The sequence below is a fragment of the Lynx canadensis genome, chromosome A2, assembly GCF_007474595.2.
Source record: "Lynx canadensis isolate LIC74 chromosome A2, mLynCan4.pri.v2, whole genome shotgun sequence".
NCBI classification, from domain to species: Eukaryota; Metazoa; Chordata; class Mammalia; order Carnivora; family Felidae; genus Lynx; species Lynx canadensis.
Genome location: NC_044304.2, coordinates 145671333 through 145815511, shown reverse-complemented (window position 1 = coordinate 145815511; position 144179 = coordinate 145671333). Strand labels below are relative to the sequence as shown.

The following is a 144179-nucleotide window of genomic DNA, read 5'->3' as shown; positions in this document are numbered from 1 at the left end:
TGGCGGCACTGGGGACCGGTCACTCGGGTGTCCCTCATCTCTGCAGGGATGGCTTTTTCTGCCTGGCATACCGCTCAGGGCACCTTCTCCCTGGGATCTGTCACCGGAGATCACACGATTTGTGTTTGCTCTTCAGGTTGCTGGTTTCCAGATTGCGGGTGGATTCCCCCGTGCCTGCACTCGAATAGGACGTTCTGTCCTTAGCCAAGTTACGAAGCCATTACTTTACTTATACGCCCTTTTCGTTCTCGATCTGACTGTATACCCTGGCATGGTTCTGAGGGTTTCCCCGGTCTTCAACAGCAGCACATCCGCAAACCTTCAAGGGGAAATACTTTTACCTCTGGGTGAGTGCCTTGATTTTCATTTTCCCTGGAAGGTGACCATCTCTCGGTTCTGGGGGCACCCCACGGACATACACCGTCTGTAGTCTTCCTTTACTGGTCGTAGCTCCTGTTATGACTTGGTTTATCATTTCATTCATCCATTCAACAGCATTTATTGAGCACCCACTGTGAGTCAGGCATTATGCTAGGTGCTGGGGATACAATGGTGGGCAAAATGAACAGTTGCCCTCTGGAGTATATAACCTAGCAGACAGAAAATGGCCATAAGGCGGTGAGATTGTTTTGTGTTTTGTGTGTGTGTGTGTGTGTGTGTGTGTGCGCGCGCGCGCGCGCATATTCAAGCATGGGGACAGGATCCGTGGGCAGAAAGAGGTGCCCTGAGATTGGTATTTCTAACAAACGTGTAGAATTGAGATTTCCAAATGAGTCCTCTCCTTTAAAAGTCACCACAGGAGATGATTTCCAAGAGGCTGCCATTGATCAGAAGCTTTGGTTTGGTTTGATTTAGTTTTTCAGCTTTTCACAAGGAATAGCTTTTAGAGCCTTTGGAACATTCTCTGAATAACCTCCGTGGTGGCAAGGCTGTGAGTGCCGTGCAGCGGATCTGACTTTCAGTAATAGTTAGAAGACATGCAGCGTGAAGTCTGGCAGATCACTGGTGTGATAAAACTAGGTAATAACACTGTGGGTGGAAAAATAAAAAAATAAATGTGAGTCTCTGGAGACTGATTCTTGTCATGCTCAAAAACGGTCTCTGGAAGCAACCGCCAAACTGGAAAGCCAAGAATGTTTGGAACCACAGCAGCATCACCGTGTGGCCTTCAAGGGTGAAAAGGGGGACGTTTATTTGGATGCAAAACTCCAGAGAACAGCTGGGTTGTTGGACTCCGCAACCTTTGCGTTCCTTGTGAATTGGAGAGCCTGTGGTTCTATTTTTTTTTTTTATTTTTTTTTCCACGTTTATTTATTTTTTGGGACAGAAAGAGACAGAGCATGAACGGGGGAGGGGCAGAGAGAGAGGGAGACACAGAATCGGAAACAGGCTCCAGGCTCTGAGCCATCAGCCCAGAGCCCGACGCGGGGCTCGATCTCCCGGACCGCGAGATCGTGACCTGGCTGAAGTCGGACGCTTAACCGACTGCGCCACCCAGGCGCCCCTATGGTTCTATTTTTGTATAAAATGCAATCTTATTACTTTGGAGTCATGAACTCCCAGGAGGAGGAAAGGGCCTGAGGCAACATCTTCCCAAGCCTCGGTCTGTGCCAACCGCACTGAGGACAGTTTAGCGCCGGGATGGCGGTCCAGCCCCGGGTGCCGGGGTCTGGATTAACTCCAGCTCTGTCCCTCGCTGGCTGTGACCGAGGTCTCTCTCCGCCTCAGCGTCCTCATCTTTAGAACAGGAATAATAATCATGGCCACCTTGTAATGGCTGCATCAGATCGTTGTGAAAATCAAATGAGTTAGGGCATATTGGAAGGCCTTGAGGACAGGGCCGGGCACACAAGCAGGCTGGGTAAGTGAACAGATAACTTTCCCATGACGTTGCTAATTTTTAGGAGCAGGGACCACGGCTGCTTTTTTGTGTTTCATGGGTCCTAGTATGGGTCTATCAACATGGTACGTGCTCAATAAAAACTTTTATTTAAAACTATTAAGGGGCGCCTGGGTGGCTCAGTCGGTTAAGCGTCTGACTTGGGCTCAGGTCAAGACCTCGTGGTCCATGAGTTCGAGCCCCGCATCCGGCTCTGTGCTGGCAGCTCAGAGTCTGGAACCTGCTTCGGATTCTGTGTCTGCCTCTCTCTGCCCCTTCCCTGGTCACGCTGTGTCTCCCTCTCTCTCTCTCTACCTTTTCCCTGGTCATGCTCTCTCTCTCTCTCTCTCTCAAAAATAAACATTTTTTCAAAAATCTAAAAACATTAAAAAATACCTATTAAAAATCGTTCATTTGCGTTGTTATATATCTAAGATTATATTTTATTTTTTAAAAGATAGAGAAATCTTTTTTAATGTTTATTTATTTTGAGAGAGAGAGAGAGAGCGTGCGCACAAGTGAGGGAGGGGCAGGGAGAGAAGGAGAGAGAGAGAATCCTAAGCAAAGCTCAGCACAGAGCCTGACATGGGGCTTGATCTCATAACCTTGAGATCATGACCTGAGCCAGATTCAAGAGTCGGATGCTTAACCGACTGAGCCACCCAGGCTCCCCTATATCTGAGATTTTATTGATGTAAAGATCAAATTGAGTAATAAAAATCTCTCTGGACTTAAAAATATATATATTTTTTTAATTCTAGGATAAAGCATACACAATATTTCTGCAAGAGGTCTGTGTCCCAATGTACACATCTGCTTAAACAGATACCAGCCCCTTGCCCACTCCCTTCCTCCTAGCTACTTCCACTGGGATAATGTCTCCCTTTCCACCTCGGTTCCCTAGGGTATAAAGAGACTCAGGGCGCCTGGGTGGCTCACTCTGTTAAGCGTCCCATTTCAGCTCAGGTTATGATCTCGCGGTTTGTGGGTTCCAGCCCCGTGTTGGGCTCAGTGCTGACAGCTTAGAGCCTGGAGCCTGCTTCCGATTCTGGGTCTCCCTCCCTCTCTGCCCCTCCCCCCGCTCATGCTCTGTTTCTCTCTCTGTCTCAAAAATAAATAAACATTAAAAAAAAAAAAAAAAAAAGAAAGGAAGAAAGAAATGAAGACTCAGCAGTTCTCTGCTCTCTGGGAGGCAGGGTGAGCCGGGGTGGAGTGGGAGCAGGAAACAGAGGGCCCTCTATTTTAAGTCCTTGCTTCGGCTGTTCCGCGGAGACCATCCTGTCACCATTTAAAATAGAGCCCTCCCGGTGGCCAGGGCAGGCTCGAAAGGCCCACTGGGACCCAACTGACCCAACGTGGCAATGGAGCTGACCCTGCAGCCTGCTGGCACGGCCGGCTGCTCCAGAGAGGAGTGCCTTTGTTTTGGGGTCAAGTGGTAGCTACCTGACGCGGTGGGAACTGCCAGGGGCCGTGCTGAAAAGAAGGCCACGGTTCCCAGAGGGCTGCCATGCCTCAGAGGCCTCTCCATCACCCAGGAAGGCCTCAGGATCCCTAACCAGCTGGCTTCTTGCTGGCTTGGTTCTATTTTTAGACACCTGTGGTAGGTTGGATTCTCTCCAGCCCTGACATACTCCCAAGCTACCCGCAGAATTTTCAGCAACTCAGGCCAGCTCTGTCCCCTCCTTAGAACTGACCAGAAAGCAGAACATGTGAAGGTCATAGGAAAGGGTGGAAGGTCAAAGGTCCAGCTGCCCGTCGGAGGGGGCAGGTCTCAGCCTGAGGGGATCACCTGCTCTTCATGCCTGGTGTAGTCCAGATACTTCCAGGCCCAACCGTAACCAGACGGAAAGGTGGTCACGGTCTCCCAGACTTCTGCCCCTCGCAGGCCTGACTCAAGGTCCCCTCGTAGCCTTAGGCCTTCGAGCGGCTGAACCCCTGCCCTTCCCAGCCCCCCTCAGTTCAGACCCCTCCTCCCATACGCCCGGGTCAGGCGGGTCTCAAAACACAGGTGGCTTGTTAAAATTTCCTGGCTGGCTTGTTAAAAATACAGATACCCGGGCCCTACTTTAAACTCATTAAATCAGAGTCCATGTGGCAGAGCCAGGCGTCTGAATTATTTAAACAAGTTTCCAGGTGATTCTGATTCACTCCAGCCTCAGAGTCAATGCCCTCGCGAGTCACGTTCTCTTTGAAGCTCACTTCCTTGTTGGAGTGAAGCTGGAAATCCCCAAAGCTCAGTTTGGAGCCATCCATACTTTCTGCCCCTTTGAAAAGCAGAGTTTCTATTAAACGATGCAGACAGCAGATCCCCCAAATAAAGAATTTATTTGCCTACAAGTGGCATACCTTGCATATCAGACTCTGCTTTTTAAACTATAAAATACAAGGGAGGCACGTGGGTGGCTCAGTCAGTGAAGTGTTCGACCCTTGGTTTTGGCTCAGGTCCATGATCTCACAGTTCGTGGGTTCGAGCCCCGCATCGGGCTCTGTGCTGGCAGTGCGGAGCCTGCTTGGGATTCTCTCTCTCTCTCCCTCTCTGTCTCTCCCCCTCCCTCACTCATGCTGTCTCTCTCAAAATAAATAAATAAACTTTACATATATATATAAATATATGTGTTTATATTTATATATTTATATTATAATTTGTAATATATAATATATATTTATATTATATAATATATAATATTAATATATATTTATCATATTTTATCATGATATAAATATATATTAATATTATATATTATATAATATAATATATAATCTATAATATATATTTATATTATATTATATTATATTATATATTTCTCTCTTTCTATCTCCTCTTCCTCTCTCGTCTCTCTCCTCTCTTCTCTCTCCTCTCCTCTTCTTTCTTCTTTCTCTCTTTCTCTTCTTTCCTTCCTTCTTCCTCTCTCTCTCTTTATCTCTCTATCTCTCTTTATCATCTCTCCCTCCTCTCTCTCCTCCTCCTCTCTCTCCTCTCCTCTCCTCTCTCTCTCTCTCTCCCCACCGCTCTTAGCCCCGCCCCTAGCCCGGCGCTGGCCTGGTGTAGTTCATTTATGCAAGATGTATTTCTTGAGCAGCTGTTTGAAGCCAGACATGATTCTAGGCACTAGGGATACAACATTGAACAGGCCAGCCGGGGGCCCTACCCTCAAAATGTGGACATTCTGGTGACAGGTAGTCAATAAATGAGCAAATAAGTGAGTAAAATCATTTCAGACAGTAATTGAATCAGGACTCTCTCAAGCATAAGTAATAGAAGATCCCAACTACACTGGCTTCAATGGTAAGGGCGATTTCAACTGTTCCCAGCGTTTTCACAGATTTCCCACTGTTAGGGGCTGAATTGTCTCCCAGGTCCCCCCATCCCGTCTGCCCCCCACCAGTTCATATTTTGAAGTCTTGGCCCACAGTCCTTTAGGATGTGACCGAATTTGGAGATAGGATCTTAAAGAGGTAATGAAGTTGAAATGAGGTCATTAGGGTGGCCCTGATCCGGTATGACTGATGTCCTCATAAGGAGATTAGGACACAGACAACAGAGGGAAGGCCATGTGAAGACACAAGAAGACGCCATCTGCAAACCAAGAAGAGAAGCTTCAGAAGAAACAGTCCTGCCAACACATTGATCTTAGACTTCTAGCCTTTAGAACGATGAGAAAACAAATTCCTGTTGCTTAAGCCACCCAGTCTGGGCTACCTTGTTATGGCAACTTTAACAGACTGATACACCCACCCAATGAGAACTCCTGCGCTCAGACAGCTCCAGGCTTGATTAACTCGGGAACTCGATGGCTTCATCAAGGACCCAGCTCCCTCTCATCCTTCTGCTCTGCCGGCCTCCATCTGTCCTCAGCAACCAGCATGGCTGTAAGTTGGCTCTTGATGTTCCAGCCATCACACTCGGGACAAAACCCTCCGGAAGGAAAGAGGGACCATTTCATGCCATGTTTCTCCTTTTCAGACAACAAAGCTTTTCCCAGAAGCCCCCCCACCCACCACCACCAATAGTTCCCCTCGTATTTCATTGGTCCGAACGTCGTCACATACCCATTCCCTAACTGAGCACTGGCAGAAGGACTAGGAGCATCGTAATTGGCTTAGACTCATCAGGATTCACTCCTGAGATGAGGGGGTGGGAACAAAATCGGAGTTCTGTCAGCAAAGCAGAAGGGGAATGGCCTTTGGGGAGGCAGACAACAGTCCACTACGAGGCGCTCTGCAGAAAATAACAGCAGATGATAATGATGGAGATGGAGGTGACGGCAACCGTGTTGGGCAAGGAGGTTGGGAAGGCCCCTCTGAGAAGGTGACATTTGAACTGGTCCCTGATTGGGGCGCCTGGGTGGCGCAGTCGGTTAAGCGTCCGACTTCAGCCAGGTCACGATCTCGCGGTTCGTGAGTTCGAGCCCCGCGTCAGGCTCTGGGCTGATGGCTCGGAGCCTGGAGCCTGTTTCCGATTCTGTGTCTCCCTCTCTCTCTGCCCCTCCCCCGTTCATGGTCTGTCTCTCTCTGTCCCAAAAATAAATAAAAAACGTTGAACTGGTCCCTGATTGACAGGAAGGAGACAGCAAAACCAGGCACAAAGCATTCCAGGCAGTGGAACCGCACAAAGGCCCGGGGGTGAGAACAGGTTGGCTGCATTCCAGCATCAGGAAGGCCCAGAATTACACTCCCTCTACCCAGACCTACCCTCAGCTCCTCTCTTTTCTCCTTTCTTCCTCTCCTCCCTCTCTGCCTCAGTCTACCTACCTGCAAAACAAGGCTTCGTGACAGACGTCAGTCACCCCATGTGCCTGAGGCATCAGCAGGGGTGGACACCAGTCTGACTGCTGCCAGAAGGATGTCACAAGAGCAGAAATCTCTGGAATGACCGTATACTTGAGGCATTTGCCTTCTCTGGAGCCTCCTCTTCCTCAGACTGTAAATTCTTCCTCAGGAGGAAAGCCCAAGGCCTCATGGTACTTGCTCGCCAGGACACCTGGACGGGCTTCCATTGGGAGTTTTCCACCCTTCTGGGTGCTTTGAGAAAAGCGTGCCTGCTCCCCCAGGAAGGCAAGTGTCACAGGCCAGCTGTCCACACCTCTCTCCATCTCATTCCCGTCATGTCTGCCTGGGCGGGGAGGTAGGAGAGTGTAGGGAGCAGACCCCGGTCTCTCCGGAGAACTCAAGAGTATGTGTCCAGCATTAAGGAGGAGGCACGGCCTTACTGAATGTGAAGCCGGAAGGGACGTCAGGGCTCACCTCTCCACCTGCTTCATCTGTTATTTTTCTTTTTTCACTTAAAAATATTTCTTTAGGGGCACCTGGGTGGCTCCTTCTGACTCTTGATTTCGGCTTAGGTCATGCTCTCATGGTTGGTGGGATTGAGCCCCACATTGGGTTCTGCACCAACAGCATGGCACCTGCTTGGGATTCTCTCTCTCTCTCTCTCTCTCTCTCTCTCTGCCCTTCCCCCACTCACGCACATTCTCTTTCTTGCTCTCTCTCTAAATAAATAAATAAATAAATAAACATTAAAAAAACATTTCTTTATATTCTCATTATGAAAAAGTGAGCAGAAAAGCAGTCATAACTAGGGCCGAAAAGGTGAAGCCCCATTGGTGCACTGGTTATCGCCACTTCGGAAGGTCACCTCACCTCATCAGGGTGACCACGTCCATATCTCATGGCCCGGGGTCCCACTCTGAGGCGTGTACCCAGAGAAGGTTGTACATACCAGAAGATGTATGCAAGAATACTCACTAGGAATGCTCCTAGTGGTGTGAAACCAGCAGCCAGGCAAACGCCATCGAAGCTAGAGCGCCTGTGTGAGCGGCAGTGTGTTTGCACAACGGCTTGCTATAGCCTCGGTGAACCTTACGATACGCTATTGAGTAACGAAAGCTAGCCAGAAAATACAGAACACGCGGAACACCTAGACTAAATTCTATAAAATTTAAAAAAATAATCAAACGCCATTTAAGCATATATGCTTAAATGGGGGAAAACTAGAAAGAAAGTAGAGGGAAGAGGTTCCCGCCGGGTGGAGGAAAAGGGACCCACCTGACAAGGGGCAGCCGGGGACACCCGGACGCTGGTGATATGTTCTTTCGCAGGCCGAGCAGAAGGTGACCGGTGGTGGTTTTGTAAAATTGTTCTTGTGAAGAACTTGTGCCTTGCGGAAGACATACGAGAAAAACGTTTCCCTGTTCCTCCTGCTGCGGTAACTAAAAGCCCCAGACGTGAAATATGAAACAAATGTAAGAAGACTTTGAAAGGTGGACAGAAGTCAAGCCAGATAGGGACAGGTCCCCCCAAACGACACCCTGGTGAATTCCCTGGACCTTCTTTTTCCTCCTATATCTCAGAGGCGGGGCCGAAGAAGCCAGAAACCAGAAAGATGAGTGGGCACAGACGGAACAAGAAAAGTCCCCCCCCCCCCCACGGCCTGCTCTCTCTGACCAAAAGACCAGAAAAGGGACCACCTAGCAAGACAGAAACCTTTTAGATAACACCCACTCGTCCAGTGCAACACTGCGGGAAGAGCTGAAGCTCTCGCAGTCTGGGGGAGAATATTTCAGCCTCTTTTGATTACAAGGGACAGAGATTCTTTTAAGAGAAAGGAAGATGTTTCTGGAAGAGGAACCTAGGAGAAGCCGAATAGAGGAGTCTGGAAAGCTGGAACCTGGGGAGCCTTCTGTGTCCCCCCACCCCCAAATCTCATGGCATTTCTCAGCCAGACTGCTCTTTCTTGCCCTACTCTCAGCCCTGTGCCCCCGACCTTTGCCAGGTCCCAGCTTCAACACGAGCCCCGGCGGCTCCCCCCTTCCACGGCTGCTCTCCAGGGTGGCGATTCCTGAGGCAATCTCTTTCGGCCTCTGTCCCTCTTGCTAACTGGCTCAGTCTCTCAATTTTGTAATTTCAATGAGCCAGGGTCTAAGTGAATCCAGGCCTGGGGGTTAGGGAATGCTTCGCAGAGGAAAAAGTCATTTGAAGGGAGAGCAGGTGTTTGCTGGCAAAATACAAAAGGAGGGCATTCCAGGTAGAGGAATGTTTGGGCGAATGGAAGTTGTTGTAGAAGGTCATGGCCCGTTCAGAGCACAGAGAGAAGTTCAGGGAGGCTGGGTGGCAGAGACGGGAGGGAAGCTGGGAAGAGAAAGCGAGATCAGACTGCAAATAACTTTGTATACTGAGCGAAGGGGTCGGGGTTTTACCCCATAGGCAGCGGGGGGCCAGCCTCCATGTTGCACACAGAATCGCTTCCTGCTACAGCTGGGCTCTGCTGCTGTATCATGGCTGCTGCCCTGGGCTTTTTTTTTTTTTTTTTTTTAAGTTTATTTATAGAGAGTGAGCACGAGTGGGAGAGGGGCAGAGAGAGAGGGTGAGAGAGAATCCCAAGCGGGCTCCATGCTGTCAGCGCAGAGCCCGACGTGGGGCTTGATCCCACCCGTGAACTATGACATCATGACCTGAGCCGAAATCAAGAGCCGGATGTTCCACCGACCGAGCCACCCAGGTGCCCCTGCGGTGGGCTTTTTATCCCACTGGGGAGTGGTCTTTGGGGCTGGGGACCTTCTGTCCCCCTCCCGCTAAACCCATCAGAAATACCTAGCCGTGTCTTCAATTGTGGATGAGGTTCTGGTAGATACTCAGAAAGAGTGTCACTGGACTTCTGCCCCAGGGGGCTGGGCACCCATCATCAGGATGACAATGAGCTTGGCAACAGTACAAAGGGTAAATTAGAAGGGAGTGTGGAAGGGGCGCCTGGGTGGCTCAGTCAATTGAGCATCTGACTCTTGATTTCGGCTCAGGTCACGATCTCACGGTTCTTGAGATCGAGGCCCGTGTTGGGCTGTGAACTGGCAACACGGAGCCCGCTTGGGATCCTCTCTCTTCTTCTCTCTCTCTCTGCCCCTCCCCTACTTGCACTCTCCCATGCTCTCTTTCTCTCAAAATAAATACACGTTAAAAAAAAAAAAAGAAGGGAATGTGGAAGAAGAGGGGTCAGGCAGCTGCCATAATGGGTGAGATCTGGGCAGGAGGGAAAGACCTGACTCAGGCTGGCAGGAGAGAGGGCTAGGAGACCTTCTCCAGGTGGAATCCACGGCACTTGGTAAGTTGAGGTACTTGAGGGTGAGGCGGGGGGAGGAAGCGTCTAAGCTAGGTGAGGAGGAAGGTAAGAGTTCTGTGAACACACTCAGGGGACAGTAGAGAAGAAGCAGAATTGAGAGTAAGACATTGGACGGGGTTTTGAGCATGTTGTTTGGAGATTTCCGGCAGGCAGTTAGAAATGTGCACCTGGGGCTCAGGAGAGAAGCCTCCTCCTCCACCCCCATTTCAATCTGCTCTCTATGGTCAGCAAAGATGTCATCACTCATTTGTTCTGTGTGCGTAACCGTGGCTGGCCACCTCCGTACCTTCCAGGTTTTGACATCACTTCAGATCCTTCACTCAAGCTGATGGCGGGGCCTGGAACCGTGATTTCTGCCCAGGCTGATTGCGGTTCTGTACCTTGTCTTTCAAAATCTACGCCCACGTTTGAGTCTTTCCTGTTCACTCAACTCGTGGCACTTACACGTATCCTCTCGAATTGCCCCGGTGACTCTCCCTCCTGTGCCCCTCTTCTTTGGTAAACAGTCCCGTAGCCTCGGTGTGGAGCTCTTCTTTTTGCCAGAAGGACGGGTCTTTCTCAGCCCTGGGGAGAAAGGATACCATAGAGTGGGTGGCTTAACCAACATCTACTTCTCACAGTTGGGGAAGCTGGGAAGTCCAAGATCAAGGTGCTGGCCGATTGTGTGCCTGGTAAGTCGCCTCTTCCTGGTTTGCAGATGGCCGCCTTCTTGCTGTCTCCTCATATGCTGGAGAGCACGCTCTGGTCTCTTCGTTTTGTAAGGACGCTAATCCCATCAGAGGGGCCTGTCCTCATGGCGTCATCCAAATCTAATTACCTTCCAAAGGTCCCATCTGGATTTGCGGTGGATGCAAACATTCAGTCCACAGTGCTCTAATACTTTCGACCTTGTCACATTCTATTCCAGAATTTTCTTATCTCCGCATGTATCTGATACCATATATTGACTTGTTTTTGTTTCTTCACTACTAGATTGAAAAGCCGTTGGGCGCAGGTAATATGTCTAAACTGAGTATCTCTGAAGAGCCTGGCACATAGTCATCTCTCTATGGGAATCTCGACCTCTCCGTGGATGGAGATCTGGGCCGTGACCCTGTTTGCCCTTGCAGAATCAGGCGTGGCCCGGAGTGAGAAGATCAAGGCTCAGCCACTGACCAGCTCTGCCATAGACGGGATGTGGTGGGCAGTCCACTGTCTCTCCTCATCTGAACAGTTAGGATAAATAACACCTGTCCTACCTTTTTCACAGGATTCCTGTGAAAATTAAACAGGGAAACATTTGTAAAAGCCCTTCCTTTGTCAAGTTAAAGTGTGTAAAATTATATACAGTGTAAGACATTGTGATCATTATCTGGGGCACCAGCCCTGGAAGGGAAGGGTTCTACAGTCCCTTATCTATTTAGGATTGTATGGCTCACCTGAGCCGGACTTAGCTCCGGAATACGTCCAGAGTGTCCGTTTTCTCAGCTCGCTCATGATCCAAGGCAGTGCCAGCTGGAGCCTGAGAGAGAAAGAGAGAGAGAGACAGAGAAACAAAGGGACAGGGAGAATGAGAGACAGAAGCAGAGATAAAAGGGCAGACTTCACCCAACTTCAGGGCTGAGATTTTGCAGGGTGGGTATTAGCATGCTCAGGGACTTGCTTACTCTTTGTTCAACAAAGAACAACTGTCATGGTTTGGGTCTGAGCTCATAGAGCACGTAGTTAACTTTGAGATACTCATTGGACATCCATGGCAAAGGGTGCCTGGGTGGCTCAGTCGGTTGAGTGTCTAACTTCAGCTCAGGTCATGATCTCACGGTTCATGAGTTTGAGCCCCGTGTCAGGCTCTCTGCTATCAGCGTGGAGCCTGCTTCAGATCCTCTGTCTCTCTCTCTCTCTCTCTCTCCCAAAATAAATAAATAGTTTTTAAAAAATCCATGACAAGATATCAAGAAAACACTTAGGACCATGGTGTTTATCATGCTGTTCTCTTTATTTTCTGTAGGTTTGAATCTTCCCATAATAAAAAGAAAAGTAAAGAAGAAGGAAGGAAAAAAGAAAGAAAGAAAGACAACATATGAGCCTGGAACACCAGGAAGAGGCTGGGTTAGAGGTGAAAATTTGGAGATGATCTGAGTACACTTGGTGTTAAGGTCATGGGCCTGGAGGAAGTCACCTGGGACAATCAAGGAACCAAGCTCTGGGAGCCCTGATATTTAAAAGCCAAGAAGAGAAGAGGTGGAGGGACATAGGACGTGAAGAGGATGTGTCCTGAAAGGTGATAAAGGAGTTTTAAGGAGGGGATGATCAACAGTGTCATTTGGCTAAGTTGAGGGCTGGGAATTGACTGTGACCTTGGCAAGCTGGAGGCCGTGGTTTCAGTGCAGTGGTGGGGGCAAAGCCCATAGCTGATGGGAGTAAAGACACCAATGATGTGTGTGTGTGTGTGTGTGTGTGTGTGTGTGTGTGTGTGTAATGAAGACAGATGTAGGTAACACGACTGATGGGCTTTAGCTATACAGAGAATAGGAGTGGTGGCTAGAAGAGCACTTTGCCTGTTTTTGTTGCAAGAGCAAAGATATTACTGAGTGTCTATATGCTGATGGAATGATCCAGTGGGGTGGGGCAAACATGATGAAAAGTGCTGATGCCAGAGAGGGAGGGTAAAGTGCAGGAGCAAGGTGTTTGAGTAGAGAAAGAGGGAATGATATCAAGGGCAAAGATGTTGGAGATGGTCCTAGGAACAACGGCGATTCATCCTTTGTTCAGGAGAGAAGACAAAAGATGTTTATCAGTCAAGGGTTAGTTTCAGGAAGTTACTATAGCAGTTTTCAGCAGAATATGATTTAACATGGAGAACTGAAGGCTAATACACTCATTGACAAATTTCTGAATGGCTTCCAGGTAGATATCAAGGAACTGATCTGCCAGGGCAGCTGAAACTTCTGCTATAATCAGCGTAAGAAGGAAACATTTGAGCTCTAGAGTATACCATGTAGGGGTGCCTGGGTGGCTCAATCAATTAAGCATCCAACTTCAGCTCAGGTCATGATCTCACTGTCTGTGAGTTCGAGCCTTGCATTCGGCTCTGAGCCTGGAACCTGTTTCAGATTCTGTGTCTCCCTCTCTCCTCTCTTCCCCCACTCTCTCTCTCTCTCTCTCTCTCAAAAATAAACATTAATTTTTTTTTTAAAAAGAGTATACCATGTGGTTAGGCAAAGATGTCTTACATATTAGGCCAAAAGTACAATCCGTAAAGGAAAGAATTCATAACCCCATCAAGAAGTCATGTCCAGGCACTCTGGCGGCAGTCCTAATCTCTGAACCATTGTCATCCTACCCCTGGCTCAGACACGCAAGGGATGGGGAAGATTCCAGTCCCAAGTCAGTTGTCAATTCCCTCCTGGCCTCCGGGTCTTTAGCTCAGTCCCCAGACATCATGGAGCAGAGACAACCAACGTCACTAAGCCTGAACTCCCGACCCATTAAATCCATGCACCCAAGAAAATGTTGAAAGGAAGGAAGGAAATTAGTTCACTATATAAGTCTGTACCTCCAGGAAGGAAGAGGTTGGGTCAGAGATGTAAACTTGAAGGTTGTCTGAGTTCACTTGATGGTTTTAAACCACTAAAGTTTGGGTTAATTAGTTATGCAGCAATAGTGGCCATGACAGAGAGCATGATAAATGTTTGAAGGACACCGTGGGAGAGTAAATATACTGCCTGGGTAGTACTGATGGCCCACTGGAATCGTCAAAAATTTAAAGTGAATCTAATCAGCGTGATCTTGTGTTTTGCTTGAACGGCATTAGACTGAGCAAATGCAGAGTCATTGGGCAATCGGTGTGTTCATTTCCTAGAACCGCTATACCCAGTTATCACAAACCAAGTGGCTTAAGACAACAGAAATGTATTCTTTCACAGTTCTAGAAGCTAGAAGTCTGGAAGGTACTGGCAGGGCCATGCTCTATCAAAGGCTCCAGGGAAGGACCCTTCCTTGCCTCTCCCTAGCTTCTAGAGGTTGCTGACAATCTTTGGCATTGCTTGGCAGGGACATCACTCCAGTCTTTGTCTCTGTGGTCACGTGGCATTTACCTCTCCTGTGTCCTGTGTCCAAATTCCCCTGTGTTTATCAGGATATCGCTCACTGAAGTAGAACCCACACCAATCTAGTCTGACCTCTTCTTAATTTGAGTACACCTCCAAATAAGGTCACATCCACGTATTCAATATATCTTTTAGTGGAACCCAATTCGGCCCAATATGTCTTTTAGCGGCACACAGTTGGATTCTAACCAGAGTTGGATTTTGCCAGGTGAACACCATGGTGGAAGAGGCAGCAAGGGAGTGTGTTGTGTGAGGCACGTAAGAGAATCACTATAGTTATTGCTCGGGGCTGAATTATGCTCCCCGAATCCATATTTAAAAAGATATTTCTTTATTGAAGTCATCTCTACGCCCAACGTGGGGCTTGAACTCAAGAGCCCGAGATCAAGAGTCACGTGCTCTTGTGAGTCTATATTTTGAACTCCTCCCCGAATCTATATTTTGAACTCCCAGCCCCCAGGACCTCAAAAGGTAACTCTATTTAGAGGTAACATCTTTAAAGAGGTGATTAAGTTAAAATGAGGCCATTAGGATAGAGCCCTAATCCAATCCAGTTGGTGTTTGTATAAGAGGAAGAGACACAAAGGACACAGAGAGATGACCGTATGAAGAAGCAGCAACCATATGAAGAGAGGCCTCCGATGAAATCAACCATGCTGGCACCTTGATCTTGACCTTCCAGCCTCAAGAACTATAAGAAACTAAACTTCTGTTGTTTAAGCCACCTGGTCTATGGTATTTTGTTATGGCAGATGTAGCACACAAATACAGCGATAGACCACGGAATCTAAATGGATAAGAAGGACTCAAGGACCTGAAAAGGGTGTGGCTGGTGACACTGTAGTGTTACTCTGATGAGGCTGAACAATCAATAGAGTGGAAGGTCCCAGAGCAAGTGATCTAGAAAAGTAGGAAGTAGGGGCGCCTGAGTGGCTCCGTCGGCTAAGCGTCCAACTTCTGCTCAGGTCATGATCTCGCGATCCGTGGGTTCAAGCCCTCCGCATCGGGCTCTGTGCCGACAGCTCGGGGCCTGGAGCCTGCTTCGGATTCTGTGTCTCCCTCTCTCTGCCCCTCCCGCACTCATGCTCTGTCTCTCTCCATCTCTCAAAAATGAATAAATGTTAAAAAAAAAAAAAAAAAGAAAAGACAAGTAGGAAATGATGGTCAGAGCGACGGATTCTCAGATCCTCAATGTGTCAACCCACCCCTTAGCCGGCTTCTCAAATGGCCCCTGAGATGGTTGACCCACATACAGAGTCACACGCAGACTCACCAACATCTCACAAAAGAGGGGGCACTGTTTCCTCCACTGTGTTCTAAGAACAAAGAAATCTTTCCCAGAAGTCTCACACTGGTCTCCCCTCTATATCTCAGAGGTCAGAAATTGTTATCACATTCCATTTTGAAATCTCTAGCATGGGAAAAAGATGATCATCACTGGTTTAGTTCAGCACACATCTGTGTGGAGGAAGGAGGATTTTTGGAGTCATCCTAGCTTGAAGGAAAGGGACACTATGTTCTCAGTCCTTTCGGCTACCAAGAGATGGCAGCCGCCCTCAGCTGATGGCTCATGCATGCTTCGAGGAGGTGGCGTTTCTGAGGAAGGAGAGAGAAGTGGTTTGGGGGCAATCATGAGGTTACCTGACCTACCTCTAGACCTTGTGGTATTTGGGATGTAGAACCTCTTCTCTCTCCCCTCCCTCCCTGCACTCCAGCCACACTGAACTGCCAGGAGCCCATCTAACACGTGCTGTGCTCTCTCTAAGCACACCAAGGTCTCCCCTCCCGCCCTTGAATTGGGTTTCTTCTTCTTTCCTAAACACCTCTTTCTCCCCCACCCGAATCCCTCCCTTAGCCTAGCTCACTTAGATGTTTTAACTCTCAGCCAAAGGGTCACCCCCTCCAGGAAGCCGTCCCTGAATTCCTCACCGAGCATTCTACACGTGTCGCAGATATGAACGGTTCAACAACAGTGAGGGTGTCAATGATGTTACTTTTTGTTTGTTTGTTTGCAGAGAGAGAGAGAGAGAGAGAGACAGAGTGAGTCAGGGAGGAGCAGAGAGAGGGAGAGAGAGAAAATCCCAAGCAGGCTCCACACTGTTAGCACGGGGAGCCCAATGCAGGGCTCCAACTCACAGCTATGAGATCGTGACTTGAGCTGAAATCAAGGGGCGGATGCTTCACCCACTGAACCACCCAGGCACCCCTGATGTTACTTTTCAAAAAATGTTTTTGACGTGAATTAGCACCACCCCAAGCCCACCTGTTTGGATTGGAGAGGAGTTTGATAGCAATTGTTCCAGAGGTGGCTTCCACGCCTTTGGATCATCACTCAACCCTGCAGTGGTCCGAAGGGGGGCCCAGATTCCTGGTCCTCCAACAGAGAGAGACCCCGGTTGGCTCTGCCATTTCTGTTCTGTGAGCCAGCGCTACTGCTCCGGGCCCGTCCCTGACCGTCTTTGTCATCGCTGTTCCAGGGGATCCTGCCGACTCCTGGTTCAGCTCCCTGCTCAGAGTTTGAGCATCTCCACCCCTCTCCCGGGAGCCACAACCCTAATGAACCTAATTCTTCTTCCCAGTCCTTGAGAGTCTCCTGGAATCCAGCATCAGCCCCGTTCCAACTCCCTGAACATACCACCCCTTTCTTAGACAATAAAATCTCATTTCAGGGCGCCTGCGTGGCTCCGTCCCTTAAGCGTCCTACTCTTGATTTCGGCTCAGGTCACGATCTCACGGTTGTGAGTCCGAGCCCCATATTGGGCCCGCCGTGCTGACAGTGCAGAAGCTGCTTGGGATTCTCTCTCTCTCCCTCTCTCTGCCCTTCCCTGGCTCACTCTTGTGCTTATACGCGCGTGCGAGTTCTCTCTCAAAATAAACAAACTTAAAAAAAAAAATCTAATCTCATGGATGGGAGATTACACCACCTCACATTCTCTCCTCCTAGAGGTAAAGATTTCCCGGGAATGATTATAAGGGCCTACTTTACCATACTGGGAGGGGGAAAATGCCTTTCCTTCCCTCTAAGGCATCCACAGTAACAAAAAGAAACACAGGTTGATTCTCAGTAAATGGCTCTGCTACGTAGATCATGCTTTTACATCTCATCCTAACCAAGATGAGAAAAAGAAAAAAGAAAAGAAGATTTACCTGTACTATAATTATGTATGTTTCAGTCTCCCTAATAGTCTTGGAAATATCTCGAGGACAGACACTTCATTACATATCTTTGTATTCCCAAAATGAGTGCTTAATAAATGTTGGGTAAGTGAAAAAATTGCCCACGGAATTCAGAACTTTCAGGACAATATTGTAGTTACCGGCCACGTTGCAAGGCTTAAATATCAAGGTCTGTGTTTGGCATTCTCTTTTACCAATAGAGAGCTCCTGATCCTCAAAGCATGACTGCAGCTTGTGTTTCTAGACTGCGGACGGTTAAAAAAACATTTTTTTTTAACGTTTATTTATTTTTGAGAGAAAGAGACAGAGCATGAACGGGGGAGGGGCAGAGAGAGAGGGAGACACAGAATCCGAAGCAGGCTCCAGGCTCTGAGCTGTCAGCACAGAGCCCGACGCGGGGCTTGAACCCACGGGTGGTGAGATCACGACCTGAGCCGAAGTCGGACGCCCAACTGACTGAGCCACCCAGGTGCCCTGGGGACAGTTTTATATAAGGCTGAAAGTTTGTACTGGAATTTCCTATCGTATTTGGCCAAATCTTTGCCAGCTTGTGAAGGTCAGTTCCAGGTTTACGCAGTAGACTTGATATTCCTGATTCCAGGCAATTGGTAGTCAATGTGTTAATTAACAATTTATCAAATACAGACTTCTTGGGGAAATTTTTCACCCAAGGAAAACACTGGAAGACCATTTATTTTTTTAAATTTTTTTTTATTTTATTTTTTTTAACGTTTATTTATTTTTGAGACAGAGAGAGACAGAGCGTGAATGGGGGAGGGGCAGAGAGAGAAGGAGACACAGAATCGGAAGCAGGCTCCAGACTCTGAGCCATCAGCCCAGAGCCTGATGCGGGGCTCGAACTCACGGACCGCGAGATCGTGACCCAGGCCGAAGTCGGACGCTTAACCAACTGAGCCACCCAGGCGCCCTTGGAAGACCATTTATGTGATTGGACAGGTTTTTTTTGTTGTTGGTGGTGGTGGTTGCTTGGTTTCCTTGTGTATATGTAGAATGATTGTTTTTGTTTTGTTTTGAACTTACTCCATCAAAACTTTGGCTTCAAGGTATTAATAAAATAGACCAGGGGAACCTGGGTGGCTCAGTCGGTTAAGCGTCCGACTTTGGCTCAAGTCATGATCTTATGGTTCGTGGGTTCAAGCCCTGTGTCGGGCTCTGTGCTGACAGCTCAGAGCCTGGAGCCTGCTTCGGATTCTCTGTCTCCCTCTCTCTCTCTGCTCCTCCCCCGCTCATACTCTGTCTCACTCTGTCTCAAAAATAAACATTAAAAAAAAATTAAAAAATAAGAAAACAGACCAAGTAATAAACAACTGAATGAGCACTGCCCCAGAAACCAAGGTACCATGGGATGAAGTGTTTCTACCCGGGCCGAAAATGAACATTCTTAGCACGGCTGACCACTGCAAGCAGGGTTATTCCGTTACAGAAGGCAGGCAGCCAAAGGAGGGCTCCTTGGCATAATCTTCTGACTCAGTATCTCCTCCCCTTCCCTGGAAACAGAGGAGGGCTTGGAAATGCACTCAGCTATCTCGAGAGCAGACACATTGTTATCCCTCAGTGAGAGAAATTTAATTCCAGCGAACTGTGAGCTCAAGGGACAGCAATCAAACCCCAGCAGAGCTCGAGAGGAAGGTATCTAATAACCAACAAACACTTATTTCTCCAAAACAAGTCGGACCCAACGCGTCTGTAGATTCTCTTCTTCTCCCTCCCTGACTTAGTTACCGATCTGGTAGATGGCTGGGATGCAGTGGGAAGCAAACTCTGACACCGTCATCGGAAATACTCGCCCCCTCCGTGCCGCACAGCCACACTCAGGTTAGACGTGAGGTCGTCCCGCTTGGATGACGAGGGAGGGTGAGTCCTGGTGGGCCTGGCACCAGAGGCCTCCTCGCGGATGGGGTGATGTGAGGAATCAGGGCGTGGTGGGGGCACGGCGTGCCTGGCACAGACAGAATGCAAGGGTGGGGGAACGGAACGGAACAGAGTGGAAAGGGGGTGGGCACGAATATTGTGGGGTTGGACGCCTCTGTGCCACTGAGGCACGCCTTCCTAAGGAAGGCCGCCTGAGCTAGTGATCTAGACACGGGCCTTCACGGAATGAAAAGGAGGTGAGATGCTCCATCCTTTAAGCATTTATGTAGCAAGTTGTTACTGACGGGCGTCTGGGTGGCTCAGTTGGTTGAGCGTCCGGGCTCTTGATTTTGGCTCAGGTCACGATCTCACGGTGTGTGACCGCGAGCCCCAGGTCGAGCTCCGTGCTGACAGTGCAGAGCCTGCTTGGGATTCTCTCCTTCCCTCTCTCCCCGCTCTTCTCCCGCTCACTCTCTGCCTCTCTGTCAAAAATAAACACCTAAAAAAAAACGTTGTTATTGAGGCCTTGACTATGCACACCAGTGACTCTGCTGGGCAGTAGGAACTTACCGCAAGAGAGACTGGTGTTCGCCCCTGTGAAGCTTCTAGTACCATGAGATAGGTGGATATTCACCAATCAGTTCCACAAAGACAATCAGGAACATTGACCCTCTGCAAATATTCTAGTCTCCTGTACTGGCCAGGGCCTTGCCTCAGGCCACACTCCGTGTGGCCTTGATTCGTGGCCAGAGATGGATTCAGCTGTAACACAACATTCTGAAGGTCTCAGAGGATGGCTCCTTTCCTCCCTCGACATCCCAGAAAGGCAAACTTATTAATGAACCAAGTTAAGTTAGTTTTGGGGGGAAGGGGGTGTCCATGATTTATTTACATATTACTCGTGGTGGGAGCGCCTGGGGGGGCTCAGTGGAACATCCGACTTTGTCTCAGGTTTGTGGGTCTGAGCCCCACATCGGGCCCTGTGGTGACAGCACAAAGCGTGCTTCGGATTCTCTGTCTCCCTCTCTCTCTGCCCCTCCCCCACTTTCTCTCTCTCTCTTTCTCTCAAAAATAAAGAAACATAAAAAAAATTTAAATATTACTGACGGCGGCTATACAACCTTCTGAAAATCAAGTTCACACCTTTTGCCCAGGAGCTCCGCTTTATCTGGAATATATCCTAAGAAATTTTAATTTTTTTTTTAATTTTTAAATGTTTATTTATTTTTTGAGAGAGAGAGAGAGACAGAGTGTGAGCAGGGAATGGGCAGAGAGAGAGGGAGACACAGAGTCTGAAGCAGGCTCCAGACGCTGAGCTGTCAGCACAGAGCCCAATGCTGGGCTCAAACTCATGGACCGCGAGATCATGATCTGAGCTGAAGTCAGACGCTTAATTTACTGAGCCACCCAGGCGCCCCACCCTAAGAAATTTTTAAAAATTAGAGCATGGTATACAAGCATGCAGTGTTAATTATAACAAGAAAAAGAAGGGAGGCAGTAGCATCCATAAATCGATAAACAGTTAAATACACGATGGTACATCCACATGATGGGATCGTTTGCGATAGCTAAAAACAATGATAGGAGCAGGAGTACATGATTTAGTAAGTGAAAAAATTTGATACAAACTCATATATACGATACACTTCAATTATGTAAAAGTATGTAAACATAAAAATGAAAATATACCAAATATTAAGACATGTGTCTCTGGGACATGGAATTATGGATGACTGTTATTTTCGTTACATGTTCTAAGTTTTCCCCACTGGGAGGATATTATATTTTTCTTCCTTTCTTCCTTCCTTCCTCCCTCCCTCCCTCCCTCCCTCTCTCTCTCTCTCTTTCTCTCATTCTATTTAAAAAATTTTTTTTAATGTTTATTTCTGAGAGAGAGAGAAAAAGAGAGAGAGACAGAGACAGAGCATGAGTGGGGGAGGGGCAGAGAGAGAGGGAGACACAGAGCCCCATGCGGGGCTCAAACTCATGGACCATGAGATCATGACCTGAGCCGAAGTTGGACTCTTTAACCAACTGAGCCACCCAGATGCCCCATCTATCTTTCTATTTCAAAAAAAGTTTTTTAATGTTTATTTATTTTTGAGAGAGAGAGAGAGGGAGACAGAGCATGAGCAAGGGAAGGGCAGAGAGAGGGAGAGGGAGACACAGAATCCGAAGCAGGCTCCAGGCTCCGAGCTGTCAGCACGGAGGCCGATGCAGGGCTTGAACTCACGGACCGTGTGATCGTGACCTGAGCCGAAGCCGGCCGCTCAACCGACTGAGCCACCCAGGTGCCCCTCTCTTTCTATTTTTTAAGTAACCTCTATACCCAATGTGGGGCTCACACAGCCCAGAGATCAAGAGTCACAATCTCTACCGTCCGAGCCCCAGAAGATATTACTTTTAAACCAGAAAAAGATTACTACAAATGAAAAATAATAATTTCAGGTCTACAAGGAGCTATGGTTGAGTTTTAAATTCTAAACTTTTCTTCCCTTTTCCTGCCCGGCTGCCTTTTCTCTTTGTTTCCATTTGAGGAACTGTGGGCCTGCGAGGTGGGGGCAGGTCTTTGGTTAACTAAGCTTCGAGGGGCCTGCGGCACCCCTTGAAAACAGCTGCCCCCCTAGCCTTGGTCACCCTCACCCTCCCTCTGAGGGAGCAGAGGCAGGCACAGAGGTGAACCACACGGGCCTAGCAGGCCTCCTTTTGGGCCCCGGGAGGAAGCAAATAGCTCTGAGACTAGCTGGGGAGCGGGGGAGAGAAGCTGAAGCAGGGGAAATGAAGCTTCTGGGGCCACAGCAAGCAGAGAGGCCTCTGGGGACTTTGCGCGGCACCCTCCCTGCCCTAGAGGCTGGTACTCCCAACAGCTACTGCACACCTTTCCTCCTTTTCGAGGTGAGGGAGGAATATTTGAGATATTGCGGGTAACCGAGAAGTCAGGAGTGTGGAAAGGGAATGGGGATGATAGACCAGTCCCGGCTGGGTCTGGACGGGGCAAAGTGTTGTAGCCAACTGGTAACCCGTCTTGCTTGTAGCAAGAGGCCCCGGCGGGTGGGTCTGAGACCCTGGGTGTGTTTCAGAAGCTCCTGGGTAGAAGATGTTGGAGGTTTCTATCTTCTTGGGCACTGGTCAAAAATCTTGGGCAAGGTGCTAGTTTAGACAATGTATCACGTACTGGGATCCTTGGACGCAGCGAGAGTGTTTCCTGTCTTTATTCAGTGACAATGAATACCAAAAAGAGTTTCCTTTTCAGGAGTTGAAAATGCAGGCAGCCCAGAGGCCGACAGAGCCGGAAACAAAGGCACAGGCACCTGTGTGAGGGGGGGGAAGGAGGAGGGAACCCCGGGGGCCTCCTGGGGAAGCCAGGGTAATCTATTTAGAGTCAGGAGGAGAAGGAAAATGGCCTCACGGCCACCAGAGTGGCCTCACCAGAGCCAGAGCCTGTGTGTTATTTCTAGGGCAAAGAGATACAAATAATGAAGGAAAAGGCAGAAAGATCTTTTAGGGACTGGAGTGGAAAGCCCGGAGGGGAAAAACTCAGGACATTCGCTTGTCGTTCCTCTGGCCTGGCCTCTTATTTTCCCTTGTCGCCCTGTGCCAAATGATCTCTCTCCTCAGATAAATCAGATTTCTTTCCCACATATTTCTCCATTGAGAGAGCACAGGAAGACATAGGTTGTCTTCATTCCATTTCATTGACTCACTGATTCATTCAACAAACATTCCTCTGACCTGCTGCTTACGGCAGTAATTCCCAATTACTGATGTAATTTTTTTAGGTTTTTTTATTTAATGTTTTGATTTATTTTTGAGACAGAGAGAAGCATGAGGTGGGGAGGGGCAGAGAGAGAGGGAGATAGGAACCCAAGCGGGATCCGTGCTGACAGCAGAGAGCCCCATGTGGGGCACGAACTCAGGAACTCACGAGCCACGAGATCATGACCTGAACAGAAGTCGGATGCTTAGCTGACTGAGCCACCCAGGCACCCCCAGTTTAGCAGGCCACTTCAGGGGGACCAAAATATCCCTTATCAAAAGCATGATTTAGGGGCACCTGGGTGGCTCAGTCGGTTAAGCATCCAGCTTCGGCTCAGGTCATGATCTCACGGTCAGTGGGTTCGAGCCCCACGTCGGGCTCTGTGCTGACAGCTCGGAGCCTGAAGCCTGCTTCGGATTCTGTGTGTATGTCTCTCTCTCTGCCCGTCCCCTGCTCATGCTCTCTCTCTCAAAAGTAAATAACATTGGGGCGCCTTGGTGGCTCAGTCGGTTGGGTGTCTGACTTTGCTCAGGGCATGATCTCACGGTCTGTGGGTTCGAGCCCCACGTCGGGCTCTGTGCTGACAGCTCGGAGCCTGAAGCCTGCTTCGGATTCTGTGTGTATGTCTCTCTCTCTGCCCGTCCCCTGCTCATGCTCTCTCTCTCAAAAGTAAATAAACATTGGGGCGCCTTGGTGGCTCAGTCGGTTGGGTGTCTGACTTTGCTCAGGGCATGATCTCACGGTCTGTGGGTTCGAGCCCCACGTCGGGCTCTGTGCTGACAGCTCGGAGCCTGAAGCCTGCTTCGGATTCTGTGTGTATGTCTCTCTCTCTGCCCGTCCCCTGCTCATGCTCTCTCTCTCAAAAGTAAATAAACATTGGGGCGCCTTGGTGGCTCAGTCGGTTGGGCGTCCGACTTTGCTCAGGGCATGATCTCACGGTCTGTGGGTTCGAGCCCCGCGTCGGGCTCTGGGCTGACAGCTCGGAGCCTGGATCCTGTTTCGGTTTCTATGTCTCCCTCTTTCTCTGACCCTCCCCTATTCATGCTCTCTCTCTGTCTCAAAAATAAATAAATGTTAAAAAAAAAATTTTTTTTTAAAAGTAAATAAACATTAAAAAAAAAAGCACGATTTACGCTGCAGGTGAGCCCCACTTCTCTCCCTCTCTGCCCCTCCCTCACTTGAGCCCTCTCTCCCTCTCTCTCTCTCTCTCTCAAAAAAATAAAAATAAAAAATAATAAACATTAAAAAAATAAGGGAAAGAAAAAATACAGTAGGAGCACGACTTATTTCAATGCTTCTCAGACTTTTTCACGTCATAGCACAGACCATGGCACATGTCACAGTTCGTGTCATGGTAAACCGTGATATTTATATGACACAAAGGATAAACCGATGTGGAAGGCTTGGTCCAGCCACTAGGAGCCAGCTGCTCCAGGGCCGTGGGGGTCCATCTTTCCTCCCCACATCTGTCACCCACATCATGCACACCGTTAGGAATCCCCAATCTGACGCTTGGACCCTCACCACTAAAAAGAATAACAACAACAATAATAATAACAACAATAACAATAACAAATCCCTAGAACGAGTAGATAGAAGGTATGTCTGTCGGTGAGACAATGAAGACCTAAACTGTGTACCTTAAATATTGTGAACACATTTTAAATTATGGCCCAAGCAAAATATGGCCATTTTAATGTGACACTGTCATCCCTATTACTAGTGTCATTTCTTCTGAAGTCCCTGCTTTGCCTGCTGTACCCGGACTACACTGGGAGAGCCATGGGCTAGAGGCAGCCTGTGCTGGGCCACAGAAGATCCCGTGTTACCTGTTTCTTTCCTTCTTTCCTTCCTTCCTTTCTTCCTCTTTCTTTTTAATTATTATTTAATCTTTTTTTATTTTTTGAGAGAGAGAGGGGAGCAAGGGAGAGAGAGAGAAAGAGAATGGGGAAGAGGGGTATGGGGAGGTGAGAGAGAGAGAGAATCCCAAGCAGGCTCCACACTCAGCTCGGAGCCCCATGCGGGGGCTCGGGGGCTCGATCTCACAAACTGTGAGATCATGACCTGAGTGGAGACCAAGAGTCGGACGCTTAACCAACCCACTGAGCCACCCAGGCACCCTGTGGTATTCTTTAGAGATCTATTCTAGCCAGTGGGGAGTCTGAGGGCTCATTATCATTATTATAATACTCGTAAGAATATCCTCCCCAACTGCCACAGCTTCTGAACCAAATGAGGACAGGGCTTGGGAATCAGACAAATTGAGATGAAAGCGGAGCTTTATTACTGAGAAAGCCCGCTTGAAAAAAGATGGAGCTGGTACCTACATCCAAATGAGCTTCCTATTTTTAATTCCCTAAACTAAACTTACAGTCTTCAGCAAAGCATCTGGATTACCGCAGGGCAAACACCCCCAATCCTTTCTCCCAAGGACTAGTGAGTGGCTCACCCCATGGAGTGCGGGAGATCAGAAGGATTAATGTGATTTTTCCAGTACGAGTCTCTCCCCCCCCCCCCCCCCCCCCCCCGAGAAGCCAGCAGACGTTTCTATTTAATGGGGCAAGGTAGGAATGCAGGGTGATGAAAATAGCCTAAAGAGCATTTGAGGGTTTATAAACCCTTTACTCTCAAGTAAATGCGTAGTTTGTCTGTCTCCGCTTCCTGGAAAACAGAGCTTGAGGCAAAGCTTAAGGGTTAATGTTTCACCGGGGAGGTTGCAAGCCCAGGGCCTCAAGAGTGAGGAACAGAGATGAAGGAAAGAAGGAAATCAAATAATGAGGTCACGTATTATCAAGCTGGCTAGGGCCTCGCAAGAAAAATCACAATGGTTGTTGCCCAGTCACTTGGGATATCTCCAAATATTAGAAGAGTCGGCCAGGGAGAGAGAAGCAGGGCAGGCAACGGGCAGTGTCCCTTTCTGGTCAGTGTTTACCCCATAGGTGTTAACTTCCTGTGTCTGGGTTGTATGGGCCCCTCGGAGCAGCTGCGGGGGAAGCCAGAGGCTCCTGGAGTCAGGTTGCGCTGCACTTGGGTGCCGAGCTGCTGTGCCCTCCCTCCCGAGGGGAGATTGACACAGCGCCTGAGCAGGATAGAGCAATGGCAGCAGCTGTGACCCTAGGGCCACTGAAAGAAGTCAGCGCGGCAGCCTCTCCAGCTGGGAAGCTGGGCAAGATGAGGCAAGATGGCTTGGGAAGGGGTGGGGCTTAGCCAATCTAGAAGATGTATCAACTGGGTCTGGAACATGAACTTAGAAGAAAACTGTCTTGGTTTTGGATTCGCTCAGGACCCTGAGGCTCTGAGCAGTCAGGTGTCCTGTGACTGCAACTTTGATAAGCCCTGGTTGAAAACAAAAAAGGATGTGAATTGAGAGGCTTCTTGTGCTCTCTCCTCACGACAAAATAATCCGACTGCCTGCAAGGGCCCAGAGGCCTTGCAAGTCTGAGCTGGATGTGCAACGCTACAGAAGGCCTGGGTCACCGGCCCCGCCGCTAACCAGGCAGCCAGAAACGTGGCAGGGGAAGACCATCGTTTTCTTTTTTTTTTTTCCCCAAGCTGTGTATGATATTATTACTATTTATTGAGATATAATTCCCATATCGTAAAATTCACTCTTTCAAAATGTACAATTCAATGGTTTTAGTATAAGCACAAGGTTGTGCAACCAGCAGCATAATAAACTTTAGAACATGGGGCGCCTGGGTGGCTCAGGTCGTGATCTCGCAGTCCGTGAGTTCGAGCCCCGTGTCGGGCTCTGTCCTGACAGCTCAGAGCCTGGAGCCTGTTTCAGATTCTGTGTCTCCCTCTCTCTGACCCTCCCCCGTTCATGCTCTGTCTCTCTCTGTCTCAAAAATAAATAAACGTTAAAAAAATTTTTTTTTAATAAAAAATAAAGTAAAAATAAAATATAAAAAAACCCTTTAGAACGTTGTTACCCCCAAAAGACAGCCCATTACCCACCAGCATTCACTTTTCATTTCTCCCTCCCCCAGCCCAGGAAACTACTTTCTGTCTGTATAAATTTGCGTATTCAGCACGTTCGGATACGTGGAATCAGTCTGCGGCACACTGTGCCTGGCTTCCTTCGCTTCACCTGTGCTCAGGGTTCATCCATGTAGTTGCATGTATTAGAACTTGATTCCTTTTTAGGGCTGATTAATCTTCCGTTGGGTGGATATAGCACATTACTTTTTTCCATTCATCAGTTCGCGGGCATTTGGGTGGTTTCAACTTTTTGGCCATTATGAATAACGTTCCTGCGAACACGCATGCGCAAGTCTTATGTTTTCGGTCCTCTTGCACACGTACGTAGGAACGGCAGTGCTGTGACATGCCTTAACTCTCTGTCTAGCATTTTGAGGAACTTCCAGACCGTTTTCCAAAGTGGCTGCACCATTTACCTTCCCGCCAGCTCTGAATGAGGATTCTAGTTTCTACATGGCCTCACCAATACTTCCTGTCTGCCTTTCTGATTACAGCCAGCCTAGCGGGTGAGAAGTGAAAGGTGCCTCAGTGTGACTTTGATGTGCATTTCCCTTATGACAACTGATGTGGAGCATCTTTTCATGTGCTTCTTGGCCACGGAGAAATTTCTATTCAGATGCTCTGCCCGTTGTTAAAATTGGGTTGTCTACTTATTTTTGAATTGTATACATTCTGGATAGGAGAAATTTATCAGATAGATGTTTACAAATGCTTTCTTGATGTGTCCTTTCAAGTACAAAACTTTTCAGTTAAAAAAATTTTTTTTAGTGTTTATTCATTTTTGGGTTTTTATTTATTTATTTTTAATTTTTTTTTCTAACGCTTATTTATTTTTGAGACAGAGAGAGACAGAGCATGAACGGGGGAGGGTCAGAGAGAGAGGGAGACACAGAATCTGAAACAGGCTCCAGGCTCTGAGCTGTCAGCACCGAGCCCGACACGGGGCTCGAACTCACGGACCGAGAGATCGTGACCTGAGCCGAAGTCGGACGCTTAACCGACTGAGCCACCCAGGCGCCCCTGTTTATTCATTTTTGAAAGAGGGAGGGAGAGAGAGAGAGAGAGAGAGAGAGAGAGACAGGGCATGAGTAGGGGAGGGGCAGGGAGACACTGAATCCAAAGCAGGCTCCAGGCTCTGAGCTGTCAGCACAGAGCGTGACGCGGGACTCGAACACACAAACTGCGAGATCATGACCTGAGCCGAAGTTGGACGCTCAACCGACTGAGCCACCCAGGTGCCCCCAAATTTTTTATTTTTCTATGTTTTTAATTTTTTTAACTTTTCAATTTTTAAAAATATATATCCGATGCATATCTTTTTTTTTTAATTTTTTTTTTTAACATTTATTTTTTATTTTTGAGACAGAGAGAGACAGAGCATGAACAGGGGAGGGGCAGAGAGAGAGGGAGACACAGAATCTGAAACAGGCTCCGGGCTCTGAGCTGTCAGCACAGAGCCTGACGCGGGGCTCGAACTCACGGACCGTGAGATCATGACCTGAGCCGAAGTCGGACGCTTAACCGACCAAGCCACTCAGGCGCCCCCCCGATGCATATCTTTTTATTTATGCACACAGAAATTGACATATGCTTTTTTGAGCTATAACTGACGCATAACGTGTTAGTTTCAGATATACAACATAGTGATTTGATGTATGTACAAATTGCAAAATGGTTATTTTTAACCAAGTAGAATGTGAATGAATCATGCCAATCGAGGTATAATTTGGTAACAATCCTCTCTCTTCTCCTGCCTGCCATCACGGGCCGGTCAGCTGAGGGCACATTTCCTGAATCCTTTGCCCTGTGACCACTGGAGTAAGGCCAAGGCAGCCAGTATACCCTGAGGAAACCAAATTGCCTCTGGAGACATTGGGAGAAATCAGAGGAGACAAATTTAGGGAGGAAAAGGGACCAGGAGTCCCGGTTTCTCATGTTAACTTTCTTTTTCTTTGGTCAACTGAGCAAATCCATACATCTCACATTCCCCTAGTGTAACTCCATTTGTCCTCCAGCAAAGTTAGCACAAGATACCTGGCTGGCGTTGAGAGGAGTACGAAGAATCTGGTTAAGTCCCTTCACCACACAGTTGTTAAGTTCCTGATTCGATGTAAACCATCATAAATGCAACCCTGCTGGAATTAACCAGTTCCCCCGCCTCCCAGTCTATGAGGGGTAAGCAGATGAATTCCCCAGGTGCCCCATAACATCTGGGATTGGAATTCAGAACCCCAGATTTTGAGGCCAATTCCCTCAGGGCCAGAGCCTCCCATTCTTTCCCAGAGAACCAGATTGGAACAGTGGGTGTGGGAAGCCTGACTCCACACTTTCTGCCTTTTAAGTGCAAATGTCTGTTTTGGGCACAGACAATACGAAAAGACGAATCAGACAGTTCCTGCACACAGTGCGGTAGGGAACTTGGCCTGGACACTAACAGCCACTCCAACCACATGACACCCACAAAATGGAAGTGCTGTGTACACACGGAACCTGGCAAGGCTGCTCTTGACTCCCATAGATGGTCTCAGATGGGCAGCTGTGTTTGCCCTTGACCTGCAATAGCGCCACGGTCTGGGGGGGAAGGGCTAGTCCCACATCTGATGAGACAAAACAGGACTTGGCCCCAGAGAGGGCAACGTAGTAACTCTAGTGTAAGGAAAAGTTGAGGTTCTTCTTGGTCAATAGACTAGAAGATAAAAGGCCATTCCACCAAAGCAGGTGAAGCTTCCGTATCTCCAGTCGTCAACACCTCTGCCATGTTGAAAGGGAAGGAGAGTCCAGAGGAGGGGAGAAGATGGGAGAGGAGGCAAGAGGATGTTTGGTCAACATCTGTTCCTGCTGTGATCTGGAACAACAAGGAAGAATAGGACCATTTCGTTTTTGCTTTGGTTTTAATAATACCTTTATTAAGCTAATTTGCATACCATACAATCCCCTCAAAGTGTATGCCTTAATGGTTTTTGGTATATTCAGAGTCATGCAATCATCACCACAATCAAGTTTAGAACATTTCCATCACCTTAAAAGGAAACACTGCACCCCTTAGTGGACACCCTCCATTCTTCCTCTTCTCCCCAACCCTAGGCAACGGTCAATCTATTTTCTTTCTCTATAGAGAAGCCTATTCTAAACATTTGGTATAAAAGGAATCACACAGGGGCATACCTGTTAGGCTTAGTCAGTGGAGCGTGCGATTCTTGATCTCGGCTGTTGTGAGTTCAAGCCCCATGTTGGGTGTAGAGATTACTTAAAAATAAAATCTTTAAAAAAAAAAAAGGAATCATACAACATGTGGTCTTTTGTGACTGGCTTCTCTGTGCAAAATATCTACAAGGCTCATTCACGGCAGAGCATGTTGCAGTGTTTCATTTCTTTTTATTGCTGAATAATATTCCATCATACTGGGTAGACTACATTTTATTTATCCATTCATCAATTGATGGACACTTGGGTTGTTTCCACTTCTTGGTATTATGACTAATGTTGCTTATAAACGTTTGCATACAAGTTTTTGTATGAAGGAGTTGGACGTTTCAGCTAGCCGTTACCAATTATTTATTAACTGCCTATTGTGTACATAGCACAGAAATGGGAGTAGGGGTGAGGCAGAGGATATAGGAGGGCAGAGACCCGAAAGAACTATACATGTAAAATATAATTTCCCAACTGTCCTCTGATGAAAGGCATATAAATCAAAATACATTATAATGAATCTTCAAGGATTCTGGGTCAAAAAAAAAAAAACAACTGCCATAGAGGGGACAGCTAAGAACATCTGATTATCAGATGGTCACCACATTTTTCGTGGTATTTCATAATGTATGTAATTGTTGAATCACTGTGTAGTATACTTGAAACTAATATAATACTGTGTGTCAACTATACATCAAGAAAAAAGATTTATTTTTACTTTATTTTTTAAAGTTTATTTATTTATTTGGAGAGGGAGAGAGAGAGAACAAGCAGGGGAGGGGCAGAGAAAGAGGGGGAGAGAGAGAGAATCCCAAGCAGGTTCTGTGCTGTCAGCCCAGAGCCCGACTCAGGGCTCGATCCCATGAACTGTGAGATCATGTGACCTGAGCTGAAACCAAGAGTCAGATACTTCACCGACTGAGCCACCCAGGTGCCCCCAAGAAAGAGATTTATTTTTAAAAATCTGATTATGGACTGAAAATTAGATGGTAATTAGGGAATCATTGCTCATTTTCTTAGGTAGAATAATAATATGGTTATAAAGGAAAATGTCCTTATTTATAGGGTATATATGCTGAAGTATACAGGGCTGAAGTGTCATAGTGTCTGAAGGTTATTTTCAAAAGGTTTAGCAAAAAAAATAAAAATAAAAAAAGACATTTCACACACACACACACACACACACATACACACACACACACACACCTTCAAGCAGATAAAGCAAATATGGCAAAATGTTAACAGTTGTTACATCTGGATGGTGGGTATTTGGGTGATCGTTGTATTATTGCCTCCATTTTTTTCAGCATATTCGAACATTTCCAAAATTAAAATCTAAAAATATTACCAAAAAACTAAAGCAAGGTAAGGAGAGAAAAGTAAGGGGTATACTTTTTAACACGGAGTGGTGAAGGGAGGGCCTCTTTAAGGACAGGACGTCTGAATAAAGACCTCATTGCAGAAAGGAGGGAGTTGCCCTTTAGGATGTATGAGAAGACCATTCCAGGAAGCTGGAACAGCCAGGTCAGAGGCCCTGAAGTAGAAACCAGTCCGGTGTCCAGGGATATAAGCAACAGAACGTCTGAGGGGATACGGGGGAGGCAGGAAATGAGGTTGAAAATGTAGCCTAAGCCTAGATTATACAGCATTCCAGAGGGCACAGAATTGAGATTTTATTCTGAGTTTAAGGATGACCCACTGAAGGACTGCGCGTGGGGAGTGACTTGGGCTGAATTAGATTTAAAAAAAGTTTGTTTTTTTTTTTTTTTTTGAGAGAGAGCACAAGCAGGGGAGGCGAAGAGAGAGGGGGAGACACAGGATCCAAAGCAGGCTCCAGGCTCTGAGCTGTCAGCACCGAGCCCCATGCAGGGCTCAAACCCACAAACTGTGAGATCATGACCTGAGCCAAAGTCGGACACTTAACCGACTGAGCCACCCAGGCGCCCCTCTTTCTTTTCTTTTCTAAGCTAAACTCCTTTCAGAGTTTAGCTTAGAATGGCCTGGAAACCTTCATGGTCACAAAGGAGGTGGAATTTGGGCGGGGCCTTCGAAGTAATGAGTTCATCAGCGTCAACAAATGAAGCAATTAACAAACAGGGTGGCACAGCCAGATTGCAAGTGGCACGGGCTTTGAAGTTGGGGGCCTGGATTTGAATCCCGATGCTGCCATTTACAGGCTGTGTGACCTCGGGCAAATTACTGAACTTCCTTGAACCTGAGGCTCTTCATCCCTAAAATAGGCAAATAACATCGGTCCTGCCAGGCTGTTAGGTTCTAAGTAACACGCCCTGGCACCGTGCCTGGCACAGAGCAGGTGCTCAGTATGTACGTTTCATGCCACTCTACAGAGACCATTAGGAAGGACTAACTTTGTGAGCTTCCAAGGGACCGCTTTACGCTGTCAATATTTTGTTGCCTTTTCAGCGAGTCTTCCTTTTTTCCTTGTATTCATTCAGCATTTGAGCATTGACTGTGTCCCACATGCTCTTCTAGGCATTGGCTGTAGAGCAGTAAATGCAACAGACAAAATCCTTGTCTTCAGAGAGTTTACATTCTGGTGGAGAGAGAAGATAAACAGATAGCTAAGTTAAACCACGGTACATCATATGTGAGGTGTTGGTAAACCCTAGGGAGAAAAGCTAAACAGAGAAGGAGAAGACGAGGGACCGGGTGGAGTTGGGACTGCAGTTTGAAATAGGGTGCTTAAAGAAGGTTCGACGGGGGCGGCTGGGTGGCTCAGTCGGTTGAGCGTCCGACTTCAGCTCAGGTCATGATCTCACGGTCTGTGGGTTCGAGCCCCGCGTCGGGCTCTGGGCTGATGGCTCAGAGCCTGGAGCCTGCTTCCGATTCTGTGTCTCCTTCTCTCTCTGCCCCTCCCTCATTCATGCTCTGTCTCTCTCTGTCTCAAAAATAAAAAAAATGTTAAAAAAAAATTAAAAAAAAAAAAAAGAAGGTTCGACAGAGTAGGTGACATTTCTGCAGAGACCTAAAGGAGATGAAGGAACAAGTAATCTGTTTATCTAAGTGAAGAATGTTTAAAACAATTTTTTTAATGTTTATTTATTTTTAATTTTTTTTAACATTTATTCATTTTTGAGAGACAGAGAAAGAGCATGAGTGGGGAAGGGGCAGAGAGAGAGCGAGACACAGAATCGGAAGCAGGCTCTGGGCTCAGAGCTGTCAGCATAGAGCCCGCCACAGGGCTCGAACCCACAAACCGTGAGACCATGACCTGAGCCGAAGTGGGGCGCTTAACCGACTGAGCCACCCAGGCACCCCAAAGTGAGGAATGTTTTAGATGGAAAGAGTGGCAAATAGAAAGGCCCTGGGGCAGGAGCATGCCTGGTGTATTTGAGGAAGAGCAAGAAGGCTAGCTACACAGAGGTGAGGGGAAAGGGTAGGGGCAGCTCCTGTAAGGCCTTGGAAGCCTTTGGCTTTGGCTTTGACATAGGGTGAAATGGGAAGTCTTTGAACAGTGAGGAGACAAGAGTCCATTTATGGTTTAAAAGGATCACTGGCTTCTGTATGAATGAATTCGGGAGTCGAAGAGAGGAGATCCGTTGGAAAACAATTGTAGTAAGGATGATGGTTTGGTAGAGATGGTGGGAAAAAGATTCTGGATGTATTTCCTAGCACATCCAACAGGATTTCCTGATAGATTGAATGTGGGGTGTTAGAGAAAGAGAGGGGTCAAGAATGGTAGTCCCAACTCTTTGGCCTGAGCAACTGGAAGGATGTTGTATTAGGTTGAGCCAAATGAAGTGGCCAATGATTGGCTGTTCTTAGCTTTAAATTTATTTATTTGGAGACAGAGACAGCGTGATTGGGGAAAGCACAGAGAGAGAGAGAGAGAGAGAGGGAGACAGAGAATCCCAAGCAGGCTCCTCACTGCCAACAAGAGCCCGACACGGGGCTGGATCCCACCAACCATGAGCTCATGACCTGAGCCGAAACCAAGAGTCAGATTGAGCCATTCAAGGCCCCCTGACGGTTCTTTAAAAATGGCAATTTCAGGGGCGCCTGGGTGGCTCAGTCGGTTGGGCGTCCGACTTCGGCTCAGGTCATGATCTCACGGTCCGTGAGTTCGAGCCCCGCGTCAGGCTCTGTGCTGATGGCTCAGAGCCTGGAGCCTACTTCAGATTCTGTGTCTCCCTCTCTCTCTGACCCTCCCCCGTTCATGCTCTGTCTCTCTCTGTCTCAAAAATAAATAAACATTAAAAAAAAATTAAAAAAAAATGGCAATTTCACACGGGTGCCTGTGGCTCAGGTGGTGAAGAGTCTGACTCTTGGTTTCGGCTCAGGTCATGATTTCAGGGTTCATAGGATGGAGCCCCGTGTCAGGTTCTGTGCTGATAGCACGGAGCCTGCTTGGGATTCTCTCTCCCTCCCTCTCTCTTTCTCCCTCCCTCTCTGCCCCTCCCCCTCTGACCCCTCCCCTGTGCACCTGTGCTCTCTCTCCCTCTCTCAAAATAAATAAGTTTAAAAAAAAACAAAAGGGGTGCCTGGGTGACTCAGTCAATCGAGCGTCCAACTTAGGCTCAGGTCATTGTCTCACTGTTCCAGGGTTGGAGCCCCACACTGTCAGGGCAGAGCCCGCTTTAGATTCTTTGTCTCCCTCTCTCTCTGCCCCTGCCCTGCTCAATCTTTCTCTCTCAGAAATAAATAAAAACATTAAAACATTTTAGCAATTTCACATATTTCAAATTAATAGCCGCCATTTACCGAATGGGGAAAACTACGTGAGAGAGAGGGAGGGATGGCATCACAGTTTACTTTGGGACCGGAGGAGATGTCAAATAGACGACTGTATGCGTATGCCTGCAGTTCAGGGGCTGGGCTCCAATCAGAAATGTACACTGGGGAGTCAGGGTATGCACAGCCATTGAAGCTGAGACAGGGATTAAATATAGAGAAAGAAGAGCAGAGAGCCGAGGGCTGAGTCTGGAGCCTCCAGCATTTCCGGATCAGGGAGACAGGTAGTGAACAAAACAACCCGTGGCAATGATAGCGCAGATGAAATCTTTCTGTCCTCGCCACCGTCTGGCCTGCGTGTTCCTGAGCAACCCCTGACTGCTTCTGTGGGGACAAATTGTAACAGGGTTACACAGAGATGGCTTGAGATGATTAAGTTTCTTTCTTTATTTTTAAGTAATTTCTACACCCAGCATGGGGCTCAAACTCACGACCCCGAGATCAAGCGACCGAGCCAGCCAGGCGCCCCTTGAAATGATTTTTAAGCTTTCATTTCCACAGCAGCAAGGAAACTGTTGATATTATTGCCTTCGAGAGGGTTCCGGACCTGTGATCTCAGATGCCAAGAGTGCCAGCTCCAAACAAACCTATTTCCCAACAGAAATGGTCAACCGGAATCAGGAGGCCTTATTGGAGGGATTTTCACATTTCGTGGGGACAGTGATGAACTTACTTTGGTTTTAGAGCTCTTGTGTTAACAGGTACCTTTGGAGATAGAGCAGCTCTGGGGCTGTGGTCTACTCAGTCCATCAAATGATAGCTTTCCTCTTGCTCCCTCTTAGTGTCTGGCTCAAAGCAGCATATTCTCTCCAAACTTGTTTGCTTGCCTTCGAGAAGCTGCTCCTGAGATCGAAGGCTCCATTGGTCAAGCTTGGTCCTGCCCTGGGGAGAGATAAACAGGCCCCAAATACACTTCCCAGATTGCAACACTGGTGAGTCAGGCAGGCTGGACAGCTGTTCCCTCGTGGCACCCTGGTTATACCTGATAAGGAAAAACACGGTTCATTCCAGCACACTGCCATGTGTGTGCACATACATAAACAGATACTCCCGGGCCCCAGCGTTGTCTTAAATTATTGACATTCTGAATGGCTAAAACATTGGGTAAAAAGGCGAGCACAAACACTTTGCTCGAGAGGAGCTCCAGGTTTTGTAAGCCAAAAATAAGTCAAACAAAGGCTGTCATTTGGCACGACTCAGGAGCTACCTTTCGAACCCACCTGGTCAAGGGCAGATTCCAGAGTCTTTTGAAGCTCTGGAAAGATGACGGGAGGGTTGCAGCGGGGGAGAGGGGAGGAAGTCAGAATGGAGGAAATGGATTTATGAAGGAGCAAATGGCAAAACGCCCAGAGAGAAAAGGTGTGTCCTAAAATTGTGACCATACCTTCACCACAAAGGTGAAGGAATTGGCACTATGACATCTTCAAGAAAAAACAAACGAACAGACCCCAAAAGAAAAAAAAAAGTGAATGCCTTTCTCCTTAAATGATATACAGTGCATAAGGAGTGGGGCAAATGGAGGGGGGTTGAAATTAATAATATAATAATAGCACCACAAATAATATATTACATCTTATAATCAACACTTCACATTACCTCTATGAAAAGCAATTTATAGTTTACAAGGGGCTTTCACATTCATCTTCCCCATTTACTCCATCAACCTACTCAAGTGGGTAGGGTATTATGAGCCACATTTTACAGATGAGAACACTGAGGATCTGGGAGGATATCTGCAATTAACTGAGTCATAATTAAGGGCTAGGGATGGGCAGGTCTGTCCTGAGTAACCCAGAGCTAAGACACTTGCTAGACAATAATTCTCCTCCAAGTGATTGCTTTTCAGGGAGTGCTCAGAGGGCTAAATTTCCATTGCATTTCTAGGTAGAGCAGCCCCACCTTCTCCAGTGTTGTCCAGAACAAATTTCTCTAAACACGTCTCTGATGATTTTTGTTTCCTGCTTAGATCACAGCAGTGTATGGCATCTGTAAAAATTAAAGCCCACCAGGGATGATTTCTAGATCCACCCCGTGCCCTTCTTTCTCAAGAGTCCCATCCTTGACCTGTTCTTTCTGTTCTGGAAACACTTCGGGTCCTCTGAGCCTGCCTCGGAGCCTTGCTCTCCCATGGGGAGGAAACATCCTTATTTGCATAGGATATTATGAAAGCACAGGACCCACCTAGAGGGGTCTGGGCAGGTGTTTTGAAAGTGTTGGTGCCTGTTGGAATTTTCAAGCAGCGGTTCTTAAACTTTGGCCTGAATCAGAATCATCTGGGGAGCTTGTTAAAGATATGGACATCCAAGCCTCACCCTAGACCTTCTGAATCAGAGTCCCTGGTGGTGGGGCCTGGACATTTGTGAGCTTAACGAGCTCCCCAGGTGATTCTGAAGTGCACCAAAGGTTGAGAACAGCTGCCTTAGCATGTGAGTAGGGGGTTACTCAGGTGAAGGAGAGTGAGGAGCAGTGCTGGGAGAGGACGTGGTAGCCGCAGGAGCCTGGAGAGCCTGGAGGAGACAGTCAGGAATAATTTCTGCCCCATCCTTCCCTCCCTTTAACAAAGTGGTCACATGGGGCTCCTGGGTGGCTCAGGCAGCACAGAGCTCGCTTAGGATCCTCCACTCCCCCCCCCCTTGCCCCTCCTCCCCACGGCGTGCACACAGTCTCTCCCTCTCTCAAAAACAAATACAAAATAAACATTTAAAAAAGAACAACGACAACGAAACCAAAGTGGTCACCTGAAGGGGGTTATAAATCTCCTTCAGACAGGTCCTCCCTCTGACAGAATTGCTATGTGCAGTCAGAAAGACCAACGTATCCCTTTCGGAAGCAGTTAAAATAGCCTGACTTTTTCAGAAAGTGGAGTAGAGGTTAGCAGGGGCTGGGGGGGAGTGGAGAATGAATGAGGATTTGTTGTTAAATGGGTATGGAGTTTCTGCTTGAGATGATGAACAAGTTCTGGAAAGGGAAAGTAGTGATGGTTGCTCAACATTGTGAATGTATTTAATACACTGAATTGTGCGCTTCAAAGTAGTTCAAATGGCGGATTTTATGTTATGTACATTTAGCACATGCACACAAACAACTAGTCCTTTGGAGGAATGGAATGATCGGAGTAAAGAATGTTCAATTTTAGCTGATTGCTGCTGCCCCAGGTGTGTGTGTGTGTGTGTGTGTGTGTGTGTGTGTGTGTGTGTGAGAGAGAGAGAGAGAGGTTAATGTAAGGAGACCCAACTCACAGCACGGGGTCTGACAAAGTACAAGCGTATTCATAGGAACAAGGGAATAGATACAAATTTTTGAAAATACAGTAGATGGCAGCAAAAATGTGATATAAACATAGGAGATGCCTAGATCACTCCTGCTCCCTTTGCCTGGTCGACTCCTGGGTTCCATACGGCTTCTTTGTAGGGTGCTTTGTAGAGCAGTGACTCTCAAACTTCCCCGCACACAGGAATCACCTGGGGACCTTGTTAAGCTGCAAATTCTAATGCAGTAGGTCTGAGGTGAAGCTTTAGCCTGAATTTCTAACAAGTTCCCAGGTGATGCTGACATACTACACCCGCCGACCGTATCGGGAGGACTGCGTAAATTTAACGTCTTTCTTAGTTCACCGTGATACCCTCATGTCCGGCAGGGTGATTCACACCATAGTAGGTGCTCCATAAATATTTATTGGACGAATCACAGAGTATACAGGGTTAGTATAGCAGTTCGGAAGGCAGAACAATCGTTGTCCTTTGAACTACAGCACATTGGGGGTGTTTCAGCTTCTATCAGTCTTTCCCTCTGTGAAATTACCTCATACTCCGTGGGGTAAGGATGCTCGTACCAAATTATTTCTGGTCTTGCCAGCTCGCTGTCTCCATTCTAATCCTTGAAGTAGTGGCCCTTTCCATGTGGAAGGTAACGAACCCTGGTTTGTAAGCTCTGAGGAAACCTTGCTGTCGTCTACAATCGCTGCAGACAGATTCTCTCCATCCAAGAAGGGAGCAGAGGGCAGAGAACCTGCTGGTGTGGGAATTTCCGATTTTGGTGCCTATCCAAGGAATTGCCACCTCAAATCAAATAAACAGCCTTTTAACAGTGTATGTGAGAAGGAAGTTTATTACACTAAAACACACAAATGTAATAATATTGCCATTATTTACTATTATCGTTTGTGATGATGATAACGTCACTGGCAGTTGAGCGATTAAGCGTGCGGGGGACTTGGGGGAGGGGGCACAGGGCTGTGAGAGCAGGAGAAAGAGGAACTACATCTCCCAGAACCCCCCGGGAAAGTCCACGCCGCGGCGGCGGCGCCCCACCCCTTTCGCCAGCCGGACCCGCCCCGCAGATGACGTCACAGAGGTGACGTCACGGCGCCCAGAGCGAGGCTGGGGTAGAGAGGCCGACTGAGCAGGAGTCGTCCGCTTGTCGTGGAGGCTGCTAGGGAGCCGGCGAGAGGGTGAGCGGGCGAGCAGGCGAGCGAGCTAGAGCAGGCAGGAGGGAGCGACGCGCGGCGCAGAGTAGCGCCGGGGCCGGGCCGCGGCGGAACCCACAGCCGGAGAGGGGCAGCCCGAGCCGGGCGCTGCGGGGTCCCCACCCCCACTCGGCCGGACAGTGCCCGGTGTTCCCCCGTGCGGGGGGCGGCGGCGGCGGCGGCTGACGGGACCGGACAGGATCGCGGGGGTGTTGCCACCTCCACCGAGGAGCCGGTGCGGCCGCGGGCTCCTCAGAGCCGGGGCCCGGGGCCCGTGATAGACGGGCCGAGGAAAGGAGAGAGGCGGCGGCGGCGCAGGCGACGGGGAGGCAGCGGCGACACCATGTCATCCCCCAGTCCGGGCAAGAGGCGGATGGACACGGACGTGGTCAAGCTGTATCCTTCGTGGAGGGGGGATTCGGGCCGTCGAGGGGGGGGGCTGTGTGAGGAAGCCCAGGGCACCCCTGAAACCCAAGCAGGGGCCCTGGGGCACTCCAGGCCACTGTTCGAGGCTCCCTTCCTCTCCTCCCTCCCCCCAGTGCCTACGGCGGCTCCTTGGCACCTCCCAGGAGCCGAGAGCCTTTCCAGCTCCCCCTTTATCTGCAGCACCCCGAAACGTGCGTTGTTTCTCGCTGTTCTGCACCCCCTTTGCCCGTGACTCTCCTCCACGACGTTTGGATTCCCAAGACGACGTGTTTTTTTTTTTGTTTGTTTGTTTTTGTTTTTTTTTTTTTTTTTGCAGGACCAGCTACCTCTCTTTATCACCATGTCCACCTCAGGGTCTCTCCTGTTTGCTCGCTCTGGATTTAGGGACTCGTGATAGAAATTCCCGAGAGTGAAGCCTTTCTTCCTTTCTTGAGATGCCTCCATTCCCTCCACTCACTGTGCTTCTTGAACTGGGGTAACTCAAGTGACCTCCTTTATCCCTAATTCCTTTCTATATTAGGAAGAGTAGTCTGCTCAGTGCCCCCTCTTGTAATAAAGAGCTCTGAGTGTTTTAAATCAGAGACCCCTGTTAAGCTCTCTGGTCCCTAGAAGAACCCCACGGTTTTTCTTTTCACTGACAAAGCCTGTCCCACCCATAGTTGTATGCAGTGAGGACCCCCAGGCCCTCCATAAGCCACCCTCCATATTGTGGATATGACAGCTGGAGGAGGGAGAGAAAGAGGATCTCCTTGACAAAATAGCCCCTGTAGTAGCCACTTAAGCAAACTCTGTCTATGAGGGTAAGGTTCTTGGGGGAATAACTGCCCTGATTTTACCAAGTGACACCTTTTATTCCACCCCACCCCCCAACTTTATGTACTCTGGAGGTAGCAGTGGGAAAGCTATAACTGATAAGGGCCCTTCAGGCAGAGGTTTTGGTTGGAGTCCAGACTGATTATTTCGTGACCAGCTAGAGAAATTCGCGAAGGTTCCTGTGACAAATGGAGAAAATTTTTGAGGGGTAATTTAGAGGGTTGGGGGAGAGAGAGGAAACAAGCCCAGTGTTCTGAGCACCTAATCCCTGGGGAGAAGGGGAACTGGGGATGGGGAGTGGTGGTGTGTGAAACGCAGTTAAAAAGTCCTGTCTCCTGCTTCTCTTTCTCCCTCACCCCCATCCCCCCACCATTTCCCCCTGTTGCAGGGTTTTGTTTATATAACTCAAGTTGTTTGGCTAGATTCTTCAGGTGAATTCCTTCTTTCTTCCTTTTATTTGTTACTGTTTTTGATTGAACATTTTTCCTCTTTTTAGAGATTGATGATTATTGTCAAATACTGAGTTATGGAATTCTCAGAAGTTTTTTAAAAAGTAGTTTTTGTATTTGGTTTAGAAGTGGGGGATGGGAGAGAAGTTGCCTGGGCAAGAGATTTTTTTTTTTTTTCATAATCTTTTCAAGAATAGGGTGTTTTCTCCTCACTCGGGAAAACTTAGCCAGAAATTAAGAACAGTAGATAAAACTACTAAGTTTTAGTATTTGAAGTTCAGAATTTTGGGGTGGTGGGAAGGGGGATTACAGAGAGGGGCAAATAGTAAAATATATGTTCCAAATACATGTCTAGGCACAAGAGAAATTGACTCTTCCTGAGCTGTTTGTGGCTGTGATTAAGTTTTGTAAACGTGTGAATGATACCAATAATGTTGGCTTTTCATAATGTTGCAGGAAAACTTGTAACTATGGCTGTGTGTTCATTTTACACAAAGCAGTTTCGGGTTTTATTTTTGTTTAGAAACTAGGAAATGACATGGTGGCAGCATCTGAGTTATTTTTACCCTGAATTGAGAGTTACTGTCACACCTAATGCAAATTTCTACCTAATGTTTAATTGGGATGGAGGTGGAGAGAGAATTCCAGCTGTTTTTGATCAATGTCAGTGTCTCAAATTATATATATACATTTTTAGAAGATTGAGGATAAAGGGTGAGGCCTAACTTGACCTGATGCCTTTTCCATACAGTGCCTTTTGTTCATTTAGTAGTTGTGGCATCTAGAATGATTACCGCATTTAGGAGTCGGGGTGTGGGGGGTGGAGAGGGAGAGGAAAACAGACAAAGAACAGCAGGGTGTCTTTCTCTTTTTTTCTTCCCCTAAGTGGCTTATTTCATAGCTTATTTTTAGTAGAAGATGAAGAAAGGCAAAGATGCATTGGCCTTCTGTTCTTTCCCCACCTTCCTCCTTTCTGACAAAAGAAAGCAGAGGCGCTTTAAAATCATAGATCTCTGAGATAGGAGGACAACAGTCTCGGGACTTAAAAGCCAGAGGTTATCTTTGTTTCATGTTTGTTATTTTCTGGTCTAACGTAGTTTGGAAGTTAAAATTTTTGTATTTCCTTTTGTGTGTGCATGTGTGTGGTGGGGGTGAGAGATTTTGTGGCCTCTTTTCTCTGTTGAATTCACATTAGTAGGCCCAAATGGAGCCCATAATTTTTGAGCAAGGTATATTTAGCAAAAATTTAAGGAAAAATTTCCCAACCCACTATTAAAATTAGTACAGTTGTGTGAAAGGGCCGGGGTTGAAAATGAAAGATGGTGGAGAGGAAGTAGAGAAGGTCTGAAGGAATGTACTTGCTTTTTGCCCCTCAGTGCCCCTTGATGATTTCTTTGGTATGGAGGCCAATAGCTGGTTTCATTGCAATCTCCTGTTTCAGCCCATTTTTGGATGTCTCCTGAGTGTAATTATGCCACCACGATTTACAGCTTGGCAGGGAACCTATAATAGTAGGAAAGTAGTGGTGTGGGGGTAGGGAGAGAAGGGGATGTGTAACTAATTGGCCACTGCTTTCCACCACCTAGCTAGGTTCTTTCCGAGACACTGTCTCTGGTTGTTGTTTGGAGTCGGTGCAATTTCTTTTGTGACGGGTTGGTAGGAGGAGAGCTGACTCTCAAGTTATGCAGGGAGTGAGTGTTTTGCACCGATGCACTTAATAATCTGCTGGGCGATTATGTTCTGAAACTCTGACTCATTCATTGTTTCTGTTCTGATCCTTTGCTGAGGGTTGTGCAAACCTCTCCAGGAGCCTAGAAACTGATGTACTGACTTCTGGGTCCTGTAGGAATTTGTCCCAATCAAAAAACTTAACAGTCAGCCCAGATCCTGTGGTATGGTCGTGAATAGTGTGGCCATTTGTTTGCAAAGTCAGGTAGATTGGTGATACCGTGCTGTTCCCAGCCTGGCAAGCGTTAAGGTTTCCATCTCAAACCCAAACCCAGGCTGATTATTTAGATTGTCTGAGAACTGGGACTCTGGTGACCTTAAAGCGTGATTTGCCCTAAAGGAATATCGGTTTAAGTTCTCCCTGGTGGAGGAACAAACAGCTCAGATTACACGGGTTTCCTTGTTGGTGGGGGTTACTCGTCTCACCCTGTTGCACAGCCTGGTGATCCTTTTATCTGTGAACCAGTGGCCCCTGCTGAAGGCTGGAGCTGCTTGTTTTGGAAAAGCGTATGCAGGGAAAAGGCCTCAGGCACAGCTCCTCACAGCTCATTGGCTGCTCTGTTACTACCCGGAAAAGGAGGAGGGGTGGAGCTACCAAACAGCTGATGGAGTGTGTGACCAGAGTGTTTATATACAAAAGAAGTAGGGGCTGGGGACGCCTTGTGAGTGGTGTTACAGGATTAAGTGTATTTTCAAGGGGTGAAAAAGAGGAAAACCTGACCTCTCAGAGTACAAGAAATAAGCGTTCAGGGTTAAATCAGAAAAGTGAATCTGATAATAATGGGGACTTGGCATGCACTGTATTTGTTATTGGTGTGAGATTTTGGAATTTATAATAAGTTTTCAAAGATTTCCTTTTTCAGAGGGAGTTGTGGTAACTTAAAATAGGATATGCCGCCACTTTAAATGTACTTAAATGACTCATGCAGGGATTCAAAAGTATGGTACAAATGTAAGTTTTCCCTACAAAAGCTTGAAGAGTGACAGAAAGGGGCAGTGACTCTTACTAAATTCATTAGCAGCATTTAGTGAAACCTTACAGAATGCAGGGTGTCTGCTTTAGGGTTTCAGAAGCTTTCAGTAACAAGTTCATCCCCCTAAAATGTTTGAGCACCCACTTCATGCCAGGTTTGGTGCTAGGTGCTAGGGGGTTAGTAGTGAAAAATTCAGTGTGGGTGGTCATGATGCTTATGTAACCAGTTAAACAATTAAAAAAAAAAAAAAAAACCAAAGTAGAGCTGTTTATAGTAGGTCAGCATTGTATGTATCAGCTTTTTGAATAACTTGTATTTACTTTCAGAATTGACTTCAAGGAGAAGAAAGATTAAAAAGTGAATTTTATGCAATGGGATGTATGGGGTGCTATATTCCCATTATTTAAAAGGTAGATGTTAAAAGAAAATGGAAACAAAAACATTCAAATGCTTACCCCTTTGACATCAGCTTTGGTATTTTGTTGTTAATCAGTAATTATTCTATCCCTAAATTAGTAGTCTTTGTTACTCTTTAATTTGTGCTCAGAGTATAGACGATTCTGTAATCTTTTAACTAGCTCCAGTGTCAGTTGAGAGAACCTGTGTTTTGCTTTTATTTCCTGTGGACTCTGTTTTTGTGAGATGTTGAGGTGGAAGGTGGAACAGCTTTATGGTCTTCAAGCTAGAAATTAAAGGTTTGGCAACTCCTAGTGTTCTGAATTTGTCTTCTCTGCCTAGATTTTGGTGACAAATATAACATACTGGTACTTATTTTTGTTAAGCAGGAACCTACATGAGTAAGCATTCACAGCTTCAGAACATCAGAGTCCTGCAGTGCAGTTCTAGTAAATTACACACAAGCCTGAAAATTCAGCTTTTAGGGGAGAAAAATCTTTTGCAGATGTGACCCATAAAAGTCCCTTAACCCTGTTTGTATGCATGTGTTAGAAACACCTGGATTTGTTGTTTTCCTAGTGTTGTGCAATTTCCCTAGTACCTTGACCTGTATTGTGTGTGTGTGTGTGTGTGTGTGTGTATACACGTGTATACGTATATATACAAATATATGTAATATTTAGTATCTTGTTCACTCTTAACAGATTTGATGGTTCTAAGAATCATTGGATTTTTTTTTAAAGATTGTATTTTAAAGTAATCTCGACACCCAGCATGGGTCTCAAACTCACAACCCCCGAGATCAGGAGTCGTATGCTCCACTGACTGAGCCAGCCAGGCGCCCCAAGAATCATTGGATTTTTTAGGCTTGCAATTCAGACCTGCAAAAGTGCTTATGGTATAATAGCTTCTTAACTATAGACCCACAGTGTACGTTTGAGTAAACTACTTTAATGAAAAAACTGGATCATGCAAGTAGTAAGACAATTGAGGAAAGTATAGGTTACAAAAGGGGGAAGAAAACAGTCACTCATAATCCTATCCTTTATACAGTGGTTCTCAAACTTCAGTGTGATCTTAATTACCTGGAGGGTTTGTTGAAATAGGTGCTGGGGTACTAGCCCTGGAGTTGTCTGATTCAGTGGTTCTAGAATGGGGTCAAGAACTTGCATTTCTAACAGGTTCCCAGATGATCTTGATGCTGTTGGTCCACAATAGGGACCACAGCTTAAGAACCATTGTCCTCAAATATTAACATGGTGCTTTTTCCTCTCAGTCTCCCCCTCTCCCCCATATATTATTTTCAACCTGTTGATCATCTTGTATGTATGTGCTCTGTTTTTGCTTAATAGTTTTTGCAGCTTCCCCCTTCCCCCCAATTAAAAATATCAAACATAATGAATAGATCATGTAATATGCCATTCCGTGCCCATGCCACTGATTTAATTCTTTGGCATTTTGTCTGTGATAAGATTGAAATTAACATCTTGTACATAGGCTTTTCTTGTACTTGTGGATTATTTCTGTTTCCTACTAGAGCAAAGAAGATAACCATTTGAATTAAAATAATTTCTTTTTTCTGTTTTCTTCTAGATCAAAGAAGGTAACCATTTGAATTAAAATATTTAATTAAAAATCTTGGGGCCCCACACTCACTCTGCTCTCATTTTGTTCTGTTGTGTTTTAGTTGGTGTGATTTCAGCAGTGAAGCAATCAACCTGTCCTAGTGATGACAAATGAATTCTGATCTCTTTGTTTTATATGGTGTGGGTGGGTGGGTATGTCTGTGTGTCTGTGTGAGTGTGAGTGATAATGGCGATCCTTAAATTAGGGACACTTTTGTACTTGCCAAAGTGCCTACTGTGAGTTGGTATATTAAATACATACATTCATGATTAGATCTGACTGGCAAGAGCTACAGAATTAGTTGGGATATCTTGAATTTGTTTCCTTCTGCTTTTCATTGAGGTATAATATAAAATAACTGTATATATTTAAAAATGATAAATGAGATAAGTTTTGACAGAAATATCACCCATGAAGCCTATCATCACAATCAACCATTGATTTGGTTTCTGTCACTATAGATTATTTTGCATTTTCTAGAATGTTATATAAAGGTAATTATAGAGTATGTTCTTTTTTTTTTTTAAGTGACCCAATTATGTGTTCCCATAAGAAACCCTCTTTATTATTTTTTTTAAGTTTGTTTATTTATTTTGTGTGAGAGAAAAAGCAGGGGAGGGGCAGATAAAGAGGGAGAGAGAGAATCCCAACCAAGTTCAGTGCTCTTAGCACAGAGCCTGATGCAGGGCTTGATCTCCTGAATAGTGAGGTCATGACCTGAGCTGAAATCAAGAGTTGGATTCTTAACCAACTGAGCCACTTAAGCGCCCCTAGAGTATGTACTTCTATATGAATTCTTTCATCATATTTTGAGATTTACCATGTTCTTTTTATTGCTGAGTAGTATGTCATTGTAAAGCTATACCACAATTTGTTTACTTACACATTTTCCTCTTTATGGGCATTTGGGTTATTTCCAGTTTGGAGCTATTACAAACAAAGCTGCTATGGATGTTTTCTTTTCTTTTGGGTAAACATATAGGAATGGAATAGCTGAACCATGGGGTAGGTATAGGTGCTTAACTTTTTAACAGATAGCCTGCATTTAATTTTGACTGATTGTATTTCACATACATTAAGATTGTGACATGAAACATGTATTTTATTTTTATTTATTTATTTATTTATTTATTATTTACTTATTTTTTTGAGACATGTATTTTAAAGGAATCCCGTTAATTTTTTTTTTTTCAACGTTTTATTTTATTTTTGGGACAGAGAGAGACAGAGCATGAACGGGGGAGGGGCAGAGAGAGAGGGAGACACAGAATCGGAAACAGGCTCCAGGCTCTGAGCCATCAGCCCAGAGCCTGACGCGGGGCTCGAACTCACGGACCGCAAGATCGTGACCTGGCTGAAGTCGGACGCTTAACCGACTGCGCCACCCAGGCGCCCCAGGAATCCCGTTAAATAGCATGCTTTGAAAGCACTGATTTCTTTTTTTTTTATGTGAAATTTATTGTCAAATTGGTTTCCATACAACACCCAGTGCTCATCCCAAAACATGCCCTCCTCAATACCCATCACCCACCTTCCCCTCCCTCCCACCCCCCATCAACCCTCAGTTTGTTCTCAGTTTTTAACAGTCTCTTATGTTTTGGCTCTCTCCCACTCTAACCTCTTTTTTTTTTTTTTTTTTTCCTTCCCTTCCCCCATGGGTTTCTGTTAAGTTTCTTAGGATCCACATAAGAGTGAAACCATATGGTATCTGTCTTTCTCTGTATGGCTTATTTCACTTAGCGTCACACTCTCCAGTTCCATCCACGTTGCTACAAAGGGCCATATTTCATTCTTTCTCATTGCCATGTAGTATTCCATTGGAAAGCACTGATTTCTTACCTAACTCTGTCAAGGCTAGTTTAGTAACTGTTTTTCCCTCTCCTCCATTCAAAATTAGTGAACTGAATTTTCATTGTGAAAATTTTGTGGCCCTTTGACATGGTACTTCAGGAATTACGGTCACAAATAACTTATTTTTGCATTTGCTAGTAAGACTCTTTACTTTTCTGAAAAGATAAGTACACTTTTTGTTGATGGTACCCTTTTCTTTTTGTAAAGTATTGATAAGATTTTTTTTATACACTAGTTTTGCTTAGCACTTCCAATTACATTTATAGCAGCTTACAAATATTTATGTAGGACTCTGTTGAGGTCTGAATAGTATCTTCAGTTTTCATATGGACTAAATTCAGAAACCATTGGCAACTCCGTGGCAGAACTGAAAACATATTCTAAGAGTTAGGGTATCCCTTACTTAATATGTTTTCCGGGGCGCCTGGGTGGCGCAGTTGGTTAAGCGTCCGACTTCAGCCAGGTCACGATCTCGCGGTCCGTGGGTTCGAGCCCCGCGTCGGGCTCTGGGCTGATGGCTCAGAGCCTGGAGCCTGCTTCCGATTCTGTGTCTCCCTCTCTCTCTGCCCCTCCCCCGTTCATGCTCTGTCTCTCTCTGTCCCAAAAATAAAAATAAACGTTGAAAAAAAAAAAAAATGTTTTCCTGGAATTTTTTTTCAGTTAGTTTTTTTAACAAAATAGGTTTTTGTGTTTTAAGTTTTTGATGTTCCATATGAGTTATTTGATAGGTTGATGGACATTGCTATGAGAAAATTTGACGTTGGTTTGTAGTGGTTGTCATCACACTTTCTGATAAATTACAAGCATTTGAATTTATAGGTGTTTATGCGTGTTGCTTACACAATTAACATATTGCTTGCACTTTGAACCTTAACTTGCCTAACAAGAAAAAAGACCACCTCCTGGTTTATACTTCTTTCAGGTGGGAGTCAATGACGATTTATTCAGCGCGTAGACCTTTAGTTCTGTTGTCAGACGCCAGGATGGTGCTCTGAGCATGTATGTATGTTAGAGAATTATTTTCGGATTGCCAAAATGTAATTGAAGTGCACTGTGGAAACCTTTTGAAAACACAGAAAAGTCAGCGTGTACTTTTGAGAGACTGTTGTTATGTTAGTGATTCTCTGGTGGGGTGGGGTATCCCATTTTAGGAGAATGTTACGCTTTCTGGGCAAGTACTCTTGTAGCTTCTTCTCTGCACCTCACCAGATGCTTGCGCAGGGTGTCTGGTTGTTTGCAGGCTGGTGCTCGCGCTGGCTGCCGTGGCTGGCACCTCTAGAGCCAGGTGGTGGAAAGCCCCACAGGGCAGCTATATGCGGATGAAGGATCCCTTTTGCTTTCCTCCGCTTTTTAGGCATCCAGGGCTTGAGGTAGGAGGTTTAAACAGGTGCTGCTGATCTTTTGACCTGGTCCTGTGGAGAAGTCGGGGAGGAGTAGGAAACCCGAATGAAGGGGAGAGGCTTGGCTGGACTTTGTCATGCCCTGGAAAGACAGACATGGCTGGTGAGTCCGTCCCCGGGCCCACAGCAGGTACCTGGGCTGTAGCACTTGGAGGAACCATAGTTAGGGATTTAGAATATTGTTTAATTGACTGGGAATGGAATCTTACGTCTTTCATTCAACTGCTTGGTTTCTAACTTGTAAACCACTTTTAGCGAGGCATTATGGATAGAAAGTAAGAGATATTCTCTACATGGGAAATTGTTATTAATGTTGTAAGCTATGCATTTTCTCTTTAGCTTTGGGCAAAACGTTTCTTTTCCCGTGTATTGTGTTTTTATCACGTACACTTTTCAAGGTTTCTTGGATTGTAAAATCTTAGTTGAGGTAATATAAATAGAAAATAAGATACAGAGTGTGCCTGGTTCGTGTTACCTCAGAAGCAATTGGGTTACTACTCTGCTTAGTGAAAATAAATTTAGTTGTTTTGTCCAAATGGTGCCAGTGTAACTGGTTATCCGGATATTGCTTTTAAGTCGGTTGATGTTACATTACATAGTTTCAGGAAGGTTGATTAATTTTAAAAAATAACACGTATTTGGGGAAACATTTTCCATTGTGGTTACCGGTGGAAAGATGATTCAGGTAGAATTGTGTTCGTTAAGAGATCACTGGGTGTAATGTAGGTGGTTATATTGTTTTATGGTCTTACAGACTACTGAATGTTTAGTACCCTTTTGCTATTTATCTAAACCTGTATATAAGTTAGTAAGTCTCCCTGGCAACAAAGCCTGAAACGGCATAACCCTTTTTGTTTCACTCCAAAGTAAAGAAACGGTTTACTTTTTTTCATTAACAAATGGTCAGTTTTATATGGCCTTTATATATGGTCCCACAGCTGTGAATTGGTACTTGGTCAGATCACTGATTTAAAACTAAGGCTTCTACAATGAAATCATCCCATGATGTAGATCTTGGAGATTTGGGGGCTTTATTACACATTATATTCACATTCGCATATTCAAAGTATACTAAAATGTATAGAACATAACACATGCTTGATAACAAATCACTGATTTTGGCAAGACAATTTGACGTGATTAAATCTGTTAATTTTACCAACTACAGCCACCATCTTCGTAATAAATAAAGGGAAAACAACTATTTTTTGCCTCCCTGTTTGTATCCTTAGAGATTAGAAGCAAAAACAAAATACTTTTAAGTCAGATTTGTTTTATGGGTGGAAGAAAGAGAGGAAATAGACCTTTGAGTGTGTTCTTTAGTCTGATTGTCTGGATTGCTGCCCATTTCTCCTGGCAGTTAAGAAAGGCAGGTCTTGAATGTGGTCTTAGATTATCAAATGACATATATTTGAGTATACCTGTATTGCATCACTTATGTAGTTGAGAACACTTACTTGCTTCTGTCTTTCTGTAGGCTCTTTAGTTAGAATAGTTAGGTACCATGTTCTTTCTTTTAGTGATTAATGTGGCTTTTCCTTTGAGATTTAGCTAAGAGTTTTATAACCTGTAAACTATGATATGTCAGGAAGACTCTTAGTGGCTCATCAAGACTAATTTCATTTCATATATTTTAATTTATATGTGTTTTCTTTTTCTGGTGGTGTTCCTAGCTTATAGTTTGAACTGATTTCTAGAAATCAAATAAAGTTAAATACACCGGCAGGAAATCACACAAAGAAACCTTTGAAGAGAAGGTATTTCCAGACCCTTTACAGTATCTTACATTCAAGCTTAAGTGAAAGTAGTAGTGAAGCCAGGTCCTTTTTTTTTTCTAGGAGTTTGGAAATTAGAGTATACTTGGCCTAGTTCACTTTGTGCAGTTTGGCAGTTATTTATCAAACTAGAACTTATGCTGAAAATACATAGTAGTTTACAACTTTGCTATGTATCCTCTGAACATAAAATAGGCTATGCCTTAGATTTGCCTTAACCCTGCTCAGTGAAGTCAGACACAACGGAACTTAACACCTGAATTTTGTGCTCTTATACTTCAAAGGGCCTGGTCTCTCCTTGCCTCTGAAGAATTTGGTGTTTCTAAGCTGGCTTTATACAAACTGGTCAGTGTTTCTGAGATTCAGAAAGTGCTGACTCTATTTTCTTTTAGTAAATCCTCAAGGTAGGAAGTCTGGAGGTCTTTATCACCCACATCCTCCAGTGCTCTCCAGGCAAGGTAAATGGGAATAGTCCCCTACCCCTGTGGGAGCTTATTCTCAGGATTTAGTTCTAGCTCCTTTGCATCTTGTGATTCAAAGAATGGCTAATGAAATACATACCTTGTCTACTTGTGCTTATTGTCCATTTTGGGGGGGGGGGTGACTGGGTCTATCTGCACAAGCCTTTGAACTGGATTATCGTAATTGACACAGATGCCTCTCTTTCTATTTGCTTAATGGGAAAGCAGAGTTAGTAATTCAGTTGTTTCTAGAATTACAAATTAGGGTATGATGGGGATGTTTTTAAATTTGGGCTTATTATTTGAATGCATTGGATAAAACATAAGGATTTTAGTCTGTCAGTTCTGGCTGTTTTATTTCTCAAAAGTCATTCCTACAGTGTTTTGTCAGCTCTTATGACGTTCTGATGACATTTTATTAAAGTTAAATTTCAGTAGATATGACACTTACATAGATTTTAGCATGTTCTTCTACTTGGAGAAAACCTGGAATTCAGATAATAGTACTACAAAGCAATGGTTGCTTTCTGAATATAAGGGCTCTTTGAGTTGAAATGAACAATTGTATTATTTCTAGGCAGTATCCTTTGTGGCTTGAAGTAATAGTTTGAGAAATACTAATTCTTGGCTGTATTGCTTCGAATTTAGAGAGTAAACTCTGGTAACTTTGTTTTTATTATTGATGTCAGAAATAGAAGCCAGAGTTGAAATTAGGAGTCTACTTTCCATTCCTGACTTTTAATTCAGTTTTGCTACTTAGTAGTCACATTTGTTATGTGAAAAATAGAATTAAAACAGTATAGCCTAATGCCCTGGCTAATCCCATTTAGGAATGCAAGAGTCCTAAAGAATGAAAAATGACACTAAGTTTTAATATGAATGTTCTGCTGTGTTTTTACAATAGTAGATTAGATGGCATTACATTTTATATTTTTGAGGTATCTGAATTGTATGTTACTTGTCAATAATTAAAAAAAATAATATAAGCCATGTAATAGTGCCTGATTTACAGAAGCTTTGATCAGCATAGAATGACAGCATGCCGTTCCTTTCAAAATTTATGTATTTAATTACCTAAATTATATTTTGGCTTTTACATTTTTTTAAAAGTTTTTTTTGCAAGTTTATTTTGAGAGAGAGAGAATGAGAATGAGGGAGGGTCAGAGAGAGGAGAGAGCGAATCAAGCAGGCTCCATACTGTCAGTGCAGAGCCCCATGCAGGGCTTGAACTCACCAACCGTGAGGTCGTGACGCTTAACCAACTGAGCCTCCCAGGCGCCCCTATATTTTGGTTTTTATTTATTTTTTTTATTTTTATTTTTTTTTTTTATTTTTATTTTTGGGACAGAGAGAGACAGAGCATGAACGGGGGAGGGGCAGAGAGAGAGGGAGACACAGAATCGGAAACAGGCTCCAGGCTCCGAGCCATCAGCCCAGAGCCCGACGCGGGGCTCGAACTCACGGACCGCGAGATCGTGACCTGGCTGAAGTCGGACGCTTAACCGACTGCGCCACCCAGGCGCCCCTATATTTTGGTTTTTAAAAGGTAAATTGGGGGAATGGGAATATGCTTGAGTAAAAGGATATGCCCAGAGCCAGGATGGGATCCCATCAGAGTTTGACGCAGTTCAGTACTTAAGCATTTAAATATTGTATTGTTATTTCTTTAATTGCTTTCTAGATATTTTGAAGATATCTTTCACAGAAAATTCAGTTGCTCACATTTTTTTAAAAGTAATCTGTAGGGGCTCCTGGGTGGCTCAGTCGGTTAAATGTCCAACTTTGGGTCAGGTCATGATCTCATGGTTGCTGGGTTCGAGCTCTGCGTTGGGCTCTGTGCTGACAGCTGGGAGCCTGGACCCTGTTTCGGATCGTGTCTCCCCTACTCTCTGCCCCTCCCCCGCTCTTGATCTGTCTGTCTGTCCTAAAAATAAACAAACATTAAAAAAAAAAAAAAATCTCTGTATCCAACATGGGGCTTGAACTCATGACCCCAAGATCAAGAGTCTCGTGCTTTTCTGACTGAGCCAGCCAAGCACCCCAGTTGCCAACATTTTTATTGATGTTTAAACTCTGGGTGTCTGGAATGGATCAGTTTTGCTCCATGTTACAGTAATTCCAATTATGAGTCCCCAGACAGCTAAGCATGTGTAAAAACTTTGGACGCTTAATTTTTTAAAACTTGAGATGAAAGAAAGCTTGGGAAGTAATGAGCCTTTCTCATTTTCTGCTGTTTTTGCCTTGATGTTTGATAGCTTTTACATTTTTTTAGATAAACTTTTAATTTTTGATTTACAGAAAAGTTGCAGACATACCACAGAGAGTTTCTGTTCACTCAGTTCCAGTTACCCCTGTGCTGCTTTGTGTTCCAATGGCACGTGTCAAAACTAGGAGCCATTATTGGTTGGTGTATTACTATAAACTAAACTTCAGGCTTTATTCAGATTTCACCAGTTTTTCCACCGATGTTCTTTTCCGTTCCAGGGTTCAATCCAGGATACATTACATACAGTGGTCATGTCTCCTTCGTATTCTCTAGTCTGTGACAGTTGCTCACTTATTTCTTGTTTTACGTAACATTGACAGTTTGGGAGTACTGGTCAGGTGGTTTTTGGAGTATTCCTTAATTTCAGTTTATCTGATTTGTTTTCCTCTCATCATTAGACCTCGTGATAGTAAAGGTACTTAAAATTGGCCAAGCTCATTCTGGGGTTTTGGAAGGAATACCACGGAGGTGAAGTGCCCTTCTCATCACACATGGGGGGTGTGAGGGGCATACATCTGTCCTCATGCCTCATGACCTCGCAGGTGATGTTGAGCTTGGTCCACTGGGCCTTCGTGGTGCTTGCCAGGTTCTTCCACTGTAAAGTTACTATTTTTCCTTCAGTATTCTATTCCTTGGAAGATAGTCACTAAGTGTAGCTGACATTTAAGGAGCGCCAGGGGGAGGGGGGTTCTACTCCTGGAAGGAGTTACTGTTTTTGACTTTTTAAAACTTAATTTTTTATTCAAATTCCTTCTTCAGTGTGGTGTCTTCCTTTAGTTGTGGAGTTTGTTCGTCAGTCTTCGGGTCAGTTTCTGGGGTGTTAAGGATGATTTGATAGTTACCTCGTTGTGTTCGTGGGACGAGGTCCTCCTCTATCACCGCCATCCTCCTGCTCCTTGTTTTTGATTATAATGTATTAGTGCATTAATCTAAGTTGTTAGGTTTTGTTCAGAAGTTATATTTGATTTTGAATGAAGTGTAAATTGGTACAGGCTTTTGGAAACGAAATGGGATGTAAATATATGAGGATGTGGTCTGGGAGCACACAGATTTGGTGGATTTGTTTATTTAGCAATTTGCATGGCAAGTTTAACTGTGTACATTTGGCTCTTTTTAGATCTATAATAACTTTTATATGTGAAAATAAAGATAAACTTAGAGTGAACTGAAAAGGTATTAGTTAAAAGCTTCCTATGTCAAGGAATTCTATAATAGAGTTTTAGACCAGAAAGAGGATTTAGGGTGGAGTACTGATAAAATGCCATGACATTCTGCATAGCTTCTTGTTATTAATCAGTTATATAATTAACTTTTAAGAGAGAAGAATATATTCTTATCAACCACTAATTCTAGCAGCAGATCATTATTTTGGCTTGTAGAAACATTTTATTCTAAAAGGAATGAATTTTTCACCATTTTGATGTCTTTTTTTTTTCTTTTTAGCAGTTCTATTTGTAGTTTCAGTGAAAATGTTGATATAATTGTAGTTGTCAGTTTTAACCAGAAATTCAGTTATGGGAAGATTAACTGTTTAGAATTTCACTTTTTCTTTATTGCAGAATTTCCTGAACAAGTGAAGCTTACCCCTTTATTTCATTTTTTTATTGTTTTTTTTTTAAGTTTATGTATATTGAGAGAGAGTATAAGTGGGAGAGGGGCAGAGAGAGACAGAGACAGAGAACCCCAAGCAGGCTCTACGCTGTCAGCACAGAGCCTGATGCGGGGCTCAAACCCACGAACTGTGAGATCATGACCTGAGCTGAAGTCAGATGCTCAACTGAGTCACCCAGGTGCCCTGAAGCTTCTTTCTCTCCCTCCCTCCCTCCTTCCCTCCCTCCCTCCCTCCCTTCCTTCCTTCCTTCCTTCCTTCCTCTCTTTCTTCTTTCTTTCTTTCTTTCTTTCTTTCTTTCATTCATTTTTGAGAAAGAGAGAGACAGCGTGCGAGCAGGGGAGGAACAGAGAGAGGGAGACACAGAATCTGAAGCAGGCTGCAGCCTCTCAGCTGTCAGCACAGAGCCCAATGCGGGGCTCGAACCCATGAACCATGAGATCATGGCCTGAGCCAAAGTTGCATGCTTAACCGACTGAGCCACGCATGCGCCCCAAAACTTCCTCCTTTAAATGAGAAAACTCATTTTACTTAGACAGTATTTGGTGTAGTTAAAAAAGTTTTCAAGTTTACTTACTTTGAGAGAGAGAATATGCAGGGGAGGGGCAGAGAGAGAGGGAGAGAATCCCAAGCACTGTCAGCACCGAGCCCAACACGGGGCTTGAACTCATACATCATGAGATCATGACCTGAGCCGAAATCAAGAGTTGCATGCTTAACCGACTGAGCCACCCAGGTGCCCCTGGTATAGTTTTATTTTGGTTGATGTATTTGCCACTTTCTCCTTTCTCTCTAGCAATAACACTGACAGATGATGAAAGTCATAAAAGTATATAAAATGCATTTCTTTTCTTGAACAGAGTATATTTATAGTTGAGGCTCTTGGGTAAGTGACCTCTGGAAAAGTAATAGTGAGATACTAAAATTTGGCCAAACCCATTTGGTTTCTGGGCTAAAAAGTTAAGCCAAAGTATCTCTCTCAGGGGCTTCCTTGAAAATAGCGAGGAAGCAAGTAGAAATTGAATATTAATGGAAAATATCTTGCTAGTTATAAACATAGTAGTAATAAATAGTTATACATTCTTTGAGATTGTAGAGGACAGTTCAGAATTTATGTATCAACTTATGGGGACGCCTGGGCTTTTGTGTGGTAAATAAGTCAGAAGTGTTTATAATCAGCTGTTTATTGGTTTAGTAACCCCGGTGGTGTGCTTTTAGACCTTTGGCCTTAAATAATGCTAGCACTTGGATGTCATGTAGGTGCTAAGAATCAGTAGTGTGGAGCTTTAGGTCCATCTTACTGCTTTGATGACTGTGCCAGATGTTGAACTGGTTCTTTTATATTTGTTTCCTTTGCTCACTTTCCTAAGTTTGTGTACCCGGTGGGCCTTTACAAGAAAACAAGAAGCAATCAAGACTTACTTTTTTAGAGTAGTTTTAGGCTCATAGCAAAATTGAGAAGGTAGAGATTTCCTGTGTCCCTCTGGCCCCACTCATGAACAGCCTCCCCCATTGTCAACATCCTCTGCCAGAGTGGTACATTTGTTTCAATTGATTAATTCGCATTGACACATCATTATCACCCAAAGTCTGTAGTTTACATCAGAATTCATCTTAGCGTTGTATAGCTATGTGCTTGGACATATGTGTGATGATTTATATCCATCAGTATGGTATCCTACACAGTATTTTCACTGCCCTGAAAATTCTGTGTTCCACCTATTCATTCCTCTCTCCCCTAACACCTGGCAGCCAGTTATCTTTTTATTGTTTTCATAATTTTGCCTTTTCTAAAATGTCATATAGTTAGAATCATACAGGAGGTAGGCTTTTCAGATTGGCTTCTTTCACTTAGTAATACGGATTTAAGTTTCCATTGTGTCATTTTATGGCCTAATAGCTCATTTCTTTTTAGTGCCAAATAATGCTCCATTGTCTGGGTGTATCACAGTTTGTCCATTCACCTTGGTGAACCATTTTTAGTGAAGAGATAATACTATTCTAGTGGTTCCTTATTTTCCAAATTCACCTTTGTATTTTTTTTTTTTTAAGTCCCTTAGTAGTGACTAGTTAAATTTTATACTTCTGGCCTATTCTGTCCTCAGCTGTATCTTTCTTGACCCTTGATACTTGTTCTATAATGTGCTTTTTCTCATGTATATATGCATATATATATGTGTGTGTGTGTGTGTGTGTGTATATATATATACACACACACACATATATTTTAATGTTCATTTATTTGAGAGAGAGACAGACTGAGCATGAGCCAGGGATGGGTAGAGAGAGAGGGAGACACAGAGTCCAAAGTAGAGCCTTATGTGGGGCTTGAACTCACGAACTGTGAGATCATGACCTGAGCTGAAGTTGGATGCTTAACTGACTGAGCCACACGAGGCGCCCCTCTTTCTGGTATATTTCAGTCAATTTTTGTAGCATCCTTGCTTTGCGATGTTATGGCTCACTTTTTTTGGTTTTAATTTGTGTATGTGTGTGTGTGTTTGTTTATTTTTGAGAGACAGCATGAGCCAGGGAGGGGCAGGGAAGGAGGGAGACACAGCATCTGCAGCAGGCTCCAGAGCCTAACGTGGGGCTCAAACTCATGAACTGCGAGATCGTGACCTGAGCCAAAGTTGGCTGCTTAACCGACTGAGCCACTCATGCATCCTTGTGGCTCACTTTTTATGGATAAAAAATCTTGGGCTACACAGATTGACTGGGAATGCTGAGGTCCTAGAGGAATGATGGGTCCTGAGCCAATGAGAGTTTCTCATGCTTTTGTCTCTTTGGCATACATTTAACTTTGCGTATGAAGTAGGTGCTCAGAAAACACCTGTTAAGTGAATTTTGATACATAATATACTGCAGGTGGGATGCCTGGGTGGCTCAGTCGGTTAAGTGTCAGACTTTTGATTTTGGCTCAAGTCATGATCTCAGGTTAGTGAGATCAAGCCCCACGTCAAGCTCTGCACTGACAGTGTGGAGCCTGCTTGGAATTCTCTCTTTCCCTCTCTCTTTGCCCCTCCCTTGCTCTATCTCTCTCTCAAAATAAACTTTAAAAAAAAATACGTCCACTACAGGTTTTTGCCAAGTCCTTGGGTTGATTTTAGACTAAACTTTGGCACCTGTATGGAAAATCAGAAACCTATGTACACAAATCATGCTGGAGAGAAGCAGATCTTACTCAAACTGTGGTCATCATCAACATGCCTTTCACCACAAGCCTGTGGTTAAAAAAAGGCAGGTTCACTTGAGCATGTCCTTGATCAGGAGTAAAGATCATTAGTAAATTTTGACCCTCAATTATGTGTCTTTTAATATTCTGTGTGATGAAATGAGAAACCTCTTTCCTGCATATTGAAAGTATGGTGGTGGTTTCTAGAAAAAACAACTTAGGTGATTTTGAGTTGGCAACCGAACTAGCTGTTTTTTTATGGAATGCCATTTGTACTTGAAAGTAGATACTTGATCCAGACGTTTTCTCCAAAAAAAGTGAGCCCATCACTCCAAGGAAAACTGCTAGTATATAAAATGATATATGATAAAATGATAAAATATAAGCCTTAAACCAAAAATTAGAATTTTGGGTAGCTTGTTATCAGCCACATGCTTGACAGTTGTTTAATACTTACATTTCTGATGAGGTTAGTGGTGATATTAACAGATGTGATTTTTTGATATTGTGTAATGAAATGTGTCAACAACATTAGGAAGATCCATATAAGTTTGTGAACCAGTATTTTCCACGTGGCCAGTGCAAGATAGAAAATCATGCTTGGGTAAAAAAGATTCATTAAAAATTCAAGGTAGACCAGTGGACTTTAACAGTATGAAAAGTTCATTGGTACCGTTCAAGATTCCACATTGCAGTTGGCCTTGAGGAAACTACCCACTTGTCAAGTTTTGGTGTAGTATCAGTGGAAAATGTCGGTATGATCTGAAAAGTCTATTAAACTACTCGTCTTGGGGCGCCTGGGTGGCGCAGTCGGTTAAGCGTCCGACTTCAGCCAGGTCACGATCTCGCGGTCCGTGAGTTCGAGCCCCGCGTCAGGCTCTGGGCTGATGGCTCGGAGCCTGGAGCCTGTTTCCGATTCTGTGTCTCCCTCTCTCTCTGCCCCTCCCCCGTTCATGCTCTGTCTCTCTCTGTCCCAAAATAAATAAACGTTGAAAAAAAAAAAAAATTAAAAGAAAAAAAATAAACTACTCGTCTTTTTTCTAACTACATTCAAAATGTACCAGATTTAATGCAGAAGCACATAGGACAATCCAGCCCACTTCTGTTAAGCCAGATATTAAAGAAATTTGCTAAATTTTTTTTTGTTTTGGAAATTATTTTTCATAAAAATGATATATGTTAAAATGTGTAAAATTTATTATTTTAAATGAATTGATGTTTTTAATTTCAAAATGGTAAATATCCATACAAAAGCTCTTCGGGGTCATCGATTTTTTTTTTTTTTAATGGTTTTAATTATTTTTGAGAGAGGGAGCATGAGCAGGGGAAGTGCAGAGCAAGGGAGAGACAGGAGCCAAAGCAGGCTCTGTGCTGATAACAGAGAGCCCGATGTGGGGCTTGAACTCACTGTGAGATCATAACCTGAAGTTAGACGCTCAGCCGAATGAGCCACCCAGGCGCCCCTGGGGTCATTGATTTTTTTTTTTTTTTTTTTAAGTGTGAAGGGTGCTAAGACCAGACAGTTTGAGAACTGCCTTCACTAATGTATGAAGAGAAGTTGTCATGTTGTAATAGGATGTGCTTTATTTGTACCTAGTGTAGTGTTGGCATAATACTAGATTCTTTAATCAAATATGCAAATCAGATTGAATTGAAGTATATAGTAAAGCAGGTAAATAAATACACATTTAGCCTTCAAGGGGAATTGGTGTAACATGAAGATGGCAAGTGTTTTCATGTTAGTAAAGAATGCCAGAGTTTACACCATGTTATATAGATTCTAAGACTTTTTTCCTACATCTCCACATCTTTGAAATGGAGATGGCTTTCAGTTGGTAGTGTTTGTCAGCTTTTTTCTTTCTTGGTGTCATGAAATAATGGTGTATTGTCGATATGATGAAATAAGGCAGCACTTTTTTTTGTTGTTGCACTTTTTGTTTGGAGCTGAGGAAACATTAGACAGCAGTTTACTTCTTGGGCTACAGGATAGGTTACATTAAATTTTATTTTATCAGGCCCTGAGCTGACTCTGGGCAGTTGACAATAGGTCCATTGTTAGAATATCCCGTTCATAAAGCAGTTATCTTTATTTCAAGTGAGAAGACTAGACTCTATTGCCAGAATTCAGTCTTTTAAAATAAAGTGTAAAATATGATATAAGTTTTTTTTTATATGCGAAGCTTTTTTTTTTCTATTTAATCATATTGTTGATAGAAACATAATGGTGAGTATTGAGTTATTCCCATTTCTGTTGTAAAGCAGGTAAAGGAGGTTGTACTGTGTAGCTCTTAGAAAATGAAGAGTAACAGGATTAAAAAATTATTTTTTAAAGTTTGTTTTGGCGGGGGAGGGGCAGCGAGAGAGGAATAGGAAGAGAATCCCAAGCAGGTGATTGTCGCCATGGGGCTTGAACTCATGGGGCTTGAACTCGTAAACTGTGAGATCATGACCTGAGCCGACATCAAGAGTTGGATGCTTAACCAACTGAGCCACCCCAGAATTAAAAGATTTCAAACATTTCTTTTAATTGAAAAAATTTAAAATTTACCAATACCACACTGAGGCTTGAAGAAGTTGTAAGTTTACCTTTGGCTTCTATTATTCTGAACCTGAGCACTGTTAATATTTATTCTGTGTGGTCTTATGAGGACCTGGGAAGTACGGATGCTCATTTCTGTATCTTAAGAGCAATTTCTGTTGTCTTGAAGAGGTCTATTAAGAGCTGAATTATTAGATTCTGTTACTAACTTTGTGCTTCTATTTAATTCTGTATAAAAACAAAAAGGACCATAACATGGAGATATAAAGATATACAAATAAATAACATAGGCACCCATTTTTTAAAGATTTTTTTATTTTTAGTTTTTAAATATTCTTTTTTTTTTTTAAAGTATTTATTTTGAGGGAGAGCACAAGCAGGAGGAGGAACAGAGAGAGGGAGAGAGAGAGAGAAAGAGAATCCCAAGCAGGTTCTGCACTGTCTGTGCAGAGCCCAACAGAGGGCTCAAAGCCAAGAACCATGAGCTGATAACCTGAGTCAAAACCAAGATGCCCAACTGACTGAGCCACTCAGGCACCCCAAGATTTTAGTTAAAAAAATTTTTTTAATGTTTACTTATTTTTGAAGGAGAGACAGAGTTTGAGCGGGGGAAGAGCAGAGAGAGAAGGAGACACAGAATCTGAAGTACGCTCCAGGCTCGGAGCTGTCAGCACAGAGCCCAACTCAGGGCTCGAACCCATGAGTTGGGAGATCAAGCCCCACATTGGGTGTAGAAATAAGTTAGAAAAAAGAAAAAGAAGAAAGAATAGATACTGGGTTGGATAACCAGCAGTGTTGCCACAGTGAACGATAAGGGTTTTGTTTTTTTTTTTCTTTCGTTTACATATTTGGGAGCATTATCATTCAGGCTTGGCTTCCCATGCCTTGAATTTTGGTTTATAAATGTTATTTCTTACCTTTATCACATGTCTTACAGATTTTGCTTTGCTGGAAGACTGGGTTACGTGATAAAATTATTTATGCTGGGGCATTAAGGGAGAAGACAAACCATTCACTTGTCTCTTCTCACTTATAGTTTATCTTCAAACTTGAACTCAAGACCTAATTTGGGAGGTTGGTGTAGAGGAGGGGCAGCATGTTAGGATGAAAGAAAACTGCCTGGCAGACCATCCAGTGTTCTCGCCCTTCGCTCTCTCTGCTGCTCAGTGCTGCAAGACCTTGTGCCTTTCACTTCCTTCTTGGGTATCTGTTTCCTTACATATCGAGTAAGGAGTTGGCTTAGAGGATCCTAAGTTTTTACAACTTGAATATTGTGATTTTTATCTGTATAGCCATTTTGCATGTAACTTATTGTGTGTATATATGTAACATATGAAAGATCTTCACAGCCATGTGTATACCTGGCATTGCCTTCTAGGGAATAGAGAGTTGAAAATAGCTTTATGAAGCATAAGAGACTGTTAAAAACTGAGAACAAACTGAGGGTTGATGGGGGGTGGGAGGGAGGGGAGGGTGGGTGATGGGTATTGAGGAGGGCACCTTTTGGGATGAGCACTGGGTGTTGTATGGAAACCAATTTGTCAATAAATTTCATAAAAAAAATAAAAATAATAAAAAAAAAAAAAAAAGAAAGAAAATAGCTTTATGAGGGACCTTGGGTGGCTCAGTCGGTTAAGCGTCCGACTTCAGCTCAGGTCATGATCTCGCGGTCCGTGAGTTCAGCTCTGTGCTGACAGCTCAGATCCTGGAGCCTGCTTCAGATTCTGTGTCTCCTTCTCTCTCTGTCCCTCGCCCGTTCATGTTCTGTCTCTCAAAAATGAATGAACGTTAAAAAAAAAAAATAGCTTTATGACAAATTTTAAATCTTAGTTTGAATCTTATCTTTTCAGATATGTATTATAAAAATAAGTTCTGCAGCTTACTACTTTCTTGGTTTGAATTTTTCCTAGGGCTTTTTAGAAGTGTAAAGTAGAAAACCTTGACATCTTCATTTCTGACTTTCTGCGATAAAATTTTGCTTCGTGTTTAGAAACCTGCATCAATGTTAAGTTTGAGTAGGAGAAGCTCCTGTCTTAGGCCAGTAACAGTTGTTGTCCTTTCATTTCTAGAAATGGATCCTTGGAATTAGTTGAAGTATTCTCAAAAGAACAGTTATTAAAATATTATTCAGTGTTAACTGCTCACCTGCTCACCTAAAAATTCAAATGCTTGGCTTACCATGTTTAAGTCACACTTCGACTAACTATGAATAAATGAGTTGTTACCATTATTACAGATGGTAGAATTAAAGCAAGATCTTATAATCCTTGTCTGGTCATGGGGAGCTGCCAAATTAAGAATGCCTTCTGGTTTTGTCCAGTGGGGTGAGTTGTATCTGTTCCCTGTCTTAGGAGAAGGGGACTTGTGGTTTACCCGTGTCGTGTTTCAGTTTCATTTTGCATGTAGAGTACATCTTGAAAGGCAGTATGGTTTAGTAAATGGGACAAGGCCCTTGTTAGAATTCTCTGAAACAGTTTAATTTCAAGCCAGTACATTTCTCTCCCTTCTTTGTTCCCTGATCCCTGGTGTTTTGAACAATAGATTTCAGATTGTTTCCATGTTTTAAAACCAGTTCTATCTAATATCAGTCACCTCGGATGTTTGTAATTGGGGTTTTTTAGCTCATTAGAGACAAGAATAAGGTATTAAGTTATAGATCCTTTTACTGAGGTTTGGCTTATTGGAAATGTGATTAAGGAAATTGGTTATCAGTTTTACGATTTTTTTCAAATTACTGCATAACTTTTAATCACATAAAAAGTGTCTAAGCTTGTTCAAGCTACTTTAGGTTATGATTCAATAATATTGCAGAACGAATTTTAGGTCGGCAATAATATTTACTGGTTAAAATATGGTAGGCCTTTAACTTGCCATATTGTAGATCTTTTTCTTTCAGCTGCCACATTTTTATGAGTAAAACTACAGAAGCAGATAAAACTTCATTTTATTCTGGAAGTTAGTTGGTAAGGGTAATGTAGATAGAATTGCATCACATCGGCATTATGGTTTTTGTTCAACAGATATTCACTGGAAAATTTCTTTATAGTTTACTATGAAAAATCTCAGATACATGAAAGTGGAAAGAATAAAATAAGTGAATACCTGTAGATCTTCCATGTAGACTCAATAAACATTTTGTCATATTTCCTTTATCATATATGTTTTTAGTTGAGCCTTTTCCAAGTAAGTTGCAAAAGTCATGACACTTTTACCTAAAATACTTGAACATACATCTTCAAAGAGTAAGGACTTTTCCTGTGTAAGTTCAGTACCGTTATCACACCAGAGAATGTTAACACCAATTCCACTGGTATCATGTAATTTTTCCATAGAGGAAATACTGAAGTGATGAGATTGTTTATCCATTTTCAGGGTATGAAAGCATATGCTCTTACTCTAAACAGTATTAGAAAGACAAAGTTCTGCAAAAATTGCTTTAAAACTCATGTTATCCTAGTGGGGAAAATGTTTTTCACACATTCTAATAACTTATAAATTAAGCTTTTAGAGTTTTTCTTTTTTTTCTTTTTCTTCTTTTTTTTGGAGAGGGAGGGAGGGAGGGAGACAGACGGACAGACAGACACAGAATCTGAAGCAGGCTCTAGGCTTCGAACTGTCAGCGCAGAGCCTGATGCGGGGCTCGAACACATGGACTGCGGGATTATGACCTGAGCAGAAGTTGGACGCTTAACTGACGGAGCCATCCAGCCACCCCTAAAAATATTTTTTGGATGATGAGATATTTTGAGCACCACAAGAAATAGGAAGAGATCTTGCTGATAATAGAACAGCATCCATTTACTGTTTTGTCAGATCTTAACATTTTGCCGTATTTGTTGCAGACATTTAAACATTTTTTTTGTATTTTATTTATTATTTATTTATTTTTTGAGAGAGCACACACAAGTGGGAGAGCGGCAGAAGAGGAGGAAGGGAGAAATCTTAAACAGGCTCCATGCCTAGAGTGGAGCCTGATGCCAGGCTCAATCTCGCAACCATGAGATCACGACCTGAGCCAAAATCGAGTCAGACCCTTAACCGACTGAGCCACCCAGGTGCCCCAGAAATTTTATTTTTTAAAAAGAGAGAAGACCTGTAGTTAAATTGAAGCCTCTGTGTAGTCCTCCACGATTCCTCTTCCCTCCCCCTCTTCATGAACTAGAAGTTGCAACTTTCTTCAATTCTCTTTCCCCTCATTTTTTTTTTACTTTCTTATGTATATGTGCATATCCATAAGTAATATTTGTCATTGCTTTGCGTGTTTAAATAAATAGTAGCATACATTTTAGTTCCGTATTTTTAAGATTTGTTGATACTGATAGAAGTAGCTGTACCTCATTTATAAAAGTTACATGCATATACCATATTTTCCTTATTTGTTGATGTACATTTAGGTTACTTTCAATTTTTTGCCATTATATATAGTGCTGTAAACAACATTTATGAATGTCATTTTGAGCACATATGTGTTTCTGTAGGGCAGTAGGGCAAGATTTTTCAGGTTCTTTTGTTCATTAGACATAATAAGAAACGTATTTTACATTGAGACCCAGCGTGCGCACATACATGCACAGATATAATGGAAGCTGTAGTTCTATAAAAATAAAATAACTTAAAAAATATTTACCCTGAAAAAATCCTTAGCCATACAAGAGACGCATCCTTGAAATAATGTATCTATCCCCTCATTGTAAAAAGTGCTGATCAGGACCCACATTTGACAAATAATGACCTAATGTATATAACCTGAAGCAAAATTGCTTTTTTTTTGTTTTTAATATTTATTTATTTTTGAGAGAGAGAGCATGAGCAGGGGAGGGGCAGAGAGAGCAGGAGACAGAATCTGAAGCAGGCTCCAGGCTCCGACCTGTCAACACAGAGCCCAACGTGGGGGTCATACCCACGAACGGTGAGATCATGACCTGAACCGAAGTCAGACACTTAACCAACTGAGCCACCCAGGTGCCCCATATAATTGCTGGTCTTAATGGTGCATGTCTTCAGCTTTGCTAGAGATGAAAAAGTTACTCTTTATTTAAAAAAATTTTTTTTTAATGTTTGTTTATTTTTGAGACAGAGCGAGCAGGGGAGGGGCGGAGAGAGAGGGAGACACAATCCAAAGCAGGCTCCAGGCTCTGAGCAATCAGCACAGAGCCTGACGCAGGGCTCAAACCCACAAACTGTGAGATCATGATGTGAGCCAAAGTCGGATGCTTAACCAACTGAGCCACTCAGGTACCCCAAAAAAGTTACTCTTTAAAGTGGTTGTACCAAAAAACTACATTTCCGTCAACAGCATTTGAGGCCTCCTGTTTGTTCATATCCATACCAACACTTGTCTAGCTTTTTTAGTATTTGCTAACGTGATGGATGTGAAATGGTATCCCATTGTTGTCTCAGTCTGTTTTCTAACCAAATATTTTGAGTGCCTTTTCTCTGTGAGGCCCTTGCAAAGCAGTAAGGGTGCTACCATGAAAAGCAAGACATAGCTCCTCTGTTCTAGGAGAGAGAGGTGAACTTTGTCAGCCCTTGAATGACAGAGTGACATAGAGGAGGGAGTAATGCGCAGCCCACTTGGAAACGTGGCTCTTACGAGAGGTGAAGCTTGACCTTGGTCTTGAAAGATGAGTAGGCATTTTCGGACAGCATACAGACTTGAAGGACATTCCGGAAGGAGAAGAGGGAACTAGGCAAAGGCATAGAGCTATAAAAGCCCATCATGAATGTGCACAGAGTTCCTGGATTGGGGAGGCCAAGGTACAAGCGAAGACTCTGCAGATGTGTGGGGGGGCTGAGGGAATTGTGTTCTGCAGGCACTGAGAGGCATTGGTGAAGGTTTTAAGTGGGGGTATTAACAGATTTTTTTTTTATGTTTTATTTTTGAGATAGCGCATGCATGCACGCACACAAGCAGGGGAGAGGCATAGAGAGAGAGGGACAGGATCCGAAGTGGGCCCTGTGCTGACAACAAAGAGTCCGATATGGGGCTTGAACTCACGAACTGTGAGATCATGACCTGAGCCGAAGTCTGACGCTCAACCAAGTCACCCAGGACCCCAACAGGAGAATTTTTTTTTTTTTTCGTTAAGTCTATAAATGGGTTTTGGTATTTTAAAATTATGGTCAGTCGAGCTTTTGTTTTAATTTCAGTTTCAGACTCATTAATTTGGCTCTTATTTATTACTGCCCTTTTGAAACACACAGATAACAGAAATTGATATTTTTCCTTTGAACTGGGGTTGGTCATTTACTTTCCAAAATAGAAATAATTGTAGCCTAGCGCTGAATACATTTGCTCTCATCCATGCCTTCTTGCTTTTAAGAGGCACAGCAGATGGTCTAATGGGTATTTTCTTTCTATCATCAAATCGGAATAGGTGTAGGTTTATACAGGGTTGGTAATTTTAAGAATTTGTGTTTTTCGACGTCTTTCATGAGGATATTTTTGATCTTTGCGTCTCTTGCTATACATCACAGCAAGTATGAATACAGTTGTTAAGAACCTCATGTAGAGAGCTTGAGTGGCTCTCGTTAATCAACTGTGTGTGTGTGTAAAGGTGATGATATGAGCCCTCTCTTTGGGGTCTTGCCACTTTTGGCATTCCTGAGCTGCCAGTCTTTTTTTTTTTTTTTTTAAAGCTCCATGCCAGTGTGAGGCTTGAACTCAGGCCCCCCAAGATCAAGAGTTGCATACTCTACTGACTGAGCCAGCCATCATGTGTCCCTCTGCCAGTCCTTTTTAATGGGAGCATTTATCTTGCTTCAAGGCCTGAAAGTTGAGGCTGATCAGCACCCAATTTAAATAGAAGCAGTTTTAGAGACCAGGTTGGAGGTAGTTGCAGGATTCTGAAACTCGCAGTGCCTTCAGAGAAGAAATGTTAAATGTATAGCACAGAATAGTAATGGTCGTTGGTGTGTGCGTTTGGTTTTAGCTCTTGGTAATGAATCCCACACTTGGGTTTGTTTAAGGAGAGTACTCAAAGGTATGTTCGTTGAGATGCGAGGGGCAACATGGAATACTGCATAGATATTATTTTTAATTTAGGAAAATCATATGCAGGTAGATTTTTAAAAAGAACTCTTCTAAACCTTACAGTTCAAAGTTGCAGTTTTCTTTCCTAGCTACTTGATGCTTTAAAATCACCCACATCCCTCCGTGATATCTCTAAAAGTCTTTTTATTAGCTAAGGATTTATTTCAGGGAGCAGCATACCTGGGATTAAAAGAACTGGACAAGTTTGTATTGCCCAGTATTCCTGCCTGTGACCTTTCCTCTCAGAAACCCCCACAGTGTGCGTTCTGTCAGCCTTGTCGTCTCCTGTCATCCACCCACAGCCTCCAACACACATACAGACAACGCACACAGTTTAGCAGGTGCAGAAGGAGTAGGGGTAGAGGGTCTGCTATTAGGGTAGGGGCTGGAAGTGTTCTATTTACTTCCTGCCTTTAGCAGATGTAATACTTGTTAACAGGTTGGCAGCAGACGTGGGCTGGATCAGTTGGATACAAGGTGACTGTTCTAAAATAAACAAAATGAAACAGCATAATCTTGAATTTGTGGGCAACATGTGGGACTGAGCAAATGAGACTTTTGCAGGTGGTTTGACCATTAGCTGTGAGCATGCTACCAGTGTGTTAGGCAAGTGGACAGGATGTTCTCTGTGTGTACTGTATAACCTTGAAGCCCTGCATCTATTTCCATTTCCCCAGGAATGAAAGCTAAAACAGAAAAGCTACTTTCCTTCCTTTAGCTTTCAAAACAAAAGTAAGGCTTGCAAAGTCTGGACCTAGACTGTTGCATAGTGTTGGAGAGGATGCTTCTTGTCCTGAATTCGATTTTTGATAGGGATTTATTTTCTTTCTTTTCTTCTTTTCTTTTCTTTTCTTTTCTTTCTTTCTTTCTTTCTTTCTTTCTTTCTTTCTTTCTTTCTTTCTTTCTTTCTTTCAATTCTTCTAGAACTTGAGCATAGATAAATTCTTTTTTAATGTTTATTTTTAAGAGAGAACATGCCAGTGGGGAAAGGGCGGGGGACAGAGGATCTGAAGTGGGCTCCATGCTGACAGCAGTAAGCTGGAACTCACAAATTGTGAAATCATGACCTGAGCCAAAGTCAGGTGTTCAACCAACTGAGCCACCGGGGCGCTCTGATGAATGGTTTTTAAAAAATGAGAAGCAAGCACAAAACATTAATCACTTGTTATGATTCTGTAGCAAATGGTTGAGAAATTTAACGCAAATCTGTTTGGGGCGCCTGGGTGGCTCAAGTCGGTTAAGCGTCTGACTTTGGCCCAGGTCATGATCTCACGGTTTGTGGGTTCGAGCCCTGCGTTGGGCTCTGTGCTGATAGCTCAGAACCTGAGCCTGTTTCAGATGCTGTGTCTCCCTCTCTCTCTGTGCCCCTCCCCTGCTCATGCTCTGTCTCTCTTCCTCAAAAATAAACATTAAAGAAAAATTTTTTTAAAAAAGCGCAAATCTGTTAAGGTCTATATAAGCTAAGCATGTTGATTTCTGTGGTAGATGAAGCCAGTGCTGTATCAAAAGACTTTTCCTATTTTTCTTAAATTCCTTGAACTGGATATATATTTTTTTAATGTTTATTTTTGAGACAGAGAGAGAGAGAGAGAGAGCAAGCAAGCAAGCAGGGGAGGAGCAGAGAGAGAGGGAGACACAGAATGTGAAGCAGGCTCTAGGCTCGGAGCTGTCAGCACTGAGCCCGACATGGGGCTCAAGCCCAGGAACCATGAGATCATGACCTGAGCAGAAGTTGAATGCTTAACCGACTGAGCCACCCAGGCACCCTGAACTGGATATGTTTAATGGCAGAAGACTTCTATAAGCCAGTTATAGTACCCGCTAAAAGTTTGTGTTTAGGATATTAGGGCTTTGGACTAAATAAATGTGATTATCTACCTATAGAAAAAAGCTGAAGTCCTATAAACCGAAACCGTGCATCTGAGAAAGCCTTTTGAGAGAGAGATTTATGAATTTCTTCTGTCATGTCATTAATGATTGAACCTGGGGTGAAAGGCACATTTTAGCTGGATGGACTTAGGAGGCTGGCCAAGGACAAGGAATTTTTTTATTATAGGTTGTTTTTGCATTGCCTTTGATATGTTTCTAAATCCAGAACTAATGATTGGAAGAAAGCTCTGGAATTCAGTATTTTTGTGACTTTTGAGGTGAGGGGGTGAGGCTCAAACATGACTACATGTTGGGGATGGGGGATTTTTTGCAAGACAGGCAGACTGGAGTCTGGGTTGCTTAGTCTGTTTGCTTGTGCTTTGGCCACAGGTGCAGGCAGACTGTTTTACAAAGCGTTAAAGTTCTGCTTCTCAGCAGATGCCTTTCCAGTGTTTCTTCCTGGTGCTCTGAAAACCATATGTGGGGGAAAATGATCTTGTTCAGTTTAGAGGGTAAGGGCGTTGTCTGCCTGAAAGCACCAGTAGGATTATTTAATTTTTTTTTTTTTTTGAAGTTTGAGGCAAGAAATGAGAAAACTTCCCGCCATTTAACAAAATGGAGCCAAGCCACTGTGTGTGTGTTTTTTTGTTTTTTTTTTGGAAATATGTTTCTACCACTCCTTTAAAGCTATAAAAGTTAATTTCATAGCCTGAGGGAGGGATGCTGTTTCCCCTAAAAGATCAGTTCTAGGAAGGTGTGAGGTTGAGTTGTCACTTGGTCTGTAACTTAAACTGATAAAAAGCCTCTTAGAGTGCTTACTGTGTGCCAGGCACTGTGCTGTTAGCACTTTAGATATCTTAATCCTCAAAATACCCCAAGAGGTAGATCCTGTTGTCATTTTTCCTGTTTTACAGATGAGAAACCTGAGGCTTAGGCCTCAGTCTCATGCCAAGTAAGTTGCAGGGCTGGGTGATAAACTCGGGCTGACTCTAAACCCACTAAAGTCGTCATAACAGTGCTGCTATTTCGGCAGACCATGTGGAAAGGAAGGTGGTCTTCTTTTCCCAAGGGAGACGACTCGCAGAAGGTAAGTTACGGTCATAAAGAAGGCTAGTGTTGAACCCAGAATTCAAACCCGGGTCAATTTGAAGGGAAAGCCTGTGTTCTTTCCACTGAGTGTATTGTATTACCTCTTAGAGTACATTACTGTAATATCTGATTTACTAAGATCTTTTTATTTCTGGTGCTAGCTGCTCTCAGTTTATAGAGGGGGTTGTTTAAAAAGTTCATTTGTGAGGTGATGGCGTGGAAACCAGAATACATTCTCTGCTGGCGGTGAGTGCTGAACCTGGTTGTGGTTCCGAGGCCAGAGCCCTTTGGGACAGTTGATATGTCTCACCTTCTTACGCCTGTGATACCAAAGGCCATTCTGAGACCTACTCTGAGTTCTGAGGAGGAAGAGAAGCAGATATGTGTTCCTACTTGTTTCCAGATTCCATTTGTCTCTTTGCAGATGTTATCTCCCTTGGTACAAGTAACAAATTTATAAAGTATGGATTTGAGGGTGAGCACGGAGCCTCTGAGGGCAGACTTGGTTCTGATTATGGCTGGACCAGTTACTGGTTCTCCCATTCACTCTCTACTAGGTGATGTGAGATGAAGCTCTTTTCTAAGGCTTAGTTTCCTCATCTGTAAAATGTCTGGGTGCCCTCATTGTAGGGCTTGAATGAGACAAACAGGCATTAGGTGCTCAGCATAGTTATCTGGACATGGTAGGTGACCAAAAAATGATGGCAGTGGTTTAATCTGCTTTATGGTGCATCTCTTCCGTTATCAAAGATTCTTGTAGAGGTGAATGCTTTCTGGAGTAGACTGTGGTGTAACATTCTGAATTGGGTTTTAGGTTAAGATTGGGATTCCCTTTATTTTGTAGTCACATGTAAACCAGTAAATTGCCTTGTAATTCAAATACTGTATCCTCAAATGATCTTTTGTAAATTTTTATATACTTTAAAACCTTGACCTTATTTTTTATTAAAAAGAATTTTTTTTCAATGTTTGTTTATTTTTGAGAGAGAGAGCATGAGCAGGGGAGGGGCAGAGAGAGAGAGAGAGAGAGGGAGACACAGAATCCAAAGCAGGCTCCAGGCTCTGAGCTGTCAGCACAGAGACCGATGCGGGGCTCAAACTCTCGAATCGTGAGATCATGACCTGAGCCGAAGTCAAACAGTTAACCGACTGAGCCACCCAGGCACCCCTAAAACCTTGACTTTAATTGAAAACACAGTTGGTTGTGTTGCACAAAGTGTTTTAAGGGTTGAGCATACATTTTGATGAATGGCTTTGAAATTAACAATATTCATGAGCCGTTTAAGTTCTTTTTGCAGTTAAACATAATGTACTTTTTGTTTCTCAAATGGAGAAACTGAGGTAGGAAGTGGAATGGACTTTGCCCAAGAGTTATTGACTAAAGGAAGGGTGGGCAAATCATAGATATCCTATAAAAGGCCAAATAGCAATTTAGACTTTGTGGACTATTACGGTTTTTTTTTCCCCCAACTACTTAACTCAGCTGTCCCAGCACAGAAGCAGCCATCAATAATATGTAAATGGGAACGCCTGGGTGGTTCAGTTGATTAAAGCATAGGGCTCTTGATTTCGGCTCAGGTGATGATCTGTCAGTCGTGAGATCGAGCCCCACATCGGGCTCTGGACTGCGTGTGGAGCCTGCTTAAGATTCTCTCTCTCCCACTGCTCCTTCCCTGCTCGTGCAGGTGCACGCACACTCTTTCTCACAAACAAACAAACAAACAAACAAACCCAAAAAACATAAATAGATCACCTTGGCACGGTACAATAAATATTTATGAAAACCGACGATGCCATAGGTGGTGGACCCATGGACTAAAGAAACATACTTAGTTCTGTTTCACTGTAAATCCCTGCCTTGGTCCTGCATCTCTCTCTGTAGGTTGATCTAGATTGATTAAACGTTGATTATTCCACAGGCTTCATGCTCAGTCTTTGCAGATTACAAATCCTTTACCATAAAATGACTCAGGTGTTTACATCTTCAGTTGAGCTGTTTCCCAGACTCTAGATTGGTACAGCTTCCTGCCTTTCAAACTTCTCTTCAAGAATATCCCAACTGGCCCCTAAAACTTTAACATGTCTGCTATTGATTTCTGTATTATATCCTCTAAAGTCAGACCATGATTGTGTGTGTGTGTGTGTGTGTGTGTGTGTGTGTGTGTGTGTGTTTTCACTCCGCTATTACCCAAGTGGGAAACCTGAATGTCATCCCTTTACTCCTTATTCTGCCTTCTTGACATCTTTACTCTCTCTGCCTACCCACCCCCCCATCCCTACCACCACTGCTTAATTCAGGCCCTCGTGATCCACCTGGGCTGTTGCAGATCACCCCACAGCTTCAGAGCTCCCTGTGTCTAGTCTCCCTCCTTCCAGTCTGCCTTTCATTTTGCTGCTGGAGTGATCCTGTTTTCAGAATATCCGATCTTGCCACTTCCTGCTGGAAACCCCTTAGTTGCTCTTCAGTGCTTGTGGTTTAAAGCCCAACCTGGGTATAGAAGGTCCTTCTGATAGGGAGGGGTAGTGCCTGCCTACAGTGAGGGTCCAAGATGTAGGACTGCACCCACCCTGCAGGTGACCAGCCTTCCAGAGGGGAGTGGCTGGCTGTTGTGCATGGTCCCTTCTTCTGGCTCGCTTGCCTTTATCCTTTAGTATTCACCTCATGCATTGCATTTTCCTCTGAGCCTTCCTGGAGCTCCCATGCCCATCTCCGTATCTACCTTAGGTGCTTTTCCTGTCTTGTGTGTGCTCCAGTAGCATTTTTTGCTTTCCCCGTGAGCAGTTACACTTTATAATCAACTCTGTGCTTGTAGCTTCAACCCCCCACACTAACTACCCCCGCCCCCACACACAGGCTGCTCCCTGGAGGGTAGATCCTGTGTCTTTTATGTACCTTTGTCCCCAGCTGTTAGAACTGTACACTGTATACCTGGGCTTGGACATTTTGAAGAATGGGCAATATCAGTAAAGAGGTAGGGCCACAGGTACACTTTTCTTTCTTTTTGGGGTGTCCTTATTTTTACTCTTCCAGGGGAATTAAAAGCCTAAGGAAAGTAGCGAAAGGAAAAACCCTTGGGCTCGGGTCTCTAGTGCAAAAAATGCTGGGTATACAGGCCTGGGGCTTGGAACTGATCCTTGTATGCTCTTCATGGCCTGGCAGCTCACTCCTGAGAGCTATGGTTCTTCATTTGGAGTGGAGATCAGAACTCATGGGGCTCTTCATCAAAGTATACGTGTCTGCTGAATACCTACCACCCTCCCTACACCCCCACTTCTCTGTGGGGCAGGGCATGTTAATACCCTGGTGATTCTTACAGATTTTCCTCATGTTTCCAGTCATTTCTTCCCCTGTCATTTTCTCCCTGCTCCTTATATTTCATAGTTCTTCATTGATAATTCTTATGTCTTATTTCCCTCCTTCTTAGATGGGGGCTTTGGGTGCAATAAGGACCACACAATGAAGATGTTAGCGTCTCAGTTTAGAACCCTGAATGCATTTGTACTTCCTAGTAGAAACATCGGTATAGATGGGGATTAATGTTCCAAAGTAAAATCGTGTACTTCAGCTACAAGTGAATTAAGTTGGCTTTTATTCATAAAGAAATACATTCTGAATTAAGTAATGGACTTAACTTTTGGAACAAAATGTAAGTCTGTTACCGAAGTAAGGACTCATGGAATCAGACCATTACAGATCATTATGCTGTCCCTCTTGCTGTACCTGCCTCTGATACCCTGACTTCTTACCATTGCAGATAGATACCCAGGCGCTCTATAAAGGCAGCCTTTTGGGGGGAGGAACATCAGGTTGGCCCTGGAAGGTGGGTTGGATAATGGGAAGGAGGTGCACACTTGTATGTCTGTGCAGTGAAATCACAAAGATTCAAACAGTTATTTGCTGTCATATTTAGAAGTATACTTGGCTGGTTTTGAGATTCAGCCTGTGCAGATAGTTAGCTGGAACTTCTAAAGAGGAAACCTCTTTATTCTTAAGTGATTGCTTGGTAATCTACATAACAAATGAGCCATTTTGCTTCAGAGATGTGAAATCGGCATCTATAAGTGAATAGTTTTTGAAACTAAAGTTGTTAAGACAAAAGTTCATCTTTTCATGGTAGGGTTTCTCTAGAAAATGCTCTTTACTCTATTGAAATGCAGCTAGTTTAAACGAGGAAAGCATATTCCAATAATAGGCCCATGCAATTAGCCTTTCCTATAATGGAGTGAATGCTGGAATTTTTTGTGCATTATCATCATCAATTGGTGTTTGTCCCAGGGGAACCACATAATAGCTAGAAAACCTTGATTGAGAGATGCAGACAAAGGTTTCTATCTTAATTCGTAGGCATGCTTTAGTTCTTCAAACTAATAAAATGTTAGGCTCTTAAATCTAACACTTTTTTGGTAACCATCTGCTGAGCATAAGACTGAGAGATGGTGCTTCAAAACTATGTCATTATTTTGAATTAGAAGAAAATGTTGAGGGACTCTTCATTTAGTGCCATATTCATACTAGACCTTGTATAGAAATGACACAGTGGTGTGCTGGTGAATGTTGAACAACTGCCCTGGGGGGATAAAGCCTTGATGCGTAGCATTTGCTGATTTCTGAAGTGCAAGGACTCCACCATGGCTGGTTTCAGACCACAGATGTGATGTCACTGAACTTACAGTTGGGAAGAAATGTATACAGTCAGCTGGCTTCTGCACACTGCTGAATTAACCTCATCGATTGAAGGTCCAGAATTGTATAGCCTGGATTTTTTTTTTAAACCAGCCTGGATTTTTTTAATACTTAATTTCATTCCTGTCTTTACCTTTGTCCTTTGTTGTTTTTTTTTAATTGGCCTTATTGATGTATGATTTATGTACAGTAAAATTCAGCAATTTCAGGTGTGCAGTTTGAGTTTTGACATATGTATACTTTCACCACAACCATGATACCTTATTACCTCTTCTGTACACAGTTGCCAGATTAATTTTTCCAGAACCTTGCTTTGCACGCACCACCCACCTGTGCATAAAACCATCGCGGCCTTGTACCGTCCATAGGATAAAGTACAGCCTTCTGTGGTCTGGCTCTCTGCCGTCTTCTTGTCTACTTCTCTGGCCTTATTGACTATTGCCTGGCTAAATTAATCTCTTACTCCTCCAAAAAGACTGACCAGCTGGTTCCTAGCACAGTTCCTGTATCATCTGTGCCTTTGCTCATATCTCTATCTGCTTGCAATACTCCTGTTACCTCACGTTGCTTCTTATCTTGACTGTCTTGCCTTTCTTTAAAACTCTGGTTTCCACCCCATTTTTTTCTTATGCAGTCCAGGCTTTAGTGATGACTGCCTCATTTGACCTATCATACCATTATTTGGCACTTAACTTTGCAACTTGTATTGAAATCCCAGGTTTTTTATGGAGTAGTTTGTTCTTCTCCAACAAAGTTGTCAAGTATGATAGGGTAGGAAGTTTAGTACAGCTCAATTTTTAGCATTTGGCATTGCTCAGAAAAACAGTGAGTGGTTCTTATGACAAACTTTTCAACTCAGTGAGTCACAAACACACTCAGTGACACCGTTGGGGAGAATGATACTGTGCTGTATCCTAGACCTCTTACAGGATGAAGGTTTGCCTTGTTACAGAGTGTGTGTGTGTGTGTGTGTGTGTGTGTGTGTGTGTGTGTGTGTGTATAGTAATGTTTCTCAAAACCAACCTTAGTGATTAAAGTACACATTGGAGCTTTTATCTTTGCCTTGAAAATTCATTCAAAGGTGGTTAGCATCATGGATTTTGAACTCTTGGCAAGATTTAAACATTTTAAAGTAGGTCCCAAAAGAACGTTCTTTGTTCCTTTCAACAAGCTTTATTTCACTTTTTGAAGTATTGGTAAGAAGTCAAGAGGGTGTATCTCCTTGATTTCCTTCCTGTCCCAGGAAGCCATATTATGGTGTTCTGAAAGAACTTTTGTGTCTTTTTCAGTAACTTTACTATAAGCAAATTGTTTGTTTGTTTTTAATTTGTACTTTATCTGTAAAAAATTGCATATGTAATTGTTGGAATACGACGTTGAATCACCATCCAACAAGTGTGTAGAACAATTCTAGATGCCTGTCTCTACGCAGGTTCCTCTTCTGTCCTTTAAATACTGGGTGTACTTAGGTTCCACAGTTGGTCATTATCTCTTTTTAGGAGACACACTATTCTTGGGTGATTTCACCTGTTGTCCTAATACAAGTGTCTCCAAAATTTTAAAATTCCTGGTCTCTTGAGTTGTAGTCTTGAATGGCCAAATGCCAACGGGATATCTCCACCAGACCACCCTTGGGAGATTGCAGATTTAACATGTCTTGAATAGAACACCCCCTGTGAGTCTTTGTGTCTCTCAGATTGCTCTTGCTCTCTTGCTGAATCGTATCACCACGCCCAGATAACTCAGGTCTAAAACATTAGAATCCTCTTTGGCTTGGCCCTCTTCCTTCACCTTCTGAAAGGTCAGATTCACGTCAAATGTTTTTCTTAAAGCCTAAACGTTTTTCTTTTGTTTGAAGTCAGGCTTGCCTCATCCTTTGTTGGGAGAGGGTCTTCCTACCTCCCAGTACATAACTGGTGAACTAAAAGCAGATCCATTTCCCTGGCATCAGATTACCAAGCTCATGAATCTTAAAGGTAAAATTGGAAAGCCTGTATATGTAATTTACAGTGTGCACCAGTGTGTTCTCTCCCTGTAGGTAGATATCGCTAGGAGCCCATACCATAACTAAAAGATGATCTGAGAAGGAATCAGAACAAAAACAATGAGATGAGTCAAATGTTTAATGGCTTCTCATAATTTAATGGTGCCGTCATCTCATAATAGATCCCTTATGACCAGAAAACTCATTTTTATGAGCAAAGGCTCCTGCTCCCCTGCTCAGTGGCCCCTGCCAGCCTTTTTCTCTAATTTTTCCCACAGTGCTTGTAGGGCTGACCCTTTCTTTTCTTTTCTTTTTTAATTTTTAAAAATTAAAAAAAAAAGTGTTTATTTGGGGGGGGAGGGGTGGAGAGGGAGAGAGGGAGCGAGCGAGCGAGCGCAAGCACATCCCAAGCAGGCTCCAGGCTGCCAATGCAGAGCCCGACATGGGGCTCGATCCAAAGAAGTGAGATCAAGGGCACCTGGGTGGCTTAAAGATTTAAGCGTCTGACTTGGGCTCAGGTCATGATCTTACAGTTGGTAAATTCCAGTCCTATGTCAGGCTCTGTGTTGACAGCTTGGAGCTGGTTTTGGATTCTGTGTCTCCCTTTCTCTCTGCCTCTCCCCAGCTTGGATCTGTCTCTCAAAAATAAAACATTAAAAAAAAAACTTAAAAAAAAAAAAACAAAACCAAAAAAACAAGTGAGATCATGATCTAGGCCGAAATCAAGAGTCAGACACTTAATCAACTGAGCCACCCAGGCACCCCCCTTTTTTTTTTTCCAAAATTTTTCGATGTTTATTTATTTATTTTGAGAGAGGGCTGACCCTTTCTGTTGATACCTTTTTCTTTATATATATAAATACATTCAGTTTGGCTCCTTCAGATGGCTTGCACACCTTTCTTCCTGGTCATTATGTGCTGATACTGAGTTGAGCTTTGGAGGCCATCTTAATTTCATGTGTTTGGACAAAACTTCCTACAGCCACCACATAAGAACAAAGGACTAATCTCCCCTTGGGTTCAGCTGGCGTCACTACCTCCTGAAAACAGCCTTTTTTCACCCTCCTGGGTTAGGAGCACCTTCTTTAAGCCTCCTTTGCATCCTCTGGGTAACTCTTATGGTAATACTCACTGGTAATTGCTTGCTTGTCAGTTTCCTACTAAAGCCTGAGCTATCTGAGGGCAGATACCCTCTAATTTTCAGATCCCACTGTCTAGCGTAGTGCCTGGCACCCATTCATATTATTCATTTATTTTTATTTTTTCACGTTATTCCTTTAGCTAGAATTTGTTGAGCACTCATTTTTGCCAGGCAGAGAACAAGTCAGATAAGGTTCCCGCCCTCTTGGAACTTGAATTCTGTTGGAGGTGAGGGAGGTTTTAAACAAAGTAGTACTTTTGATAAGACCTACAAGGAAATGGACATAAGTAGAGACACTTATGTTGGACACTCTGTTGGAGTGTGTAATCCAGGTGATCAGAAAGGTATCTGAGGAAGTGGCGTTTGAGACGCACCATAAAGGATACTCAGAGGAAGCAAGCTGTCTGTAGACACAGAGGAGTCAGGGCCAGCCGGGAGAAGTAGCCATTGCAAAGACGCTGAGGAGGGGGAGAGCTTGTTGTGTTTCAGGAAATGAAAGAAGACCAGTGTGGCTGGAAAGGCAGAGAGGAAGAATGTGGTACGAATAGGTCTTTGTAATAATAACTTGTCTCCTGGCTGTTGTGAGGGTTCTGAGTTAGTACAAAGGGCTTAGAACAGTACTCAGCCTATTTGAATGCTAACCGAGATAGCTGTGAATACATGTGTCTAAAAAGGGGAAGTAGCAATTTAAAAAATTGGGAAGGGGCTGCACCGGCATAGAAGTTGGGCAGAATGCCATTTGGGGAACAAGTTATAGGTTAATAAGCCCGTCATTAGTAATTGCTGACATCAATATAATAAGGGCCTAAGCATTTACATGTAAAACGTCACTTGTGTATTTAACACTTGAGATGCAAGAGATGTAATTTCAGTTTTGTGTCTTAGTAACCAGGGCGGACTAGATTGTAGGTGTGTCCTGTGAAAGCTGCAGATATGGTTTTTGGAATATTAATAATAGCAAATACTGAGCCTTGCCTTAATCTTGTATTTACTATACTCCTTTTTTACATCAGGAAAACCAAGGCACACAGAGGTTTAAGTGACCTGCCTGAGACCGTCTGGCAAGTAAATGATCAAGCTGAGATGCGCATTAATGAGTCCACTCCTCTAACCACTAGAATTCTGAACTTATTTTCTTGTGAAGTCTCTGTTCTTGGGGGAAAAAAAAAAGCCCTCTTTTTCTGGGGTAGGGTAGCTCTGAAACCGGGTGATTTTTGTGACACTAAGTAGTAGAGAGGTGACTGGGCCTTAGGACTTCCTTGGTGTTCTGTCTCTAACACGTGATTCTGCAGTCCTGGATTTTACGTCTAGATAGTGCAAATGTTGAATATTTTCTGTTTATTTTAAAGTGATGTTAGTGGTTCCTTTTTCACAGAGAAATTCTTAATTACTGCTGGGCACATTGCAGTCAGGAATTGATCCCTTTCTGGCTTCCTTCTGTCAACCAGTATATTCATGAGTCACCTTCCTTTGCCACCTAGCCAGCAAATGCTTAGGGATTGGAGTACATGTTACCCAATCGAGCCAAAGAGTGAGAAAAGTAAATTCGTGAGGGGAATACATTCAAATATGAATATTCGTCTTGATGTGTTTAAACCTGTTGAGACAGTTCTGTCAGAGTTGAGGGACAGATTAATGATAGATATATTGGTTTCTTGTTTGCTTAATTTTTTAAGGCAGTCATTATTTCCTTGGGAAAAAAATACTGAAAAGAAAAAACCTGGTCATACAACACTATATGTCTCTGCAGTGAGTAATATTTACATGGTCCTTAATAATGTAATCTCTGAATGTTAGTTTGATCAACAGTGGTGTTATACATTTGTTCCATGGATAGGGAGAAGGAATGTGGGGGTAAGGTGAAAATCCTGATAGTCTATAGTGAGAAAGTCTTTTGATAATATTTGTAGCCAGAAAATCAAATAATATGTAGATATATGGAAAATAAATACCATTTTATATGTTTGAATTATTTCCTATTAGATCTCTTGTTTTAAGGAGTCAAGAGTAAACTATGGCTTCTAATAAATTAGAGATTTAACTTTATTTCATATAATGTTAAGTATCTTTTACTGAGATTTTGTGTAAATCTGTATAAATCTTTTGTGAGTATTCATTATTTTTTTTAATGTTCGTTTATTTTTAAGAGAGGGAGAGAGCATAAGCGGAGGAAGGGCAGAGAGAGAGGGGAGACAGGATCCAAAGCGGGCTCTGTGCTGACAGCAGAGAGCCTAATGTGGAGCTCGAACCCACGAGCCGCAAGATCATGCATGACCGAGTGAAGTCGGACACCCAACCCACTGAGCCACCCAGGCGCCCTAAGTATTTATTATTTTGTATGCTGTGAGAGCAAAAGTAGTTTGGTAAAAGGAGATGTTTAAAATATCAGGTCTACCCTAGAAATAAGAAATTAACCTCACATTCTATTTGGGGCATAGATACAGAAGTGCGAATGCTTTGTATATTTAGAGAAGTAGGTAAGATACTATTCCTGTCACTTAATTAAATGATGCCACGTCAGACTAAACTCTTCCCTTCCTTTCACCTTTTCGTGCCCAGGTTCTGGAGTTAATCTGTCTTATGGGCTAAGTGAGATATAATTGGCTAGTCTTGTCTTTGAGATAGCTAACCAAGGGTGTTTCATGTCTTAGTGCGTTCTTGTTCATAAATCCTGAAGGGCCATCCTCACATGAAGGTGCCGTGTTAGGCAAGAAGTAAGGTCAGTAGAGTGGATCTTTTTCCCTTGGGTGACCCAGCCAGGGTTGCAGTTGAGTTGGTGAACAGCATGAGAGAACAAGAGCCCTGGGCAATTTGAGCTACAGATGGCGATTGGGGTAGTGTTTAAAGATAATGAATTTTAGGGGCGCCTGGGTGGCGCAGTCGGTTAAGCGTCCGACTTCAGCCAGGTCACGATCTCGCGCTCCGTGAGTTCGAGCCCCGCGTCAGGCTCTGGGCTGATGGCTCGGAGCCTGGAGCCTGTTTCCAATTCTGTGTCTCCCTCTCTCTCTGCCCCTCCCCCGTTCATGCTCTGTCTCTCTCTGTCCCAAAAATAAATAAACGTTGAAAAAAAAAAATTAAAAAAAAAAAAGATAATGAATTTTGTTTCACTGTAAAAGCGTTAATGCCAGTGTTGGTGAGGGTGTGAGGAAACCAGGTTGGCTCTTAGGATGATGGTTAGAAAGTAGCTGGAGGCAGTCTTTTTGAAGGACATTTATCAGAATTAGGTATATATCCCTTTGACCCAGAAGTTCCACTTGTAGAAACTGCAAACAGAAACTTGAAAAACTATAGCAACAGGCATGTACTGGAGTGTTCTTTGTGACGTTGTAGTAGCAAAAAGCTGACCATAAACTACCAGTTCACTAATGGATGATTAAATTATGGTACTTTGATACCGTGCGAGCATTAAAAGGGGGGATGGCTTAGATCTCTGTGTACTGATCAAGATGTCCTCCACGTATTCCATGGAGAGAGGTGTTTACACAACAGTTTACACTTGTGTGTCTGTGATGATATGAATGTGTATATATAAAATAAACTCGTACATCTGGGCAGTGAGACTAGCGGGTTAGGGGATGGGAAGGCCACGTTGGGCCCCGCTCACATTTTAAAAGACAGTTTAGGGAAAAGGCCTACAAGTCAGTGCTTCACCAGAGGAGGTTATTCAGTTGTATTGAGAGGTGCACTCAGAACAGCACTCTGCCCTGTGGTGTGGCACCCGAACCTATCAGTCCTGTTTGACCCCGTGGTACAAACATGAGAGAGGGAAACTTAATAGTTTTGTCACCTTTTCAATGCCAGATTTTCTTCTATATATACACCCACTGTTGTGTGTGTCTAGGTTTGTTTTCTCTTGTTTTGCTATGTTTGATTTTTTTTCACATTGTTTAATTATTCAGGAAGCACGCCTTGTGAGAAATTTGATTTTTAATTTCCTTCCTGGACCTCATAACAATACAGCTTTTATTCTCTTACTGTTTATGCATATTTAATACTCGAACTTTTTTACTTTAAATTATTAGACTAGCTTCCCTATCCTTATCACTTCCATATCTCTTAATTGTACCTGACAATCAATTAAAAAAGTTTTTTTTAATGTTTATTTCTTTTTCTTTTAAAAAAAAATTTTTTTAATGTTTGGTTTTTGAGAGACAGAGTGTGAGTGGGGGAGGGGCAGAGAGAGAGGGAGACACGGAATCCAAAGCAGGATCCAGGCTCTGAGCTGTCAGCACAGAGCCCGAGGTGGGGCTTGAACTTGTGAGCTGTGAGATCAATGGCCTGAGCTAAAGTCAGATGCTCAACTGACTGAGCTACCCAGGCACCCGTGTTTATTTTTGATAGACAGACAGAGTGTGAGCAGGGGAGAGGGGAGGGGCAGAGAGAGAGACACACACACAGAATCTGAAGCAGGCACCAGGCTCTGAGCTGTCAGCACAGAGCCCGACACGAGGCTCGAACCTATGAACTGTGAGATTATGACCTGAGCCGAAGTTGGGCGCTCAACTGACTGAGCCACCCAGGGGCCCCAAACCTGTTACTTATCTCTTTATATGTGTATTGCTTTAAAAAGCCTGAGTTTGTGCCGCTGTCTTCCCTCATTTAATTTTTATGAAATCGAGGTTAAGGTGTTACTAATATTTGACACCTGCTATGCCTAATGAATGTGGAGCTGCAAAGTGGACAGCATGTGTTGGTCCTTCATGTTCTGGAAAAGAACTAGGGAATCAAGAGGTCCTTCTGACCAGAGCTTTAGAGCAATGATTTATAATGGCAAACTAATGGTTTGTACGTGCATGTGTGTTCTTTTCCCCCTTTCCTTTGGGTTTATAGGCATTTATATTTGAATTTCAAAGAACTTGCTTTAAGAAATTCTTCAGATTATTGATGTTGTAAAATTACTGTGGGGGATTCTTGGTCCCTAGAGACACAAATGCATAATTACACAGTATGGAGAAGGAAAGGAGGAAGAGTCGTGGCCTGGGTTATGGACGTGGATCTTTCCATAAGTAGCTCCATGACTTTGAGATGTGTTGACTGCTTCATAAAGAGGAAAGGTTGGGGGCACCCGGGACTGTCCAATTCTTGGTTTTGGCTCAGGTCTTGATACCACAGTTTGGTTCTTGAGATAGAGCCCTGAGTCGGGCTCTGCACCGACAGCACGGAGCCTGCCTGGGATTCTCTCTCCCCCATCTCTGCACCCCACCCACATGCACACACGCGCGTTTTCTCTCTCAAAATAAATAAACATTAAAAAAAAAAAAAGAATGACCGCATGCCTAAAATCTCTTCCTGCTCATTTTCTGTGATCCATTGTTTTTCACTTTTCTATAATCTTCATCTGTAGAATGGGTACCACTGCTTGTATTTGTTAATTTTTATACAACACTTTGCAGTTGTAATATACTATAGGTCACTTGGAGAGTGGCAAAGAATATATTTCCTTTAAAAATGTCACTGCTGGAGGGGCGCCTAGGTGGTTCAGTCTGTTAAGTGTCTGACTTTGGCTTAGGTCATGATCTCACAGTTGGTGAGTTTGAAGAATCCTCTCTCTCTGCCCTCCCCCCGCCCCTTGTGCTCTCTTTGTCTGTCAAAAATAAACATTAAAGAAAAAAAAAAGTCACTGCTGAGGCACCTGGCTGGCTCAGTAGAGCATGCGACTCCTGATCTCAGGGTAATGAGCTTAAGCCCCATGTTGGCCATAGAGCTTACTTCAAAAAAAAAAAAAGTCACTGCTTACTGTAAATGATTCACATATACTTTGATTAAGTATGTCTGTGGGTAGGGATTATTAAAAAATTCTGTTTTCATTGAGTGATATTGTAGTCTACATGTCAAGTATTAGGGTAAAAACTGCTCTACTGTATTGAAAACAAAGGAAGTAAAGTTTTCAAAGATGTTCAGAGAAGAGAAGAACATTGGAAGCATGAAATGCCAAAGATACTGCATAAAGCCATATTAAATTTAGCTTAATAATACTTACTGAGAAGCCCCTCCCACTATGACCTAGGGACTGTAATGGCACATTGAAGAAGCATACAGCCCAGAAGGGGAGATAGCATGTTTTTTTAAATAGATAGTTGCATGAGGATTTTGCAGAGGGCCACTGGACTCTTTGCATGTTTCTGTATCATTTATGGGGAAATTACATGTTGTCTTTGACTTCACAAAGTTTTCAAGTTCAGGTGCTATTGTCATCCTTAAGGTTGTGATTCATTTGTTTTTCTCCTCCAGCCTCCTGTGATTAGGTAGTCTGCCTTTGGAATGACAGGGTTCTTTCTGTTAGCTTCTCTGACATGTGGATAGTGGTTTCATCTGCCTCCAAACTGAAAACAGGAAAGGTGGTTGGAAGTTGTGATTAGGTACCAGTATCTTTTAATGTGTCCTACTCCTAAAATTTTTCCAAAAATTGTTTTTTTAAACCATTTTTCTGGAAAAGTGTTTAAGGATTTTCATTGTGAACTTGATGTCTCTGGGGTGTCTTCTGTCTCGAGAATCTTTTAAGTCCTCATTTTTTCTCCATAGTTCAAAGCTCTATTCTAAATATATGGATGTTTGACTAGTTCCCTCACAGTGCATGTCAACCTTCCAGAGAGGTAGAGTGTAGCTAAATATATACAATCTTCTGATTTAAAAAAGGAAGAAGAAGAAATGGTAGGTATTGGAAATTAAATAAAAGTAAATAATTTTGTTTTATTATGAAATTTTTCAAGTGTGCACAAAATGAAAGATGAGTTCACTGAGTCTCTGTCACTTAAAACTTTGCAGTTATCAGGACTTTCTCACACTTCTCGTTTTCTTCTCTCTGAAATATTTTAGGGCAAATCCCAGACATTGTTGTCATTAACAACTACATGAATCAGTTGGTCCCTCTTAAAAATAGGGACATTTTCTTAAAAAGCCATAATATCCTTATCATGCTTAAAATAATAAGCAATTCTCTGGGAAATGATTTATTTTTAACATACTGTGTATTTTATCTTTGAATCAAGCTATAACAAATCATGAAAATTAAGCTTTTGATTAATCTTATGATTTATTTAAGACTAATATACTATTTAGTTAATATATTGTTAATTTATGTATATGATTTCTACATTTTTAATTAAAAGTAAACAAAATACACAGTTGCCAGAATAGCAAAACAGTGAAGTTTATTAAAGAGCTATTATATTTTATTGATAACCTTTTATTTTGAAAGTAAACAAAATGAACAGTTGCCATAAAATAGCAAAGCAGTAGAGTTTTTTAAAGAGCTATTTATATTTTATTATTAATCTTCTAAATATTTTGAAGTGCTTAACTGGAATTCGAGCTTCTTAGAAAGTATATATTTTATTTCTGTTTTTTGTTTTCTTTTAGGTTTTATGTATTTTCAGAGAGAGAGAGAGCACAAGTTGGGTAGGGGCACAGTGGGGGTGTGTGTGTGGAGAGAATCCCAAGCAGACTCTTATGCTGTCAGCGCAGAGCCCAATGTGGGGCCCAAACTCACTAACCATGAGCTCAGGTCTGACCTGAGCCAAAGTTGGACACTTCAACCGACTGAGCCACCGAGGTGCCCCCATTTTACTTGTTTTGACTGGGGTTTTTTTTGGTCTCAGGATGGCATCATTTTTCCATATTTTCCTTTGCTTTTCTATTGGGCTTTATAGGTCTGCTTTATTTTTTAGTGTTTATCTTTGAAGGAAAGAGAGAGTGTGAACAGGGGGTGAGGGGGTGTCAGAGACGCACACACACATACAGAATCCAAAACGGGCTCCAGGCTCTGAGCTGTCAGCCCAGAGCCCAATGCGGGGCTTGAACTCCCGAACCGCTAGATCATGACCTGAGGTGAAGTCGCTCGCTTAACCAACTGAGCCACCCAGGTGCCCCTATAGGTCTGCTTTATAAAACCTTTTTGTGGGGGGTGGAGTGGGGCTTAGATTTCCTGTATGTCTTTCTGACATATTTCCCTTTTCTAAAATCTATTTGAAAGAATTATTTCTGTGACTTATGACTCTTAATTTTTCTTTGGAATCTTTTACTTTATTATTTGGAACTCTGGAAGCCGAATAATGCATCCAGGAAAAGCTAAGTTATGATGATTTTCCCATTAAAAAAAAATAACATTTACTTAGATCTTGCCAGTGTTTACTTTGGTTTCTGACATGGAAGCTTTAAATGAAAGCATAACACTTGAGGGAAAAAAATCTCTTCTAAGGCTAGTGTGATTTATAGTCTGCTGGGTGGTAATGAACATGCTTGTTGTTAACCTTGTTATTACCCATTGAAATTTTTGACTATGTAAAATTTTTGAAACACATGCTACCTAAAAAAATAGTACATGCTACCTTTTACCCCTTAGATAAAGTATCTTTAAATATTCAGTATATCCTAGTAAGTTGTCAAAGTTTTTTGCTTTACAAGCTTCTGGAGAATACATACTTATTTTGAAAAGACTGTTTTTAAATAAGTGATCACTCAATCACTTAGGTTTCTGGCAGTTACAGTCAACTAATTTAGTTGTAAACCTGCAAAACAAACAACTGAAAAAGTATATTGGGGCACCTGGGTGGCTCGGTCGGCCTGAGCATCTGACTTCGGCTCACGTCGTGATCTCGCAGTTCATGAGTTCGAGCCCCCGCGTTGGGCTCTGGTGCTGATGGCTCGGAGCCTGGATCCTGCTTCAGATTCCGTGTCCCCCTTTCTCTCTGACCCACCCCTGCTTGTGCTCTGTCTCTCTCTGTCTTTCAAAAATGAATAAACATAAAAAAATTTTTTTAAGTGTATTTTATTTATTGGAGAATGTCTTTTTTAGAATTTTTTTTTTCTTAATTAAATTTTATGGGGGCACCTGGGTGGATCAGTAGGTTAAGCATCTGACTGTTGATCTCAGCTCAGGTCTTGATCCTCAGGGTCATGAGTTTAAGCCCCGCATTGGCTTCCATGCCTACTTAAAAAAAAGTAAATAAAATTAAAAAATTAAAAGTTCATAAACTTTGGTTATCTGATTTTGATTATCACCATCGATAACATTTTATTTTTATTTTTATTTTTTTTTCAATGTTTATTTATTTTTGGGACAGAGAGAGACAGAGCACGAACGGGGGAGGGGCAGAGAGAGGGAGACACAGAATCGGAAACAGGCTCCAGACTCTGAGCTATCAGCCCAGAGCCTGACTCGGGGCTCGAACTCACGGACCGCGAGATCGTGACCTGGCTGAAGTCGGACGCTTAACCGACTGCGCCACCCAGGCGCCCCTCACCATCGATAACATTTTAAAGGATGGTAGCCCACTAACAGCTCTCAAACATAGCTAAAAACAAACCAAGGGGGATGCCTAGCTGGCTCCATGAGAAGAGTATGTGGCTCTTGATCTTGGGGTTGTGAGTTTGAGCCCCATGTTGGGGGTAGAGATTACTTAAAACAAAAAACTTAGGAAAAGCACCTGCCAATGCCTCCATAACAGTATGGGAAGTTTCTATTTCACAAAATAAGCATATGCCTTGTTAGTTCCAGATGACGTCATTGTATTTTGTGGTGCCATATAGCAACCATTATTCATAATGAAAACATCAAGAAAGGATGTTTGGGGGCGCCTGGGTGGCGCAGCCGGTTAAGCGTCCGACTTCAGCCAGGTCACGATCTCGCAGTCCGGGAGTTCGAGCCCCGCGTCGGGCTCTGGGCTGACGGCTCAGAGCCTGGAGCCTGTTTCCGATTCTGTGTCTCCCTCTCTCTCTGCCCCTCCCCCGTTCATGCTCTGTCTCTCTCTGTCCCAAAAATAAAATAAACGTTGAAAAAAAAAAATTAAAAAAAAAAAGAAAAAAAAATAAAAAAAAAAAGAAAAGGATGTTTGTTTTGTTTTAGTATTCATCGAGAATGTAGAAGAAAACTTAATTTTTAGATATTAAAAAGATTTTGCTTAAGTAAACTTTAGTTTCTGTGGAAACTAATCTCTAGTCAGTTTGTATATTTTTTACATTAAAAAAATTGAATTCCTGAGGTGCCTGAGTGGCTCAGTCGGGTTGAGCGTACGACTCTTGATATCAGCTCTGGTCATGATCCCAGGGTCCTGGGATCGAGCCCTGTATTGAGGTTCTCTCTCCCTCTGCCCCTCCTCCCCCACCCCACCCCAAAATTTGAATTCCTGTTGTGTCAGATACTGGGCAGGTACCTTTCTTGTAGGGATTTTATTTCATCTTCAACAATCCTGTGAATGAGGTAGAAATCCCTCCTCAGTCACCCACTGCCCCCCCCCTTTTTTTTAAAGATTGGGAAATAAGCTGAGAGTTAAGTGATTTACAAGATAACTCCTTAAAAATTTTTTTTTTCACTGTTTACTTATTTTTGAGAGACAGAGCATGAGCATGAGCCCCCAAGCTATCAGCACAGAGCCCGATGTGAGGCTCGATGTGAGGCTCGAACTCAAACTGTGAGATCGTGACCTGAGCCGAAGTCGGAAGTCGGAAGCTTAACCGACTGAGCCACCCAGGGACCCCAAGGTGACTTTTTAAATCACAAGTGTTCATCTGCTTATAGTATATCGTTGCTTGGTTTATCCATTTATACTTCAAATTTTGTGTGTTCAAAACCGAACTTAGCATCTTCCATAAAAAATTTGTCCCTTCTGTCTCGTGTTCCACCTTGCCATTAATAGTATCACCTCTGCTGTCGACAAGGCTAAAACTGTAGTCAGACCTCAGATTGGCAGTTTCAGGTCATGCCTGTCTTGCAACTTCATATGTTCATTTTATATAGTGTTGATTGTGTCCCTACTATGTGCCAGGCACTCTTCTAGGCTCTAAGAATGCAGCAGTGAACAAACCAGAGAATCCTTGTCCTTACGAAGTTTGCATTGTGTAGTAGGAGACAAGAGATAATAAAGTAAAATACATAGTATATTAATTAGTTGCTGGGAATGTAGCAGCCTGTGGTTGTAAGTAGAATGATCCCAGAAAGCTTCACTGAGAGACATTGGAGCACATGTGCTCTGTTACATTTAGAAATGAGATTGACTTAGAAATCTGGTTTTTTGGTTTCCCACGAAAATGAGATACTCTAGCAGCACTGGAGCTGCTTTCTATCAGCTATGCTGTGTCTAGTCAGTTGCAAAGCCTGAGAAGACTCTCTAATCTCTCCCATCATTCCCATGGGCTGTTACCTTAGTTGAGGCCTTGAATGTTCTTTTCTGCTCTTTTGCTTTAACTGTTTATCACCCCTTCAGCCAGTCCTACACACCACAGCTCAGGTATCTTTGTGTAAAGCACAGTTGCACTCACCGTGCCGAGGAATACAAACTGTCTCTGTTCACCGTATAAAATCCATACTTTGGGCCATTGATAATCTGGTCTTGGCTTACTTTCTTACACTCCCCATGGTCCACTCATCACATAAAACGTAGTGGTCCCCATTCTGTGGACATATCCTGTGCTTTTCTGGTTTGTTTAAATGCCTCTCCCACCTCTGCACATCCAAATCCCTACTGTTCTAAGCCCTGTGTAAATCCATCTCTGTCTATACCTGCAAACTAGAAGAAATCTATTTCTGTAGACCCTAGTAGCACTTGGTGCAACCCTTGTTTTACCTTACTCTTGACACGTACAGATCTCCTGTTCCTTGCTAAATTTTAAGCAGGTTCGTCCAAGAGTGGTTTGTGTTTGCCTTATGGCTCTTGTGTGAGAATATTTAGTAAACCAACTTTTTTAACAGAAATAAAGCCTGTGATCTTTTGTGGATTTAATAGATGCTAACAGTATAGTTCTCCATAGCTCAGCACAATAGATTCCTGTCACTTCATGTGGAAAGCTTAAAATATTTTGGAGGGTGATACAGGGAATAAAATCGTTTGAGTTTAGGAAATATGACACCTGCATATTGTTTTGTTGATTGCTCTTGGCATGTATTATTGTCTCCCAGATTGAGATAAATGATAAAAATATGCCCTTATTCTTTATATTTTATTTCATCACTGGCAGAAGGCTTTTTTCTTCCCTATTACTGCCTTTCATCCTTTTCCCCATGCTTATTTTCTTGATAGCTTTTATTTCTGTTTTCATTATTTCTCTTTTCTGTAAAAGTCCTCCCCTCTCCTAATAAAAAGAATACAAACCTTTAAAAGCCTTTTTTTTTTTTTAATTTAAACTTTCCTCTCACCCAGGAGCCTCTGCTGTTGTACATGACCATTTTTCTTTACAGATGTACCTTTGTTTAAGGTATAAGTAATTATTGCCCAGGGGCTATTTGTCATAGGTATGCAAAAGCTATGCTCATATTCCTTCTGAGTGATTGGATTTTTCTTAGACATCCTTTTGAATTTCATTCATCTAGAATGTCACTTGTTGAGTTGCTACCTTGGCAGAGTATTCTTCTCTCTCAATAAGAAGTCTTTGTTCTTTTACGTACTGGATCATTTGCTGCCTTTTTCTTCCTCAGACTAAGTACTAGACCTCAGGAAAAAATGTTGGATTGTTTCATAAGCTTGCTTTTTTTTTTTTTCCTTTAAATGTTTGTTTATTTTGACGGGGGGAGAGAGCGCACACGAGAAGGGGAAAGGCAGAGAGCGGGGGAGACAGAGAATCTCAAGCAGGCTCTGCACTGCCAGCACGGAGCCTGACGTGGGGCTCAAGCCCATGAACTGTGAGATCGTGTGCTGAGCTGAAAGAAAAATCAGATGCATAACCAATTGAGCCACCCAGGTGCCCCGCCCCCCCTTCATAAGCTTTTGAGAAACAGCTACAGCAGCTAAGTTCTTCTACACTGTTAGAACTTTTCTTATGGAAAATTTCAAACATAGAAGAACAATGTGGTGACTGCTCCCCCCTCCAGGCACCCATCATTCAGATTCAGTAATTCCTACCTCAAGGCTTCCGCCATTTCTTCTGTACCCCTTTCCTAACTCTGCCCATACTGGGTTATTTAAGGCAGATTCTAGACATCATATAGCTTAGTTAGTAAATATTTCAGTGTACATCCCTAAAGGAGGATTCTCTATAAACATAACCCAATATTATTTTTGTGATATTTTGCACATTAATGGGTTCACAAGACACGCTGTGTTTTTATTAAGAATACCAGGTAGTAAATAAAGGTTGGCAGTTTCTTCAACTTTCAGAATGTGATTAATCTCAAGGAGGGGTTGGAAATAGACTGGTCTGAACATATATAGAGAAAGCCACACAGATTGCTTCTACTTTCTGTACAGAAGCACATTCTTCACCCCAGTCCCTTACTTCCATGGACACAGCTCAGGGAGGCCACCCTCATTTATTTTATAAGCTCATTATCAGTAAACTTAGGAAACAATGCTGTCTGATTCCTAGGTCTTTGACCTGTTAAGGTCAATCCTGCGGCACAGCTTTTAGCCCTTGGCTCTCTTTCTGGAAAATTCCAGAACTATATAAAAATCATTTCTAAAATCCCGATAGACACGTTTTGCCAAGATGTCAGTTATCTCTTGACAGTTTGGCATTAACCGTTAAATATTAGATTGTGTAATCATAATGCCATTCAGGGGAATAAGGGGGTGGGGTGGCTGGCATTTTAAAAGTGAATGAACTTGGGTTCCTGGGAATGTTAATCATTATTCTACCAAAAATGCTGATAGTACTTAATAGTGAAATGCTAAGTAAGTAAAACGCAGTATTTTGCGAAACAGCTTAGATCAGAGGTGAGTAAAATGTGGCTTTATGCGTTTGTTTAACATATTTTTACCAGAACAGTATCTGAAGGTTATTTTCTGCTTTTAAGCTTTGAAACTGAGAAAGTAATGAAGAAACCTTCTAGTGAGCTCCTGCCAGTCTACTAGCCTGATCAGAAATAGATCATTATTTTGTCATTGTAACCTGCCTTCTCATTTGCCTTCCTTGCCCTTGACTTTGCAGCAGAGAGGAGAAAGAAACTTGCGGCCTCTACCATAAACACACATGGTAACAGCAGTCAAGTAATTTTATATTTTTGTGGGCAAGTCAGTCATTCATGGTGATGAAATGGCTTATTTTTAATGCAGTGTTTTTCTTTCAACTAAACTTAAATTCTTTTTTTCCATCTGATTTAGTTGTCTGTACCATTCCAAGGCAGCATAAATTTAGCACAGCTTCTTCGTTTTACCAACTTGGTAGGAGTTTTAAAGGTTTCATTCAGCTTACTTGAGCTTTTCATATGAAATGGACTCTAAGAACTCTAATTCACTAATAATGTGTAACTAAAGACAGAGCCAGTATATCTGACGTTGGAAGACCATACCAGGGATTGTGGGAAAGGGGAGGTTTGGAGCATTGATTTCCTTAAAAAAATTTTTTTTAGTTTTTATTTTTAATTTTTGAGAGAGAGAGAGAGCGCGCACAGGCAGGGAAGGGGCAGAGAGAGAAGGGTGCAGAGGATCCAAAGCGGGCTATATGCGGACAACAGAGGAGCCCAACACAGGGCTTGAACTCACCAATCGCAACATCATGACCTGAGCTGAAGTTGGGTGCTCAACCAAGTGAGCCACTCAGGCGTCCCCGGAGCATTGATTTCTAATCTCATTTTAAACATGACTCTTGGAGAGTAGATAAAAGCATGGCTAACTCTCAAACGGTCACAAAATGAAGAAACCCAGATTTATTGCAGCCATGTAAAGGATAGAAATGATCTCAGTTTTCTAGAAGAGCCATCCATGTGGATAACAGAATTTTAAGTGATTAAGAGTAATTGCTGTCAGGGGCACCTGAGTGGCTCAGTCGGTTGAGTGTCCAGCTTTGGCTCAGGTCATGATCACACGATTTGTGGGTTCCAGCCCCTCGTCGGGCTCTGGTGCTGACAGGTTAGAGCCTGGAGCCTGCTTCTGATTTGAGTCTCCCTCTCTTTTCGCCCCCACCCCCACATTCTCCCTCTCTCTCTCAAAATAATATTTTAATCAGTGCTACTCTAGCAAGTAGTTCTGGCAATGAGGAATGCTGCTTCTACAGATTTTTATATTTAAAAAATTAGTTTATGACTTCTTTTGTTAAACTCATTTAAATTTCTGCCTTACGCTATTCTTTCATTATCCTTGGAATTTATTTGGTTTTGTTTAATGACTGGGATTCTTATCTGTACTACTTTATTCAGTGACTACTACTGGATACCCCAAGCTGAGCAGAAACATACATTGGAAGAGCTCTGGTGGGGAAAGGGCATCAGGAAACACTAGTGAAATAGAGAGTTGGATGCCTAAGCGTCGGAGCCCCCAGGCGCCCCTAATTTCCATTTTTAAATTTCACATATTCCAGTAAACATATTTGCACGTTTCAGATATACTTTGTCTTACTTCAGTAAACTTTTGGTTAGACAATAGCAATAGATATGAAAAATCGTTTTTGTAGCTCAGTGATAAATGAACAGTAATGGTTTAATCAGCACCCCAGAAATCCCCCCTCAAACCACTTCCCGTGCTCACAGTCTCCACTAGGGTAGCTACTGTCCTGATGTCTGACACCGTTGAGTTATTTAGTCTCTTTGAAATGTGTATGGCTGGAATCATATTGTGTCTACTCTTTGGTATCTGGTTTCTGTCACTGTCCTATCTGGGAGACTCATGCACTTAACATGTTGCATTCATTTTTTATTGCTGTGCAGTATTCTGTTGGGTGACAACTGTAAGTCCTTTTATTATTGGGGAGTCTCTGGGTCGTAACCTAATTTTTGGATTTGTAAGTAGCACCGTGAGCATCCTTGAACCTGGTTTTGGTGATCACGGCCATACCTGACTATTGGGAGGTGCACGTGTGGAGCTTTACCACGCCAGCGGTTTTCCAGGATGGTTGAAACTGTGTCACACTCCCGCCAGCAGTTTCTGGTTATTTTTTTTATAAATAACTTCATAAAAAGGAAATTTGAATAAAAGATAAATGCATTTTGAGTTTTGGAATATAGTGTTAAATTTACCCTCAGGAATACTAATTTGTATTCCACTGAACACGAGGTTTTCATCAGCTCTTTCCTCTTTATCAGTGTATAGTGGAAAAGAGTGGAAAATGTGTGATTTTTAAACTAATGAGTTGAAATTTTTTTAGCTTAATTATGCTCATTCAGTTTTCTTGGCTGTTCTTGTCTTTGTCAAGGTGTTTCTCATGTTTCTTATTGCTTTGTAATAACCTTATATATTTTAATTCACATTTTTGGTCTAATGCTATAGTTTTTTTTCCTTCCTAGGCTGTCCTTTGTTTTAATTTTGCCTTTTAATGGGGCGCCTGGGTGGCTCAGTCAGTTGAGTCTCATTTTCCCTCAGGTCTTGATCTCTGGGTCATGAGTTCAAGCCCTGCGTTCGGCTCCATGCCGGGCTTGATGCCTGCTTAAAAAATGTATACATACCTATTTTTTTGTCTTTTACAATACAAAAGTTTTACGTGTGTGTTTGTGCTTGTATCTGCTAATCTTTTCCTTTCTGGTTTCTGGCTTTGGTGTCATTCTTAGGAAAGCCTTTTTGCCCGAGATTATTTTTTTATTTTAAGCGTTTATTTTGAGAGAGGCACAAGTGGGGGAGAGGCGGAGAGAGAGGGAGACACAGAATCTGAAGCAGGCTCCAGGCTCTGAGCTGTCAGCACAGCTGAAGTCAGATGCTTAACCTACTGAGCCACCCAGGAGCCCCCAAGATTATTTTTAAAAGTCTGTTTTCTTCAGGGCTTTATTGTGTGTAATTTTGTTATTGTAACTAGGTTTAACTTACAACACAAGGTGCTCTTTGGCTCTTTGTTTGTTTGTTTTAAGACAATTTAAACCTGTTGTACGTTATTTATTACATAAGCATTAGCTTTGGAATGTTTTGCCAGGTGACAGAAGGTGACTAGTCAGGTAGAATTTACCCAAAGCATCCTGAACGTCTCATTTGACCAAGCGAGAAATGAAGCCCATTTTACAATGTGGATACTATTTGAGTCCTTTCAGTGTGCATGTTATTAAATAGTTTTCATTTAGAAAAGAATGAGATCAAAGTAGCATAAACTAAATTGTCTTGTTACATGTCTTCAGCGGAGATTGTTCAAGGCTCTCCAGCAAGGCACTTTCCCAAAAATACACCCAGCCCTCTGTTTCGTGGCCCGTAGGACCACAAAATAAGAAAGCCAAATATGTAATTTCAAATCTTTTAAAAAGACCGTATTTCTTTATATAAGAGAATGTTTTTACATTTCTTTCAGTTCTTTCCCTTTGTATAATAGTACATGTAATTAAAATGTAATTGGCATTGTTGACGGAGAAAGATAAGACCAGTTAATCATAACTGGTTGTTAGGGGTTTAGTTGTTGTTTAATTTCATTGTGAGATTTGAGGGCCCTCCAAAGCCCAGCACCTAAAATTCCTGAGTCATTATTTGTATGAACTACAAAACAGAAACATAAAACAGGTACATATTAAACCAGTAGCTCTCTTTTCTGATTCGGGTTGGTTTGGTTCCTATAGCTGAATATTAGTACCTTAAAGAGGTGAGAGTCTCAGGGACGGGCAAGTTTTTGAGGAAGAGACCACAGAAGTGTTGCTCCTGTGAGGAGAGCCCTGGCATGCACCAGAACCCAGAGGCCAGTCTAAGGCGCAGAGAGATTTGGAAGGGAGAGAAAGCATAGGTGAAAGGAAATACTACAGACAACATTTTGGTTTTTATTTTTTTAAATTTTTTTGCTGGTCTTTTGCATTTAACAGTACTTGTTAGCAAGGTGGCATCACTAATTATTTGATTATTCTCCAAGCCAGGGGGAGAACGGGTGGGGACTTGGCTTATTAGTAAATCCATAATTTTAGGAGCACAGCATTTATAGTTTAGGAGAATCAGTGCTATGCTGAGTATTTGACTAAAGGGAATAATGGAGTTTATGTTAAAGGGTCACTGGGAGTAGGTTGGGGAAGAGAGCTCACAGAAGAGAGAAAAACTAAAACTAAGTGCCTGTTTTTCATTTATGTATACACATTATGTACATGCATTATATCCAATATACATTATGTATTGTATATACATATACATTATGTATATACAAAATGCAGTCTTACACATTTTACATATTTGACCCATTCAGTCCTTACAGAAATTCTATGAAGTGGTGTTTCCCGGTTGTCAAAGAGTGAGTTCATGTTTCTGCATGGGCCCGCAAAACCAGCAAATGGCGGTCCTGGGATTTGAACTCCAGCCTCTGAATCTAAAGCTCATTCCCTTTCTTTTCACAAGAGTATATATTGCCTTCTAAGTGACCAGAATGACTATGTATATTTTATATTGTCAGTTTCATATCAAATGTTGGTAACACTTTACATAGCATATCTTGGGGATATCATCTTTAGTTCTAGGTAATATAAGCCTGTGTACTTTCCTTTACCTTCTGCCTTAGCATTGAGAGTAAGCATGAGGTTACGATCCTGGGAGGACTCAATGAATTTGTAGTGAAGTTTTATGGACCACAAGGAAGTAAGTACACATGTTGATGTGCGCTCTTCTTTTTCTTTTTTCTCTACTCCTTAATAAGTAATGAGAATATCAGTGACAGGTGGTGGCGGGGTAGTATTTGAACAGTAAATTTAATGCAACTGTAGAACCAGTGAGGAAGTCTTGGTTTTATCATAACTCTTTATATGCTTTTCTCTTTTATCTCCATGCGACAGTATTAAACATGAATTGTGAATACTCTTGTTTATTTATTTTTAATGAGTGGCTACTCAGTGGATGGTTTGGGGGAAAGTTTCATGTATTTTTTCTATTTCTGTTTTTGGGTTTGGTTAGGGGTGGTCAACAGGGTAGATTGAAATAAGAGGCTGTTATTTACCAATTAATTGAATAGTGCTTAATACTTTACAGAATCAGGTAAATGTAGGAGAGAAATGAGTCTTTGCTTATTTTCCAAGTCTAGATCTTTAAAAAATATATTTCTTAATATTATTTATTTTTGGTAGAGAGAGGGACCAATCAAGAGCCAGGGAGGGGCAGAGAGAGAGAGAGAGAGAGAGAGAGGAGAGAGAGAGAGAGACACACAGAATGTGAAGCAGGCTCCAGGCTCTGAGCTGTCAACACAGAGCCTGATGCAGGGCTCGAACCCACAAAACCACAAACCCAAATTTTTTTTTTAAAGAAAAGTATTTTAATCTGAACATATAATAGCTACTAATTATGGGGTCCCTGACTCCTGAAGGAATTAATTTACAAGGTTTCGAAAGAGATTAGGATTAATGTTTTCACCTTGACTCAGATTTGTTTTTTAATGTGGAAACACACGGTTACAATGTTTAACATTTTTACTTGTATTTCAGCACCATATGAAGGTGGAGTATGGAAAGTTAGAGTGGATCTTCCTGATAAATACCCTTTCAAATCTCCATCTATAGGTATGTAACTACTCAGTTTGTCTCATTAGAGAGTTTTGAAATCAAAGAGAAAAAGAGGAAAAAAAAAGCCTACATTTTATGGGAGATAATTCCAGAAATGGTTACTTAACTGAATTTTTCCTTTTGGGCTTTGGTTAATTAATTAGTGACTTTCTGTGGGACTTCCTAGTGTGACAGAAGATGGTGAAATGAACCCTTTGCATGATTGTAATGATCATAACTCTAGATTTGTCTGTCAGGGTAAGATTAAATAATCTTAAAGGCCCACTGTCCATTCAGGCTGAGTAGTAAAATAATAAACAGTCTTAAGTCTCATTTTAATTGCTAGATTATTGGAGTTAATGTTATGTAGTGTCTATTCTAATTCTGTCATTTAAAAATCCTCTTTAGATCCTCCTTTGCTTTTTGTTCACTCCAACTCTGGGTACCTAGCAGTGAAATCACCCTTTTCCGTTCTCTCCACTCCTCATCGTTTTAGCCCCCTGAGCAGCTGAAGAAAGTAGAGTAGGAGCCTCAGTGGGATTGTATAAAGAGGTACTTTTTCTTCACCTTCATCTTCTTTCTGCCCTAATTGGTGATATTATTAACCCGGCACCCCCGTTAAGGCACTTAGTGACAATTTAGGCGTTTTAGCATCAGATGCTAAAGATGTTATCGGATTGAAGGTTGACACTTTTTTCTTAAGTTATTTATTTTGAGAGAGAGAGAGAGAGAGAGAGAGAGAGACTGTATAAGTGGGGGAGGGTCAGAGAGAGGCGGAGAGAGAGAATCCCAAGCAGGCTCCACACTGTTAGCGCAGAGCCCAATGTAGGGCTTGAACTCATGAACCGTGATATCATGACCTGAGCCGAAATCAAGAGTCGGACGCTTAACTGACTGAGCCACCTGGGTGCCCTGAAGGTTGACACTTGTAAAAATTTTGAGATTGTATAATGGTAGTAACTCAGCTAATTTAACCTAGGCTTTAAAATTTTCATTCTAAAGATGATTTTGAAATATTATAGAATATTGACCAATTTTAGGAAAGAAGAAAAAAATAAAATTGGAATATATTATGCATTTTTTGACAGTCACACTGATCCTCATGTTCAGATTGCCAGAGTTCATACATCTTGCTACTGCTATGGGCTTGTTTCTGGAAGTAATGCTAGGTCTCTTGGAGTTTAGATACCACACACCGTACCCACCCTTCAACAAAAGTTTTCTTTCTCCGCCCCCCTCCCCCAAAGAGGTGGACCAAAGACATCCTAAGCTTTATGTTTTGATTCTAGGCCCCCACCTTTCTGTCTAGGATAAGTAATGTGAAAAAGATATCGTTACAGACTAATTTTCATTCAAATGCAGCGGCTTCTCCTGCACCATCTAGCTACTTCCTGCTCTCAAGCTTTGTGCCTTAAAAACACTACAGAGCACCTATAACTCCTTCTTAGGCTGGGAACTCTCGGTGTTCATTTTAAGGATAAATTGGTGATTTCCTTTTAGGGTCTCTGGGCTGATTTTTCTAAACTCAGGGAGGGAGAAGATACTTTATGAATGATTGAATTGGAAATTTCCCTCTTGCTACAAGGGCCTCTGAGGTGTAGGGTTCTCAGATGGTGAAATAGGAAGGGAGCTGTGAGGTGTTGCATTTTTGAGATAATCCCCAAGTATATCTGATTTAATGCCTGTATAGTTGGGGCAGCACCCCTTCCTAGTTCCATCCCAGGGAGATGGAATGTGGTGTTACTCAGTTTGGGAGGGCTTTTCTTTCACGTTGTGGTTGCCTGTCCCCCATTCATCTCTTCTTTTGATACAGGCATCTGAACTTGGGTGTAGTTGAGCGGTATGATCTTCAAATCTTTACATGTGGAATGTCCACACCATATAAATTCATTCAGATATATTTCATAAGTGTCTGTTTGCTTAAAGACTAAAAGCATGCTGGATATAGTTTTGAGCCCTAAATTCCTAGTTAGAAAGAAAATAGTATAGCTGTTTAACAGGCAACTATAGAAAACAATTACATATCCTGTAGAAATGTAGTTATTTCTGAAACCTTATCTTATTTTTCCAGATAATCTGTTTCATCATAACTTTCAAAGTAAAAATGTCTTAACTTGGCCTGGTTTGTTTATTAACTAATGACGCAATAGAAGCCTATGTACTTTCTTAAATTAATGATGTAATATGAAATTGCTTGGGACAAATGACTAGGCTGATTTAACTTCTTCATAATTTTTCCTTTGCCTTGCTGTGCGCTTTTAGAACGTGGTAATGCTTACAGATGCGTACCATCTTCTCTTAGGGAAGTAGGTCTAGTTGAAACATTTGTACAAGCTGTGTTTGTTTCCTCCAAAGGAAGGATTGCATAAGAGAGTTATAATCAGTTGTGTGTGGTGACCCATTTTCAGGTCATCAACAATGTAATTGTTGAATTTGCCTTAAACATTTTGAGAGGTAGTAGCTCATTTAGAATAGGTGAGGTTTCCTTTTTGGGTTGTATAGATAGTTGTAGAATTATGCAGAAGGGCAAGGAGATGAGATAAACCGAGACTTAAGGTTCTTTTTAAACCCTGCCTCTGTAGTATCTAGGCAGGCATACCCTTCTTCCTGAGCCAAATTTTGAGCTCTTAAATATTAAGATATGCAGGATTAAGCATCCTTAATGCTTAGATCCTGGAATGTTAAAAAAAAATTTATATATATATATGTTTGGTATTTATTGATTTTTTTGTAAATGTTTATTTATTTTGAGAGAAAGCATGCATGCGTGTGGGTGAGGGGCAGACAGAGACAGAGAGAGAGAGAGAGAGAGATTGAGTTTGAGAGAGAATCCCAAGCAGGTTCCATGCTGTCAGTACAGAGCCTGACTGGAGTTCAGTCTCACAAACTGTCAGATCATGACCTGAGCCGAAATCAAGAATCTGACGCTCAACTAGCTGAGCCACCCAGGTGCCCCAATTGGTTGATTGATTGACTGATTGATTGATTGCATAAATGCTCCATATTCTTAGTATGAATGTAAGAAGGTCCAGGTGACCAAAAATAAAGAAAAATTAAAAATGTCTGATAATCCTGTCCCTCAATGGATATCATCATTACATCCTGGTATATGTACTTTAAGACAATTTTCTATGCACATTTAAGTATATATTCAATATAATTTGACATGCTTATCTTTCAGAGTATCCTTTAAATAAATTTTAGAGAGGGGTACCTGGGTGGGTCAGTCGGTTGAGCGTCCAACTTTGGCTCAGGTCATGATCTCACGGTTCGTGAGTTCGAGCCCCACATGGGGGTCTGTGCTGACAGCTCAGAGCCTGGAGCCTGCTTCGGATTCTGTGTGTCTCTCTTTCTGCTCTCTCCCCACTCATACTCTGTATCTCTCTCAAAAATAAATAAAACGTTAAAAAAAATAAGTTTTGGAGAGTTTTTCAGAAGTTACCTGATTGCCTGAGTTATAAGAAAAAATGTTCTTTGAAAACAATTTATATCGTTATATAAGTGTTGGGTTTTTTTTTTTGAAAATAGCAATAAAGCTATCTCAAATTATCTTTGGAAAGAGAAGGAATATAAACAGACAATATATATAGAAGGAATATAAGCAGGTTATGAACTGACTTTTTAAATGCCATCATCTTAAGCTGGTCTTTTGGAATTTTATATTCTCTTTGAGTATCATAAGCAATGAATGATGTTTATGAAATCATCTTGATGCTTTGAGGCTGGATATAAATTTTTGAGATGGCTAAAGATCATTTAATTTCACAGAATAAGATGATGGAAAAGCTGAGTAACATCAATCGGAGTGTAAAATGATATATGATTATGAAATTGGCTTAAGAATTATGATTTTCTTGTGAACTGGCCCTAACAGCACTTTCAAAGAGAATTTATAAAACTCCTAATCAGTTGTAACATCATTGAAGTAAGTATTTGCATAGCTTTCCAGAGAGACTGCTTTGAAATAAATCATATTTGAATTAAAAAAAATGTTTAATGTTTTATTTATTTTTGAGAGAGAGGGAGACAGAGTGTCAGCAGGGGAGGGGCAGAGAGAGAGGGAGACACAGAATCCAAAGCAGGCTCAAGGCTCTGAGCTGTCAGCACAGAGCCTGACCCCGGGCTCAAACTCACAGAACGCGAGATCATGGCCTGATCGTAGTTGGACGCATAACCGACTAAGCCACCCAGGCTCAGAATCTTGAAGTTCAGATTTATTTGAAAGTTCAGACTTTTTGTATTTTTCATTCAGAAACATTCCTAGAATGCTTAGTCACCAACTATGTAGAGTTAGGAGAGTGTGCTTGATCAGTGGTGTGGATATCAGGAAAGAGCACTTCTGGCCCTCATTCTCCTTGACCATGAGACTGATACTCAACTGTTGTTCTTCTAAAAAATGACATCATGGAATTAAATGAACTCTGCATGTTTGATATTGACCAATATGCTAAATACTCAGGATAGATGGCATTCTACTAGGCAATTAGGAAGATCATGTAAGGCTCTCACTATTTAGAAGGTCAATATAAATAAAATGTTGCATAGACTTTAGTGACAACACTTGATTGCTTTTTAGGAGAGGTGTGGGTTAGTGGCTGAGAGAGAGTGTATGGAAAAGATAGGCTTTTACAAGAAAGGTGAGTTTCTTTTTTGAGAATACAGTTTTTACAGAGCTTCAGAGATGTGTAGGTGTGCATAAGGAGTTTAGAACACTGTTTCAAAACCCCACGTAATCCCCAGTCCATGAAGATTTTGGTTTTTTTGCAGAGAAGTTGCTACAGAGAGTATGCCATATTTCTCTAGATTCAGTTTCCAGCATGTGCTCATCTATTAAGAGAATGTTTTTACCAAAGGAAACAGACTTGTAGTTGATGAGGGGGTGAAATAAAGATGAGTGATGCCATTTAAAGAGGGTAAAATAGAGCAGCTTTGAATAAAAATTCAAAAGTAACCAATAAGCGTAGAGTACAAAATGGTTTTATGTCTACTCCAGAGAATGCTTATTAAAAAAGTGAGAGGGGGGGGGCCTGGGTGGCTCAGTCGGTTAAGCGTCTGATTTCAGCTCGCGGTCCGTGAGTTCGAGCCCCGCGTTGGGCTCTGGGCTGATGGCTCAGAGCCTGGAGCCTGCTTCAGATTCTGTGTCTCCCTCTCTCTCTGACCCTCCCCCGTTCATGCTCTGTCTCTCTCTGTCTCAAAAATAAATAAACATTAAAAATATTAAAAAAAAAAAAAAAAGTGAGAGGGGTGCCTGGGTAGCCCAGTTGGTTAAGTGGGCAATCGTCCAAGTCTTGATTTTAGCTCAGGTCACGATCTCAAGGTCGGTTGTGAGAGAGAGCCCCATGTGCTGATAGCACAGAGTCAAACCCGCCTGGGATTCTCTCTCTCCCTTTCTCTCTACCCCCTCCCCAACTCGTTCTCTTGTGTCTGTCTCTCTGTCTGTCTCTCTCTCTCAAAATAAACTTAAAATGAGAGATACAGGACTTAACACATTGGCAGGTTAAGCATTGTTGGCAAAGGTATTATGATATAGCCAACTTAGTATATACTAATTGAAGATTTTATATTCTTTGAGTGATTTTACTTAAATTATCCTAAGATTCAGAATTGTGCACTAAAATTAATGTGTAAGTATGCAAATTACAGTGTTACTTTAAAAACTTTTACTTTAAAAAGTTTGAAGCAATCTAAATGACCCAGTAGATCATAAAGTAGTTAAATTATGGTACGTCTTAATGGACAAAATGCTTTAGTCATGACTAATGTTTTAACTCTATCTTTAAAGGAACACACAGGAAAATGGTAATCTTGTATAGCATTAACTCTAATTTTTTCCATGAAATTCCAAGTATGAATGCCAAAATATTGTTACAGTTATCCATGGCTGTAAAAGGGATTAAAAACGTTTTTGGGGGTGCCTGAGTGACTCAGTTGGTTAAGAGGCCAACTCTTGATTTAGACTCACGTCATGATCTCATGGTGTGTGAGTTTGAGCCCCACGTTGGGCTCTGCACTGACAGCATGGAGCCTGTTTGATCCCAAACAGGGATGTTCTCTTTCCTTCTCTCTCTGCCCTTCCCCCTCTCATGCTCACTCTCTCTCACTCTCTCAAAAAAAAAAAAAAAAAACTTAAAAAAGGGATTAAAAACATTTTTCTATAACTTCTAAATAATAGTAAGTTCCTTTATACTATATATGAATTATATATATATATATATTATTATATATAACATATATAATATTTTTTTATATAAGTTTTTCTTTATTTTGAGAGAGAACATGCATGTGCGAGTCAGGGAAGGCCAGAGAGAGAATCCCAAGCAGGCTCTGCTCTGTCACTGTGGAGCCCAACATGGGGCTCAAGCCCATGAACTGTGCCATCATGACCTGAGCTGAAATCAAGAGTTGGATGCATAACCAACCGAGCCACCCAGGCGCCCCTAAAAGTTTATATTTTTAAACATATGGCAAATGCATGTCTTTCAGATGTCCTGTCTGTGTCTATACTTTTTCCTGTCTTTTGTTCTAGAAAGCCATTATATCCTTGGCCAGATTTTTCACCTGGTAGCTTGCTAAGGCCCTGCTGGCCCCCAAGTTTCCACCAGTTTCCTTTCTTACTTCCTTTCAATTTTAATTATGTGTGTGTATAAGGGTTACATACCGTTCTCTCTGTTTTTCTGCTTATAATTTAGTTTATTCCATCTTGGGTACTATCTTTACACCTTTACACAAAACTCTTTTTCACTCCTTTTCTTTCTTTCCCTTTTCTCCCTTTTCTTGGGCTGCTACCTCTAACAATTCTTACCTACTTCTCTTTCCAATCTGACTCTTTCACATGTGTTTCCCCTTGCTCCATTTTTCTCCTATGAACCAAAAAAGATTCCTGTTTCATAACTCATAAATAATAACATTTTTGATAAACTTAAGCCGGGGGGGGGGGAATTATGTCTTCTAATAAAATACAGGCATAAATGTTAGATTTAAGTCTTTCCACCTCTAAAGGCCTTGAAATATCATGAAGTCTCCTTCAGGATCTACAGTAGTCTCCATCACACCATAGCTACTTAAACACTAGCATTCAAGAGAAAATGAAGAATTTGGCCTTTATATTTTTAAATGATTACTGGGTAGTATGTTAATAAAACTTCATTCTACTAATTTCAGACAGAACTGTAGAGTATTTTAGAGTCTTTTGTAAATAACCTTTAATCAAGAGTCAGACGCTTAAACCAACTGAGCCACCAGGCACCCTATCGTTTTATTTAAAAAATTTTTTTTTTTCATTTATACTTTTTACAAATAGAACACTGTTTTAACATCCACCTAACAAGTCTAGAAACTAACTTTTGAAACACTACCTATATACATATCCATCTTACCAGTGAGGAAGACTGCCTCCCAGGAGCAGGCTGCATGTACTGTGTGTCTGGATTGCAAATTTGATTATGCCAAAGCAGAGTAAGAGAAATGGTTGATTGAGAACAAGATTCTGGAGGGAGTGGTTTAATAATTTGCTTGATGTTGATAGAATGGTCAGGGAAAAAACCACACTCGTTGTGCAATGGAATTTGATGTCAGTGGGCATATAGCAAGAGCTAGCCAAACCCATATCAGTAAATGGAGACAAAAAGGAAAGGTCATGGGCAATTAACAGTAGCTGGAATACTGTATTGAGCTCTACCAGTGGCCTTTACTGCTAGGTCGGGTATCCTCTCAATAGAGTGGTTTAGATCTTCCTATTTCAAGGGAAACTAGATTAGATAACCTGTCAGAGTACTTTCTGAATCTCCCAGTCTACCATAGGTTCTTAATTAGAAGGTACTCTGATGATCAGTGCACCTTATTCTTTTTACTTTGCCAGCGGTTAAGGAAAGTGATTTAACCTTTTTCATTGTCATAATAGCAGACACCTCTGGCATTGTAAAAATTTATTTCACTATGGCCAGAAATTACATCACAATATTTTTGGAATGGAATTTTATAATAGGGTATGACTAAAATACAGAGTTGAGAATATTTACCATTTCACTGTGTACCTTCCTAGATGGAAACATTGTATAATTACCTCCTGGGAACTAGGAGTAAGCTAAGGGAGCCAGTAAGCTAGGGGTGGACGAGGGTTTGGAGTAGAGTATGTCATTTCTGAAAGGTTTGGGGGTTAGTTATTTAACAGAGGCCTGTTTGGACCACTGCATTTTCACAAACAGAATGAATTCTGAGACCAAGGAAGCAAAATTCCATCACCTCCTTTCTTCTTGGCTTTCATGACGGTGGTTTTGAATTTAGTTTCTGTCTCCAGAAGATACATAATTGCTACTATGTAGCGATCTATATCTTTTGAATTCCAGTAGAGAGAAACAAGGTTCTAGTAAGAAATTTCATAAAAGTTTTTTGTAGATAATGCTATGAGAATGTAAGCCATTGTTAAAAGCTCTCTTTTTACTGCTGTTCTGAAAATGAAATTTTCCAGGGTGGATTTTTTTTTTTTTTTTTTTTTTTAAGAATATGTCTGGCAACTGAAACAGAATTTACTTTTTCGGAAAACTGATACATTTTTATACCATTTTTTTCTAATCAGCTTCACAAATTTACTAGATACCAAATATGTGCAGGGCATTCATTATTCCAGGTGCTAGAGGAACAGAGGTTGAACAAATTCTTTGAGGAAAAAAATGAAGCAAAAAATTAAAATGCTGATAGCTTTATGCAGAGATTGATGTGGTGAAATTGACATATGGATATCTTAGATTAGGTGTTCAGGAAGGGTTTCTCAGACAAAGTAAACTTAAGCTTGAGGTTTAGGGTTTTTTTTTTTTAAATGCTTATTTATTTTTGAGAGCGTGGAAGCAGGAGAGGGGCAGAGAGAGAGGGAGACACAGAATCGGAAGCAGGCTCCAGGCTCTGAGCTGTCAGCACAGAGCCCGACACAGGGCTGGAACCCACGAAGTGCGGGATCATGACCTGGGCTGAAGTGGTCCGCCCAACCGACTGAGCCACCTGGGTGCCCCAAGCTTAAGGTTTAAATGAAAAGGAAAAAACAAAAACAAAAACAAAAAACCCCAGCCCTGATCCTCCAAGATCAGGGATGAGGGCATTCTAAGCAGAAGAAATTGTGAGCAGCAAGGCCCTGAGGCAGATAGGAGCTTAGCATGCTCAAGGAAGAGAAATAAGGCTGGGAGACTGGGTGAGCAGTGAAATAAGAGAGAGGCTCCAAGTGGCATGCAGGGTCAGGTCCCACAGGGCTTTGTAGGTGAGATTAAAGGCTTGAGTTTTGGTTTTATTTTATTTTTTAGAGAATTTTTAAAAATGTATTTGTAATTATTTTGAGAGAGAGAGACCAAGACAATGTGAGTGGGGGAGGGACAGATTGAGGAGGAGAGAGAGAATCCCAAGCAAGCTCTAAGCTGCCAGCACGGCGCCCGACGTGGGGCTCGAACCCATGAAACCGCAAGATCATGACCTGAGCCGAAACCAAGAGTCGCATGTATAACCAACCGACTGAAACACCCACATGCCTCAGCATGAGTTTTCTTTTTAATGCAATGGAAAAATTATTGAAAGGTTTTAAGCAGGTTTTCATGATCACTGTATTGTTATAGGGGAAGAGTAGAAATACTGGTGGTTTGGAACAGGTGCCAACATTGAGAAACTCTGGTGTCTATAATCCATTGCCTTGAAGAAATTTGGCTGTGTGAAGGAGAGCACGCAAGTGGCGGGCGGAGATAAAAGGAAGGTTTCAGTTTTTACTTCTGAAATGGGAGATTCTGAAGGTTGTTGATGTGCTCATTGTAGGGGCAGTTGTCTAGAAAAGAGGGAAAGCTTGGTGATGCTGGGCATCAGGATGAGGATTGAAGGCACAGTGCCTTTGAGACAGTAGGAAGACCTTAAACATTTGAATGAGCTCTTGAGGCAGGAAAAATTAGCGTGTGTGCAGGGAGGATTTTGATGGGGAGAGTGAGAGATCCTGCCCACCAGCCCCCATCCTCTCAAAATAGGCAGAGCTTTTAAGTCAAAGTGAGAAAGAGAGGAGCAAAGGGGACTGGAGATTTATAGAATAATGAGGAAAATGCACAAGCCGTTGGAGAATCGGGGACGGGCTACTAGTGAAAGGAGAAAGGAAAATTATCTGTGATGTTGAATCCACAAAAGGTTATTGAGCATATTTTTTAAAGTTGGTGCATTTGCATAATGTCTTTCCTCCCTGCCAGCCCAGTAGATATAAACTCCATGAAGGCAGACCCTGGGTCTGTTCTGCTAAACATTCCTTCTCCCCACCTCAGGGCCTGGTACATGGCCTGCTCTGTACTGAGGTGAGGGAGTAAATGAATGAATCAGTGTTTAGTGACACCTTCAAGTCCAAGTACAGCGAGTATGAATGATTGGTTTCCTCCAGTTGCAGATGGGTGTTTCTGAGGAGAGAGTGCATGGGGTTTGCAGAAGGTTGCTGCAAAGCAATGATGGCAATGGGTCTTAAATCTTTTTTTTTTTTTTTAACGTTTATTTATTTTTGAAAGACAGAGTGTGAGTGGGGGAGGGGCAGAGAGAAAAGGAGACCCAGAATCCAAAGCAGGTTCCAGGCTCTGAACTGTCAGCACAGAACCTGACGCGGGGCTCGAACCCATGAACTGTGAGATCATGACCTGAACTGAAGTCGGATGCTTAACCGACTGAGCCATCCAGGCGCCTCAAATCTTAAATTAAGCAAGGAGAGGAGTGAAGATAGGAGGGCTGGTAGGTGGGAAGAAAAGGGAAGGTCAGTGGATTAGAGTTCTTAGGGACTGTGGTGGGTGGGGTGGTCTGTGATTTTGGAGGTGAGCTGTTTATAAGATGACAAATCCCAGGTATGTCCTGGGAGTGTGATGGGAGTGTGAATGAGATGTGATAGAGGAAAAGTCACTGAGAAGAAGCTTCAGGGATTGAGAAGACAGGGTGTCAGGAGTGTGATCTGTGTGGGTGATAATGTCACTAAAAATGACAAGAAAGAGACTTGGACGCCAGGTGCTAAAGTTCTCAGTAATGGAAGAAAGCCAGTGGTCATATCGGCCCTGTTAAAATGAAAAACCCCTGTTGGCAGTCTATAATATTTAAAATTCATTGACCTTTATCTTGCTATTAGCCAGAGTAAAAATAGTAGTTGGCCTTCCCTCCCCCAGGCCATCTCTAAGGGGAACCTTGCCTTTGTACATGCTTGCTTCTGTCAGATTTGTCCATTTCCTTCTAGAAGCTGGCTTATGCCAGTCTCAATTCTGCCTTTGGCAATTCGTTATTATAGAATCTTTCCATTTGCTATATAATAATTCCATCCAGCTTACTCTTTAGGTTAGTTCCTACTTTAATTATAGTAGCTGACCTTGTAGCTTTTGAGCTGGTTATTCTGACATCTTTCTGGCATTAACTCCTTTCCTCCTTTTTGGATTGTTATCGTAATGAAACATGTATTTTTGGCTTCCCTCTTTAGTTAAACTGCGATCCTTTTAAAAACAAGTAAGAGTAGTGTCTTAGTTCCCTTGAAAAGCTTGTTCACCACAATTTAAGGTTGTTCGTATTTCTGGTGTTGGTGAAAACATAATGCTAGAAGGAACGTCAAAGATGATATCATCCAGTTGTGTCAGTTTAAGGATAGTAAAACTGAGACTCAGGAAGGTGGAGATAAATGACTGACTACTAACTAATTGCAGAGTCTGCCTTCTGGTTTCCAGTCTGGTCTTTTCCCCCCAAACCAAATACAATTAGAATGGTCTTCTTCATGATAAATGTTAGAGTACCTGTATTTTCTATTTCCAGTGTGATGGGGTTATAGGAAGCCTGATACCCACTAATCAAAATATACTCTAATGCTCTGGACACTTCTAAAGGATTGAGGGAGGAGTAGGTAGGGGCAGATACTTTCATCTTTAGGATGAGGAGAGTGAGGTGAAATTACTTGCCCGAGCTCATGAGGCTTATAATAACGTTGAGTACTTACTGTGTGCCAGTTGCTGGTCAAATGCTATACATATACTCATTTAATCTTCATAACAGTCCTATGATGTGCAGATACCAAAATTTAACTTAGCTTTATTCATAACAAAGGCAAAGAGATTCAGTGACTCTTAACTTGCTTGAGGCTTGCAGAGTGAAACTTGGGCCGTGTGACTGGAGCCTGATCTTTTAACCACGACTTTATTTAAGAAGAGTGCCAACTGTGTTCTATACTGCCTCTACTGAGGCAGGGAGTAATGACCATGAGAACAAAGTCCTCCAGATTCAGACAGTGTGGTTTATGAATGATCAGGAGAGTGAAAGAGACCCTGTGGAGACAGGAAAGAGAGCATTACAGTATTCCACAAATGAAACTACAGGAGAGTAGATTTAAGGCTCGCAGGTTTTGGTAGGCTGCTAGGTTGGTAGCAGGGTTAGGCTGTTGAAGGATAACCTTCACCTTTTCTTAGTTATAAATGAACTTTTCTTATCCATCCAGCCCATCCCTCAGATTCCATATTATCAGAGAGAAAGGAAGAAACAGAAAAGACGACCCCTTGTTGAGTTTAGATCTCCTGAACACACACAGGGTCAGTTCAGAAGTTCCCATGACACAGGGCATTGAGAGTGAGCTCCTTGCTGGGTTCCTCACCCAGGAAGAGACCGGCCCAGGTCCATCTCTCCTGAGTAGGAAAGGCTCGGCTCTCGGAAGAGGCCTCTGCCTGGGTGCGGGCGGCCACGGGCTGGGCCTGGCCGTCCGAGGTAAGATGAAAATCTCTGAGTGTGCGCTAATGCACAGAGCTGGCGGCACGGCCGTCACTGGTGAAGCCAGCGGCAGCCCCACCCCCCACCCCTTTTTTAGCTGGAACATCCCAACCCTGGTCGCCTCCTGCATGCTAGGAATGGAGATCCAAGTTACTACCCTTAAAAAATGTACAGTCCGAGATGCTGCTAGGAGCGATAAGATCCAGTCTTTAATAAATAGATTCAAAACAATTATATCTGCCTAAGAAACGAATCCATCAGGTTGATTCTGAGTGGTCTACCTTGTGTGGGCATCTATCATGAAGATGGAATATCAGAATGGCTTAATGTTTTCACTTACCCTTTTCTCACAGGGATTCATAAACTCGTAATTAAATTGCGTCAGCCACAGCCGCCTTAGCCGTCTGCAGTCCCAGCTCATTTTATCCCTGGGATGGAGCTCCTCTATTTTTGCCTTCGGTGTTTTTCACCTCCTCACCTTAGGGTGGATTTACCTTGTTTCATGAGTCACTTGTCGGACCTCTCATTTCTCAAGATTATTCTGAAGGAAACTTCTGTATAGATGACTGGCCCTAGGTATTTCATTCTGTCCACACATTTGATCATTAAAAATATCCTCACAAGTAAAACAAAGGTGATTAATTTTTGCCACCCTTATTTACATATTGACCCCAGTATCTGAAGTTACTGGAAAGCGTGTACAACTTTGTACAGATCCCCTGCTGGGATTAGACACAGAAACGGGCTGAAATAAACACCGGTTTTCAGCATGACTCGGCATGATGTTATTTACTTCCTCTGCCTATTAGCCTATGGGTCAAAAGATGTGTTAGTCGGGGCGCCTGGGTGGCTCAGTTGGTTAAGCGTCCGACTTCAGCCCGGGTCACGATCTCGCAGTCCGTGAGTTCGAGCCCCGCGTCGAACTCAAAAATAAATAAACGTTAAAAAAAAAAAATTAAAAAAAAAAAGTGTTAGTCTAGAACATTGAGTATTGGGAGTGTCACAAGCTAAAGCGTGGCATATTTTTCCTTTTTAATAATCTCTCATTTTATGAGATAATGCAGTTTTTCACATCAACTAAGCATGATTTGGATTCCTCCTCCAGAATTATAAATCACCTCATTCCCCTCTGCTAAAAGATAGAGGACAGAGGTGGTGAGCTTTTTAGCCAAACGTTTGTTCCTGTTGCCTTCCCTTTTATAAGTGCTTGGGTCGTGCCAGAGGATAATTGTCTCAGAGATTTGAAGGAGTCGTGGATTTTATCTGGTCAAATCACTGAAATATATATATCATTAAAAAATGTCTGGTTGTGAATAAAATCTTAAATCATGTAGATTAAAAATGACTTGCTTCCGCCTATCATGTTTTCACAAAAGCAGTTTTCAAAATATGTTTTCTTAAAATATCTTCAAGCTAGTTCCTGGTTGAATGGAAACAAGTGTTGGGAAAATTCTCTTGTCGCAGACGTATTCGTTAGTGTGGTGATCGCATTGCCAAAAGGAAGGAGGACATGCCAGGGCAAACACGCTGAGTCCTGAGAATGTTCCTTCTCTGAATTCCTGGCCTGTTCTTTCTGTGTCTCCTCCCCTCCTCGTCCAGAAGTGCCATTGTTGCCATCATCATTCAGCGTGTAAAGGGCTTTGCCAGAAATACTGCCCACAGCTTGTCCAAGAGCAAATGTTAAAGGATATATACTCCGTTCTGTTTACTTACTTTGGGTATTTTTCTAACCATTGAAAATGCCTGGTATTGGAAGAGATCGTTGTAGTCTGGAGATTGTTTTTTGGGCAGAATCGGTCTGGTTAAACTTGTTCCTCAAAGGCAAAGGTATAAACTCTTTCTGCCTACTTTGGACCAGTCAGTGGATTCTGTGTCTCTTTGTGGTATTTTAGCATGTTGTTAGCTTTGTATTCTCTAGAATATTTCTGTACCTAAAAACGTGCCCTGCAGAATTAATTTCCTTTATGGACTTAACTTTAGACATTTCCTCTAAAGTCCTCTGTTGTCAGAGCTCTGGCCATTGTTATTAAATCCTAGATTTTTAGTGCTGATAGTTCCTTTATAAACAGAATAAGAATGGAGGTTTTGGAGATCATACAGTCTAGCTATTTCAGGTAAAGAAACAGGCTGAGAAGTGAAGGGACCTTCCCAAGGTCTGCAGTTAATAGCAGGGTTGGGACTAGACCTCAAGCCCCTGTTAATACTTTTCTTTTTCCAGTCTGATTTTGCCCTCTGTCTCAGAGTTCAGATGATGTTTTATACTTAGCAGGGGCACTGGGGTCTGGGCTCCAACCCATTTCTTTTTCTTCCTTCTTTCCTTCCTTCCTTCCTTCCTTCCTTGTTTATTTTTGAGAGAGAGAGAGTACGTGTGCATGAGTGGGGCGGGAGGTAGACAGAGGATCCAAAGCTCTGTGCTGATAGCAGAGAGCCCGACGTGGGCCTCGAACTCACCAACTGTGAGATCATGACCTGAGCCAAAATTGGATGCTTAACCGACAGAGCCACCGAGGCACCCCCAACCCATTTGTTACTAAGAGTATGTTTACTGAGTCCTTTTTGGCCCTCCCTGTTATGTACTCTTGGATTCAACCAAGCCAGAATTTCGACTTAATTGAAAACAGTGTGGAAGCTGTATTGATTCCAAATGGGATCTCTGGGCCTTGTACCAGAAGGGAGGCACTTTAATCTTTCAGAGACCGTTTTTGGTAAACATTTAAATCTCTTTTGACTCTAGCTATTTTCTCAACTTACACCTTTGAGGTTCCCTATGACATGAAATTGTTGAAGTTCCGTTCTCACTCTTCTGACTTTCCAAAATTTCTGCATTGTGAATTTTAATAATTGAAAAAAAAAAACCTTTCAAGTTAAAAAAAAAAAATTATAAATGTAGGAAACATTCTAAAGCAGAACACAGCTCACTCACTTTGCTCGGGACCTTTGTTCTGTCCCCAGCACTGATGTGCTGGTGCTGTGACCTTACTGAGCTGTTCCCTTATTAGCCCCCACCCCCTCCCCCCTGCCCGGAGATAAGGCTTGTGTTAAAAACCAACAAAAAATCTTAAGGAGGGATTGTATGTAACACCATTCTAGCATAGTCTCTGGCTTCCCACCTCACTCAGAATGGAAATCAGCATCCTTAAAAGGGCCCACAAATGCTCCTCACCTCTCTGACCTCACTTCTAGGCTTCTCCTTATTCATCACGCTTCAGCCTCACCACTCCCTTTGCTGGTCTCCTAATACTCCCTTTGCTGAGCTCCTGATGCATTTTGCACTTGGCTGTTCGTGTTATATAGACACTCTTCCCCTAGATACTGAATGATTCCTCCTTTACCTCCTTCACTCCTTCCGATTGTCCGTTTCTCCGCTTCTCCATAAGGCCCTCCCTGCCAATCCCATTTAAAATTGCAGCTCCCACCCAAGCATTCCTGTCCTGAGTCCCCTTCTCTGCTGTTCTTCCTCCATAACACTTGCCACATTCTAGCGTAGCACTTGTTTTTAAAGAGCTGTCCAGGTGATTCTTACCTGTAGCACTGGGGACCTCTGCCATACATGTTGCTTTACGAGGTGTTACTTAGGAGACATCTAGCAGAAGCAGGATTTTCAGCATCAAGAATGAATTGTGAGTTCTTTGTTGTAGCTTCAAGCCAAAATACTTTTCACATAATAGAACAAGTCTCTTGAATTAAACCATCTAGTGGCTAAACATTGTTTCCCACTCATCAGAAAGGTTCTTGGCAGTTGTAGTAGCAGTATATTCCTGTATGTAACTGATCTTGAGGACCACATGTCTTATAATCTGAAGATCTTTTGATTTTTTTTTTGTATTGAACTTGTAATATTTAAACAAAAAAGTGTTTAAGATTTGAGAGAAAATAAAATAGTTGATTTTAGTGACCTTCTTCCTTAAAAATGGTTCAGCACTGGATAACCTGTGTATAATTAGGTCCGCTTTAGAATGTTTCCTACATTGGGGTGCTTGATTGGCTCAGTCGGTTAAGCGTCCAACTTTGGCTCAGGTCATGATCTCACAGTCTGTGAGTTCGAACCCTGCGTCAGGCTCTGTGCCGACAGCCCGGAGCCCAGAACCTGCTTCGGATTCTGTGTCTCCTTCTCTCTCTGCCCCTCCTCAACTTGTGCTCTGTCTCTCTATGTCTCTCAAAAAATAAATAAATGTAAAAAAAAAAAAAAGTGTTTCCTACATTTTTAATTTTTTAACATTTTTTTTCTCAATTATTAAGGTTTTTTTTTCAATTATTAAAATTACACAGTATAGAAATTTTGGAAATTCAGGAGAATAATAGAATGTGGGAGTCTCTCAAAGTTGACTACTGTTGACACTTGTTTGTTTCCTTCTATTTTTTACATTGCTGTGATCCCATTTCTGGTACAGGATGGGGGTGGGGGTAGTGATGTAATCTGAAAAGTGTAATGGAGAAAATATTCCCACCACAAAGAATTAAGTGCTGTTAACAGTTGTAGATGTTTGCTTCCAGTTTCCTATGTGCGGACTTTGAAAAAAAAAAAAAATACAAGTACTTTCTCTCTTTATCTCTTTTTAAAAGGAATATAGTGTTACAGATAGATTCATCTTTAATCACCATTCCCATTCTGTTCCCACCATGACCTTGACCCTGCACCCTCACTGAAATAATTACTTTTTAAGTTTAGTATATATGTTGGTTCAGTACAGTTTTCTATACTTGTTACCATAGAGATACGTAGTGTTGCTTTGTTTTAGTTCATCTAAATGTTGTCATGCTGTAAATTCATACAGCTTTTTTTTTTCTCCCCTTAGCGATGGGTCTATCCAAGTTGATACTTACTGATCTAGTTCATTACCTTGGCTTTATCGGACTCCCAACATGTGGATATTACTACAGTTCCCCTAGTCCCTTTTGATAGGATTGCATTAGGTTTTTGGCTTTTATAAATAAAGCTGCAATGAATATCCTCATGGGTCTTCTTGAACATATTTATTAGTGTTTTTCTAGGGTCATACAGAATTTTTATCCTCTTAACATTAAGACATGATCGTTTGTATTGGCTTAGTTTAATCTCTTCAATAAACACAGACTTCTTAAATCTAGACTTGGAAGCATCTTATTTCCTTAATGAAAAATTAATATGAAATAGTAATTGGACACAAGGCATTTCTTTTTGCATTAGAGTAATTTAAACATTGCTTGAGCTCTCTTAACAGCAGTAAGAACATGAAGCCATTCCAACACAAAAAAAATGTAAAAACAATTAAAAAAAGTAGAAACGTAGTATTAGAGTGACTAGAGCAAGTGAAGACTATGGAATACCTGGAATTTTGTATTATTAACCCCGTTTTCTAAGTCTAGAGAAGGTTGTTAGATTTTCCCAGGTAATGACCTTTGTTGGAACTCGTCCCTGAGGATCCTCCTCTGATGCCACTTCTCTGCATCTCTCCTGGTACCTTCCTCTTTCCCTCCAGCTGTGTCCGTTCTTTGTGCATATTGCACTTCCTTGTGTCTTGTCTCAGTGCTGCGCTGACGTCCAGGAGAACAGTGTACTGCCTTACTTATCTCATACCCTGAACAAGCACAGTGCCTGACACGTAGGTGTTGACCGAATACATTGTGAATGAGGGAAAGAGAAACATACGAGGTGGGGGTGAGGGAGGGTGGGATTGAGACGGACACAATGATAGTCACTTTAGTAGGGAACTTCAGTTTATCAAAAGTATGGAATGGAATAAAGTCTTGAGATGAGATGATATGGATGATAAAATGACCGCTCTGACAGTGGACCTCTGCTTTCGCGTATTGTCATTTGCATATATACAAACTGATTCAGTCACTGGTTTTAATTAGACTAAAAACTAATTTCTCCTTGGAATTTAAACGTCAATATATATGTTAAAGTCTAGGGGCGCCTGGCCGACTCAGTCAGTAACACATGTGATTCTTGATCTCAGGGTTGTGAGTTTGAGCACCACGTTGGGTGTGGAGATTGCTTAAAAATAAACTCTTTAAAAAAAAAAATAAATAAATAAACTCTTTATAAGTCCCTGCTTACTTTTGTTAGTCTCTACTTGTTCTTCTAGGGATATATCAAAAAACTTGAATCCCTGACAGATGCAGCCATCTTACAGATTTTTCTTTTTTAATTCCTTGCCTCATTTCTTGGTTGCCCCAATTTTAGTCAAAACTGGGTTTCCTGGAATGAGTAGACTAAAGTTAAATATTTTGGTCACTGTGATGAAATCCTTTGTGGTTTGGTAGCGGTATTCCTTTAGTGTTTCAACAGCTTCATTCATGTTCCGCACCCAGTGTGGTGGTATGATACCGGTAACTGAGCTTCAGAAGGAGAAGTTTAAATGCAGAACCTCCAAATTTAGAGACTGAACAATAAAACTTGGGCGGGAAGTCAGGGTAGCTTTCTTAACTTGCTGATAAAAGTAATCAGTACTAGGTATAACCCACTTAGAACTACAAATTTTCTTCGCAAGTACCTTCATAGCTCAGAAAACAATTTCTCTTAATGATTATTTTGTATAAGAAGCTGCATTGCTTTCAAAGTTTGCTCATTGTTTTTTAATAGAACTCTGATAGAACCCTGTGTTTTAAGTAAGTGACACTGTCAGATCATATAGTATTAACAGTAACCAAACATCTAAGATTAAAAGTAATGAGTTATGGGTATCATCACCTTTTTCTAATAATGAAATTGTTTCCAGTACTAAAATACTTTAAAACGAATTGTTCTCTGGATACTTTTTGCTGCTAATTAACATCTCTTTTTACAGGATTCATGAATAAAATTTTCCATCCCAACATTGATGAAGCGTAAGTAACTATTTAAAAATGTTTAAATCTTAGCAGCAACTGCCCTTACTAGCATTCATCTCTCTCTCTCCATTATTTAAAAAAAAAAAAAAAAAAAAGCGCCTCAATTATCTTTCTAGATTTTATCAACAGAGAGGACCATATGGTCACTTAAACTATAGAGTCCCAGGGATATGATATTTTAAACCACTTTAGTGCACATTCTGCTGTTGGGCTGCTTAGTTTTCCCATTGCCATGAGTAGGTCCTTTATTCCCCCCTGATACCCAGCTAGCATGTGTAATATTCCACATCTCTTTTCTCTTTGCATAGACACAATTCAGAGAGCTAAGTTTTCTGTATACAGATTCACTATTTTCAGCCCTTAAAGTGTTTCTTAGTTCTGGAGAGTAAAGCAAACATGAATGACTGTGGTTTCATTTCAGTTAATGCGTCTTACGTACCCTTTCTTTCCTTCTAATATTTTATTAGTGATATTTTAAAATGTGCCTCCTATTGTGTATTTCTGATGCTGTTTACAATACATGCTTTTTTTGTTCTGCAGTCTTGTCGTGGCTAAATTTTGCTGTTACACACACACACACACACACACACACACACACGAGGTATTCTGAACTGTGTGTGAGTAGGTTGTATACACACATCATGCCCTACTGCCTTTTTATACTTGTGTGTATCAGTCATCCTAACAACAAAGATGTTTTGTTACATAAGCACAGTGTACTCGCTGGGTTCAGGAATTGAGTGTCAGTTTTAAGCTACTGCCACATTCCAGCAGTGTACCTTTTTGGCACTTATTTTCCCCCCGTAAGTAAAATATCCAGTCCGTGATCATGTATTGCATTTACTTGTTTCTTTAAACTACTTTAATTACACGTTTCTTTAAAATACTTTAATATGGAATAGTTCCTCAGCTTTTATAAAGTTGACATTTTAAAAAAGAATATAGATCGGTTATTTTAAAGACCATCCCTCAATTTGGGGTTGTCTGATGTTTCCTCATCATTAGATTCAGAATATGTACTTAAGACCAGAAAACCACAAAGTGTAATTGTGTCCTCAGGCTACTGGCGAGGTACACAGGTTTGTCTGCCCCTGGTTGCCAGTGTTAATTCCAATCACCTGGTGAAGGTGTTGTCTGATTTCACCGTTGTATACTTGCTGATTTTTCCTTTTAATCTCTAAGGAAACAGTAAGACTTTGTATATATTCTGCTCTTCATCATACTTCCCTAATTGGGATGTTTTTTCCTCCCTTCCTTCCTTCCTTCCTTCCTTCCTTCCTTCCTTCCTTCCTTCCTTCCTTCCTTCCTTTTCTTTCTTTCTTTCTTTCTTTCTTTCTTTCTTTCTTTCTTTCTTTCTTTCTTTCTTTCTTTCTTTCTTTCTTTCTTTCTTTCTTTCTTTCTTTCGTACTATTCTTGATAAATAAAATTAGTTGCCAGGTACATGCAACTAGCTTTCTAATTTTTAAAAAAATGCCATTCTTTCCATCTGTTTCAGGTCAGGAACTGTGTGTCTAGATGTAATTAATCAAACTTGGACAGCTCTCTATGGTGAGTTTGGCCATGTAATATTTTTTAGAGATGTTGAGACACTGCCTAAAAAATGTTGTTTGCCTTTTCTTTGGTTTAAGATGTTTTGTTGGGAATGGGAAGGGATTAAGAGGGCCTGGATGGGAATGTTTGATCAGTGAAAAAAATATTTTCTCTCAAGTACAAACTTTGACTTAGCAACGGAAGTTTAAGATAATCTTGTGAGATTTTGAACTTAAGGTATAGTGATGTATATATGCAGACATACAAATAAACATGTAAACATAGGTGTGTGTTCAGAAGCACATTGTATACATGTTTACCTGTAATCCCTTTGACTTTTGGGAAAACTCCTAGCAATGTCCCTGTGAAGTGAGATGGTGCATTAACAGGTTTGGGGAGTCCTCTGTTTTGAAGGCCAAAACCTCATTATGAAGCCTTGCCTCAGTGCTGAAATCAACATCTCCTCTCTTATAGTGAACCAACCTGTGAATTGCACAGCTTTATGCAGTACAATACTCAGCGTCACAGAGATATGTAAGGAATATCAGGCCCTTTCTGCCTGAGCTTGTAACTTGGTTGGGGAGCTACAAATATGTGGAAATCTACGTAAGTTAATTAGGGATACAACAGATCAGTCTGTATTCCCCCACGTGTCCAGGTTGTCAGTCGCCATGGGCCTCTTTGCTCTCGTGCCCCCCCCGCCACCCCGTGAGGCTTCCCCTGATGCTCCAGCAGCAATTGATCCCTGCACACCCCTACATTTGATAGCTTTTTGTGGCCCATTTTTACTTCTTACCTGTGAGTGTCGTTCATGCCTACTTTTTTGTGCCACTAGATTGTTTCCGGTCATAGGGGTCTCTGGGGTGCACGTCTGGTGTCCGTGTCCCAGCACTCCCTAGCAGAGCCTCGTACCCATATGCGGTGAAAGAGTCAGTGGTGCAGGCAACACACAGTCCCCAAGAGGTTCAAGAAAGTCACCTTAGGCAGGGCTTGACCGGAGGGAGCCTTTCTTACTGAAGAATTAGGAGACCTTTTTATTCCAGCCACAGTCTGCAGACTACTTTGCCAGACATCCCTGTACTAGGACGGTGCATGAGACTCACAGTGGAAGGCTGGTCACCAGCAGCACACAGTTAATCCTTCTTTCGTGTTTTCTCCTCCTGATTCTGCCATTTAAGAATCATTTCCTCTGCCTGGAGTTACCCTCCCTGGTCTTTGTATGGCTGGCACCTTCTTTTCTCACCTCAGTCATCTCTCAGAGAAGCCTCCTTTCCTAGCTACTCCATCTAAAACAGCGTTCCTCCATAGCATAGCAGCCTGTTTTAAAAACCTGTGTTTAAAGCCAGCATTTATCGTTTATCTTATTAGACTGTAAGCTCCACAAGAGCAGGGGCTGTGTGTGTACACACATGTATACAAGTGCCTGAAACAGTGCCTGGTGTACAATAAGGGTGCAGATATTTGTGGGATTCTTGACTGAATTAATCACGCCTAGTACTGTGAAACACGAGAATTTTAGGGATACAACGGCTTATGAGGAGATGAGGCAACAAGAAAGAACATATACTCTGAGGTTGGTTAAATGGATTCCTTTCAAGATGTGTTTTTGGTAAAAATGTCCCATGGCAGACTGCCTGGAATAGCTGATGTAATGATGTATTTTCTTAAACTGCATTCACATTTTAGAAATGTACATAACAAAATACTACGAGCTGGTTCCAATTACAGTAAAGTAAATTGGACTTCAACTAATTCTTTTACTGTTGACCAGAAAAGCTTTGTGGAAGAGATTTGCTGATTCTCAAGTACTTCACATCTCAGAACAGATTTTTGAAAAACAACAGCTTATTGAATTATAACTCACATACATGATATTCACCCATTTAGAGCATGCAATTTGATAGTTTTTAAACAAAGTCACAATTACGTACAGCCATCACCACATTCTCGTCAAAGAAGATTTTCTTCACCTTAAAAAAAAAACAAAAAAAAACCCATACCCTTCAGCTGTCACCCCCTCATCCCCTTAACCTTCCTCCCCGAACCCTAGGTAATGACTGATCTACTTTTTGTCTCTACAGATTTGCCTATTCTGGAATTTTTATAATGGAATCTCTGATATGTTGTCTTTTGTGACTGGCTTTTTTGAGTTCACATAATGTTTTTAAGATTCATCCATGTTGTAGCACGAATCAGTACTTCATACCTTTCATGGCCAGATAATATTCCATTTTACAGCTATTACGTCTTTATCCATTTGTCAGATGATGGACATTTGGGTTGTTTCTACCATTCAGCTGTTTTGAATAATGCCTATGTAAATGTTCGTGCACAAAAGTTTCTATGCGGGCATATGTTTTCATTTTTCTTGGGTGTGTACCTAGGAGTAGAACTGCTGAGTGACATGGTAACTCTGGGCAAACCTTTGAGGAAGTGACAGACTATTTTCCAAAGTGGTCGTACCATTTTACTTTCCTACCAGAGGGTGTTTGAAGTTCAGAACAGATTTGGAAGCAGAGGCCCAACGTGACTTAAGATTTATTTCATCACATGTATGGAATGTTGGTGTAAAGCATTACTTTGTGAAGCACTTAGTAACAAGGATTAAATTACATTGGTCAAAGTGAACCTTTATTTCCCTCTTACATGTGTATAAGTTATCATTAAGTGTTCTGTAACATATGAACATGGAGAACACTAACACTGTAGATAAGTGCAGGGACCCATGAAGGAGTGAGTGTAGTCAAAAATGTACTCAGCATGGGAGAATTGTTCTGACATTTTGCTCAGACCCAAACTGCTCCTCCAGAAGATTCAACTTTCTTTCATGGGCAGTTTTAGGAGCAGGTAATTACAATTTATTGTAAAAGTACATAGTAATGGTTGGCACCGATGACCTTGAAGTTTCTTTTAGACCTTCCTGATCCCTGAAATGTGAACTAAATTTTTATTACAAACCGCTAAAGACTCTGGCATTGGAGGTTAGTCTGTAATTGGTAAATTTGGAGTCATTCCGTCTCCTGCTGTGATTCTTGAGAGAATCTTAGTTCAAAGGACAAAAAACCTAATTTAATATAAAACAACAAATAGGAGAAAGTTGGCATGTTAATACAAATATTCAGCTGAAAACCAAAAGGCTTAGCCTGGCAACCAAAACTTGTCTCAACACCTCTACCATATAATATAGTACGGAGCAGGGAGTGACTTGTGAAATTTCCTGCAATTAACTTTGCCCCAAGGCATGCGCTGTGCAATGGATGTACATATTTGTAGTATAACAGCACTTCCCAGTTGAAACTTCAGATTTACACTTCTCGTAACCTGCTACCAGTCAGTGTTCTTGTTTCCAGCAGATTTAATCCTCTCGTCCCCCCCCCCCCCCCCCCCCCAAAAAAAGACCATTGATTTCTGGTAGCCCATTTTGACTCATGGCCTCTATTGTCATTTGTTTCCCTTTGCCAAGTTTCCGTGCAGTTTGTTCATTCAGAAACTTAGAATTGGTGTGATTATAGTGTAATCACCCAGTAATTTTCAATTTTTTATTATTTAACCTTGCAAGAGAGCTAATTATAGTGGGTAATATGGTTAATTTCCTAAAGATGCTTGTCATCATATGAAGTCACTGAGTATGAAGTTACTATTGTTACTCTTGTGCCATTAAAAGGAGAGTAGCAGATGCCATCACAAAATTGATTCGTTTTGATTTCCTGTGTGATAACATCTTTTTCTTGCTTTTTTTGTATCCCTTCCTGCTCTTCCAGACACAATGATAAAAGCTCTGGACAATTTAAAATGCAGTCAAGGGGATCTGAATTTTAGTTTCAGAAACAACTGTAATTTTAAAAATTGATGGAAGGAAAGTTCATTAAGCCACAGGTAGCTTTTTAAGCATTCCTACTATTTTCCAGTTTCCCTTTTTCCCAAATATGTTTTATCCACAGTTGGCTTTTCTACCCACACTCTTGGAGGCCCCGGTACCGCCACCGCAATTCAGCTTTAATTTCTTTCCCACCGTTCTGGGCCATGCATTCTTGACCTCTGTCAGTTGTGTTTCTCTCCGGTTTAATTTTACTCATTTCTCAACTGACTTGGTAAATGACTTATTTTGTGGATTAAGTTGTGGACAAGTAAGGTCAAAGACAATTTTCTTATAAAATTGGGCAGTTTACAGTTTTATTCTTTCTCACCTTTAGGGTTGCTAGCCAATGGACTGGATACTCCTCTTATTTTGCTGGTGAGAAAAATCAACATTTGGGAAATTACTTCCCCTAGAGTCGTCTGGGGAGTCAATCACAGACAAATGAAGTTGCCTACAACAAAAGGAGTACTTCAGGGACTTTGAGATTAAAATTAGATAAGAGAAACGAAGTTCCTTTTACTAAGCATTTAGAACAATTTTAAACTATAAGTTTATTTAATAGTACTATACTGTGGGCCTAATGAATTTAAGCTTTCTCCTGCTGGAAATATTTATTCCATCCCTCTTTTCAGTCAGGTAGCCTGTGAATCTTTCCAAACAATTAAAATTCTGGCTAAAGGTAACTGTGTCTCAAAATAATGCTTTGTGTTCACTAGTGCTTGCTAACTGCGTTTTCTAGCCACTTTAATGTAGCTGCGCAGACAAGAGATACATGCATTTGTCTGCATGGATGATTGGCCAACAACTAACATTTGAGAACAGGCTCGAGAACTCAGTATTGATCTGTCCATGGTGGAATCATAAACATCATCCTGCCTTTGGAACAGCTGGATGTCATTATAAGTCTCTTAGAGGCCAGGTAGAGCAGTTTCTTTCCAGTGCTGTGGGGGAAATGTCAACTGTAGGAGATAAAGAAACATGCCGAGTTTGGTATTTGATGGCTTCAACAGTACTTAGCTAGCCCCATGGTCTACCTCCTCTGTCTGTCTGCTTGGAGATATTCAGATGTGGTGTTGGTATGTGGCCCAAGAGATTAATTAACTATGCACAGAATTTAAGAATTGAATTTAAAAACTTGCAGAAACTCCTTAAAAAACCCCCATTCGTGTTCACTGGTGGTCAGTATCAGGATCATGGAGTGGTCAGGCTTTGCAGAGGGTAGGACATGAGCCAGGCTGTGGCCCTTCCAGAGAGACACAGCTCTGTTCTAGCTTTTTTGAGGCTTCAGTTTTAGGGCCCAGTCGTGATGATACAGATTTGTTTTCTCTTCATTTGCTTGTGATCACTGCGTAGAGGTAGTCTTTGCCATGTGTGGCCACTTATCTGGTAATTTCATGAAGATATCTTTGCTCCTGACCTCAAAGACAAACTAAATTATTATCTAGTAATTAAAAACTTTAAAAATGAGTTTTGGTGTGACTGTAAGAATACCAGCTAGCTAATTATACATTAATTGCCCTCATTTCTGAAAAGTTAATAACAAATCCTATTACTGTTTCAGCTGGCAGTCTTTTAAGGTAAGCAGGGTCCTACCAGGTTTGAATTAGGATGAATCCTCTAAAGAGCACCCGAGTAAGGCAGAAAGTGTTTGAGACCGACATGGCAACAAAGGACGTGTCTCTGGTGAACAGGAACCTGTTTTCTTCCTTCCGATCTCTAGCAGCGTTCGTGTTCTTCTGTAGATGTCTACAGTTTAAGTACGCTGGGGGAGGGAACTGCAGTGGACGGGAGATGATTTTTCTAAGTCTGGCAGCGTGCCACAAAATGTTCCATGTTCTGTAACTACACACCTCTGGTTGGTGGCCTGGTGATCTGGCACTTAGCGGAATGTATCTGGTGTTCGTCCAGGGTTTAGTCCCTTATGTCTTTGACATTGCCCTTTCCAACATATAACCAAAATACCTGTTTTTACTTTGGAATACTTAAAAATTATAATGCTACCACTGGTGAGATTCAGTGTATCAATCGTATTGCAAAAAATTTTTTTCATTAATTGTTATTCCTACTAATTGCACTTTGTTGTTTTTTTTTTGAAAGGTGTGAGGAGGGAAGCGTTTGGCTTTTTGCTTGCATGACCCTCTTCATAAGACCTTATTCTGTCTTTAAAAGATCCCCATGGACTAACTCGAGAACATTTGTAAATGTGATGAATTCAGACCTTTTATATATTTTATCCACATAAACACAGGAGACCCTCTCGGTGAAGTAATTGGATACATTCTTGAATTCATCCTCCAGCAGATTGGTGGCTTGATATATGATTCCGTTAGCAGCGTGTCAGCATTCAGTAAACCAAGTGTGGTGTGGCAAGCCTTGTGGCCAGCTGGTCCTGTGCCACGGCACCACAGGAAGTCTTTGTGGGGTGGTCTGCTTCTGCTCGCCGTGTGTGTGCCCTCAGAACAGCTGCAGGAATAGGTTTTCCTCACTGAAGTGGGATTTGAATTAGTTCTTTAGAGAATATTATTATTTTTTATTTAAAAAAAATTTTTTTTTAACGTTTATTTATTTTTGAGACAGGGAGAGAGCATGAACAGGGGAGGGGCAGAGAGAGAGGGAGACACAGAATCTGAAACAGGCTCCAGGCTTTGAGCTGTCAGCACAGAGCCCGACGCGGGGCTCGAACTCACGGACCATGAGATTGTGACCTGAGCCGAAGTCGGACGCTCAACCGACCGAGCCACCCAGGCGCCCCTAGAGAATATTATTTTTAATCTCGAAGCCATTTCTTCTTTAAGTCCACCTACCTATCTGAGGGCACTCCTCCTGAGCAGCGTTTTTGAAGTTTTCCCCAAGATGTCTGTCACCTTTTACGGTCCCTGCTTACCAAGTCCTGCACATAGAACGACTGAGCATAAGAAATGCCGTTCCTCAGGTTGAAGAAGTTTATAGGTTTCTGACTCCTCTTCGTTTGTGAGGGTAGAATTTTACATTTTTTAGTGTTCACAGACTGTAAGCAGGAGGAATTTAAAAATCCATCATTAATATTCCAACTTCTTAGGAGCTAGCTAGCTAACATCTATCAGTTAACCCAAATTATTAAATAAAGAAATCTGAAGATCTTATCTGCCCTGTTTCAGTCTGATAAAAATATGACTACATGTACATTATATGTGTTTTTTATACATATAGTAGGTACCTTCTCGCCCCTACAAAAAAATAATTGAATGAAATGGATTTTATGGTTGGTTTTCCTCTGAATGCATATAAATTTATGACTGGCTTAGCAGTTTATGATGGATTAACTACAGTTGCATGTAAGATGAACAAAAGTCAATTAATGGGGTTTTGAAAGGTCGGCTGCTAATTTTCTCTAATAAATCAAGGATATGAATAACATGGTTGAAATTTTCCATTGATCTCAACTATTTAGCCATTAGCTTCAACCATGATGGCTGAAAGTCCATGGACAGAGATCTGTGTAAGTCCTAGAGAATCATTAGTTCTAGCCCACTAGAATCAACAATTTGTGACTTTTCTCCACATTTTTACCTCTAATTGTGAGTGGAACTTTTATTTTCTTCTTCTCAGCCCTGGTCCCTGTTGAATTATGGGACAGATAAATACTGTAAGGAGTTGTGGTTAACACAGTGAATTTCAACTTGAGAAGCCAGAGATCCTCCATCAGAGGGGAGGGGACCAATGAACTCTAAGTTTGTTTGGATAGCATGCTTCTGGAATATGAAGAGTTTGGAAGGAAAACAAGAGGGACTTGATCTTGATGGGAAATGACCTGAGTGATTGTTTTAAGGAAGCTTCTTTGGTTACAGAGGCAAGAGTTTGGAGCCTGGAAAGCCACCGAGGAGGGTGATTGCCCTGATCTGGGGTGGAATGCTACAATGGACCTGGTGTAGTTGCACACCAGGGAAAACAGAAGAACCAGAGCCGTTTTTAGACAGGTAGCGAGTCTGGAAAACTGCCCGAATACATGAGTAGTACATGGAATAAAGGAGGAAAAGGCGTAACCAAAGTCCTTCTGGGGGTTTGCAGCCTTAGGGACAAGGGTGTTAGAGTCTACTTAGGTATCAGGAAAAAAAGATTAAGTTTTCTGGGAAGTAATTTCAGGCATATCAAGTTTGATAAGACCAGAAATATAAAGGGCTGATTAGAAAGATTTGGTAGTTACCAGCACAGACTTGTTTCTTTAAAATTGCAAGATGATGAGCTTCCCCGAGTAAGTGTGTATGGAGCTACTTCCAAAATTACAAACACCTCAGAGTTCACACTGCTGTGCAAATGAATGATGTCTTTCCGAGCAGATTTTTATTTCTGTATGTTATTTGGCTTTAAAAGGTCTTTAAAAGGGCTTTGGGCATGTGGGGGACAAGGAGTAGATTACAAAAGGGGGCAGAGGGATAGGTGGCCTTTGAGGAGAGGGGGAGTGGCTTTGATGATTCTCGACACCTAGTCATGACTGTGCGTGTATATTCATGGTGCTTTCTAAGTTACAGCATTTTGGGTGTTAAAGCTACAAAACAAATGAGTATTAGGCAAGTTAATGTCTCTGGGGGAACTGCCTGCCTGGCGATTCTAGTTTCTGGTGGGCCAGACCACATCAAGCTTTGGGCATCCACAGGGTTTTAACCTGAAGATAGCAGCATGCTTGACCAAAGTTTTCATTTTAATGTTCAGAGGAAATAGAGGAAGAAGAAATAACTTTTGGTCACTGGTTTGTAAACAGCCAAGAATAAAACATGATATGTGATTCATCCCCTCCTGTGTTTTCTCTTCTAAGTCATGTACTGTCTTTTTGTGAGTCACCTGGAGTAGGGTGGCTTTACTTTAACCGTTGGTGCCTTTTTTTTCCCCCTGTGTGACTCATTTTAATTAACATGTATTCCTTGAGGGATACAGGTAGCTGAAATTTCTACTCTAAGAAGGTGGCGTATTTTTATAAATATTTTAGTCTAGTCCTTTGATGCCCTATGAAGCCTATTCTACAGTCCTTTTTAGTGATGTGTAATTCTTCCTTGTGAGGAACTGCAGTATTATACTTCCCTTTTTGCAGATGAAGAAACTGAGATGGAGAGAGGAAGAGACCTGCCCGAGGTCAAAGAACAAGTCAGTGGAAGGCCTGAGATTAGGCTTGTGGTCTTCTAGGTTTTCCATCTGTGGTTTGCCATTTTGCTGGAGAGCGTCTGGTCTAATGGAATTTACTAGTCTACCCGATGTCCACAGTGTGTTAGGTGATACACATCGCTGCCTCTTCTGCTCTAAAGCAGCCCTTTCTTGCCCCTCTAAAATGGATCCACTTTCTCCAACCGTTAGTTCAGAATACCTCCACCTGGAGGAAGTGACAGTGACAGCAGTGTGCAGGAAGGAATGCTTGAAAGGGTCAGGGAGTGGTTCCACTAGAGCCTCCTGAGCAACTTAGCTGAGAGCCCTGAATATTTTCAGAGAAACCACACGCAGAGGGCCCTCTTCCCATTTGTTCTCTATGGATATGGGTATATAGTGTAGGTAGTGTTTCCTGGCTATGCATTTCCATACACACGGATGCCAGCCTGTCCTAAGTCAGGGTCCGTGGGGTAGGTATGAGGTCTCAGCATGCATGTTTTGAAAAAAACTCCACAGGTAATTCTGATGGACAAACAGCCAGGACCTAGACTTACCTAGGAACCATTGCTCTGGACCGAAGGGGGTAAATGGTGCTTCTTTTGATGAGAGATCAGTATGATTTGAGTGTTTTTAAAAATTAAATATGAATATAAATTACTAGTTTAAGTGCCTAAACTGAGGACTGAGTGTTCTAATATTGTTACTATAAGATCAGGCTGAAGAATCTGTCTTAATGGACTGCATTTTTATAAATGCTGATTTAGTCCAAAGCTCATCAAAAACCATACTTTTCAAGGTGGCTCAGTGGGTTAAGCATCTGACTCTTGATATTGGCTCAGGTCATGATCTCCTGGTCCATGAGATCGAGCCCCACATTGGGCTCTGTGCTAACAGTGTGGAGCCTGCTTAGGATTCTCTCTCTCCCTCTCCCTCTGCCCCTCCCCTGCTCACTCATGTGCTCTCTAAATAAACTTAAAAAAAAAAAAAATACTTCTCTGGGATCTTTGGATTTCCTTGAAGAATTAAGGCAGCCAATAGTGGAGCCAGCTGACTATAATCTCTATACTGCGTAACCTGTGTCTGGCTCTCTCCCTTTCAAAAAGTAGAAGATTAATTTTTTTTTTCATTTTTTTTTTTTAACGTTTTATTTATTTTTGAGACAGGGAGAGACAGCATGAACAGGGGAGGGTCAGAGAGAGGGAGACACAGAATCTGAAACAGGCTCCAGGCTCTGAGCCGTCAGCACAGGGCCCGACGCGGGGCTCGAACTCACGGACCGAGAGATCATGACCTGAGGCGAAGTCGGCCGCTTAACCGACCGAGCCACCCAGTCGCCCCAAGATTAATTTTTTTTTGAAAAGACTTTGAACTGTTATTGATTTATTATTATAATTATAATTATTATAACAATAATTATTATTATTATTAAATTCTAGGGGAAAATATTCATTTTATGATGGATTTTTCCAAAGATGAGTATCTTTGTTTCACTCTTGGTTTGTAGTTTCGGTCTTTTCTGCCAGTATTTATCTTGAAAGACCATTTTTATCTGCAATTTGGTAGAGATGTTTTGTGGGTGAGGACCCTCTCAATAGTAATCACTGTGTCGGCCACTTTCAGGGTCGTGTTACCTCTTTAAAATGCCCACAGCCATAGCATCCTGGTCTTTACGGTCTGCCCTCTTTGCCTGGAATGGGCTGTGCACTTTTCCTTTTCTGCTCTTCTGTTTTACAGGTGTGACTCAGCACATCTGTAAAATGGATCAGAACTGTGTTAATGCAGGAGGACAGGAGAACGCAGGAAGGCAGAACAAATAATTGAGGGTTCTTTTACTTGTTGGGAACAAATACCTAGGCAGAGCCACTTATCGGTAGCTTGAGAAACTTAAAAGTAGTGGGGAAAGGGTATAAAAATCCCTTCCTGGAACACATGAAACACCTAGTTATGAAACATGTTGTCTGCCATATTTCTCAAGTCCGAAAGCACTTCTGGAAGTTACTTAAAGAGAATAAAAATACACTTTTTTTTAAGGTTTTTGTCGTTGATAGGAATATTCAGCTGCTAATCTTTATATTATATATATCTATAATCTTTTTTTAAATTTTAAAGCAAGAGCATGGGGGGAGCAGGGGAGAGGGGCAAAGGGAGAGGCAGGGAGAGAGAATCTTCAGCAGGCTCCATGATCAGCGTGGAGCCTAACATGGGGCTCGATTCCACGACCCTGGGACCGTGACCTGAGCCTAAACCAACAGTCGGACACTCAACCTGCTGAGCCACCGAGGCACCCCAGCTGTGCTAACCTTTTTGAGTAGCACCTATAATGACGATGCGACAGGAGACCTCCCAGGTCACCACATGCGGATATCCGTGAAGAGCCGTGGGCTACTTTTCTGTGATTGAGCTACTTGAAAACAAGCACGTTGCTTCTGTGAAGTATCAGACAGTTCAGCCACAGAAATGCCTTAACATTCTCTGCTTAGATCATTCTACTGGCCTTGAACTTGTGAGAAGGGAACACTTTGAGGTAGGGGGTGGCCGTCTCTGAGGATATGCAGTTTGAATGCCCAGATGTGGTAGCTCGTGCCGTCATGAAAATTTAGACAGCGTTCATTTCATCTACCGACAAAGGCAGCATGGTAGATAAGCCCAGGTTTGAAATCCGCTCTTTGGACAAGTTGCATAACCTCTTTGTGCCGCAGTTTCCCCATATGCAGAATGGAGATGGTAATTAGCTCTTTGGCTGCAGTGAAACTAAGAGTGTACATGTGAAGTGTTTACCAGGGCCTGGCTTGTAAGCACACTGGCTGCTACCATTCCTGTTACTATTATTAGTGTTGATGTAACTCTTGTTAACTCTTCTCTGGGATCGTGTTCAGTTTGTAAAACTTCCACACCTTGTTTTTTCTTCAGAATTTATTTACCTTAATTTTTAGACTTGTGTTTTATTTAAACATTTCAAACATGCAAAAGTAGAAAGGACACGCTTCTAGGAAAATGCCGTTTTTAAAGGTAAAAAAGCAAAGTGTCACTTGAAGTGTGAAAGTAGAAGTCGTAAGCCTATTGCCTTAAGATGACTTTTTTAAATACTTTTATTATATGTACTGTACATACTTCCAGTTCTAGACAAATGCCATTTTATGGACTTTTTCCTTCCATCATTACAGCATAAATATTTTCCTCTATTTTTTATTCTCTGTTTTTCTCTATCTCTCTATCAGCCTTTGAGCTTTGAGTAGTTTTCACTTGGTTTATCGACTATGTTGATGTCGCTTCCTTTTTTTTTTTTTTTTTTTTTTGTTGCTTCCTTTTAAAAAAAAAGTTGTAAGTAAGATAACAGGGAAAACCTTATTGCAGGTGATTGGGGTTACCTTGAAAGATTATTTCTGTTTTGCTCTTTTGACTAGGAATCTCTGCACTCATTTCCTGGTATCGGAGAATCTTATAATAACGCTGTTCTTTGGGAAGTTAGTCTATTGAAGGTGACATAGCTCCAGTCCATATAGTAATACCAAGGCCCCATAACTCGGGGTTCAAGATGAACGTGCTCTGTCAATACCTGCTCCCCGGGAGCACACTGTGCTAACTGTCCTGGGACTGTCCTTGACATCACTATCGATACCTGAACTGTCCAGTGTGGGGTCTCCTAGTCATGTGTAGTTCTGTAAATTTCAATTAACTAGAATGAAATAAAAATTCAGTTCTTCAGTCCCACCAGCCACAGTGCCTCAACAGCCACATGTGGCTAGCAGCTACCATATTGGACAGCGCAGATACAGGACATTTTCATTATTGTAGAAAGTTCTGTTAAATGGTGTGGCTCTAGCTTATTCTCCCAGCTGCTCACTCTGTTAGGAAGCCTTACGCTGACAAGGAAGAGTTGTCCCTTATCCATAGGGTTTTCTAAAGCAGAGGATGACAAACATTGGCAGCCTGGTTTTTGTATATGAAGTTTTATTGGAACACAGCCACCCCCATTTGTTTACCTATTGTCTGTGGCTGCTCTTGAGCCACAGTGGTAGAGCTAAGTGTTGAATAGTTACAACAGAGACTTAATGTGGCCCCCAGAGTCTGAAGTATTTACTTTGGCCCTTTATGAAAAAGCTTGTCAACCCCTTTTATCTAGACCAGGATTTCTCAACCTCAGCACCGTTGACATTAAAAAAAAATATTTTTTTTTATGTTTATTTTTGAGAGAGAGAGAAAGAGAGCAAGTAGGGGAGGGGCAGAGAGAGAGGAAGACACAGATCTGAAGGAGGCTTCAGGCTCTAAGCTGTCAGCACAGAGCCCGAAAGGGGGCTTGAACTCTCGAACCGTCAGATCATGACCTGAGCTGAAGTTGGATGCTTAACTGACTGAGCCACCCAGGCAACCCAGCACTGTTGACATTTTGGCTCAGATAATTATTTGTTGTAAAGGGAAGTCCTGTACATTGTAGTATGTTTAGCAGCAGCCCTGCCTCTGTCCGTGAGTGCTGGTGGCACCACCTGTCCTCCTCCCCCATCCAGATGTGACAACCAGATTTTTCTCCAGACGCCAAATCATCGCTGGCTGAGAACCACTAATCTAAAGTGATTTGGCTTTGACCAAACGCTCATTTAAAATACTGCATAAGAGTGCTCACTCTAAAGGGAAAGAAAATACATGAAAAGAGCAGAATAAATGAAAGAGTAGTTTTTATGCTATACTTTAGCATTCCCTCCAGAAAGAGAAATTTCTCTACCAAACGGGGTACAGTAACTGGCGCAGGGCAGAGAGCTGGAAGCGCTAAGATCACACTTCACGGTCTGTGCACTGAGGAGCAAATGGACTGGAGTCATAGCATCACCGAAGTGGTGGGAACGTGTAGTTTATTTCACAGGTTTACAAGGCCTGTTCCCTTTATAAAACACTGTGTGACTGCAGGGCTCTTGTTGACTTTGCTGTGTGTGTAAATGTCATGTGTATACCTGCCACCTTGTGCTGCATGTGGCAAGACGGGAGTCAATAAATGTTTACTAAAATGACTGTTAATAAATTCAATAAATTGATATTTCTCTGCCTTACAATTATCTATGATTTTAAGTGGTCTATGTAGGTTCCTGCCTTCATCAGCCAGAATAATTGAAAAACTGGTTATAAAAAAAAAAAAAACCTGGTTGTATTTATGTCCATTAAAGCTGATGAGAATTGAATTAAACGTCAAGGCATATAAAGTTCTTTGTAAGATCTGGTGCTTGAATACTTTTCAGAGCGGGGATTTTCAAAGCTGTAGAAAAAGGCGATATTAAGAGATACTCATTTTGTAAGAATGTTGAGTATGGGGACACACATTTTAATTAAACAAATGTACTATTTCTGAATTCTTGGTTTAAAATGTGGAGTGAATTAGAACTGGGACAGTTGCCTTTGAAAGCGAATATCAGGTACACCTTTTTTCTGATTCTTCACATTAAAATGAAATTAAAAATTTTTCAATTGGTGTTGAAAGGAATATGTGATATAGGTCATATGTATAAGAGAGCACACTTTTATGGAAAACTTCGATACGGTTATTTAGGAAGATAAGCAGTTTTGACTACTGAATTCAAGTAAATTTAGGAGAACTTGTTTTTTCTGTGCGTGACATATTTCTGTTTGTTTTTTCAGATCTTACCAATATATTTGAGTCCTTCCTGCCCCAGTTGTTGGCCTATCCCAACCCCATAGATCCTCTCAATGGTGATGCTGCAGCCATGTACCTCCATCGACCAGAAGAATACAAGCAGAAAATTAAAGGTAAGAAGGCAAATGGTTTCAACTGGAGACAGAAGTTCTGTCTTTGGGGCTTTGAGATCATTAAAAGAAAAGCCCTTAGTTACTGAAACAGGCCTAAAAAGAGACTGCCGTCTGGGGGCCGGAGCAGAGCTCACTAGCCCCTACAGTTCCGAGGGTCATGGACACCTCGGGAGGCTGAAGGTCCCAGCAAGGAGGAAGAGGAGAGAGAGAGCAGAAGGGAGGATGAGAAAGCAGGAGGCACGTGTTGGGCGCTGCCAGAAATCCCTGTGGATACCCGTGCAAAAGAACTTCAACCTTCATTTGCTTCCTCTTGTCTTGTAAAATTAGGAAGTTGGACTGGATAGTTAAGTATTAACTGAAAGGCATAACCTCACATTTGTTTCCAGACAGTGTCATCCTGGCCCCTTAGGAAAGCAGTTAACTGGCAGTTGAGAAACGCCAACTTTATCCTTATACTTTTTTTTTTTTTTTTTTTTTTTTTGGTATCATGTTACATATTGAATTAAGAAGACCCAACTGGCTTCTTTTCTTGGCCCCGTACTAGTTTTCTTTGACTTTGGAGACTTTACATCTGGGCCCATTTCTTATCTGCTGCAGATACCTGGCCCCAGGGCCCAGTTTTCTAGTAAAACTTGAAATGTGCTGTTTGAGTTAGAAAGGTACCAGTGGCAGTAGCTCTAGCTTGCTCATCCTTCAGGAGGTAAAACCCCGCTTCCTCTTTCTTAGCTTACCTGCTAGTAAGACGTGACGTTCACGGAAACAAACTTACAGTTTCGAAAGAACCTCTAAAACTCCACAGAGGTTTTCTGGTGTTCGTTTTTACCTCACTGTGTGCTTGAGAACCTTCATAGTGAAGAGCCTAGATAAAGTCCCCCCGCCCGCCCCCCCCACCCCCCCTCCCCCCCCGAAAGGGAAGGAATTCAGAGTCCATGAAAGTAGGCCTGCTCTTTAACCAGATGGCAGGCCTTGGTATCACCTAATTTTGAGCGTGACTTGCCCATCTGTATAGCAGTTCGGAATGTCACCTCCTGCCAATTGTGTGTCCCCTGTGAGGTCCGTCTGCAAGAGGTGGCAGTAGAAACAGTTTATAAGAGCCTGGACTAGATAGGCCTTCACTCTACACCGTGTAGGTATGAGACAGGTGCGTTTGAGGCTGTTTTTTGAACAATAGCTTACCTTTTCTTTTCTCCTCCTGCTCTGATCTCTGTCGGGTATTGTTTGGTACTTTTGTTGAGATAAAACAGAAATAAATCTACACCAATTAATTAAGTCTCAAGTATTTTGCAAATTAAAATCTAATTTATGTAGCAGAGTATCTGTAAAGCCAAATAAACCTGTATTTCAAGGAAAAAAAGAGCAGTCCGTTTCAAGCAGATAAAATTCTATTACGAGACTCTATTAAAATTATGGCATAGGAATCACTTAACCATGTCTGCAACCCACAGATACCTCGGTGTGGAGCGGATTTCTATGGTTCGTACATTCATTGTGCCTCAGCACTTTAGCACCATTCCTGTTTTAGTACAGACCCGCTGTAGTTCCAGTTACAAAAGAAACCTGATTTACATTTTTATTTCAGAATGACAAGCTCTAGCTTTTAGGGCATTTTAGCTTGCTGAAATGTCAGTGTTGGCTATCATTTGTCTTCGGAATCTGAAAATCAGGGCTAGAAGAACTATCCTAATTGCTTAGACTCACTCCTCTGGCCCCCAGCCTGTTGGTCTTCCTCTTCCTCTTGGGTTTCCTCCACCCCTAGCCTATCAGAGGCACCCCCGTTTCAGAAGCCTTTTTCAAAGTTCTCTCTCCCTTGCCCTAAACCCCTGAGGTCTAGTTTGTGTTCCCTCCTCTACTGGTAATCTGTGAACTCATTTCTTCCTAGTCATTTGGACCCTTCTTAAGACCCATTATCCTGACTTCTCTGCAGCTTTGGTATTTTGTCCCTTCCCTTCCTGACAGCTTTTCTCATTCCGTTCCTAAACATGGTCATTCTCTTAAGATCCAGTTCTTCAGCTTTCTCTCATCCTCAGTCACCACTTGGGGAGCTAATTCACCCTTCACAGCTGTAGATACTTCCCTCCAAGTAGACGATTTCCAAAAGTGTGCCTAGATGTGACCTCTCTCCCAGGCTGCCTTACCAGACATTTCCATGCCTAGCCTTAGAGGTCAGGGTATGTAACCTTTCTTACCATGGATATTAGTCAGCATTCATATATAGTTGATGCTTTTTTATCAGGTAAATATGAACTGCCTGTAGGACAGACGGGCACCAGTGGAGCTGTCTAAAGATAGGGCACTCTCTGCTTAAAACCTTGACTGCGTGGCACCTTGGCCTGCTGTTCAGGGCTCTCTCTCACTCTGTGTGATCTACATCTGTGCCTGCACTCCTAAATGTATCAATATGTGACCATCAAATTGGATGAGTTTCAGATACCCAACTATCTATTATTACAATACATATTACAGTATACCCTATTTCAGGGAAGTTTCAACCCTACAAAAAAAACAAAAACGGAACAGAGTAACTTAACCATATACCCACCGTACAGCCTATTACAAGACCTATACATTTTGCCTTATGTGCTTCAGCTACAAGTGTAGTTCTCAGTGTTGCGTTTTACCATCCCAGCCACTTCCTTCTCCCCTGTGCTTCCCCCCTGGAATGGCGTCTCCTTCGCTGCAGCTGACAGTTCCCTCAAGGGTCAGCGCACGCGTGCCTGCCTTCCTGGCTCTCAGAGGCTGGAGCCCCTTCCTCCAGGCTTCTCTCCGATGGCACTTGGCAGCAAACTGCTTTTATCTGCGTCTTTGTCTCCTGCTCGTCACTGACCTTGCTCTTCCATTTTTCTATCTCCTGAAAGGCCTTGACCTAGTAAGCACTTAAAACATATTTGTTCCCTTGAATATACTGAAGAGAGCTAATAAGTATCACGTTACAGTGTCAACAATGTCAAAGTGCAGCCACTTCTTTCTACAAATGAAGCAAAGGAACTGACCCACTAGAGGGTAAAAATAAAATTTCTAAGACTAATAAACCGTTCTGTCTGCCTAAAAGATAAGGTAAGTTCTTACCTAGTCAGGAGCTTTTGAAACCTCATCTCCGCATCAAGCTTCATTATGAGGAATCCGTAGGGCTCTAAGTCAGAAGTCTGCAGACTTTTTCTGTAAATAGGGCCAGATTTGGCCACATAGAGTCTCCGTCACGCATTCTTTTTTTTCTTTTTAAACAACCCTTTAAAAATATAAAACAATAGTCCTCGCTAGGCCCCTGCATTACATTATTCAAATTTCCTTCTCTTCCTCTCGTGCTATATCCCTGCAACTCCGTAGGAAGAAAAACAAAGCATAAGGACGTGAGGATGTGTTTCTCTCCTGCTGGCATTCTGAACAGGGTATCATGTGTGAGCTATTTACTTAAAAACAGTGTGCACTTTGAGTTTTTAGGAACAAGTTTGTTTGCTTGTTCAGCAGCTCTTAAAATTTTCAGCCAGCAGATTCAGCCTAGACTACAGCAGCATAAATCTTCAGGTAAATAGTAGATGATAAAGTCACTCGGGTGAGCCGTGTCTCCAGATAGCAGCTCATTCCTGAGCAGATTGAGAGACTGTTTTACCAGCTGCTTCAAAAACCTGACAGGCAGGATCTGTTTAGACTAAAATCTATTCTTAAAATAATAGATTTGGGCTGACTATAATTATATAACTGCAAGTCTAAAAATGATGGGGGATTTCCTTATAAATTACCATGGAATCATACCTAGTCCTGTTCTACCTGGGAGGTGAATAGTTTTATTAACACGGAGATAAAGAGAAAGGGTGAGGTTCACGTTTCCCCAGTTCTGCAAGTTTGGAGGAGTGCAAGCACGTGGACACCCCAACAAGGCAAGAACGAGGGCGCCCCGGCAGCAGAACCGGAGGCCGGTTCGCACCGACACCATCCCGGATGTCTGCCGGCTCTCCCGTGCCCTGCGGCCAAGACCCAGGGTGGCCGGCTGCCTTGTACACATCCACCTGGGAGGTGATGGCCCAAGGGAGTCCTAGGATGGAGATTCAGATTTCTGCAAGTCAGGTTTCTGCTTTGCCTCCCTTACTAAGGGGGCAGAATGCACGAACTCCAAAGACGTCTTCCGAGGGATTTTCCCTTTAGTTTTTAGTGACCATAGGAACTGGCCTCTTTTCTTCCCCCCGCCCCCTGGCAGGTAAGGAAAGCTCAAACTTCCCTGGGACTTCGCCAGCTTGGGGGTCACTGAAGCGCGCGCCTGCCTGCTCACTACCCCTGTGTTTTCTTTCTCCCCACCCTCTGTGCAGAGTACATCCAGAAATACGCGACGGAAGAAGCACTGAAAGAGCAGGAAGAGGGCACCGGTGACAGCTCGTCGGAGAGTTCTATGTCTGACTTTTCGGAAGATGAGGCCCAGGATATGGAGTTGTAGTAGAAAAAGCACCTGCTTTTCAGAAAGACTATTATTTCCTAACCATGAGAAGCAGACTATAATATTCATATTTAAACAAAGCAATTTTTTTTATTACTAAACAAGGTTTTTATGAATAATAGCATTGATATATATATATTATATATCACCCTTTAGATCTTGATTTCCTGGTCATTTCTCAACCTGAGGTGCATAGCATATCCCCACATTCCATTTTGGTAGCAATATGCGGTCCGAATGCATGCATTCATAAGTCCATTTGGCCAAGTCAGCCTGTGTGCTACTGAACTGTCGAAAGAAACAGCCGCTCTGATAGATAGACGTGAGTAAAAATAACAGGAAAAAGTGGCTTCTTTTATTGATGGTTCCAAAGAAACAAACCAAACCAACCAGCTCTTGGACCTGAACATAGAATATAGCGCTTTTTCAAAACGGTCGGGAGGAACCGGGCGGGGAGGAAGGCCTGCACCTGCTGTGGGATCACCTAGAGCCGCCACGGCAGATCCCCAACCGCTCCTTCCCGGGAAGCCTTGGTGGCCCCGTTTCCGCGGAGTAACAGTTTAAAACAGGGAGCTAATTGGAGTATTGAAACCTAACAACAATTTTTTGACTCTGGATTTTAAGTACATTTTTATATGTAGATTCCTGCCCTTCTCACTACCAGGCCCCGCAGCCGCAAGTGTTTTGCTTTGGAGAACCTTTTGGAAGTGTTTTCTGAACCTGATTCTTTTTCTTGGGGGTAGAGCTTATAATCCATACCTTTTTGAGAGGACAGGACAGGAGGAGAAGAGAAGTTGTTTCGTCTCATCCAACACGTGCAGAGTCACATCCCCATCCTGTTGGCCACTTTGGGACTGCTACCCTGGACTGAGAGCTTTAATTTGGAGGGTGGTTGTGGGTGTTTTTATGTTGTTGTTGTGGTTGGGTTTTGTTTTTTTTTTTTTTTTTTTTTTGGTGTGTGTGTGTGTGTGTGTGTGTGTGTGAATCGTGCTTAGACAAGGTGCAAATTTAATATTCACCAAGAGATGGCCTCCTCCTTGGGCAGCCACTCAGTGGACCATTAGACTCGCAAGAAGACCCGTCTGGTGGCTGTGACTCCTGGGTGCTCTCGTTCATGTTTTGGGTTTGTTTTCTCTTCTGCTGCCGCTCTTGGCAGCGGCCTGGTCATCATCTGCTTGTGGGAGTGGGAAATGGGTATTTTAGACCCAACACACATTCTAAATTTAAAATGAGTAATAATTGGAACAAATAAAGGTCCTTGTACCCAGAGTGACTCTGCATGGGAAAAAAACCGCTGTTTTCAGAGTGTGACTGGATAGGAGGGAAGATTCGGAAATGCGATGTGGTAGAACAGGTTTTGAAGGAGGAAAATGTTCTCTCCTGTAAGCGTTAAGAGGAAATCAGACAGTTGAAAATGCCTGCTAATCAAATGTTTGCTCAGCTAAGCATAGGTCCAGGTTGCCGGCAGGGTTTTCTTCAAACAGGAGTGTTGCCTGCTGAATTTGGAGAACTTTAGACAGCAAGTCTGTATCCCTTTTTTGCCACAACCAATAGGACAATAGCAGAATTAGCCAATCCTAAAACTTTCTCAAGACAATTTTTGAGTGTCCCACAGGGATGATTTTTCTTTCTGATGTGTGTCTTAGTTTAGAAGTGCTAACTATTTCACAAGGTTTGAGTCAGTGAGGTTGGAAGATACCCTGTCTTTTTTTATTCAAAAAGCACAATCAGTCTTTTCTTTAAAAAGCTATATAAAGTACAACTTGCTCTTAGCATGATTATTTTCCTAAATAAAAGACAAAGAATTTACTTATGTTAATTACGGGCATGAAGCAAAAGGTTTCCTTAAAAAAGACATTTTTTTTTAAGTGCAGTTATGTAGGGCTGTGGTTAGTTAACCGTACTGAGTTATCTATCTAGCATTTGTGGCTTGTTGGAGGGGTAGTGTTAACTATTTAACATGGAATGGTGTGCTTTAACTCTTTTCTAGCGCGTTGTCTTCTCATTACTTTGGGGGAGGGAGGGTCTCTGCTGGCACTAACCTGCTTACCTGCTGAATTAGCAGCTTGCTTGTGCTATAACCGTTTAAATTGTAGGTGCGACTTAGGGTAGGCTTTAAAGTGCTGGGTGGTGATTTGAGTTCAAACAATAAAAAATTGTATTTTTTCAATATTGTATAAACAATAGTGTTCTAATTACCTTTCAAAAAAAATAATGTCCAGATAATAATTGCTTTTAATCTTGTCAAAAAAAAAAAAAAAACAAAAAACAAGCTAGTAGAGCCAAGTTTAGGGGAATGTGTGTGAGCCACAGCTCTGCTCCCCAACTAGATCCGCTTTTCTCGAATAAAAAGACATCACAGCTCCCCGCTGACGGAGCGCTCTGGCACTGGGAGCCTGGTGGTGTGGAATTCTCGGACGAAGACGTGTTGGGGAGGTTGCAGGGCTTAAGGAGCAGATCTGAGTGTAGCATGGCTGTAGCATGTGTGCGTGTGTGTTTGTCCATCCAAGTCTGTCTGATGAAGATGTGATGAGGCTCCCTGTTAGCACAAGGAGGCTCCTGGAATTGCTACCCAAATCACGCTGTACCCTCTCATTCTGTGCAAATCTGTCCTTTCTGGGCGCTCACCTTGGTCCCGTGCATGTTTTGGGCTCTGTGTGGGGCTTTCCCTCTCCTCTGAGAAACCGGTTTTTGATAAGTCGGACAGAATCCCTTTCTATGCTAACTTTTGTCCCTTCCTGTACCTGGGAGAGGGAGGCTGGAGGCGGAGACCATGCTTCTAGGTACAGCGGGAGCTAGAAGGAGGCCTGGCTGTGAATCAGAGGACTCTGGGCCCCCAGTAATAGATGAGATGCAGTAAGGCAGGGGGTGTCACGGCACCAAAAGCTTTTCCAGGTTTCCCATCATAATGCTCAGAAAAGCACCCAGAGCCCCTCAGAAAGGCTGAACATTATTGCTTTTAAAGGTGGTGGTCGTAGGTCGGAGTTGCTTCTGGCAGGTTCCCTCCCTTTCTTAGCGTACCCATGGTTCATTTTGAAGTCTTACCTTGTGGTTTGACCAGCGCAAGCCATCCTCTGCCCCTGTTCAAATGGCCGAGCTCAAGCTCGCGCCAAAAGCGACGAGCGAGGTGGCCGCAGCCCGCAGCACGTGACCGCTGCTGTCCTGCAGCCCCAGCGCGGGGGCCTGGTGGGTTGCATTCAGTGGTAGCCAAGCTAGATGCTGGCAGTTTGCTCGTGTGCTTTCAACCTTCTCGCCCTCCCTGAGGTTCCTGTGCGGTTTCAACCAGCATTTTATACTAGTGAGATCGTTACCAGAAGTTGCCGTATCTGTCTCCAGTACCTAACATTGTTCTTCCACTTGAGAAGCCGTTCTCATTGCCAACTGGCTGATCTAGGCTCCTGAGGAGTGTCTCCCCTCGAAACGCTCTCTCGATCCCTGGTCGGCCTTGGCCTGACACTTGCTTTTTATTAGGCCTCCTGTTATGATGGCTGAGAATCATGAAAGACAGGTCCTCTGCTAGCCTTCATGGGTGAAGTTTCTAGACCCCAGCTTTCTGGGAACCGGTGTTTGATTTTGAATGGCAGACGGCCCTTCTATGTTCTAGGGACTCAATTAGAAGAGTGAAAGCCATTAACAAAAGTTAGCAAGAGTTCTTTTTTATTTCATCAACTTCCTAACCGGGTTCATAGCCGCCTTGACTAAAATCAAATCCTTTCTGATTGGGCGCAAAGACCTGCATTTCTCTGGACTTCTGAATCCATGTTCCTATTTTCTCTGGCCACTGAACACCTTGGTGGTTCCGTCAGGGATTGGCGTGGAGGCCCCTTGGGGAGGGGGAGTTAGCGGCCCTCGGCTGTTCAGGTTCTCCACGCAACCTGAGGAGGGGCCAGACTCCATTCAGCAAATACTGTCTTGGCTGTGGGCTTGGGAAGAAATGGCCATTATTTACTGATTGTATTTGGTACATATTGTGTGATACTTGAAGAGATAAAAGGGACTTACCAGCCCTTAATTGAAATCTAAGCTTTTTATCGCTTATTTTTTTCCTTGCCCTATCTCCTCCCTTCCACCTTGTTCCTTGCATTGTGATGATCTAGCGGGCACTTCTGTCAACAGGACAAATGCCTCCTCTGACTATAACCTCTTAATAGTTGTGTATAATGAAAACTGTAAACTTTTTTAAATAAAATGTGTATATACCTTGGCAAATGGCTGGACTTTGATCAATAAGATAATAGCCTCCATGACTACTTTTAAAAACACTCTCCCTGTTCATCTGATGACTGAGCAGCAGAAGTTGGCTTTTCCTTTTTCTTTTTCTCTTTTTTTTTTTTTTTTTTTTTTACTGAGAAGCTCCCCCCCCCCCACCTCCCCCCGCCATTGACTGAGAAGCTCTTACAAAGGCAGATGACTGGATTAGTTTGGGAAAGGAGTGTCGCCTTTATAGACAGTAGGAGGCCCCCACCTCCGCGGAGTCCTCAGTACCTGGAGTAGCAGGTGACTGATGACTACGAACAGGGCTGGCTGTGAGGCTTCTTCACAGCCTTGAAGGCCTTGAAAGGCCATGTCTTCTCGAAGGTCTTGGAGCCTAAAAGACCCCACCTGCCCTCATGTGGATCAGCACACACGGCTTCCATTTTGCTGGTCAGCCCAAACCTTCTAGACACTGTCAGCTAATGCCGAGTGAAGGGTGTCCACTTGGCCTGGAGTCACAGGCAGTGTAGCTTCCTGCTGCCTAAACAGGTGCCCCGCTGTGCCAAATGCCACTGTACCCCCCCCCCCCGGAAGGGGTGAGGGAAGGGTGGGCACGGTGGGTTTTGCATCAGAAGGGGAGCCCTGGCGCAGCATTTCTACTCCTTTCTAAAGCATGCGCCCTCAATGGCCACCAGGTGGCGATGTTGCCTAGTCTCCTGGAAAAGGGTCTTGTGCCGGATTTAAGACAAAGGGAAGACTTGGTCACATGCTTTTACTCCCCGAGCCCTCTTCTGTTTTCTTCTGCTTCCTCACTTTCCCCAGAAAAGTTTTATTCCTCACTGAATCCTAATGTGTTCTCCAGTAGGTCGAGCTTTATATCTGCCCGGGAGAGGGAGGGTAAAGCCACCTAGGAATGGTGCTCTGCTGGGAGTAAGCACACTAAGCTCTCCTGGGACAAGGAAGCCCTCAACATGCCTCCAGTGCTCAGAAGCAAAACATTCCACAGGTTTGCAGGTGATGCTCACTGACCCTCAGCCGGGGGGTAGTGGGTCAACCAGTGCTCTGAGTTCCCGTCCCGCCTTTTCAGTCACTAGCTCCGGGGTCTCTGAGCTCTGCCGGCCTGACCTCCGGTTCGTTGTGTTTTTTTTGTTGTTTTTTTTTTTTTTTTTCAACGTTTATTTATTTTTGGGACAGAGAGAGACAGAGCATGAACGGGGGAGGGGGGCATGAACGGGGGAGGGGGCATGAACGGGGAGGGGCAGAGAGAGAGGGAGACACAGAATCGGAAACAGGCTCCAGGCTCCGAGCCAATCAGCCCAGAGCCCGACGCGGGGCACGAACTCACGGACCGCGAGATCGTGACCTGGCTGAAGTCGGACGCTTAACAGACTGCGCCACCCAGGCGCCCCGCTCCGGTTCGTCTTTAAAATGAGCCTCAACTGGTAAGTTCTGACTCCCACCCGTCTGCAACTCAGAATTCCGTCCAGTCTCTGAAACAATACGGATATGGTGTCCTGAGAGGATATTCTGGCAACCCATGAAACACTGATGTTCCAAGATCAGACAGTTTGGGGACCCAAACGGCTTTCTTTGGGAGTTTAGAACATCCATTTTCACTTGAAAGAAGTAAGAGATGTATCAGTCCTATGAACGGTCTAGTCTATCCATCTCACGCGAGGGAGCTGCTTTAAAAACTCCCTGAGGCGTCTCAGTGCACTTGCTGGGGTTTGGGTCCCTCCCTTGCTCCCCAGTAATCTCACCCCAGTGCCACTCTTGCCTCCGCTCAGTCTAGCCCAGCCCAGCTGCTTCCCAGGCAGCAGCTGGCTTTCCACTGCCTGCCGAAGCATTACCCCTTTCCTGGGATGGGGGACCCAGGCTTTCTGAGGTATATTGTCCTAGAAAAGAACTGTGGGCTCAGA

At 42.7% G+C, this 144179-nt stretch overlaps 1 protein-coding gene across 6 annotated transcripts; it reads left to right on the top strand.

Annotated features, from left to right (window-relative positions):
• Nucleotides 1–39182: 39182 nt before the first annotated feature.
• On the top strand, nt 39183–142275 carry UBE2H (ubiquitin conjugating enzyme E2 H). 6 transcript variants are annotated; one of them, XM_030308428.1, is made up of 8 exons: nt 39710–40177; nt 92422–92466; nt 96874–96950; nt 97787–97861; nt 117340–117379; nt 118878–118930; nt 133512–133640; nt 137942–142275. In XM_030308428.1, the coding sequence occupies exons 1-8, from the start codon at nt 40137–40139 to the stop codon at nt 138064–138066; spliced, it is 585 nt and encodes a 194-aa protein (XP_030164288.1). In that variant the 5' UTR covers nt 39710–40136; the 3' UTR covers nt 138067–142275. The 6 variants fall into 6 exon arrangements, with proteins under 6 accessions (XP_030164292.1, XP_030164290.1, XP_030164288.1 ...); XM_032592449.1 differs by lacking the exons at nt 39710–40177; nt 92422–92466 and adding exons at nt 70581–70618; nt 70700–70753; XM_030308430.1 differs by lacking the exons at nt 39710–40177; nt 92422–92466 and adding an exon at nt 39184–39672.
• The last annotated feature ends 1904 nt before the right edge of the window (nt 142276–144179 follow it).

Coding starts and splice junctions, on each gene's coding strand:
- UBE2H (XM_032592449.1), top strand. CDS start 70,581: ATGAGAAACCTGAGGCTTAGGCCTCAGTCTCATGCCAA. Junction 70,619..70,699: donor AGGCCTCAGTCTCATGCCAA/GTAAGTTGCAGG, acceptor CTATTTCGGCAG/ACCATGTGGAAAGGAAGGTG. Junction 117,380..118,877: donor CATCCCAACATTGATGAAGC/GTAAGTAACTAT, acceptor CATCTGTTTCAG/GTCAGGAACTGTGTGTCTAG.